The sequence below is a fragment of the Lepeophtheirus salmonis genome, chromosome 9 (genome assembly GCF_016086655.4).
Source record: "Lepeophtheirus salmonis chromosome 9, UVic_Lsal_1.4, whole genome shotgun sequence".
Taxonomy (NCBI): domain Eukaryota; kingdom Metazoa; phylum Arthropoda; class Copepoda; order Siphonostomatoida; family Caligidae; genus Lepeophtheirus; species Lepeophtheirus salmonis.
In genome coordinates, this window is record NC_052139.2 from 28,805,417 (window position 1) to 28,930,124 (window position 124,708).

The 124,708-nt window shown below is 34.5% G+C and overlaps 2 protein-coding genes and 9 long non-coding RNA genes across 16 annotated transcripts; 6 read left to right on the forward strand and 5 right to left on the reverse strand.

The window, feature by feature from the left end:
• The first annotated feature begins 2,689 nt into the window (after positions 1-2,689).
• LOC121124245 (uncharacterized) lies at positions 2,690-108,529 on the forward strand. 3 transcript variants are annotated; one of them, XR_011781855.1, is made up of 5 exons: positions 2,691-3,955; positions 6,894-8,100; positions 8,869-9,097; positions 9,175-9,654; positions 108,254-108,529. It is a non-coding gene; the product is annotated as an uncharacterized lncRNA (long non-coding RNA). The 3 variants fall into 3 exon arrangements; XR_005866258.2 differs by lacking the exon at positions 108,254-108,529 and having other exon boundaries at positions 2,690-3,955; positions 9,175-13,494; XR_011781854.1 differs by lacking the exons at positions 2,691-3,955; positions 108,254-108,529 and adding an exon at positions 6,574-6,766 and having other exon boundaries at positions 6,874-8,100; positions 9,175-13,494.
• On the reverse strand, positions 27,040-29,054 carry LOC139906372 (uncharacterized). Its single transcript, XR_011781860.1, has 2 exons — positions 27,631-29,054; positions 27,040-27,519 (listed from the first exon to the last, which is right to left on the reverse strand). It is a non-coding gene; the product is annotated as an uncharacterized lncRNA (long non-coding RNA).
• On the reverse strand, positions 36,400-41,922 carry LOC139906368 (uncharacterized). 3 transcript variants are annotated; one of them, XR_011781853.1, is made up of 4 exons: positions 41,806-41,922; positions 39,579-41,699; positions 38,885-39,012; positions 36,400-38,821 (listed from the first exon to the last, which is right to left on the reverse strand). It is a non-coding gene; the product is annotated as an uncharacterized lncRNA (long non-coding RNA). The 3 variants fall into 3 exon arrangements; XR_011781852.1 differs by having other exon boundaries at positions 38,885-39,108; positions 39,421-41,699; positions 41,806-41,914; XR_011781851.1 differs by lacking the exon at positions 41,806-41,922 and having other exon boundaries at positions 39,579-41,795.
• Positions 56,331-59,288, reverse strand: LOC139906370 (uncharacterized). The gene is made up of 2 exons (XR_011781858.1): positions 59,071-59,288; positions 56,331-59,007 (listed from the first exon to the last, which is right to left on the reverse strand). It is a non-coding gene; the product is annotated as an uncharacterized lncRNA (long non-coding RNA).
• Positions 72,353-73,040, forward strand: LOC121124219 (uncharacterized). Its single transcript, XM_040719361.2, has 3 exons — positions 72,353-72,457; positions 72,516-72,691; positions 72,747-73,040. Exons 1-3 carry the CDS (start codon positions 72,396-72,398, stop codon positions 73,022-73,024), a joined length of 516 nt encoding a protein of 171 aa, XP_040575295.1. The 5' UTR covers positions 72,353-72,395; the 3' UTR covers positions 73,025-73,040.
• LOC121124259 (uncharacterized) lies at positions 76,490-78,683 on the forward strand. Of its 2 annotated transcripts, XR_011781857.1 has the most exons (3): positions 76,490-78,036; positions 78,094-78,365; positions 78,450-78,683. It is a non-coding gene; the product is annotated as an uncharacterized lncRNA (long non-coding RNA). The 2 variants fall into 2 exon arrangements; XR_005866260.2 differs by lacking the exon at positions 78,450-78,683 and having other exon boundaries at positions 78,094-78,427.
• Positions 87,184-87,958, forward strand: LOC121124175 (uncharacterized). Its single transcript, XM_040719300.2, has 3 exons — positions 87,184-87,321; positions 87,380-87,555; positions 87,611-87,958. Exons 1-3 carry the CDS (start codon positions 87,260-87,262, stop codon positions 87,883-87,885), a joined length of 513 nt encoding a protein of 170 aa, XP_040575234.1. The 5' UTR covers positions 87,184-87,259; the 3' UTR covers positions 87,886-87,958.
• LOC139906375 (uncharacterized) lies at positions 93,642-94,944 on the forward strand. The gene is made up of 3 exons (XR_011781864.1): positions 93,642-94,519; positions 94,585-94,853; positions 94,916-94,944. It is a non-coding gene; the product is annotated as an uncharacterized lncRNA (long non-coding RNA).
• Positions 95,372-105,539, reverse strand: LOC139906376 (uncharacterized). Its single transcript, XR_011781865.1, has 2 exons — positions 105,504-105,539; positions 95,372-95,428 (listed from the first exon to the last, which is right to left on the reverse strand). It is a non-coding gene; the product is annotated as an uncharacterized lncRNA (long non-coding RNA).
• On the reverse strand, positions 100,009-105,346 carry LOC121124665 (uncharacterized). Its single transcript, XR_011781823.1, has 3 exons — positions 105,000-105,346; positions 104,452-104,923; positions 100,009-100,447 (listed from the first exon to the last, which is right to left on the reverse strand). It is a non-coding gene; the product is annotated as an uncharacterized lncRNA (long non-coding RNA).
• A 2,378-nt stretch (positions 108,530-110,907) lies between the features above and the next one.
• LOC139906371 (uncharacterized) lies at positions 110,908-111,984 on the forward strand. Its single transcript, XR_011781859.1, has 2 exons — positions 110,908-111,167; positions 111,223-111,984. It is a non-coding gene; the product is annotated as an uncharacterized lncRNA (long non-coding RNA).
• Positions 111,985-124,708: the final 12,724 nt, after the last annotated feature.

Here is a 124,708-nt window from a genome sequence, read left to right on the forward strand (position 1 = left end):
CATAATCATCAAATTTCTGAGCTAACCCTCATTTCCCAAAAAAGCATTCATTGCTGACCTAGTGCTATGTCGGGAGAAAGAGCTAGCGTCTTTACCTGCAGCTTTTAAGAAAAGGAGGTAAGGATTTTTGTTGAAGCTTGTGATACCCAACCTTTACATAAAGGTCGAACTTATTTTTTCAATGTTCAAAATATGATATTCTTAGTAGAGACGTGCACATGGGGTGGGCTAGGGGGGTAGCCTTCCCCCAATTAAGGATTTTTTGTTTTTCACTGAAAAATTTAATATTTTAAAATTATTTTCAACATTTTTTTTCTTTGTGAATAAAAGATTTAATATTTTAAAATTATTTTCAACATTTTTTTTCTTTGTGAATAAAAGATTTAATGTTTGAAATTTATTTTTTGTGAATACCAGTCAATTTTTCAATTTTTTTCCAAACAATTTAGTATCTAAAATTTAACTTTTGATTTCTTTTCCCAAAAATTTAATATCTAGAATTTAATTTTTGATTTTTCTTCCCAAAAATTAATATTTTAGGTAAAGCTGTGGATTTTTTTATTTTAAATTTAATTTTGGAAAATTTTTTCAAAAAATTTAAATCGTTTTGAATAGTTGTGATTTTGGTTTATTTTTTTATTTTTGCGAATAGCTGTGGATTTTGCAAATTTTTTTCCAAAAAATAGTTAATTTTTGTGAATAACGGGAATTTTTCAAAAAAAAAATTAGTTTTTTTTGTGAATAGCTGTAGATTTTTGAATTTTTTTTTCCAAAAAATATAAGTCAAGCCCTCAAAAAAATTCCATATCAACGTTTCCAAAAGAACGATTAGTGTAGGGATAAGAATTGTATTTTTCAGCCGATCTGTCCGTTCCACATACAAAAAAAATCAACAGACACAAACCAAAATATGCAAGAACACATATTGTTTAGTTAGACAAACAATAAAGTGCAAATTTGAATGGTCTTGAAGGTAGAAATATCTCCCTGTAAGTGTTCTGAACGACATTTTTGTTGCATATTTGTAGTCGAAAAAATAAAATGGGCACTTAGAAATTTACAAAACTCTGACCAAACTCATTTCACCTTAAAACTAAGAATCTTTTCTCCTGTATGCTGTTCGTCAAGCGTTTAAATTTCAAACATTTTTTGACACTTTGTGTGACTTTATTTTGTATAAGAAGTTATTGTACGTACAAAATGGCGCTGATTTGAGTGATATATCTCATTTTGTTCCAAAATTATGGTCGATGATTAGTGTTGGATCGGTCTAAACTGACTGCAATCCAAATTTGTCAGTTCTAGGACCGGTACTTATCGGTCTTTTGCAGAAATGCTTAAATGGCGTATTTAATACTAACTACATCATTTGAGTCTCTGAAGTAACATTATAGTTCATAACTCTTTCAATGAGATCTATAGATGCCTGACTAGAACGTATTTATTATACTTTCTAACCATCAGTCATTATTTTCTTATTTAATTGTTGTGTCTTGACGAGGGAGAGGAGACACAAACTTATTTATAGGTGGAGAGATCCAGGACGACCGAGAGAAGTGAGGAGAAGGAATGGCGTGGAGTAATAAGACAACGGTTATTAAAGGAACATCTGTATTCTTTATGATACAAAAACCCTACCCTAATAAATACAATAGATACATGACTATTTATACTAGGTAAAAGACAGTACTTTAATACATAATAAAAGAGATTACAAGACGATAAGAAGAACAAGGGGGAAGGAAATACGAAATACATTACATCACTTCCCAAGCACCAAATCCATGACGGTGCTTACACAGGTTCCGCTCCATGAATAGCAGTTTATTGATCCGCTCCATCCATTTTCAGGCACAGACAAACCATTTCCTCTTGTATATCTAGAATTTATCTCCATAAACGTGCCGTGCTCTCAGCACGCGCACTGGAGAAAGGAAACACTACTCCTCGTAAAGGTTTTAGGGACACGAGCACCCTGTTCGTCCATGGGAGACATACCGTTCACCCTTTTTTGGGTTTTAGGGACACGAGCACCCTGCTCGTCCCTGGGAGACATCTTGATCACCCTTATAGAGGTTTTAGGGACACGAGCAACCTGTTCGTCCCTGTATCCCGTATCGATCTCGCTTGATGTACCCTCATCCAACTCGGGATGGTCCAGAGGAGATACCATTGCACATCCATTATCCAATGATGTGAACGGGAGAGTAGGAAAAACAGGGAACCAAAACTTCATAGGATTAAATCCACTTTTAATGATGTGGTCCCTGACACGGACACACACTTCACTCCTTGTAAGGGACCACGGTTCTCTTCCTTCCTCCACAAACCCAAACTGAGGCACAGTCTATATTGCTCCGCCTTCCGTAGACAAACGAGCGTTCTCCCTGTCGACAAAAGAGGGCTACCCAACTCCAGCAGGGCTAGTTTCGCCGACAATCCCACAGCAAGGAGGTCACGTGATCCTGATCCCATCCTCGTCGCCAATGTTACGTCTTGACGAGCGTGATGAGAAGGAAACTGTTTATCCGAAGAAATCCAGGATAACCGAGAAATAATGAGAAGAAATCACGTGGAGGAATAAGGACAATACTTTTTACAGAAACGTCTGTATTCTTTTTGATACAAAAACCCTACTCTAATTAATATACAAAATACATGACTATTTATACTAGGTAAAAGACAGTACTTTAATACATAATAAAAGAAAATACAAGACGATAAGAAGAACAAGGGGGAAGGAAATACGAAATACATTACATTAATATATTATACAATTTTAGCAATGAGAGAAGAAATAAAGATAGCTAGGACTGTAGAACTGAAAGATAGATGTGTTAGTCCTTAGGACCGTTGAAAGGTAAAATAGATTGGACTAATGAAAGAAAGGACTGAATGGGGTGGGGAAGAAAGACTGATAAGGCAATCAGTCCTAGGTTGATCAAACACGATCAACGATACGTTTTTAACAGACACCTTGATAAATGGGTACGTATATATATTAATTGTATTTTGTGAGAGCAACTCTTCTCCCGATGTCATATATGTAACATATTTGTATATATACTTGACCAGTGGTTCTTAACCTTATTGAAGATACTCAACCCTGCAAGCTTCATCAGAGCATTAACCGAACCCCTTAGTGATTGGAAAAATAAAATATTACTTCTTCAGAACATAGGTATATATTTTATTAGTGCAGAAATTGAACCACTATTTTCATAGAACAATATCTACAGAACATGAATTTCACACACACACAAAAAATCAATAAATATTAGCCTCAAATTAATGTGTCTTTTGCTGTTCCGTTTCAGACACAAGTACAATGTTTAGCTTCACCTGTGCAATTTTAATTGAGATTATAGAGAGCATCGAAAATATCTGCCATGTACGCCAAAGGGAGAATGAACAATCTGCAGGACAATGTCTCGCAAAAACCGGGCTACTTCCATAAGCATGGCAAAAACTCGATTAAGCTTCTTTCCCTGGATAACCTCCGAACGTTAAAACGGTAGAGAAGTACCTCGAATTCTGAGCCCATTTCCTTACTCAGCACTTTGAAGCTGCAGTGCTTCATAGTACTATTTCACACGTAGTTCACATATTCAACCATTTACAAATACTTGTGCTACTTTTAGAGGCATGTTTTTTGTTGCCAACGAATGCTTGTGCAGAAAGCAGTGCGTAACAATGATGAGTGGCGCTGTGGATTTCAACAGCACTCCAAAACCAGCATTGCTGGAGCTCCGTCCCAACAAACTGAAGAAACCATATTCCTTAAAAGATGATTGTCTCTGAAGAATTCATCCACGAGTATCTTCACATCGACTGTTGGTGTTGAAATAGGCTAACGAACTATGAAATCATCCTTTATCACGTCTTCTTTTAAATAGCGCACAAATACGACAAACTTGCTTAGGTTAGAAATGTCAGTGATCTCATCGAGTTGGAGGCTGAATTTACAGGTTTACAGATAACGTAGGCAACTTTGTACGATCTTGTGAGGATTGGTTTATCGATGGGTACAACGCCAAGAAAGGTAGAGAAGCATTTTCATCAATCAATCATTTCCAGCTTCTCACATCTTAGATCTTATTAAAAGATTTTGGAAATATATCAAAATTCAAAAAGTATTAATGTTTCATTATTATAAAAGGTTTTGTGATTTTTTTGATATTCTGTTTCTTCCGTCCTTTTTAAATAAACAAGTTATACTAATCATTCAGTCATTTAATCATTATGAGCGAGCTACATGCAAAAAGTCAGCGGAGTTGATCTGATGAAGATTACGCACATTGTTAAGTGTTCCACACGCCTGGTTTTTATGTTGGCCAAGTGAAAAAAGAAGAAAAAAAAAATATATATAGAAGACCTCTCCAGGATGTCAGGAAGTATAAGGATATTTTAAAGAGGGATACGAAGTTCTTGTTATCTTGGAGAAGAAGATAAAGGATGATCCTACTTAGTCGATGATTTGCCTCACTAACGACTTTTCTGTGGCTCCTAGGACCATCAGGAAGGTTATTAAGCACAACTTGATATTAGTTTCTTTCACTGGGACCCAACACCATCTTTTTGACAAAGAGTATGAAAGCCAAGAGGCTCTAGAGGTGCAAGAAAATCAACAAATGGATCAAGGCAAATAGGTAAATTGGGAAAATTTTCTTGGACAAGAAGATTTTCACAGTTGATCAATTCCACAACTCCTGGAACGACTACTAACTTGCGAAACAGAAGAAGAGGTTCAAGGGGTTTATAACACCAAATATCCATCCCTAATAATGGTTCGCGTTGTTGCCTCTAATGGAAAGAAGATGCCTCCGTTCTTTTTCAAGGCTGGACAGAAAATCGAACAGGAGACCTTTTCTAGGACGTTTAGGTTCACCATCTTGCCATAGCTGGAGACCAACTCCCCGGAGTGTAACTACGTGTGAAATCAGGACGTCCCTTCTCACACGTCCACCATGTGCAAAAGTTCTGTACAGGTAACATGGCTCGATTCTGGTCCAAAAAGGTATGATCCCTTCCTCATCGGATTTGAACCCCCTAGAATTTTCTATATGGGTCACTGGAGATGGAAACTAACAGGACATCACACTCAAATATAGACTAACTGAAGTCCTCCATAGTAGCTGCATGGCCTTCAGGGAACGTATAAAGCCTGTGATTGATAATAAAGGGGTCTTATTATGTGTAAAAAGTTTTGCAAAGAAACTTGTCTACATGTTTCGGGTTAACATTATTTTTTGCTTATTATCGGAAATATAAAATTATTGATGTATTTCTATGTCTATCTCTCGAGTCCACGTGTTGCTGTCCTACCCTGTATTTTTGAATAAGTTTGGTCAATAATACCTTAACAACTAAGAATAGGGAAGCTCTCGCAACCTCCCATCCCTCAATGACTCAAAGATAATATGTGTGGCGATAACATAAAAATATATAGAATAGTAGAAATGAATATTATTCCGATTTTAAAATTGGTATTAATAAAATTATCCTGTTATTAAAAAAAATGAGGTGAATGTAGTATCTTTTGATAGGTAGAAATATACATTTTTAGTACTGCCAGCCGCACACTTACCCTTTCTTCTTTACCTTCATGTTTATTACTTTTCTACGAAATATAAGGAAAAATACTTGCCAATTTCTACAACATAAATTTACATAATTAGGTTCGATTCGATTCCACGATACTTTTAACGTTTTATTGCTCATGAGGAGTTGATGCAGTCTCAGCTGCACGGATCGTTCTAAGAGAATGAAAAAGTTAATGGCATTCTCATTCAATCCATGAGGTTAATCCTTAGTCTTGGAAGATTGAGTGAAAATTACCGTCCTGGAGGTGCAATTGAACGCTACTCAAATATCATTTTGACCCTAACAATCGGGGATATAATAAGTGCAACAGGGCGACGTGTTCGCGGTGTACGATTAATTATCAAAAGTCGACAAGAATAACAAAAGTCGAATAGCGAAAGCTCTAACAATTCGCCATAACTCGTTTTGAAGCTTACACGAAGCAACGGAAGAAAATCTGGGAGCCCGGGACGTCGGTAGACGTCTACCTAACCCAAATTAACCCATTCTCTCCTGGTGATCCCATTTGTGATCACAAAATATTTTAACCCTTAAGAGTCCAACGATCCCATTTTTGGAACATGATTTTGTCAGGCTATATATTTTTCAGATTTGGTTTAAAAAAAATTATTATTTTATCAAATTGGTTTATTAATACTTAGAAAATATTAATAAATAATTTAAAAATATATATTATAGTGTTTGCATGAAGATGACTGTAAATTCAAAATTTTATGTACTATTTTTGATTTATTTTTTTGAGTAGTAAAAAGTTATAAATATCAAATTTACTTATCCATTTTTTCAAATAAGTATATACAATAGCATACTTATAAATATATTTAATAATTTATAAATTTGGAACTTGTTAAAAATAACGTTTGAATCTGTTGTTCCCAAAATAGGAAGGTTGGACATTTATAGTACTGAAAAATAAATAATAAATTAGAACAAAGGAAATTTGCTGTTTCAACACGTCTCCATTTTCGTTACTTTCATTGGCTTGCAGTAATTAGAGTTGTTAGTGTAGTAAATGAGAGACAACATCTGTCAGTAATGGACACCAAATCTTTTTATGGAAAATCGAGATTACGATTTTTAGCAACAGCAAGAGATTTAATTGAAGAGAATGCTGGTGATGATTTGCATATAGTTGTGCTTCCTCCTGAGCTAGCAGGCCAAGGTAAAGATATTTTTTACATAATTACTTTGAAATTGTTATCTTACATTATAATTACATTTGAGACCAAAATTACCACAGTAAATAGTAATGTGTATACTAACATTCAGGTAACGACAGTGATGAAGAGGGTGATGATAATATTCTTGATAACGATTACATGCCTGATGAAATTGAGATACATTGAGAAGATTCAGAAAAGGAAAACAATGCAGAACATGGAAATGATGATGTTACGAATACAATTAGTAAAAGTTTGAGAAAAAATGAAAAAAACATTTTTTGGTAAACTTGACCCAATCCTAAAAAGTGATGTTATTAGTGAACATGCAGAAGAAAGTATGCCTGACATATTTTCATTATTTTTCACAGATTATATGATATCACTAATCGTGGACATACCAAATAATATAGTTATTGTAAATAGAAATATATTTTAAACTTTTTTTTTTGATATCATATATTATGTGTAAACAGTGATCTATATGTGTCAGTTGTATTGTTTGCTTATCAGGAGTTAAAATAAAGTGATGTTTGAATTTGACTATTCTTTGTACCTTGAACGTCCCAACGAAAGAAAGAAGAAAAGTCGAGTGCCGTCATCAAGGATGGAACTTAATCAGTTTTTAGGACTGATATGCAGGACTGAACTGGACCGAGACGAGACTAAACTGGAGAGACGGTAGTCTTCAGTCCTAAATAAGGATTTTTCTGACACTAATTCAAATATCAATATTTATAATAAATATCAAGTAGTATTCAATGCAATTGTTAAGCTTCTTTTTTTTTTCTTAAATCCATTAGATGGTAATTTTAAATGATAATTTATTGGAATTTGTTATTATATTAAAAATATAAACGAGGCCAGAAGATGGCGTTGCTTTTCATAGTGATGTAACGTGAGTATCCTATTTCCTGTTCTATAAAGCATGGAGGAGTGCGAGGAGTTATCCTTGTAAAAAATAGGCAACGTGTTTTTTCCTTTAACTTAATTGTAAAACTCGCGCTCCTACAGTATACGATGTCTTTGTGTTGCTATAAATGTTGTATACGAGTATATTTTATAATGCAGATATGAAACCAAACCAGTGTGTTTCTCCTTCTTGCTGTATGATGCCATATATTTTCGCCTGCATATACTTACCTTTTGTCTATATATTACTTGATTTTGTTTTAATTCATAAGTTTTGAATTTCGGTAGAGTATTACTTTATTTATAGTGTTGTCCACTCCGATGGAGGGTAACCTTGTTACCCAATTCCCGTCCAGGTTGCCTTATCAATCAACTTGGATATATTCGACCCACGTTCTGTTGACAACGAGATAGCCGTTGCTAGGTATGATACTCGATTTATTTTCCATTCTTTGTTACAATATGAAAATTAAAAGTAATAAGGAATCTACTTAACTTCTGGCCATCAATTTTCCGAGAATTGAGCAACTTAAAAACGATCCCATGAGATTGAAGTTTTTCTCGTTTGTTTATTTCCAAAACTCGTGATTGAAAATTCGTTAATCACTTAAGGCGGGTTATCACATCTATTGTAGATGTATATTAAATTATGGTTGGTGATTAAACGGAAGTCTCCGTGAGAGCCACTCTTCTCCCGATAACACATTTTGTGTACAAGTTGAAACTTGTATGATGATATTGTATAACTACAAATTGTTAATGAGAGGAATTTTGAATGAAGGATTTAGAGTACTTGGGCTGAGAATTAGGAAATAATTGATTATACCATTGATGATTCATTTATTAATTGTGCAGTTTTGACTATTATAGTACAAATGATTAAAAATTAGCGCATATTAAAGTTTAAATGGACCCAGTGATAATACTCATAAATAAACTCATTGAATAGATCAAAATGATATGATAGTACATAGTTATAATAAGTTATAGTAGTTGAACATAGTTGGAAATTTAGAATAACCACTGTTGTCGTTAAATAATGCATTTTAAAAGGAATAAATTGAAACTTGTACAATTTGCTTATACAAGTTGCAACTTATAAATATACTATTACATGCACGATAGATGTGGTAATCCGACTTTAGAAGAAGCTTTAAAATTAATTAATTAACATACAAAAGTTGTATTACAGGAATTGGAGTACAATAAACGGGAAACAAATCCGGGATAAACTCACAGAAATCATCAATTATGTCCCGTGGAAAATGAATATCCAGAAGCTAATACCTTACTTCCTCTTTCCGGAGACGATGTTGGCAACACCCTTCTATTCCCTTAAAATAATTATCTTATGGAATATAATCGGTTTCAATTCGATGTTTAAGTCAAGTTCTTCCTCTCTTTTTCCTTAACGTTGAGAGGTAAGTCAATCCAATTTGCCAGATATTATTTCTAAATTTTTAAGATCCAACATATTCATGGTTTATTTATATTTTAGATCCTTGATGCTAGTCGCTTGTTCTACAATTTACATCTTCTATGGAAATAGTCAGCAGAAATTTCATCTCCTATTGCAATGAAGAAAGACATACTCTTAAAATACCTTGCTGCTAGTCTGTTTTAGTTTTGTAATGATATGAAATATTATGGGGGACTTCCAACCGAATTTCATTATATATGATGTAGTCAAAGCATCAATATTGGAGAGTTCATCTTCAGTTGGGGATAGTTATTAAATTTCATTCAAAAGAATCATTTAATAATTTGGAAAATGACTTCAAGAATATGATGTTCAAACGCAATTGAATTTTGGAAATTTAGAGGCTGTATGAAGTGAAACTTTTTGTTCCTATTAATTGCTAAAGAAGTGCTACTCTAGGAATGGACGTGATTCGAAATATTGATAAATACATTACGCTTGACATATAAATCATTTTCAAGTTTTGCTTTATTAGATTGTATTCGCTTATTGAGTGAGGTAAGTGATGAATAATTTGCCAAATTTATCTTTTAAAAGTTATTATGTCAAAGGAATCCATTGGTCAACATATTATTTTTTAATTACCCCATGATAATTAAGATTAGTATTTGCTATCACTATTTCTTTAATTGCCTATGAATGAGTAGTTCGGCTTATCTAAGACTTTTTATTTAAATAAAATTTCAGGGTTATAAAATAAATAACACACCTAGTTATTTAAATAAGGAGTTTGAATTTACATTACTTAGTCTACATCACGAATGAATGCAGTCAAATTTTACTTCTTTTCGGCTGAAAAGTTGCCTATATTTTGATTTTTTCTTATATCCGAAGTATATAAAAAACCACATTTTTTCGATACTATTTTAAATCTTATATTCATTTATACGTCTGTTAATATCGTCATAGCTCATGGTAGTTCAAAATGGTCGAACCAATCAGTCTGAAATTTACCAAGTAAACGTATAAAATAATTAAGCATGTTTTAATTCCTTTGTAATAGCACACTGTCGTTAATAATTGAAAAATAATTATTTGCCATCAAATTAAAGGTAAACTGAGAAAAGAATGACCGTCCTCACATAATCCAGAAAAAAGTTTATACATTCTGCTATTTTTGCCACGAAACACCTCACAAAGACTTCTTGTTGGTTGAAGAATGACATAAATAATGAATGAAGTGCTTCATCGTTAAAGATTTGTTCTTTTAATTTAAAAAGACACATTGCAAACAAAAAACAAGGTCTGAAGGATATATTAACCCTCCTCTATATTAAATGTTAGTGAAAAGTGCATAGTTTTCATATTATTCAGCTATTATGAGATAATTGAAGATTTTTACATTGAAGGTATTTGGTTTTGAGTACGAGTCCTCTGGAAATATTTCCAGAACAAAAAAACCACTATGCTTTTTAAGTCTTCCAAATCTTCATCTTCCCAAGTAGAGAGATCCGATAGTAGGATATCTGTACCCTTGTTGAATGTAATGTGAATTATCTTGAATCTGTTTTATCTTCTTTATGCCCATGTTATTGAATTTCATTAAAGATTGGAGGCGAATCGTTTTTTCTGAATCAAAGAATTGCCTAATGGAGAATTAAAAATTAAGAGCTGTTGGTTGTCTATAAAGACCAAATTTTTTTCTTCAGGATCCGAATTAATATTTCCCAGTAATATACTATTTAAATAAGAACAGTTCACGCGGAAAACAAAAATGTATCAACACGATAATAAAAAATGGTACAACATGAAATTGTGAATTAATCATTATGTTTTTGAATATTGTTTTTATTTGCTATATTACTTATAATAGGTGCTATAACATGTTTTGAGTGTTTTTGGTGCTTTATTTTGACAATAAAATTAACACTGTTCGTATTATCCGATTAATTTGGTTTCAAACAGTTTTTGCCTGATTTTCAGTTAAGATGATTGCCATTATTTAATCAATTTCTGTAAACTGAGATATTTTACTATAATATTAATGAACATGAAGCCTTCTAGAGGGCACTCTAAAATTTGAAACTTTTTTAAGGACCTATAAGAAGGGCAGGGCCGATTTTAACTCCCAAATACAACTTTAATTAATGTTGACCCTCCATTGGCCAAATTGGGAAAGTCATTGTTGTCATACAGGATTCAAGATTTCAAATTTTTATCCGAGACAGTTAGTGTGTTTCCTTATAGTGGTGGATAATGATAGATATTCCCCTTCTTGACCAAGGACTTTCGTGAGAGGGTGATAAAAACAACAAACTGAACCCTCATCTATTGAAATGACCTTTCTGACTCCAAGATTACTAGGACACTATTTTTCCTAATTTCATAATAAGAGGGATTTACCAAAGAATATACTCGTCACTGATATATATATAGCTTTAGCTTTTCTGTTATACAAAAAGTCTTGTCTTCCTTTATTTCTTGTGCAAATCCATGTATAAAATACTTGATATTTCGTCTTAATTTATATTGTTTTCATATTTTGACTCCAAAAAGTAAAAAGACATGAACATGAACCAAAGTAATAAATTACAAATTCATGTTCGTCAAATTTTGAATTTAAATTAACTTATATGATTTAACTGAATTCAATTATTGAAATTATTATATAAACGGTTTTTAATAAGCTATATAAGATTTAAAAGGATAGCGTAATATTATTCAAATTTATTGACTTCAGCAATGAGTAATACAATATTTAAAGGCTATAATATATTTGAAAGTTCTTGTTGGTTGTGTTTGATAGTTATTGTATAGTAATGAACATTTTATTTATGAACATTATTATTATTTATAGCAAGACATAATTACTGCAAAATTAGTATTCATGAACAAAAATTGAAGTTCATTTTCAAACCAAATAACTTAAATTCCTTATTGAACTCAATTCAAATCCTATTTTTCGTTCTGTTAAAATAAAGACGAAAGACTATCATCGGCGTCTAGAAGAGTTTAAGACCCCATTAGCGAAAATAAGTCCGGAGAGTATAATTATGCATGTTTTAATGTCAAAATCATATTGCAATAACTGCAGAGACTACATTCATGACGTGAATTAAAGATTCGAGGCTATTCTGTACTTAATATAACATAGTTCGGCTGAGAGTATAGGGTCACAAATTATTATAACATAATCTTCCCATTTATCTATAGCCTTAATGAAAAAGTGGATTTTATTAGGATTTCGATGGTTCCTACGTAATTTCCTTTTGATACAATTTTTTGAAACATTCATAATCATGTTTATTGATAGGTTGTGTAAGACATTAAGGGACGGCTTCAGTATAGCTATTGCGGGTTAAGTAGTTTCAAAACATTACTTATATTATTAAATGCCCCAATTCCTTTGAATCTCTTCAGATAAGTGAATTATGATCACTGTGTTTCCTGGAAGTGGTCTACTCGCTCCCATTCTTTGCCAATATTATTAATCTTTGTTTCTGGTAGCAATTCTTCCCATGGAATTGGATTAATGGTGTACTCGAAGTAGTATACCCTACAGAATATATATTAAACATATTATACAAGTAGCTCGTGATACATTTGATCGTATAATGTTTTAATATGCATATATTCATAATAGATCCAGTAAATACTAAATAGTGATGTATATATATCCAAGTTAATAAAAACTAAAGGAAACGGGATTTGTAGTAAACTAAAACCACTTAAGAAATAAATTAAAATTCATAAATGTCGATATATTTATTTATTATCATTGGAGATTGATGAGTTGTAGATCTTGTACCTAGAATGCGGGTTCTTAATGAGATAATTCCCTCCGATGGCGATACATATATGATGTGAATATCTTCCCATAAAGTAATTTGATTAAACTGATGCAGCAATCATTTCTTTGAGTTCCAAGTTCTTCTTTAGCAAGGGAATCGACTAATAAGTACATTATGAATGAGAAAGTTAATCAATCTGTAAATATAACAAAAACTAAAGAGTATGCTGATACTTGATACTTCAATTTGAGCTCCTCAAAAAGGAAGCTTAGAGTTCTCATTAATATTCATTAAGGTTAAAGTCAACCCATGATATCTTTCCCATTACACTCAACAATTCAATTTGTGTCTTCCGAACCTTCAATGAGTATCTTCTAAAAAGTAAAATCCATTCCACATCATATTAGCTCCTCCTATTTATCTTTCCAAACATAACTGAACAGTCCCTCTAGTGCAGGGGTTCCCAAACTTTTCAGCCTGCGACCCCCAAAATAACGGTGCCAGAGACTGGCGACCCCCAACAACACTGGAGGTGGATTATAATGTTGCGCACAGCCACGCGCACATGCACTATGCGTGCGTGCTTGTGCGTGTCTGTTCTCCCAGACAGCGCGCGCACACACAGGCCACGGGGCCCCGCTCACTCGACCAGAGAGACGCACACAGTGAGATCAGAGCTCGTTCACGTGAAGCAGCCGATCAGTGACTGACTGCTTCTTAACAGTTGAAACAGTGAAAACATAGAGTCTCTCTGGTCACAGCTGCTCAGAGATCAGCGCCGCAGCTTCTTGAACAGAGCAGAAGCTACTGGTGGTTTGTACCGAGTTTCTGTGTCCGCCTCCAGTCCGACCTGCTCTCACGTTTAGTTTTAATATTTCGTCAACTAAAATATATCTTTTTAAGCTATTAGGCTGCAGCTATATAATATTATTTATTTCAAAATAGAGTGCTTCTTATTTTATACATTTCATACATATACACACATATATGGGTAGCAATTTATTTCAAAATAGGCCTATACTTACAGGTGTATTTTTTTCTCCTCTTCAGACGAGTTTGGTATTTTCCTTTGTTGTCACAGGTAAAAATAGCTAAAAAAATTCAACAGTTGTCGTTCTATACTTTAATAATTGCAACAAACTATAGTTTTAATATATATAGTATAACTATATATAAAACTTTATAAGCTGTGTTATCAAATATGATTTGCGGCTCCAGACAAATTTGATTTGGGGGAAGAGGGGGCAAAACGGCTCTTTCGATAGTAAAGGTTGCTTACCCCTGGCCTATGCAAAACGGGCATTAATACAGCACAAAATAACAACAGCCTTACAGAGATGAAATTATTTTATAGTAATTTGAGAAATAAAATACAACCAGAATACAGGAAACTTTAAACAGCAGGGCTGAGTGAACATACAATTATAAACAAGTGCGCAGGTAAGTCTTGTCTGAGAAAAACACAGGATCTGTGCGCTTATAACGTGCAACAGACACCTTATTGCTGCATGTGCAAAAACTTTACTTATTAGGGATACTTATTTTAGCCTATTATTTACATTTCTTAAACACACCTAATGAGATGGGTGGGCAATATTCTTGGAGAGCAAGTCCATTCTGGGCTTTATTTTAGAGACGGCCACTCGTAGATCCTCCTCCACGTTTAGCCGCGATCTGTATTTATTTTTATGTAGGTCAGTGCTGAGAACGTTTTTTCGCACAAGTAAGTAGAGCCAAATGGAATCAGGAGATGCATAGCGGCCTTGGATAGCTGTGGGTATTCCCTCTCGACCGAAATCCAAAACTCCGCCAGCGTCTTGGTGTTAAATGCTGCCTGTAAGGTTCTGTCACTTGACAGTTCAACCAATGCGTCCTCCAGGTCGGATGTGAGATGATAAGCCCTCGTAACGGTGAATGGTGATCTTATCCAGTCATATTTCTCTGGAGCAGTTTCCTCCGGAAAATACTTGTTGAAGTGTTCCAGGAGAGACTGAAGGTGCGCTGTGATGAACTTCTGCACAGTTTTGACACTCAGTGCATTTTCCTCGATGAATTCGTCCAGCTCAGAAAGACTCCCCATTCTCACTTGCCCTGACCAGCGCTCGAGTTTCCTCTTGAATGCGCAGATTTTGTCATTCATTGACAAGATGTTAGTGTTTTCACCTTGCAGTGCCAGATTAAGTCCATTTAATTTTTCAAATATGCAAGACAAATACGCCAGCCTTGTTATCCATGCAGGGTCATTGAGGTGGTCGGCGAGCTGGGATCCATGCTCCATCAGAAAAAGGCGCACCTCGTCCCGCAGTTTATACAGGCGGCTGAGCACATTTCCCCGCGAGAGCCATCGGACTTCGGTATGGAACAGCAGGACCTCATGCTCTGATCCCAGTTCGTTACACAGAGAGGCAAACAGTCTAACATTGAGTGGACGTGTTTTTATGTAGTTTACCATTTTAACCGCAGTGTCGAGAACATGTTTAAGGTCTGGTTCAAGCGTTTTGCTGGCAAGCGATTCCCTGTGAATCATGCAGTGTGTGAAATTTATGTGCGGCGCCACTTGTAATACTCTCGCTTTCAGTCCTTTCGTTTACGTGTTTTCACCACCATATTTCTCCCATATTCAGGGTATAGGTGGCATAACATATTAGTACAACTAACACTTATGTCAAGTCTGCTGGCTCCTTGTAATATGGCTTTCTCTAAGAGAGCCATTTCATTGCATATAGATTGTGGTACCATACCATCTTTGAGTCTTACATTTTCAGACTTAGATAGGTTAATTGCATAAGTACAGTATTCCTTACCATAGACAAATCTGAAATACTTTAAGAGGAGTGGTGGAACACCTGATCTCTCGCAGGCCTTCAACAGTGACTCATGAGAGACAGAGTCAAAGGCCTTAGAGAAATCGATGAAGGCTAAAGCCACCCTCCTTTTCTTATTGTTTTTGGTTGCTAACTTTAGCAGTGAATTTAGGACAAGGGAGTTTTCTGAACAACCATTCACCTCACGAAAACCCTTCTGACATTCGTCAATAGGGACCTGCTTTAGCCGATTGGCTATGACTTTGTGCAAGACCCGGGTAACGTGTGGCAGGACTGTTATAGGACGAAAATCTCCCATGTCCGTGGGCTCCTCCTTCTTTGGAACAAAAGAGGTGTTCCCACAAAGAAGCTCTGGGGGTAATTCGCCCAAAAGCAACACCTTGTTGTACAGTTTGGTGATTACAGGGATGTCAAGAGATCTGAACATGCCTCCATCCATACCAAGAGGGTCCCTCCCTGCACCTGCGGATGGTAGGCAATGTCTAACCTCATCCTCCGTAATCACCTTCTGCAACTTAAAGTATATTCCCAACCGGAGTAGGATTCCTGTCATCAGTCTTTGAGGCAGTGGAAAATTTTTCCGCCCATCCCTCCAAAAATGCCTCTGGCATTTTTATGTTTTTAAGGTGGGACGAGACCTTGCCATCAATGACCGCTGACATGGTTTTCCCGAAATCCTTCCGTAGGGCTTGCTGGAGCGCTTTCCCAGAGTAGAAAGAGCCCCTATTGCTCGCCCCTTTTCTTTTGTTGCCGTTGTTTTGCTGCTTAGCAGCGTCCATTTCGGACTTTCTCTCATTGAACCCCCCACCGAGTCCCTTATTAGTAGGTTAGTTAATTTGTTAAATGTGGGGCCTGATTCAAGGGCCGACATCAACTCGATAATCATGTTGTCCTTAAGCCTGTAAACATATCTGGCTGCCAGCAAACTCTTCACCTTCCTCGGAAGGTTTTTTGACGGTGGAGTTGCTTTGTTCTTGGCATAGACCAGATGGTTAAGGTATGAATAGACGATGTATGGTGTCAGCCCCTCCCTACTCGCAACAAATTCCTCAAAGAGATCAACAATCTTAATACAGGTTATCATTTGATAGAGGGGAGTCATTTAATTTGGTAAGCACCCTCTGGTGCTTAAGGGTAAACGAAGTGATCAATCTCTCCCTTTTAGAAGGGTCCACCGTAGCCGTCGTGACTTTAGGGCCAGGTTGGACTTCGGAGACTGTGCCTTTTTTGCTTTTTCCTGACGTCATAGAGGCCGCGACAACGGCCAGCAGTTCTGGGATCAATGAATCTAGATCCACCCCACTAGCCGCGTCTTCTAATAATTTCAGGTCCTCCGGGTCAGGTTGGTCCGGTGCTGAAGTGGACACCACAGCACTTTCTTCACTGGTAGGTTCACTCCCCTGTGGGAGGTCCCCATCATTTGTTTCATAACCCTTATTCTCTCCAACAAGTCTAAGCTCTCCGTTCTCACCTCCTGAGGAGTAGGAGACTGTGAAGGACGTGGAGGCGTTCTATCACCCTCAACGGGTGCAGTGTCTGCCTGAAGGGGCCCGCTGGGGTTGGGCTAGTGGCTATATCCATGGGCCCCTCCACCGCCCCAGCACCCTCCGAACCACCTAAGACAATGGTTTCAATGGGTAGCTGGTTATTGGCGTTGTTCTTGGATTTAGAGTTCCTCGATTTAGGAGGAATGGGTGGTGGAGTCTTATCCTTAAATAAGAAGACCTCCCCACTTCTTACATGCCTCTTCGAGGTAGAGGCTTGGCCACTATCTGTGGCAGACAGCCTCACTCTCTTTCTACTTAAAATTTTGGGAACCGCCCCTGTTGCTTGGCTCAACGAAACCGTATCTGCCTCACGCAAGAGGGGTTCAAAAACGTTGGGATTTGCAACCTCACTGTCGGGCACAAAAACCGACGAATTAGAGGTATTTATAACAACACGACTGGGCGACCCCGATGGGTTTACAACCATATCTTTGTAGGTCGGTGATGACCTAATTATCTGGATCTAGTCATGTCGTCATTTGAGCACAGAAGAAGATCTGTGATCTCACTCGACGTTAGGGCTGGTTCCTGGCTTAGGACCTCCACCTCCTGCTCGGCAAGGCTCATGGATATATCCCCAATGAGTCTTCCCCCCGAGTTAGAAGCCGTAGCATCAAGGTCAGCCATGAATCTTAGTGTTTATAGGGTCAGCAAAGTTAGTATCACAGATTGGACATATTTGTGCATGGAAGTCAAATGACGCCATAGTTTGAGATTAGGTAGATATTAAAGGTAAATGTGATATACTACAGTAATAGAGTTAAATTTGCAACCTTGTTACTTTTTAAAGTTTAAATATAAATGTATCAAAATACAAAAATATAATTTAATAAAAACCTTATACTAAGCAATATTTTAAATTTTATAACTAATATGTATATGTTATACAAAAAAAAAAATTGTATTTGTTTTTTGGAATGCATTTCGCGACCCCCACTTTGGGAACCCCTGCTCTAGTGGACAAAAAAACTGTGCTCCATGACATTTTTCAGCTGTTTATCAAGTGGGTTGTTGTTTTGCTTCTTCGTTTAAACATTTTCGTGCACCAAGGAATACTCAAACCAAGGGTAGCTATAGACTGGGATTACCACCGATTTTTTACTGTTCAAGTGTAGTACCAAAAACAAAAAAGATTAATAAAGTCAATAGTGCCGAAATAACATCAAAAATTTATGAATCACAAAATACGATATTTTTGAGCTCTATTTTTTTATATATATTCCCTGAAATTGAGACCTTTGATTGCAATTGTAACGTATAATTATGTATTATCAACGATAAAAAACAAAAAAAATGAATAAAAAATATGAATCTTAATGTGGGCTGTATTTGTAGGATTTAAAAGGGGTTATCAAGGATATTTTTTTTGGGAGACGCATAAGATAATTTAGCTGCTTTTCTTCGTTTATATGATGTTGATTCTTTTTTCCGCTTCAGACTTAAACATTTTTTATCATTTCTTACCTTACAAGGTTCCTGATTGAATAATACTTTACATGAAATCTTTCTATTGATTAATATTGAAAATGGGGCAAGTTTAAGGTCTTTAAATCTTCCTAAGAAATAAAACCATCCTTTTTTATAGAAAGGTAACATAGTTAATATTGATGACAACAGCATGATTATAACTCCTGATGAATACTTGGAGGTATTAGTGGAGGAGAAAAGACTGAAAGCATCAACGAGGGTATTTTAACTCCATCGAAACACAAAGATGGAAAATCAGAACTTTTGACCACAAAGGATCAATATGTTCAAACTACTTATAACAAAGAAGAAACCCTTCGATCTATGTTCTCGATCCAAAACTTTATTAATAAGTCATCAGGTAGATGAATAAAATTCTATATCCTGGGATATTCTATAGAAGGATACTTAAGTTCCATTTTAAATCAGCATCTCTGGTTTTGTATACAAGCAAAATTCTAAAACGCATTTTTTCTTATATAACTTTATTCATATATTTTAAGAGAATGTTTATCCATCTTTAAAATATTCATGACCTATATTATAAACTAATGTTAATTTGACTGGGAACCATTCAATTTACAGGAATACAGTCAATTCAAATGTGCTGTTGATCATCTGAACTATAAAAATGAGTCCTTAAATCGAGTAGACGACTTATTCTTCACATTGATGAAGTTACGCCAAAACAAGGATGATCCTGAGATTGGCATTATGTTTAAAATGCAACGTACATCTGTCGGAAAAGTCTTTAGAAGATGGTTGAACTTTATTTATTTGGAAATTGATCTGTTCTTAACCAATTAACTCATTGGCTACTTGTTAGAGTATGAAATGACACCTGAGTTCAATTGAATGCTAGTCAAAATGTTATCTAGTAATAGAAATTAATTGAAAATCAAGTATTCTTTAAATTTAATACTCATAGAGAAATTAATCTCAATTACATGTTGTTTTTTTTGTAGTTGAGGCTAGGTTTACAAAGAAAGAAATCTTGTTAGAGTTACAAAATAGATTTACAACTATTTAGACAACTGAGGCCAGTTTCGAATCATCCCACCTCATTTATTAACTTAACCATGCTTGACGTGCATGTAAGGATTAACATAATTTTGTATCGTATATGTAGAGTTAACATACATATTAGTAGTAGATTAGTACATATTGTTTGACAGCTATGCTTCTTGCTCCCAGACTCTGAGGGGAATATAGTTCCGCACTTTCCCTGACCTTTATCAGTACCTGTGTTCCATATTGTTTTTATTTTTATTTGCATTTATTTTTTCTTTTAATCCTTCCTTCGCTTTCTTCCCTTTCCATAATCCCGGTATATCACTGTCTATATAACATGATTGTGGTCCCACAAGTCTTCATGTAGCTGGAACTATAATAGTTATGCAGTAATCTTTTATTCAGTACATGTAATACATGGTAAATAGTTCAACAATCAAAGCTAATGAGCAGTAAAATAGGAAAGGGATACAACAATAAAATAAAATAGCAGCTGACATTATTAATTGGGGATTTTTTTTTTTTTTTTTTTTTTTTGACTCTGTAACATTTGGGTAGTCGACCGAGGCCATTGATCTAATAAAGAAGCCAATTAGCATACGTTGGGATAAATTAATGGCTAGTAATCAACTTACACACAAATTGAAGAATATATACTAATAAGTGTAGTTTGAACTTCCTATAGATAGTCCCCTAAAGTTTAATGAATATATGCAGTTAAGTTACCAGTTTTAGGGTCGGACAAAGTTCCATTTTTGCAGTCAATCACAAATTCGTAATGGTGAAGAAAATCAATTCCTATTATAGGATTAGTTACATCAGCTACAACAAAAGTCCATGGATAATTCCTGCGTAATGTTTTAATTCCAATTACACAAGTTAACTCTCCAAATACTTGAATTATTTTTCCATTAGCCGCGACAAGCTTTACAGGTGACGGATTGAGAGAAGTAATCAAAACTTTTGAAATTGGTAATAGTGATATTGTAGCCCCTGTATCGATTAAAATTTCCACCTTTACCAAATTATTGATTTGAGCTGCGACTTTGATAAAGGGCAAGGAGTTCGCCGCTAAACTCACTTGCCTTTCCTGTTTTCCGAACGAATAGGAGAAGAAGGGCGTGATGAAGGCTCTATATTTAAATTCGATCTTGATTTTGGAAATATGCACCATTTCTTACAAGAGCGTGCCGCATGTCCATAAAAGAGATGTGCTCTACATACTTTAGGACGTTGATCTGGATAATATGGAGTCAGAGTCAAAGATTTGAATTCTCGATTATGATCTCTATCTGAAGTAGGTGATGAGTGTGAAATCACCCGGTTAACTGATTTAATATTAATCATTTCATGCAATTGATCAGCCAATTTGCCTAACTGTTCCAAAGAATCTTCAGATCTTGAGACCAAAACAGGCAAAATTTCTGGATGAGCGGCGTTTAAAAATTTATGCTTTACCATATCTTCAGGAATAGAAATCTTCTGAGCTGTTTCGCTTAGAGATTTAAGATATTCTGACGGTTTTCCAATCATCATCGTGCTTCCAATTAATTCGTCGAAAAGTTGACTTTTAGACTTTTCAAAAATGTCAAGAATTTCGGTTTTCAACTTGTCATAGGAGTTGGATGTTCTTGTTTCTTTCCCGACTTTTCGTGCCACGCTGTGAGGGAGTCCTGTTATTGCGTATAAAAATTTTGTCGAGTCAACAGTGATATTATTTAATATAAATTGAGATTCCAAGATGTCGAAAAAAAAAGAAGGATCCTCGATACTAAAATCGGGAGTCCTGATAGCGACTTTAGAAATTGAATTATCTCCACGCTTTTCCTCTGTTACTTCCTTCATAATAATATAATTTTTACAACCTGTTTTCCGCTGCCACCAATATGGATTTTTGAGTATATAAGGTATAATAGTAATTCCACGTGTACGAGTCCGTAACTAATAATTAATTCGAAGGAATAGATTAGATCCAGGTTATAAAAATATTAATTGATTTATTATCACGAACGAAAAATGTGGTTCTTCTTTGAACGAAAGGAAAAAGGAAGTCCTGATAAAAATAACAAAAAGGAACAAATAGGGGTTGGTCACTGAACGCCACAAATATATTTTATTTTTATTCCCTTCTATATTGGAATGTTTAAAATAATACACAGTAGAACTTAAGCAACAGTTATATTATGTTGAATGGTTAGCTTATGACGGTTTACAGAATTATTATTTAATTACTAATCGATATAATTTAAGCTACATATATATTATTTTGCATCGTTTGCTTACGACAGTTGTTTAAGCATGTTATAATTACAAGAGTTACTAATATTATGCCATATATTATGAGTATTCCCCCAACATTTTCAGTGTTTTCCAAGGAAGGCTTGATTGGTCCAATGTGACGTACGATCCCGGTGCTTTTGCATATTCAAGCAGTAACCTGTTATCCCTTATCTTTGGAGTGTGAATAGCGTCTATTTATAAAGTCCTTCTCTTTATAAATAGACTTGTTATGTACTTCCAATGTAATGTTTTCATATATTAGGAAGTGATTGACTGGGCCATCCACCTCTTTCAGTGATAATGGATGCGCTAAGTGATACAGTTTACCATCCAAGGTAAAAGTTGGAACCAGTGGGTCATTGCAAGGGATTACTCGGGCGGCTTTGGTGATGGACATTGTTTCAACGTTAAGGAAGGCTTCAGTCCCATCCATTAACCTGATCGGTGGGTGGTCAAAGGATTGAGTAGATAAACGGGGTCTAGCTGCATGGGTGATACAATGCTTTATACTTATAGTACCCCCACTTAGATGAATTGATCTCCCTGGGACGTCGAATAACACTAAAGCCTTTTGTTCCGGGTTACGGTTGATCAGTGTCTTTAGGAAGCACAGTGTTTGATGCTCCATAAGGCAAAGATTCCGATGGCCAGTATTGATCATTTTATGGTTATCAATTTGAACTGCATGGCGAAGGTGGTTCAACCTGCTTTAAACCCAGACACTCATTATAGGTTCAACGTCGGTAGCTAATACCCAAGAAGGTGGCAGCCTCTGGTTGAAGGTGACAAAGATTTCGGGCAGTTCAGTTGCATAAGCTGCAATACCTTTGAAGCTTGAGGCATTAGCCAGGTAGAACGCTCCTATAATGGAATCAGTTGTCACTAATGTATTTTTCGGTGGGGCTCTTTGAGTGTGAATTCCTCTGTTCGTTTTGTCATTGACCTAATCTCTGATTTTTTTGTGGCTTGGTGTATTATATTTATTTTTTCATCAGTTCATCCTTTACTTGGTGTCACACTATCTTTTTTTACACGAAGAGTTTCATTTTTAAGACCTAATTGGTCTTGAGAATTTAGTTTTAAGTCCTTATTTTCAGAATCATTCAGTATTAGAGGAGTGGGTGGATTTAATTGATACCAGTCAAAAATTGTGTTAGCACGCCATTCATCCATTCCATTTGCTTGGAGTTCGATCATTAAGCTCACCCTCAGAGTATTCATGGGGGTTCTCCTGCATATTGGGTTCATTACTTTCTGTTGCATCAGTTATTATTTCTTCCTGACAATCTAGCGTGAGATCAATTATTGGCACTCTATTATTTACTAGATTGATGTTGTTATTAGGGTGTTGATAACCAAAGTTAGTTATTTCGTTATCACTGCCATAGACTTCGAACGTATCAACGTTAATATGTGTCTGGCTTACTTGTATCTTGTCTACGTCAGTGTTTATTTTAACTGATGGAACTGGCTAATTGGATCTAAGTGATTCAATCTTATAGCGCAGGTCATGGGTCTCAAACCTACTTTTATCCTCATTTGATGCGGGTTGACAGGAGGGGGTTGAATCTACCGCTGGCTCGGACAATTGGGTTTGTGTTTCCTGACTTACGAATGCCACTTGATGTGAACATGCCTTGTGTACCTGTGCTTCTACATGTGTGTTTACCGAATGGTCACTTGGGCTAATCATTGGTGAGTTGTATACTGTTATATCGTAACAAGGTCTAGAGCAGGGTTTCCCAAACTTTTTCATGCTGGCGCCCCTTGGCTTCCAAATAAACTTGTAGCGCCCCCTCCCATAGACATTTTTTTTTTTTGGGGGGGATTTGATTATTTCTCACACATCGTATGACCTTTTTTTATGAAAGAAATCCTATAATTTTTTTTACTATAAAAATTTCTCTTCATTACATATTATTCTTTTTTTTGTCCGCGGCTCCGTTTCAAACCCATTGAATTTTCATTCCTTATTACTGATTTTTTTTTTTTTAATTCCCCGATTTTTCGCTTCAGCCCCTGCACATATAACCTTTTCTTCAAAAATTAAAACAACAAATTTATGAATTAAATTGTAATTGTAACATTGGGAAAAATAAAATGGAAAGGACAATCTCTAGACGGAAAGTCAATGCCGCCGACCTATTCATAAAGGAAGGAGTATAATGGAGTATAAAATGCACGGTGCAAGAATATGTAATTTTATTATAATGACTCAGCACTATTATGAGTTGGTCTTAAGTTACATATATATAATAGATTTTAATAATTAATTATGACTTAATTCATCTATATTTACATACCTATATGATTGGTGGACGGTTGAGTAAGGTTGGGTTTTTTTTGGTCCGCTGAAGCGGGCAAAGCGCAATACTGACGTACGGCCCTGATTATATAACACAAGACTATACCAGATATACCCTTATATTTAATAGTGTTAACGCTATGGGTTTGATTAGAGGAAAAAGAATGAAACACAAGATCTTTACTAGAAGAATTTTTGCTGTTATATTTCTTATTCCATTATCTTTACATATAGTTAAATTATCCTTAACATCTTGGCATTTTGTATTTGTTTTTCTTCTGCTTTTAGGATTCATCGTAGATGTAATAGATTGGCTTATTTGTTCTCCCATTATCTTGGCTATTTTGGCAAAGTCATTTTCTTTACTTATATCTTGTCTTTTGACGGCCTTAAATGGGATGTTTTTGCTATTTATTGAGCTAAGCTGCAAAGGCTTAATGCGAAATTTATTCTTAGGGCATGTCAACGGAGAATGGTTGGACTGATAAAACGATCCTTGACACCACCATCTACATTGAATTAAGCATGAGTGATCTTTAAATGAGGTTTTCAGACATCGGACGCAAATGCCTTTAGAGACACACCATTCCTTCAGGGGCAGGAAAGATATCCCTAAGGCTAGTCATCGTCAGAGATGTTCTCTGACGTCAGAGCGTCGTATAATTAGGGATGAGGCGATAGCTCACGAGCCGAGCTCTTAACGTCTATCCTCACACCCCCTTTCGAGCCCTGAGTCAATCCTAAGGGGTAAATTTGATTGGAGTGAATCTTAATCTATTAGGTCGTTGTGGGTTCGAAGGCTCGTTAGTTTGGCTGTTATCCTTGAGCGTACTTTCGCATTGAGGCGTTGTAATTATGTCCTCGCGAGTTCGGATAATCCGGATGAAGCGTCGGTTTCTACATAGTGTTCTGCCTGATGGAAGCAGGAAAATATATTCTTTATCTTGTTTCTTGCCTTGAACAGTGGCTGTCCGATCCCATATTTTGGAAGTTGGATCCTGGATCCAGACTTTGGAGCCAATAGGGATGGGTTTAAGCTCATTTGATGTCTTGTTGTAGTGGTTCTTTGCATATTCATGTTGCTTGGCGATGTGGCGGTCGTGTTCGTTGAGGCGTTCCTGCCAATCCTCGGCAAGTGATAGATTGTGAACAGGGAGTCTTGATCTCATTGGTCTTCCAAAGACGATTTGGGATGGGGACAGTGAGCCATGTCGTAGAGGTGTGTTTCTTAATTCGAGCAGCCCCTCCTGAAAGGCTTCAGATTCAGTATTCCCAGTTTTAAGGAGCATAGCCTTAATTGATTTAACTGTGGATTCTGCTAGTCCGTTCGATTGAGGGAAGTTTGGTGATGATAATCTATGTGCAATACCTCAGCGATCGAAGAATTTTTGTGTTTCTGCTGCTGTAAATTGAAGTCCTCCGTCTGAAAAAATTCTTAACGGTCTACCGAAGGTGGCGATGTGGTGGAGGAGGCTGCTGATAAGAGACTTAGATGTTGGTGCTAACGAAAATTTGTGAACGAGAAGAAAGTTGGAGTATCGGTCGACAATTGCTAAATAGTGCTTTCCTCTGACTTCAAAAAAATCGGTTGCAATCTCCTGGAATACATCTCTAGGGGCAGGGTCCGATTTCAAAGGTTCCTTGGGTAGACTTGATCGACAAGTTTGGAATTCTTCAAAAGCATCAATAATGTTACGTATATCAGCTGTAATTCCAGGCCAAAAAATAGTTAGGCGAGCCTGTTTTAATGTCTTTTCTGTCCTTTGATGACTGGAGTGTAGTCGTTGGAGGATTTGATCCCGTTTCAATTGTGGGATGATGATTCTGTCGCCGAAGAGGATGAGATCGTCGTCAATGGTGAGACGGGGAAGAATCTTTGAGTATGGGTTTAGCACAGGATTGATATTATGTTTATCCTTTTTTCCCAAAATGTTATCTTTTAAGAGGTGGAAGATGGGATCGATCCGAATAGCCTCTCGAGGGTGATGGGGTCACACTCGATGTGAGATATATCTGAGTTGTTAATAGTATCTAGGAGATTTGCTATTATTGTGTGGATTGATCCATTCATATCCTGGGTGAAGTCATCGTCCCCTTGGGTGGGCTTATCCACAGGTAAGCGGGAGAGTGCGTCATCCCTACGATTGTCCTTGCCTCTCTTCCAAACTGTTTTGAAATCGTAAGGGGTCAAATAACTCTTGAGCCTCTGAATTCTTGTATTATCTACGGCGTCAAGGTTTTTTTTTGTTAATGATTGTAACGAGAGGCTGATGGTCTGTGATTAGCGTAAATTCTGGTAACCCAAAAACATAACTATGACATTTACGAAGTGCCCAGACAGCAGCGAGCAACTCTAGCTCAACCATGGCAATGTGTGCCTCTGTCTCTGTGACGAAGCGACTTCCACACTCAATAAGCTTCCAGACATCTTGTTCGTCCTTCTGAAGTAATATATACCCTAGGCCATTAAGCCTGCTTGCGTCCGTTTGAATCATTGTGTCCCTTTTGGGATCGAAAGTCGTTAGTATGGGTTAGTTCTGGAATTGTACGGCTTCCGTGAAACCCAGCATTTCTTTTTTATCTATAATAAGATTTTCCCAGGCAGTTTTTGTTGCGTCTTGACGAGGGAGAGACAAACTTATTTATAAGGTGGAGAGATCCAGGATGACCGAGAGACATGAGGAGAAGAATTCACGTGGAGGAATAATGTTACACAGTTTATATGATCATGTGTATTCTAACTATACTCTAATATATTTACAAAAGACGCGACTATTTATAATACGTAAAACACAGTACTTATAATACATAGACGAAAATACAAGAAGATAAAAACATGTAAGGAAATATTAAATACATAACATCACCCCCCAAGCACCAAATCCATGGCGGTGCTTATACAGGTTCCTCTCCATGAACAGCAGCCTATAGATCCGCTCCATCCATGTCCAGGCGCGGACAAAACATTCTTCCTTGTACTGCCAAACTTTATCTCCATAGACGTGCCGTCCTCTCAGCACGCGCACCGGAGAAAGGAGGACAATACTCCTCATAAAGGTTTTAAGGACCCGAGCACCTTGCTCGTCCCTGGGAGAAATAACATTCACCCTTGTTGAGGTTTTAAGGACCTGAGCACCCTGCTCGTCCCTGGGAGAAATAACATTCACCCTTGTTGAGGTTTTAAGGACCCGAGCACCCTGCCCTCGTCCCTGGGAGAAATAACATTCACCCTTGTTGAGGTTTTAAGGACCCGAGCTCCCTGGGAGAAATAACATTCACCCTTGTTGAGGTTTTAAGGACCCGAGCACCCTGCTCGTCCCTGGGAGAAATAACATTCACCCTTGTTGAGGTTTTAAGGACCCGAGCACCCTGCTTGCCCCTGGGAGACATCTTGCTCGAGGTACCCTCATCCAACTCGGGATGATCCAGAAGAGAGACCGTTCCACATCCATTAACCAATGATGTGAACGGGAGAGTAGGAACAGTAGAGTACCAAAATTGCGTAGGAATAAATCCATTGTTAATTATGTGGTCCCTGACCCGGACACACACTTCACTTCTTGAAAGTGACCAAGGTTCTCTTCCTTCCTCCACGAGGCCCAAACTGAGGCACAGTCCATATTGCTCCGCCTTCTGCAGACGAACGAGCGTTCTTCCGTCTATCGACGAAAAAGGGGTACCCAACTCCAACAGGGCTAGCTTCGCCGACAATCCCACAGCAGGGAGGTCACGTGATCCTGATTCCATCCTCGTCGCCAATGTTGCGTCTTGACGAACGAGAGTGTCAAACTTCTTTATAATAGGAGAGCTCCAGGATGACCGAGAGAAATGAGGAGAAGAAATGGCGTGGAGGAATGAAACTACACTGTTTATAAGATCATGTGTATTCTAACTATACTCTAATATATTTACAAAAGACGCGACTATTTATAATACGTAAAACACAGTAATTATAATACATAGACGAAAATACAAGAAGATAAAAACATGTAAGGAAATATTAAATACATAACAGTTTTCCAATTGGAGAATTGTAGAAGGACATTTTCGTCTTCAGGATCTCCTTTGAACTTATTGATTAAGCTTTGTACATTGAACTGCACAATGTTCTTTTTATGAGGGATAAATGTTACAGTAGAATTTGCGCTTTCTTCTATTGATTTTTGTTGGAATTTGTTTTCGATTCCCGGCCTTTTTGAAATTTCAAACTCAATTTTGGAAATTAATGAGTCAATTTCTAACTCAATTTTGGAAATTAATGAGTCAATTTCTTAATTGAATTCAAAATAATTTTTGAGATAGCGGATCTTTTAATGGTTTATACCACTGAATTGTCGCTTCCAGGAACGAAGTTTCTAATTTTCTTGAAAGAGAAGACTTCCATTCAGAGATTAGCTTCTTAGTCAATCTAGCTTCTACTTCAGGGCTGACGTCTTCATTATTCTTTAAGAGGAGTTTCTTCAGATTACGTTGTAACTGAAGAATAAATTTCTTCTATCAAATAATCTATCAAACTTTATTGAGGAATAGATATTCCATCGTAACATATCACAAACATACGCGCGATATTCGCGCCCACACAAAAAAACAAAATGAATGGTTTGTAAAACTCCATTATAAATTTGTATAAGGAATGTTGAAATTTATGTGATTCCATGTTGGATATTTACTCGACGTTTCTAGAGTTAATTATTCAAAACATGTGTAGAATAATATTCCGCCGAGGTTCCCATATGACTATCCCACCAACTTCACCAAGAGGAATGTTTTCCATGGAGTGTTTCTCCTGTATAGCTTTCAGCAATAGGGGGTCCACATATTTTAACCGTTTTTGCGAATGAGCAGATACAAGATCAGATGTTGCACCTACTATTGTTGGGTCAATTATATTAATTTTATTATCTTTTAAAATTACTAAATCAGGTTTAAGGGTTGTTTTACCAACTATATAAACCTGATTTTTAAAGACTTTGACATCAGGTTTATTCAACTTGATATCAATGTAGTTAACCATCTTCTCGTGTCTCTCAATCCGGGCTCCATGTGCTCGGGGACAAGTTTGTAAAATGTGATCCAGATTTTTAATTTTGTCAATACAATTCTCACACCGGTTTGTTGTTGCCATTGATTTGTACCGATTATACTTGGATTTAGTGGCAACATTCCCACCCATAATTTGTAATACACGTTTAAACTCAGTGTTACTCATGGCAAAATTATTGTCACGAAGGAAGTTATAATTACCAGCTCCTTGCATGGCATATTTCATTCCTTTAGTGTCCACTCGAGAGATCAAGTCATCTCGAACGAGTTCTTGAAATTTGGTTTTGGAATGGACTACTACACTGTTAAACTTAACAGGAATCAATTCAAAGAATGTAGATGGGAGTTCACCACGAAGTGATCGAATGTACTTGTTTCCTGATTTAAGGAGTGACTCCATCCGTGCATTATAAGCAAAGCTTGCAGTTGCCAGAATATTCATTATTCCCAGACCACCATTACTTATCTTTGCTTCAATGAAGCTTATGGGGGCATCATGGAAGAGACCTGTGATCTTCCTAATATATTTTCTGATTACGATTTGAAATTCTTTACAATCGCCAATTGCTATTTTTGTTTTGGTTAACGAGTAAAGGTATCTGGGGAGTACATTGGATTTTATGATGTGGTACCTTTGCTTATTAGATAAGTACGCTTCATCTAACCGTTTCAGACGGAGATTTAAGTCTGATATCAGATCGACTCGCTGTTGGCCATAACTTGCATATCTTACTCCCAGATATTTGTAGAAGTCTTTGAGCTTCATATTATTAATTACCCCACTCATTGTCATTAGGTTGTGTGTCACATTCACAGCTGTGCCCTTACCACCCGTCCATAAGGTGTTCGCTCTCACAGATGAAAGCAACCCCGATTTTTTACTGTTTAACCCAAGTCCTACTTTAAGGGCAGCCTCCTCAAACTGAGTTAGGTATGATTGTAACCCAGTAATGCTGTCACTTATTAAAATTGTATCATCAGCATACAACATTCTGTCAATTGTAACAGAATTCTCGATGATATATGGGCTTTCACATTTGATATCATGAAAGACTGATTCCATCACAAAGGTGAACAATGTCCCAGACATGGGATCACCTTGTAGTATACCCCGTTTGAATTTTGTTGACAATTTTCCCTCCAGACTTGTACTGGCATTCATGTATACCATGTAAATGTAGTTAATTATTGGGGAGGGGACTTTATGCATTTTAAGGGCCCTTATCATGGATTCGTGGCTAACTGAGTCAAATGCTTTACGCATATCTAGCCAGGCTAGTGATATAGGCTTACTACGAATGTTTGAATGTTTTATTAAGCCTTTTAATATAATGTTATTGATTGAACAACCATCCATTTTTCGGAACCCAACTTGCTCTTGGGAAATTTTAACCTTTTGGAGTCTAGCATCAATTATTCTATGCAGGACTCTGACTATATGTGGGAGGACAGATATTGGTCTGTAATCCGCTGCAACAGTTGGTGTCTCCTTCTTAGGAATAAATGTTGTTCTTGCAGTCAATAGTCGTTTGTCCATCTGGCCAGTAGATATGGCAGAATTTAGATGTTTTAAGATGATATTAGCATCTAGATTGAGGATGTCAGACCCAGTGTATCCGAATGTGTCCTTTCCGGCATTTCTTTTAGGGAGGGCCTTCTCCAGTTCACTTAATGTAATGGGTTCAATCAATTGTAAATGATCCAATTCGTTGAATTGCGTAAGATTGGGAGTAAACCTGTTGTCACTAACAGACTTGGTTTCGAATACATTTTTCCATTCTCTTAATATTTTGTCATCAATTTGGCATTTCTGACCAATGGGATCAAAGTTCCTTCTACAATACCCTTGGCGGTGCGTTTCCAATTATTTCGCAGGGATTCCTGTGTGTTACGGAATGCTAGTTTATATTCATGGGTCCTGCGTGCTTTCCCTTCTCTGGCCAGTGCTTGGGACCGTTGGAACTCGTTAGGGCTGTTTACTGGCCCTTTCGTCCGTTCTTTGTTATGAACAGAGGTTTTTATGTTCTTAGGAGCATTTGAGAGTCTACTCTTTACGTTCCCTTTCGGGTTGACATTGCTATTTGACGGGGGGGCCTTTAGTTTATGTGCATTTCGCACTTTGTTTAATAGTATACGGTTATGGTATGTGACAAACTTTTTCGTTTGTTCCATAACAGCACACACAAAAGCTGCCCGTCTAATTACTGTCTTTATAACCACTGCCCAATCAGGGTATCTTGTTCTACTCATATAGTTACGTATAAATGTATAAGCTTGTTGACCAATAACCTCATCTTTTACCATGCCAATCCAAGATCCAGCACATAAATACATTGTATTTATTTTCCTTTGACTCATTCTTTTCATTACTATTAAGTAATGATTGATAAAGCCTGAGATGCTACTTTGGCTCCTAAGGAATCTGGTTACATAATTAATATTGTACCTGTCCATGAAAACCTTCTGGTTGGGCACAATGGCAAGTTGAAGGTCTAGTTCAATACGTTTTGCATCTAATGTGACAAGTGATTTGAAATCGTCACGCTTAGCCAATGTGTTTTCGAGTACCTTAGTGTGAACAAGGGGTATCCCTTGTGACAGAGTTGTTGGGATATACTTTCTAACTTGCTGAGCAAGGTAGTTAGGGTCTAGATTAGCCCTGGTCACATTTGCATAAGTTAATTTCCTTTATTTGCACTTCTATTTTCTATTGAGCTAGGGATGTGTTCTCGTTGTTTATTTTGTACTTTTTTGTGGTTGTTTTTATTAACATTGTTATTAACTTGATTATTTTTATTCTCAACATTATTGGCAATCTTATTTTTATTACGGGGGGCCTTGTAGGTTCTCACTTCAGGCGCTGCATCAGCGGTAGGTGGTGGGGAGGGTGCAAGTGAGGAATACCACTCAAACAAATGTTCAGGTCTCCATTCTTCAAAACCACACCTCTGGATGTCATGTATTTTTAACAGTTCATTTGTAGTATATTTGACTTTTAGAACTGGGTTTATAGGATTTAATGGAGCATGAGCTTGGAGTGTTGATTTTAGTATAGCAGGATTGCTGTCTTTTATTTGTTGACCATCAAAGTCAACTAGTTCATCACTGGCTATATCTACAATTGGTTCACCAATATCTAAATCTTTGGGCTCGTCACGAGATTCGTGCACAGGCTCATCAATAGTCATGCTAGTTGGAGGTGAGGGAGGGGCGGGTATATGCTTCCGCGTCCTAAGATCCATTGTGATACATGGGGGGGGTTGGTTCCCTACTACGTTCATTTATAATAACCTCTGGGAATATATGTCTTTGTATCTGTATCTCATCGCTCACAGCACAATCTTGGAATCTTCGAATTGATGAAGGGGAATCAATTATAAGAGAGTTGTGTGATGAAACAGTGTTACCTACAGCAAAGATAGGCGTTGGTTGTTGGATAATATGGGGAGAAATATCACATGGTGGGGTTACGTTTATTCGTTTAGACTCTGGTGAAGAGTCATAAATGATTCGGGTTCTTTTTAATCCCGGTAGAGCTAACTCTGATTCCATATCAGTATTTGATGTAGGCTCTGTTGATTATACCCCCTATTGCATGAACTATCAGTAATCTCATGTTAATATTACTTAATGTGTCCTCTGTTAAAGAAGGCTTTATGGTTTCCAAATCTTCACCAACTTGAGGTACATCTGACTTATCAGCTAAAATAATGTCCTCAGTTAGAGAAGGTTTATTGGTTTCTAAAACTTCTTGAGCCTGAGTTACATCTGATACATCAGCTAGAGGATCAGTGATATGATCATCTGGGAAATCAGGTTCAATAAGAAGTTGGGCTTTTAATAGTTATGGGATTGGATTTCAGCATCAGCAACACTTTCGTTGCTTGACGATGTGTCAAATGCTGCAATTTCCGGAATTGTTGATTTTTCCTTGATAGCCTTTCTTTTCTTATGCTTTCTGGGAGATAATAGAGATCTGAGGTTAAACGGATTTTCCTCATCACTAGATGAGTCTGAAGCTGCTTTATTAAAAAAGTTAGCTTTCTTAGTTTTTTTAAGATGGGTTCCTAAGGATTCTAAATATATTTTGCCAGATTCTAGATCAGAAATAATATTATTATAATGATCCGAGTTAAGCATGGTAGTTATCAGGTATGCATCTTTACCTAAAGCATTATCAAATTTGACAGATAACTGGGTAACATCCCACTTATGTAATAATGCATCTTTTGCAATTTTTAATACTAAAGCTTGGGCTTCATTAGACCATCTGTGGATGGGGTGATAGAGCCTGACTATGTGGGATGTTAAAAAATTCATGCTAGCCTTGTCTAGTACGTCAACCTTTGACTTGTGCTTAGGTCAGAGATTGTACGAATAAAGCCTTTTCGTTTACGTGTTTTCACCACCATATTTCTCCCATATTCAGGGTATAGGTGGCATAACATATTAGTACAACTAACACTTATGTCAAGTCTGCTGGCTCCTTGTAATATGGCTTTCTCTAAGAGAGCCATTTCATTGCATATAGATTGTGGTACCATACCATCTTTGAGTCTTACATTCGTCAATAGGGACCTGCTTTAGCCGATTGGCTATGACTTTATGCAGGACCCGGGTAACGTGTGGCAGGACTGTAATAGGCCGAAAATCTCCCATGTCCGTGGGCTCGTCCTTCTTTGGAACAAACGAGGTGTTCCCACAAAGAAGCTCTGGGGGTAATTCACCCAAAAGCAATACCTTGTTGTACAGTTTTGTGATTACAGGGATGTCGAGAGATCTGAACATGCCTCCATCCATACCAAGAGGGTCCCTCCCTGCACCTGCAGATGGTAGGCAATGCCTAACCTCATCCTCCGTAATCACCTTCTGCAACTTGTAAAGTATATTCCCAACCGGAGTAGGATTCCTGTCATCAGTCTTTGAGGCAGTGGAAAATTTTTCCGCCCATCCCTCCAAAAATGCCTCTGGCATTTTTATGTTTTTAAGGTGGGACGAGACCTTGCCATCAATGACCGCTGACATTGTTTTCCCGAAATCTTTCCGTAGGGCTTGCTGGAGCGCTTTCCCAGAGTAGAAAGAACCCCTATTGCTCGCCCCTTTTCGTTTGTTGCCGTTGTGTTGCTGCTTAGCAGCGTCCATTTCGGACTTTCTCTCGTTGAACCCCCCCACCGAGTCCCTTATTAGTAGGTTTGTTAGTTTGTTAAATGTGGGGCCTGATTCAAGGGCCGACATCAACTCGATTATCATGTTATCCTTAAGCCTATAAACATATCTGGCTGCCAGCAAACTCTTCACCTTCCTCGGAAGGTTTTTTGATGGTGGAGTTGCTTTGTTCTTGGCATAGACCAGATGGTTAAGGTATGAATAGACGATGTATGGTGTCAGCCCCTCCCTACTCGCAACAAATTCCTCAAACAGATCAACAATCTTAATACAGGTTATCATTGATAGAGGGGAGTCATTTAATTTGGTAAGCACCCTCTGGTGCTTAAGGGTGAAACGAAGTGATCAATCTCTCCCTTTTGAAGGGTCCACCGTAGCCGTCGTGACTTTTGGGCCAGGTTGGACTTCGGAGACTGTGCCTTTTTACTTTTTCCTGACGTCATAGAGGCTGCGACAACGGCCAGTAGTTCTGGGATCAATGAATCTAGATCCACCCCACTAGCCGCGTCTTCTAATAGTTTCAGGTCCTCCGGGTCAGGTTGGTCCGGTGCTGAAGTGGACACCACAGAACTTTCTTCACTGGTAGGTTCACTCCCCTGTGGGAGGTCCCCATCATTCGTTTCATAACCCTTATTCTTCCAACAAGTCAAGCTCTCCGTTCTCACCTCCTGAGGAGTAGGAGACTGTGAAGGACGTGGAGGCGTTCTATCACCCTCAACGGGTGCAGTGTCAGCCTGAAGGGGCCCGCTGGGGTTGGGCTAGTGGCTATATCCATGGGCCCCCCACCGCCCCAGCACCCTCCGAACCACCTAAGACAATGGTTTCAATGGGTAGCTGGTTATTGGCATTGTGTTTGGATTTAGAGTTCCTCGATTTAGGAGGAATGGGTGGTGGAGTCTTATCCTTAAATAAGAAGACCTCCCCACTTCTTACATGCCTCTTCGAGGTAGAGTTTTGGCCACTATCTGTGGCAGACAGCCTCACTCTCTTTTTACTCAAAATTTTTGGAACCGCCCCTGTTGCTTGGCTCAACGAAACCGTATCTGCCTCACGCAAGGGGGGGTTCAAAAACGTTTGGGATTTGCAACCTCACTGTCGGGCACAAAAACCGACGAATTAGAGGTATTTATAACAACACGACTGGGCGACTCCGATGGGTTTACAGCCATATCTTTGTAGGTCGGTGATGACCTAATTATCTGGATCTGTTCCCTAGTCATGTCGTCATTTGAGCACAGAAGAAGATCTGTGATCTCATTCGAAGTTAAGGCTGGTTCCTGGCTTAGGACCTCCGCCTCCTGCTCGGCAAGGCTCATGGATATATCCCCGATGAGTCTTCCCCCGAGTTAGAAGCCGTAGCATCAAGGTCAGCCATGAATCTTAGTGTTTATAGGGTCGCAAAGTTAGTAAACTTCTTCACTTCTTATATTAATAAAATATAATTAATATCACTAAGATAATATGATAATATTTTGATTAGCAGAGAAATTACTAAGTATCAAACAGTAGTAATATAATGCTTTATGAAGTAAAATATTAAAGTATAAAAATCAATGAAAGAGAAGGAGGGAGCTTAAGAAAACACGTCCGCACGCTTTGCAGTTTAAGTTTTAGAGAAGGGGGGGGGGGAAATTCATATGGTATCATTGTTTAAAATACTTATGTGACTATCATCTGCCTGCTTTATTATGATTTTTGAGGGTATAACGAAAGTATTTATTAGCAAAAAGTTTAATGAAGATATAACTACGTATAATAGACTTCTACGTTTTTTATCCTTTACAGTAGATTTGAAAACGTCGCACTCCATGAAATTGTAATTCATTATGAACCTTATTATCAGAATAATAGCTAATGAAACGAAAAAGTAGAGTATTTCGAAATATATTTGAAGTTCAAAGTTTAAAATAGAAGGCTTAAATTAAATATAATCTACATACTAAAAAATAAACCATCATACATTTATGTTCAATATACAAAATTAAACAATTGGAATCATATAACTAATAACAAAAATTATATATACAGAATATTGAAATAATAGATTGATCTAAATAATATTTTCTTGTTCTGACATCGTAATCCAGTTAAATATGGCATAACTTTAGGTTGCAAGACACAAGCGAGACGTGGAGTTTAATCAAAACGATAAACATACCTTTTTCTTCATGTGGAAGTTGCTATATACAATTGTGCACAGGATAGTTAGAATTCCTCGGTAGAGATATATCTAACTATTAATAATAAAGTAAATGTCAAAATCATAAAATTAGAAAATTAAAAAAACCAATGTGCTTATACAATTCAACAGCACTCTTCCAATCTTTTCTAAAATATCCGCGCTTAAGCACGACCTTCATAACGTGATCCGGAGGATCAACTAAACAAGTTAACATCTCACACCGTATTTCAAGGCAAAGCCAGAATCTATCTAAATCTTTCTTCGTACTCCAACGAGTTAACATCCTCACATGAATGAAGATTTTCTCTGTACGCCATCGCTGAGCTATCTTAGTCTTGGCCATGGCAAATTCGGATTTTGGCCTCTCTTATCTCTTCTTCTTGTGGATCATTTTCCAAGAAATGCTCTTTCCATAACGAGTGAAGGGATTCGAGTTCTTTAAGGATCACGATCTCCTCTTCCGGTAGTTACGGATTATTGTTAATTTTATTCATGATTGAATGGATATTCTCTTCCTCCATACTTTTATTAAAGAAATTAAATATTTTATTAGTTAATGATCAAGATCAGTAACTGTTCATAATTATCAATTTTATTTTATTCATATATCCGCCAAACTCGAGGTTTCAGTGCTTTTTATTTGCACCTAAAGTATGGAGATTTTATCAGGAATAGTCAATAAAGGTGACTTGCTATTTTATTGTAAGAATTCTTTAAGGAGAAGGATCTCACAGCCAGGATATAGCTATGAGGTGAGCCGAACTGCGTGTCTTTCGTAATACAGCACGAAGCCTCCACAAGACCTTCCAATGAGTATTCTCCAAAGACCATAGGTGTGTTTCACTATTTTTTAGTGAGAAATCATTAGGAGAAGGATTTCATAGCCAGGATTTACCTATGAGGTGAGCCGAAACTGCGTGTGTTTCGTAAAACAGCACGAAGACTCCAAAAGATTTTCCAATGAGTTTCCTCAAAGGACCACACAATTATAAAAATAATATAAGAAAAAATTCTTTGAGTTACCTGAGAAGCTTTATAAATATGGTTCAAAGTTGTTCGAAGTACCATTTGAGGATTTTAGGCCTCTCTCAAATACCTCAAGGATTGGTAATAAGTAAAGTTGATAATATTGTAGAGAAAAACGCGTGCAAGGAGAAGGGGGGAAATTCATATGGTATCATTGTTTAAAATACTTATGTGACTATCATCTGCCTGCTTTATTATATGATTTTTGAGGGTATAACGAAAGTATTTATTAGCAAAAAGTTTAATGAAGATATACTACGTATAATAGACTTCTACGTTTTTTATCCTTTACAGTAGATTTGAAAACGTCGCACTCCATGAAATTGTAATTCATTATGAACCTTATTCTCAGAATAATAGCTAATGAAACGAAAAAGTAGAGTATTTCGAAATATATTTGAAGTTCAAAGTTTAAAATAGAAGGCTTAAATTAAATATAATCTACATACTAAAAATAAACCATCATACATTTATGTTCAATATACAAAATTAAACAATTGGAATCATATAACTAATAACAAAAATTATATATACAGAATATTGAAATAATAGATTTATCTAAATAATATTTTCTTGGTCTTTTCTGACATTGTAATCCAGTTAAATATGGCATAACTTTAGGTTGCAAGACACAAGCGAGACGTGGAGTTTAATCAAAAGATAAACATACCTTTTTCTTCATGTGGAAGTTGCTATATACAATTGTGCACAGGATAGATATATCTCTACTGAGGAAATCTAACTAACTATTAATAATAAAGTAAATGTCAAAATCATAAAATTAAAAATAAATATACTAATAAAAAAATGTTACAAATAAATCCATCTTAAAGATTTTGAGCAAAAGCTAATTATGTAGTAATGTCCGGCGATATTACTCTTTATTAAGAGCATCAAAAGATTTCCCCCCTTTTTATGCTTTTATAATAACATACTATTATCATGAAGGATATACACAATTGCTAATTATAATGCTACACCAATGTAACTACCCCCGTTGTTGTGACCATTTAAACAGTTGTTTTTGCCTTTTATGAGTTTTCTGAACACTATTTCTTGGAGCCTATCAACCATAGCTAAGCCTTAAGAGATAAAAAAAGTAATATTTATTGACTATATAATATTGGAAAACCTTATGATCATACCCAAGTCTTTAAGTGAGGAAACTAGTCTTAGACAAACTAGTTGCGAACCACCCAAAGCTACTACCCCCGTTGTTGTAACCATTTAAGGAGTTGTTTTTGCTATTTAATGAGTTGTGTATCATGTTTAGCTAAAATAGAATCATATTTTAGGGTTAGATTAAAAAAAAATTGAATACTTAATGTAAGATAGTAGTCTCGAGTAGAGGCTTTCAGGGTCTTTGTAGCTGGAAAAAAAAGTTTGCCACTCTCTCCATCCCAAAGACTAGCAGTTGCCTCACCTCGAGATCCATAGACTCCTGCTAAGATTAGCAGTCCTAGATAAGCACGCAGGTCTGGCGAGCCCATTTTTTTTCAGCCGTCTCCATACTTTAGAAAACCTTCTCTATTAGTCATCTCCAGGGTGATTTTTTCAATTTTGGGTGTCAGAAAGAGGTTGAAGGTCGAAACAATATCATTCGCATGAGAAACGGCATATCTCGTTGGTCCTGGATCCATTTTTATCAAATTCTGTTCGGCATGCCTTCCATGGTGGTCACAGGATGTTGAGGACCAAGGCTACTACAAAGTTTACTTATATTTTTTAGTTTGGATTAATATAAGATCAATATTTGATAAGCATTCCTTCTCAGGATACAATTTAGTGGGAGTCAAATGAGAACACCGCTGTGTTCAATGGGATAACTATTAGGCCTACCTTAAGTTGTTGTTTTGGAGTTTAGGGTTGATAATAAGAATCACGTAGTACGTTTGCACACTGCACTTATTTATTACTTAGTTCTTCGGAGATAATCTGGCGATTAATTCCCCTACATACACAATAACATATATTTATAGACGCTTGGGGTCTAATGCTAGTTGTTCTAGAACTCTCCAATTCACCTCATCACATGCTCCCAGCATGTGATGATTGGCCTTGGTGATTACTCATCATACGCGTATCATATCCAGACACACAACTCAGCAATAAACCTCTCAACACATCATTTATCATCAAACATAATATTAAAATAACAATAACTCATGATAGCTTAAATCTGATAAATATATATATACAATAATAACTATCATTCAAATCATCATACATAATACATCCAGTTGGTGATACTACAGATGCTCCCTCCTTGAGGAAAAGACGACCTCGTCTTTCTTTCCCGATATACAGCCCTTCAGGATTTAACTCACTCCTGTACAGCTCTTCTAGCTCGTACCTTACAGAGCAACGTCACAAAGAATCCTGAAAATATAATGATTAATAAAGTTTCAATAACCACTATACCGTATATCCAAAAACGATTCTCTTCAACCCTGGCAGTTCTTGCCATTATCCTCAACTTGTCTATAGATATTGCTTTCTGAGGTTCCGTCAATAATTCTAGCTTGTCCTTGAGGCTTGATTGTCCATTACCATAAACCCAGCTTTCATGGAGGTTTAAATCCGCAATAACATCTTCCACCTCATCCAGAATCATCATTTCCACGACCCTCACCTTGATCTTACTTGTCACTGGTCTTTCTCCAATCAAGTAATCACCAATCCTCACATTGCAATCATTCCGCAATGTGATCATCCATTGTCCGGACCCAAGTGCTTCTCGACGTTTTGTTGTCCTACCAGAACCACTTGTACATGACGCTTTGATCCTTTGTGTCTTCTGCACATCCACGAATATTTTTCCATCGTTGATTTGCGACACAAACACGTCATCCGATTTATGTAACATTATGTCACATAATCCCTTAGCCAATTTAAAGTTACCATGAATCAATGCAGGCAAACAACCATTTTGTCCAATTCTGAACAACCTTAAATGTGGACACAGACGAATATCTTCAATATGAATACAATCCACTAATTCATCTGTTTCAATTTCCTTATAAATACCCTTTATGTCATCAATCACTAAATATTTTCCTATTGGTGATCGATATGACATCCGAACTCCTTCTTCTATTGTCATCGGGAGTTCCCTATACTTATATAACTCGTATAGATTATCTTTGTAATATAAGGGTAATCGAACCGCCACATCTAATCCGTTTGCCGTTCTTTCCAGTTGCACAGGCAGAGAGTAAAAATTCCCAATACTCTCACTTTCAACTGGACTGATTGATCCATCATGATTCCTTTCTTTACCATATCCAAGATCTTCCCCACATCATTGATTGATAACAAGTCTGGTGTTAATCTCCCGGTCATACCAGCCTGTATTCCCCTGATCCATTTGTTGATCTGTTCTGAGATTGTTGTCAACACCATTATCATTGTTTCAACCCTTTCTACTTCTTGTAGCTGATTGTGAAGCATCATTGTGACATTCTTAAGGATATCATACTTTGTGGCTAAGTTTCTTATTGCTCCACGGATTGCCCTTAGTTCTTCTTCTTGCTGTGCCAAGGTATCCAATATCTCTGATTCATACCTTGAGTGATCATCACTTGAGAAGAACTTTGTGAACAACCCCTTAAGCATCCAGCCTCCCAATACTCCGAGGCCCACTATCACTTGCCTTTTCGTTTTTCCGTCATTCTTATACCCACATAACATCATTACTTCATTCATGTGTGTGCGGATATATTCTATTCTTTGTTGTAGAGCATTCGTCAATGACTTGGGAATACGCACAATGTTCATATACTTAATTGTAGCATGCATACTCCCCAGGACGTTTTCAATTCTTCTGTTGATTTTAACCATTGGTAATTCCGTCCTGACCTCTATCAATTGTACTGAAGTTCCCACTCTACCCATTTCCTCGAATAGAATTGACGAGTTCTTCCTTTCCATTAATTTCACTTTCTGAATTAACTTGAAGAACTTCAAACACAAAAGTAAGTGATAATAATAAAATAAGTAACTTCATATTTAATTATATTTAATTCTTTTCTTTTTTAAGTTCAAATCACAATTAAATATTTATTACTTATTCCTTTTTAAGGAAAACTATTTTCCTCGCCCTCTTTCTCCTGTGGAACATCTGTAGAAGATATATTACTTGTATCTTCTAGTTCTCTTTCAGTCTGTTCCCCTTCTTCACTATAGTACAGCTCGCTTCGCTTCGCTTGACTCTATACGCGATTCCTTTTTACCTTGTGCGTGGGGGCTCACTGGTTTCCTTTTATATGACTTAGGGCGTGTTTCCCATCTAGCAACGCAGCTAGTTCATCAAAGGCGGCACTTAATAATTTCTTTGACTTCTGTTTATATTCAGGCGTTGCTTTTCGTTTTTTATTCTTCTTCTCAACAGATCCTTGCATCTTATTGGGCGATTCTTCCATATTCTTTACTTCTTTTCTTATTTCTTCCGCTCCTGCTTCACTCATATATGCTTCCTCGAGTTCATCCATATTACCATTTTCATTTTTATCCTCTTGTTTTCCATTCTCCTCCTCATCATCCCTTTTTTTGGAAGATCTTCTATATCTTTATTACTTACGGATGTAGAAATCTTAGGAATTGTTTGAATTTCAGGAGAATCAGGGTATGAAAATTGAATTACTCGATCTAAATGATTACTTTCGTTCTCTTCCGTTAGTCTAGAGTCTGAAGGTCTATTTCTTTCTGTTCTATAGAGAGGTGTATTAAAGGGAATCAATTCTTTAGAAATATCTTTTCCCGATATTACCCGTAGTCTGTCTAGCTACTTTTTTAGGACCCTTGTTTGTTCTAATCTCAACCATTCTGTCGTTTATTACCTTTAGAACCTTAAATGGTCCGTTTTGATAAGTAGCCAATTTACGATTCTTGTCAGTTTGTGGTGCCCACAAAAACACCTCATCGTCAACATTAATTACCTGTTGGACTACTTTTTTATTATAAGCCTCTCTATTCTTTAAATGACTTTCAAATTGTTGGACTCTAACTTTTTCTAACGCATCAGTAACTGTATTTACCAGTTCATTAACTGATGTAGGAGCATTTTGCATATTTGAATCTAATTGAACTGCAGGAACCACTGGATGTGCTCCAGTTACTAAGAAAAATGGAGAATATCCTAACCTCGGTACAATTAGGAACCTTATTTGAGCCAAGGCTCCCCTAGGCATTTATGCCATTTATTATCAGGGATATTTTCTTGGACCATTAATGTTCTAATAGCTTGTCCAATATCCCTATTTAATCTTTCAACCGGGTTAGTATGAGGTTGATAAGCTTGAGTTTCTGCTTTAATGACTCCTAACTCATCGCACACCTGTCGCATTAATTTAGAAATAAATTGTGAACCCCTGTCTGTTACTAATTTCATACCCGTTCCATACCTTGGGAAGAATTCAGTTAATAATATCTTACAAATATTTTCAACTGTAGGTTCCTTCTAAGGGAACGCTTCTGGAAATTTAGTACATGCATCAGTGATTGTCATTAAATACTTAGGATCACTGGCATAACCGTTGTACATCGGACCCATCAAATCCATGTAAAATACAAGGAATCTTTCATTGATGGCTGTAGAAGTTTGTCCCATTTTTTCCAATGGTCTTTGTCTCCTTTCCTTTGCACAAACACAGACTTCGCAACCTTTTATTTCATCCTCAATATTTCTATCCATATTTGTCCAATAGAAATATTGTTTAGCTAATAATTTTGACTTTGTCATTCCAGGATGCGCTGATAAAGGATGTACATGTACAGTCGCAATAACTGTACGTATATCTTTTTCCGGTACACAAATTCTCATATTTCCATTTTCCTTATCCTTCATATACAATTTACCATCAATTAAATGTAATTGATTATATATTCTAAGATAAGCTTTAATTTCCCGCGACAATAATTTATTACCTTGTGCTTTAATTTCCTCAACCGTTTTGTTTTTCATTAACAAACCCTTAATATATTTCATGCAAGTATCATCACTTTGTGACTTATAAAAATCTAGTTTTATAAATTTATCTGTTGAGATATCATCAATTTCGTTTTCATTGATTTCTTTTCCTTATCTTGTACCTCAATCATCTCTTGCTCTATTACCTTGATCCTTTCTTGTTCTTGATCAAGTTCTTTTTCCTGCGTCGAGTTGTTACCGCAGCAACATTTGCAATGGGTTTGCCTATAGCTTTCATTAGTTTGAAATCATATTCATTGGGCTTTTTACTTTCTTCCGTTACACCTTCTTCATGGTCGGGTCTTCTACTCAAAGAATCAGCATTCTGATTTCTTTTTCCAGGCTTATACTTAATTTCGAATTCATATTCCATAAGCCTCTCCTTCCATCTGTGTAACATTCCAGTAAGCGCAACTGATTTCATGAACCATTGTAAAGGTTGATGATCAGTCCTGATTTCAAACTTTCTTCCCATTATAAAATACTTAAAATGTTCTACAAACTCGACTACAGCTAGCAATTCCTTCTGCGTTGCAGAATAATTTCTTTGTGATTGATTAAGGGACTTGCTACCGTACGCAATCGGATGTTCTTTACCATCATCCCCTATTTGCGTTAACACGGCGCCAATGGCAAAATTTGAAGCATCTGTTTCAACAATAAATTCTTTTGAAAAGTCTGGGGTATTTAATAATGGTTTTACCTGCAACCTTTTCTTTAATTCATTAAATGCTTCATCTTGGCTCTTAGCCCACTGCCATTCTACATCTTTGCGGAGAAGTTTTGCAATTGGTTCAGCTATTTTAGCATATGATGCTATAAATTTACGATAATAAGAGGTCTTGCCCAAGAAGGTTTGGAGATCCCTCTTGTTAGCAGGAATAGGCCAATGCTGAACAGCTTCTACTAGTCTATCAGCCGGAGCAACATGTCCTCCCCCTATCTCGTGCCCTAACCAATTCGTCATAGGCGTAAACAAATCTGTTTTCGTAGCCTTTACCCTGAGATTAGCCTTCTCAGTCCTGAGCATAAATTCAGCAAATCTACATAGTGTTTGCATGAACGTACATCCTAAGATGAGATTGTCATCAAAGAATCCGAGGAGTCCTCGCCGGTCTAGTTGTGGACCATAAACTTGACGCATTAATCGTGCATTCTTGGGTCCAAAAGGCATCCGAAGGAATTTATAAGTCCCAAATGGGGAAACAATTGTTAACTTGTTCTGATCCTCTTCTTTCACAGGTACTGCAAAGTATGCCCCAGCCATATCCACTGAAACGAAGTACTTTGCCTTTCCAATTTGTGGATCTGTTAACAATTCCATGGAATGAGCTATAGGATATGCATCCGATTTAGTTATACTATTCAAATCCCTATAATCCGTAGCAAATCTCCATGTTCCATCTTTCTTTTTTACTGGAACTAACGCTGATCCCCATTCACTTATGGTCGGTTCAATTATTCCTTCCTCAATCCATTGTTGAAGTTGTCCTTTAAAACTTTCTTTCACAGCTGGATTCATAGGTCTAACCTTTGCCTTCACCGGTTCATTTTCACTAGTATCCACCGCAAACTCTAATATTTCCGTGCGGCCTACATTGGAGGAGTCTTTTGATAATATACCATAAAATCTATATAATAACTCTTCTACTAGTGCCCGTTCATTACCGCTCAGATAATCATTCTTTCGAACTCTCCCCCCAAACATAATATTAATTTCATTTTTAATTTTCTCCGCCTCACTAGCTACTCTTTTAATAGGTTTTCCAATATATTGAAACAATTTATCTAGTACTAGTGAATAATTAATATTAGGGTCTAATTTTTCAAGTTCTTCAGATGGAGGGCAGATTTTCTCCATCTCCATTGAAGCTAACAAATTTTCATGAGTTGGCGTGTAACGCTTCAATCTTCGAATAGTTCCTATTTTTCTTCCTGGAGCTATCCGCCGGGGTTCTTCTTCAACAGTCGAAATGACTAATTTTACTCGACTATCGCCCCGCCTCGTCATCCTCACTTCTGTTAATTGTGACTCAAGATTTATTTTCCAATCTTCTTCAGTTGCTGTAAACCATACAATATTTGATGTGCCGTCATCAGTTACCTTGTACCCTTTGGCTATAGCCTCAATTATTACCGTCTTCTCTACGGGAATTACCGTCTTCTCAGTAATAATTACCTCAGCAACTTCTTCACAGTCAATTAACATTAAAGTGGAGACAAGTTCCATTGCCTCGTCAGAACCCAGATATTCTGTTAACCGAATTTCTGTCCCGCCAGTCCCAACCCTAGCAATGATATCCTCACCTAATTCTAATGATATGGACAGCTGTCTCATAGTTTTCAGTGATAGTATAAATGGCACCCCTAGCCCACGAACTACTAGGGGGTTTATCTTCCATGGTTCTTCTAAATTTTCCACCATGATTTCAACCGGTTCAGTAGGAATACCAATAATATCTAACCTATTATCCCCTACTGAACCCACTACAATGTCCGCCTTTTTCAGGTCCTTGCAAGTATTTGACCTCCTCCATAATGCCTCGTCAATAAGATCGAGTGCCCGGTTTCCAGTGTCTGCTAATCCCTGAAACCGCATACCACCCAACTTGGCCCAGAACCAAATTGGCTGACTACCTGGCAGATTTAAGCTTGCTAAACTCGATTCAGCAAATTTGCTCATTGTAGTTTCTTCCCCAAAGTCTTTTGGATGCGTCAGATCCCCTTTGGTATTTGTGCTGTCCGCGATGGCGTCGCTTTGGGAAATAATACCTAAGGGGGGTTCTTCCCCCTTAGGAGTTTCCCGGCTTATTTTTAGCCAAGGGGCAATTTCTTTTAATATGCCCCTCCTTTTGACAGATAAAACACTTTGGTTTCTGTTTAAACCTCGGTGCCGCAGTAGCGCCCTGTCTTTCTTCTTCCTCCCTTTTATACTTCTTTACTATGAAGCAATCCTTCATTTTGTGACGACCCTGAGGGTGGATCAAGCAATGGTCTCCTTGCGTGGGAAGACTTATTGCATCTACCTCCATGGGTTCAACCATGGCGTAATGGGGCTTTGGGGCATTTACATTGGGTGCTTTACTTGGCACAGCTCGTCCCCAATCCCTCTTATATACCTTTTGGTCGACATAATCGACCTGATCCGCCCTCTCATAGTGCTCTACATGTCGAAGCACTTCTTCTGCCGTCATCTCAGGATGGTCATAATTTATTTTCCTAGTAGCTTTTGCAATTACCCTATTTAACAGGCCCTGCAAAAACTGCTTCTTCATAGGCCGTAAGCCAAAATATGAAAAAGTACTTTTTAGCCTTCCCCGTCCTCTGCAATCTCATTTGGAAGGCCGCCATCGCCTCTTCTTTCCCCCCAACACTATTAATGGCGGTGTCTAACCGCTCCATTAAATGTGTTCCGCCCTTGACTATCTCCAGGGGGACCCCTAAACTCTCGTCAAAGGTAAAATATGTGTCCATGACTATGTGCCGGACTGTCTGTTCCACGGGACCACACATGGCCTCCGCCACCCATTTACACATGAGAATCTTATCCACCCCTATATCTTTCAGCTGGGACAAAGCACCGATTTTCCAGTAATGGAAGTCAGTACTACCATCATACGCCTTCAGGGGGTTCTTTTGGTTCCCCTGAAATTGTTTTGATGCTTTATTGACCTGTTGGCCAATATACAATTTTAGCTGCTCCCTGGTTAAGGTCTGTGACCTCGATGGATTGAGATTGTCGCCTGATGTCTGCATTTTCTGTCCTTTAAATTGTTAAAACTAATAGGTCGGTAATTTTATAAAACTTAATTTGGCAAAACAGCGATTTACTATTTATCCTGACCTCAAAGCGTAATCAAAACTTATTTCAGAATCAAAACGCGAATCAAATGGGCGTATCACTATTCGTCTCACCCCAGCTTAGTCTAAAGAAATATATATAGATACATGAGTTTACTAATTATCTTTACTCCCTTGTGTTCTTCTACTTTTACTTTCCTTATATTATATTTAAATCTTTGCATTTATGCATTTAGGCAGTTTTACTCCCTCCCGTCTTAATAATATAACCTTCAATTTGATTACTCATCTCCAAATATATATCTGCTATAGATGCCACACACGGAGTGAACATGTATGCCAGATTATATTCTTCGATCCCACATACATAAATATATACATGTAAAATTGAATACATAAACACAAAATAATTATACAAAAGAGATAACATATATAAATTTGTCTATATACTCCCACTCATCCCATTCCCCTTAAGTCACATGATAATTCAATAATTTTTAACCGACATTAAATTCTATCATTGACTTAAATTTATTTTTTGGGTTACTAATTACATATTTCTTTAAGAAATCTACAGTCAGATCTAATAACTACCCTCCGTAAATTTACTGCACTAAACTGTAGGGTGGACAGTGATTTTGCGCATTGATTCTACTTTAAAGGAATACTGAGAAACTTTTCCTGCCCTGTCCTCTACCGCATTAAGATTACGTCACTACCGTTCTCCTCGGGAGGCTTTTCAAATATTAGGTCCTATACCGTACTTACATCTTGAGAGATGTTTACAAAATCTACTTTTACATTACTTTACATTTGCGATTTTCGGCCGATAACAAAAATAAACTAAAGCAAGAGCAAAAGTTGCTCAAGACTGACAGCATCCTACCGACTGCGCCAATTTGTAGTGTCCTTTTCTAGCAATCGTGGAAAAGGCTACTACAAAGTTTACTTATATTTTTTTAGTTTGGATTAATATAAGATCAATATTTGATAAGCATTCCTTCTCAGGATACAATTTAGTGGGAGTCAAATGAGAACACCGCTGTGTTCAATGGGATAACTATTAGGCCTACCTTAAGTTGTTGTTTTGGAGTTTAGGGTTGATAATAAGAATCACGTAGTACGTTTGCACACTGCACTTATTTATTACTTAGTTCTTCGGAGATAATCTGGCGATTAATTCCCCTACATACATAATAACATATATTTATAGACGTTTGGGGTCTAATGCTAGTTGTTCTAGAACTCTCCAATTCACCTCATCACATGCTCCCAGCATGTGATGATTGGCCTTGGTGATTACTCATCATACGCGTATCATATCCAGACACACAACTCAGCAATAAACCTCTCAACACATCATTTATCATCAAACATAATATTAAAATAACAATAACTCATGATAGCTTAAATCTGATAAATATATATATACAATAATAACTATCATTCAAATCATCATACATAATACATCCAGTTGGTGATACTTCCCAGAGTAGAAAGAGCTCCTATTGCTCGCCCCTTTTCTTTTGTTGCCGTTGTTTTGCTGCTTAGCAGCGTCCATTTCGGACTTTCTCTCATTGAACCCCCCACCGAGTCCCTTATTAGTAGGTTAGTTAATTTGTTAAATGTGGGGCCTGATTCGAGGGCCGACATCAACTCGATAATCATGTTGTCCTTAAGCCTGTAAACATATCTGGCTGCCAGCAAACTCTTCACCTTCCTCGGAAGGTTTTTTGACGGTGGAGTTGCTTTGTTCTTGGCATAGACCAGATGGTTAAGGTATGAATAGACGATGTATGGTGTCAGCCCCTCCCTACTCGCAACAAATTCCTCAAAGAGATCAACAATCTTAATACAGGTTATCTTTGATAGAGGGGAGTCATTTAATTTGGTAAGCACCCTCTGGTGCTTAAGGGTAAACGAAGTGATCAATCTCTCCCTTTTAGAAGGGTCCACCGTAGCCGTCGTGACTTTAGGGCCAGGTTGGACTTCGGAGACTGTGCCTTTTTTGCTTTTTCCTGACGTCATAGAGGCCGCGACAACGGCCAGCAGTTCTGGGATCAATGAATCTAGATCCACCCCACTAGCCGCGTCTTCTAATAATTTCAGGTCCTCCGGGTCAGGTTGGTCCGGTGCTGAAGTGGACACCACAGCACTTTCTTCACTGGTAGGTTCACTCCCCTGTGGGAGGTCCCCATCATTCGTTTCATAACCCTTATTCTCTCCAACAAGGCTCTCCGTTCTCACCTCCTGAGGAGTAGGAGACTGTGAAGGACGTGGAGGCGTTCTATCACCCTCAACGGGTGCAGTGTCAGCTTGAAGGGGGCCCGCTGGGGTTGGGCTAGTGGCTATATCCATGGGCCCCTCCACCGCCCCAGCACCCTCCGAACCACCTAAGACAATGGTTTCAATGGGTAGCTGGTTATTGGCGTTGTTCTTGGATTTAGAGTTCCTTGATTTAGGAGGAATGGGTGGTGGAGTCTTATCCTTAAATAAGAAGACCTCCCCACTTCTTACATGCCTCTTCGAGGTAGAGGCTTGGCCACTATCTGTGGCAGACAGCCTCACTCTCTTTTTACTTAAAATTTTGGGAACCGCCCCTGTTGCTTGGCTCAACGAAACCGTATCTGCCTCACGCAAGGGGGTTCAAAAACGTTGGGATTTGCAACCTCACTGTCGGGCACAAAAACCGACGAATTAGAGGTATTTATAACAACACGACTGGGCGACTCCGATGGGTTTACAACCATATCTTTTAGGTCGGTGATGACCTAATTATCTGGATCTGTTCCCTAGTCATGTCGTCATTTGAGCACAGAAGAAGATCTGTGATCTCACTCGACGTTAGGGCTGGTTCCTGGCTTAGGACCTCCGCCTCCTGCTCGGCAAGGCTCATGGATATATCCCCAATGAGTCTTCCCCCCGAGTTAGAAGCCGTAGCATCAAGGTCAGCCATGAATCTTAGTGTTTATAGGGTCAGCAAAGTTAGTAAACTTCTTCACTTCTTATATTAATAAAATATAATTAATATCACTAAGATAATACGATAATATTTTGATTAGCAGAGAAATTACTAAGTATCAAACAGTAGTAATATAATGCTTTATGAAGTAAAATATTAAAGTATAAAAATCAATGAAAGAGAAGGAGGGAGCTTAAGAAAACACGTCCGCACGCTTTGCAGTTTAAGTTTTAGAGAAGGGGGGGGGGGAAATTCATATGGTATCATTGTTTAAAATACTTATGTGACTATCATCTGCCTGCTTTATTATGATTTTTGAGGGTATAACGAAAGTATTTATTAGCAAAAAGTTTAATGAAGATATAACTACGTATAATAGACTTCTACGTTTTTTATCCTTTACAGTAGATTTGAAAACGTCGCACTCCATGAAATTGTAATTCATTATGAACCTTATTATCAGAATAATAGCTAATGAAACGAAAAAGTAGAGTATTTCGAAATATATTTGAAGTTCAAAGTTTAAAATAGAAGGCTTAAATTAAATATAATCTACATACTAAAAAATAAACCATCATACATTTATGTTCAATATACAAAATTAAACAATTGGATTTTAAACTAGTTTAGTACGTCTGACAGACGTATTACCCTGACTATGCTGTGGATGCTTCTTCCAGAGTCTCTCGAGTCCCTAGAACAAGAGCTATTAGATCGGGAACGTTGTGGACTGGATAAGTTTGAGTCCAATTCGTGTTCCCGTTTGCTAGAATCGTCAGTTGATCGAATGTCACATTCGTTAAGCACTCTGCGAAGTGAGTTCGTGCTGGACGGCTTGTCACTCCGTTGAGGACTGCATAGACGTTGTTTCTCGTTTGGATTTGTCCTATCTCTTGAGGATAATGGCCGTTCAGGGGTTCTCTGTAGAAGTTGTGACCCTTCTCCGCAATAATCTTGAAAGATAACTTCAAAGTCGGACTCGTTATCACTGTGTTTGTTAGACGAACTATGTAAAGTTTCGGTGTGAGGCGTATGTTTGGCTTGTTTGGTAGAAGTGGAATTGTTTGGCATGGCGTTGTCAAAATCGTTAGAGCAGGAAGGGCAGAGCTCATTTTCGTATTGTTCACAAGTGCAATTACAGGTTGGACACAGAATGTCTTTGTTGTTGCAAGGGCAATGTTCCATTGATGATATAGAGTTTATGAATGCCAAACCGACCTTTTTATAGTGGATTTTAAGGCGTGCCTATGTTTAGGAACAAAGGTCGATTGTCTATTGTTGTTATTGTATTTCATATTACATTGTTGTTTGACTGCTTTTAAATACATATGATCTATTCACATGCCAATGATAATAATAATATATAGTAGTCCATCCCGTAGACCAAGCTAGCCCGTTTATCAGACGGATTACCCTTAAAGGGTAATACGTCTGTCAGACGTACTAAACTAGTTTAAAAAAGGGAAATCTACTTATTGATATACGCCTTCGGCGTATGAATAGAGAAGAATAAATATATACGGATGGATTGGACTTTATAAATTGTTTATTTCTTTTAGTTGGCATACCCTAGGCATGGCCATTCTGTTATATTATGTACTTCAGTATTTAATCTACTATTGTTATTTTGTTTTAAATATATACTAGCGAAAGAGTTTGTTTCATTATATTGTGGATTGGGGTGTTCCATAAATACACGAAATGTAAATGTAGTTGTCATTATTCCAGATACACGTAATTTTAAGGGTGTGTTATCAGCTTTTAATGTATTTGGAAATGAAATTAAATTAATGCCATGGCCTTCTAGTTTTGATGTATTGGGATATTCCATGGCTGTGTTATTATAATAACTATTAAATGGAGAGTCTTTATTGTTGGGTAAATCTGGTGAGAAATGATAGCTACGCATTGGTACCCACGTGAAACATGCTTTTTTTTCTTTTATATTTCCTCGTATAGGTCGTCTAAATTTGGTATGGGAAGGTAGGTTGTTGTGGAATGAGAATTCTTTGTAGTATTCTCCTCCTTGTTTGATGGTGTGTAGGTTTTGCCCGTAATTGCAGTCTCTATGATGGAACGGTACTTTTGGTAAGCTTCGTTTATTGAAGATGTCATATCCCGTTGAGGTGCTTGGCGTCAGATCAATCGTATTGTCTCCTCCGAGGTAGTTATCGTAGGCAATAAGATAGCCGGCGTCATTCCCATACGTAGTAGGAACTGGAGTATTAGTGCCTTGAGTAATATCATCACTGAAGAACATAAGATTGCCAATACGAACATTCCCATGTATTGGACGAAACCAACCCCAAAACTCACTTCTATTTTTTCTTTTGAGGTGGGAAGCATAGAACATGGCTTTGCTGTAGACATCATTGTATTGGGGGGACATATCGGTTGTTGTGGAAGGCTCAGTGAACCACCAATCAAGAGCATGAATAGGTAGAAAAAATGCATGGTCAGCTATTGTAATTTAATTTTTATTATTATCAATCTAAGTAATATAATGAAGTTTTACCTAAGTTAGATAGTGTTATTGGTGTAGTAATAGTAATTGTTAAATCTAAATGTACTTTATGATTCAATGTTTTATAAAAGACTAATCCTGCTTGTGTTGACGAGGCTACTGAAGAAGCTTCATCATTTTCATCCACATCCATTCGTTGACGTTTATTAGGTGATAGAGGAGTTTCCATTATTTAGTAAATAGTAGCAGAGATCTTGTTGTGTGATGTGGCGTGGTGCAGGAGGTATACTGGATTGGCCTCTGTGACTGGATATTTTATTTGATAGGTTATATACAAATGTTCTCTCATCTATTGCTGCTGCGTCTTCAGCACTTATCCATTTACATAGGCTGTGATTTGTTGTTATGAAGAATGGCGTGCGTTTGAGTATGGAGTCAGGTCCATTTTTTACCGATGCTTTGACATCGGCGCCTTCAAGTAATAGTTTCCATTCATTGATGTCGGCCATTGTTAGCATTGGTTCTTCCCATATTATATAATCTTTGTTTAAGCATGATTGTAGGTAGAAATTGTTATTTGTTGAAGTTCTTGTCATTGGTGTTATATTAAGTCCTTCAAATATGAGTCGAAATAATGTTGATTTAAAACAATTGGTTGGTCCTTGTAAAATAAATGCATTGACTTTTGGTTCTTCTTTATTGGCTACTATACATAATTTTGTATAGAATTCTGCTACATTTATGTTATTTTCTTGGAAGAATATATCGAGCCATTCCATTATTACTGTTGAAGGTTGAAAATCTATACAAATTTCTTTATGATGTTCTGCTAGTGATAATCGTTGTTCCTTCCTTATTCTATGATTAAGATTTTGGATGAAGTCAGTTATGTGCGATTTCCAGCTTAGTCCAAATGTGTCATATATCCATTCATGCTCATCATTTTGTAAGTTGCTTACTACATCATCGGAGTTATATGGATATGTACTGTGTTTTTTAATTAGGTCTATTGCTGCGCTTCGCATGTTTGGTCGGTCTGTATTAGTAGGTTTTCGTTGTTGTCGCTTGGCTTGTAGTATGTTTAAGCAATCATCTATTGTGTTTGCATCTTGATTTGTAAAGTATGTGTGGTAGTCGTGCCAAAAAGTTCCTATCACATATACATTATCCCATCCATATTTACTTAAGTATAAATAATATGTAGAGATGTCATTTACTTGTATCAAAGTGCGTTTTAAGTGCATAGCTTCTACATCAGAGAGTCCAAGGTATCGGCAAATTCGTTGCACAGACCTGCTACTGCCCGTAGAAAGGCTGCAGCTGAAGAGTATATGGTGATGTTTGAATTTATCTCTGCTGTGGTACAGTTTGGTGATTACAGGGATGTCAAGAGATCTGAACATGCCTCCATCCATACCAAGAGGGTCCCTCCCTGCACCTGCGGATGGTAGGCAATATCTAACCTCATCCTCCGTAATCACCTTCTGCAACTTATAGAGTATATTCCCAACCGGAGTAGGATTCCTGTCATCAGTCTTTGAGGCAGTGGAAAATTTTTCCGCCCATCCCTCCAAAAATGCCTCTGGCATTTTTATGTTTTTAAGGTGGGACGAGACCTTACCATCAATGACCGCTGACATGGTTTTCCCTAAATCCTTCCGTAGGGCTTGCTGGAGCGCTTTCCCAGAGTAGAAAGAGCTCCTATTGCTCGCCCCTTTTCTTTTGTTGCCGTTGTTTTGCTGCTTAGCAGCGTCCATTTCGGACTTTCTCTCATTGAACCCCCCCACCGAGTCCCTTATTAGTAGGTTAGTTAATTTGTTAAATGTGGGGCCTGATTCAAGGGCCGACATCAACTCGATAATCATGTTGTCCTTAAGCCTGTAAACATATCTGGCTGCCAGCAAACTCTTCACCTTCCTCGGAAGGTTTTTTGACGGTGGAGTTGCTTTGTTCTTGGCATAGACCAGATGGTTAAGGTATGAATAGACGATGTATGGTGTCAGCCCCTCCCTACTCGCAACAAATTCCTCAAAGAGATCAACAATCTTAATACAGGTTATCTTTGATAGAGGGAGTCATTTAATTTGGTAAGCACCCTCTGGTGCTTAAGGGTAAACGAAGTGATCAATCTCTCCCTTTTAGAAGGGTCCACCGTAGCCGTCGTGACTTTAGGGCCAGGTTGGACTTCGGAGACTGTGCCTTTTTTGCTTTTTCCTGACGTCATAGAGGCCGCGACAACGGCCAGCAGTTCTGGGATCAATGAATCTAGATCCACCCCACTAGCCGCGTCTTCTAATAATTTCAGGTCCTCCGGGTCAGGTTGGTCCGGTGCTGAAGTGGACACCACAGCACTTTCTTCACTGGTAGGTTCACTCCCCTGTGGGAGGTCCCCATCATTCGTTTCATAACCCTAATTCTCTCCAACAAGGCTCTCCGTTCTCACCTCCTGAGGAGTAGGAGACTGTGAAGGACGTGGAGGCGTTCTATCACCCTCAACGGGTGCAGTGTCAGCTTGAAGGGGCCCGCTGGGGTTGGGCTAGTGGCTATATCCATGGGCCCCTCCACCGCCCCAGCACCCTCCGAACCACCTAAGACAATGGTTTCAATGGGTAGCTGGTTATTGGCGTTGTTTTTGGATTTAGAGTTCCTCGATTTAGGAGGAATGGGTGGTGGAGTCTTATCCTTAAATAAGAAGACCTCCCCACTTCTTACATGCCTCTTCGAGGTAGAGGCTTGGCCACTATCTGTGGCAGACAGCCTCACTCTCTTTTTACTTAAAATTTTGGGAACCGCCCCTGTTGCTTGGCTCAACGAAACCGTATCTGCCTCACGCAAGGGGGGTTCAAAAACGTTGGGATTTGCAACCTCACTGTCGGGCACAAAAACCGACGAATTAGAGGTATTTATAACAACACGACTGGGCGACTCCGATGGGTTTACAACCATATCTTTTTAGGTCGGTGATGACCTAATTATCTGGATCTGTTCCCTAGTCATGTCGTCATTTGAGCACAGAAGAAGATCTGTGATCTCGCTCGACGTTAGGGCTGGTTCCTGGCTTAGGACCTCCGCCTCCTGCTCGGCAAGGCTCATGGATATATCCCCAATGAGTCTTCCCCCCGAGTTAGAAGCCGTAGCATCAAGGTCAGCCATGAATCTTAGTGTTTATAGGGTCGGCAAAGTTAGTAAACTTCTTCACTTCTTATATTAATAAAATATAATTAATATCACTAAGATAATATGATAATATTTTGATTAGCAGAGAAATTACTAAGTATCAAACAGTAGTAATATAATGCTTTATGAAGTAAAATATTAAAGTATAAAAATCAATGAAAGAGAAGGAGGGAGCTTAAGAAAACACGTCCGCACGCTTTGCAGTTTAAGTTTTAGAGAAGGGGGGAAATTCATATGGTATCATTGTTTAAAATACTTATGTGACTATCATCTGCCTGCTTTATTATGATTTTTGAGGGTATAACGAAAGTATTTATTAGCAAAAAGTTTAATGAAGATATAACTACGTATAATAGACTTCTACGTTTTTTATCCTTTACAGTAGATTTGAATACGTCGCACTCCATGAAATTGTAATTCATTATGAACCTTATTATCAGAATAATAGCTAATGAAACGAAAAAGTAGAGTATTTCGAAATATATTTGAAGTTCAAAGTTTAAAATAGAAGGCTTAAATTAAATATAATCTACATACTAAAAAATAAACCATCATACATTTATGTTCAATATACAAAATTAAACAATTGGAATCATATAACTAATAACAAAAATTATATATACAGAATATTGAAATAATAGATTGATCTAAATAATATTTTCTTGTTCTGACATCGTAATCCAGTTAAATATGGCATAACTTTAGGTTGCAAGACACAAGCGAGACGTGGAGTTTAATCGAAAAGATAAACATACCTTTTTCTTCATGTGGAAGTTGCTATATACAATTGTGCACAGGATAGTTAGATTTCCTCGGTAGAGATATATCTAACTATTAATAATAAAGTAAATGTCAAAATCATAAAATTAGAAAATTAAAAAAACCAATGTGCTTATACAATTCAACAGCACTCTTCCAATCTTTTCTAAAATATCCGCGCTTAAGCACGACCTTCATAACGTGATCCGGAGGATCAACTAAACAAGTTAACATCTCACACCGTATTTCAAGGCAAAGCCAGAATCTATCTAAATCTTTCTTCGTACTCCAACGAGTTAACATCCTCACATGAATGAAGATTTTCTCTGTACGCCATCGCTGAGCTATCTTAGTCTTGGCCATGGCAAATTCGGATTTTGGCCTCTCTTATCTCTTCTTCTTGTGGATCATTTTCCAAGAAATGCTCTTTCCATAACGAGTGAAGGGATTCGAGTTCTTTAAGGATCACGATCTCCTCTTCCGGTAGTTACGGATTATTGTTAATTTTATTCATGATTGAATGGATATTCTCTTCCTCCATACTTTTATTAAAGAAATTAAATATTTTATTAGTTAATGATCAAGATCAGTAACTGTTCATAATTATCAATTTTATTTTATTCATATATCCGCCAAACTCGAGGTTTCAGTGCTTTTTATTTGCACCTAGAGTATGGAGATTTTATCAGGAATAGTCAATAAATGTGACTTGGTATTTTATTGAAAGAATTCTTTAAGGAGAAGGATCTCACAGCCAGGATATAGCTATGAGGTGAGCCGAACTGCGTGTCTTTTCACAAAACAACACGAAGCCTCCACAAGACCTTCCAATGAGTATTCTCGAAAGACCATAGGTGTGTTTCACTATTTTTTAGTGAGAAATCATTAGGAGAAGGATTTCATAGCCAGGATTTACCTATGAGGTGAGCCGAAACTGCGTGTGTTTCGTAAAACAGCACGAAGACTCCAAAAGATTTTCCAATGAGTTTCCTCAAAGGACCACACAATTATAAAAATAATATAAGAAAAAATTCTTTGAGTTACCTGAGAAGCTTTATAAATATGGTTCAAAGTTGTTCGAAGTACCATTTGAGGATTTTAGGCCTCTCTCAAATACCTCAAGGATTGGTAATAAGTAAAGTTGATAATATTGTAGAGAAAAACGCGTGCAAGGAGAAGGGGGGGGGGGAATTCATATGGTATCATTGTTTAAAATACTTAAGTGACTATCATCTGCCTGCTTTATTATGCTTTTTGAGGGTATAACGAAAGTATTTATTAGCAAAAAGTTTAATGAAGATATACTACGTATAATAGACTTCTACGTTTTTTATCCTTTACAGTAGATTTGAAAACGTCGCACTCCATGAAATTGTAATTCATTATGAACCTTATTATCAGAATAATAGCTAATGAAACGAAAAAGTAGAGTATTTCGAAATATATTTGAAGTTCAAAGTTTAAAATAGAAGGCTTAAATTAAATATAATCTACATACTAAAAAATAAACCATCATACATTTATGTTCAATATACAAAATTAAACAATTGGAATCATATAACTAATAACAAAAATTATATATACAGAATATTGAAATAATAGATTTATCTAAATAATATTTTCTTGGTCTTTTTTGACATTGTAATCCAGTTAAATATGGCATAACTTTAGGTTGCAAGACACAAGCGAGACGTGGAGTTTAATCAAAAAGATAAACATACCTTTTTCTTCATGTGGAAGTTGCTATATACAATTGTGCACAGGATAGATATATCTCTACCGAGGAAATCTAACTAACTATTAATAATAAAGTAAATGTCAAAATCATAAAATTAGAAATAAATATACTAATAAAAAAAATGTTACAAATAAATCCATCTTAAAGATTTTGAGCAAAATCTAATTATGTAGTAATGTCCGGCGATATTACTCTTTATTAAGAGCATCAAAAGATTTCCCCCCCTTTTTTTATGCTTTTATAATAACATACTATTATCATGAAGGATATACACAATTGCTAATTATAATGCTACACCAATGTAACTACCCCCGTTGTTGTGACCATTTAAACAGTTGTTTTTGCCTTTTATGAGTTTTCTGAACACTATTTCTTGGAGCCTATCAACCATAGCTAAGCCTTAAGTGATAAAAAGAGTAATATTTATTGGCTATGTAATATTGGCAAACCTTATGATCATACCCAAGTCTTTAAGTGAGGAAACTAGTCTTAGACAAACTAGTTGCGAACCACCCAAAGCTACTACCCCCGTTGTTGTAACCATTTAAGGAGTTGTTTTTGCTATTTAATGAGTTGTGTATCATGTTTAGCTAAAATAGAATCATATTTTAGGGTTAGATTAAAAAAAAATTGAATACTTAATGTAAGATAGTAGTCTCGAGTAGAGGCTTTCAGGGTCTTTGTAGCTGGAAAAAAAAGTTTGCCACTCTCTCCATCCCAAAGACTAGCAGTTGCCTCACCTCGAGATCCATAGACTCCTGCTAAGATTAGCAGTCCTAGATAAGCACGCAGGTCTGGCGAGCCCTTTTTTTTTCAGCCGTCTCCATACTTTAGAAAACCTTCTCTATTAGTCATCTCCAGGGTGATTTTTTCAATTTTGGGTGTCAGAAAGAGGTTGAAGGTCGAAACAATATCATTTGCATGAGAAACGGCATATCTCGTTGGTCCTGGATCCATTTTTATCAAATTCTGTTCGGCATGCCTTCCATGGTGGTCACAGGATGTTGAGGACCAAGTTACAGAACTATTTTTTGAGATAAAGGTCTCTCTTTCCATATTTGAGGTTTCTTCTTCTTATGATGATTCGTTGGAGTTCGGGTTGTACTTTTCCTCATCTTCTTCTGACGCGTCCTCTCCTTCCAGTTTGGAATCAGAGTTTTCCTAAAGAATGAGATCGAAAGCTTCTTCAGAAATTTCGTGCACACTCATATTGAAAAAATGTAAATGTAGTGAATTCTAAAAAACCAATCACCTTTATACCCCTTGAAATGCACAGACAAAAAACAAATATTGCATTGTCATTATAGGAATTGAGGTTTTTTTTTTACTGTGTGACTGTCTACCGAAATTACCACAATTGTGAAACTTATTTCCTTAAGAGTCATCATGATGGTATTGTACTGATTAAACAGTAAACTCCTCTTAATGTATTTCCATGATAAGGACACTGACGTCATTTTTAGAAGTTTGATTATTTATAGTTCCCACAAATTTTCCTCTGACAAACTCTACTCTTTGGGCCATATAAATCTCGTCGAACATTATTGTTACATTTTTTCTTTGTTCTTCAATCCTCTTATTCGGGATGTTAGGTAACTGTTGCTACTTGAACCCATTTACTGCAATACTTTTATTTCTTGCAATAGATTTATCATAATGTTATTACTTAATGTCTGTTATTAGAAGAGATTAATTTTGATTTTTTTTTTAATGAGCCATCAATATTGTTGAAGAAATGGCCTGTGTATAAAAGTAGACCTTAGTAGTTAATGTTAACATTTCACTTTATTTATTATGATATTTCTTTATCTTACCTGACATGTAAATGGAACAGGTAACATAATATCTATAAACATTATTCTATATAACTATACAATACGGAATTTTTCAAAGCATGGAATCCAAAGGCCTACGTTGCACTTTGAGTATTCATTTCTTATGGTCGATGTAAATTCCTTCCCGTGGCGTTGCCTTCTTTTCCGTCCGAAACTTTCCTAGAATAATGACCCATGCCGTCATATTGGTATTCCGTCTGCACATGCTATGCTTTTATTTTCCGGGTGCTTTTTGGGTTTGTCCATACTTTTTGATGTATGACATTGCAATCTCTTGCTTGAAATTTAATTGTGACATCGTATTGCCACACTTCGCAAAGTATTATTTATAGACCAGGGGTAGGTAAAGTTTTTGTACTGAGGGCCACATTTGAAAAAAAATGGTGCAGCCGAGAGCTGCACACTCATTACAAAGTACTCAAATTTACTTGCTGTGTAAATAAACAAATATTCATATTAAATACAATTTTTGTATTTCACCACACTCAGGTACGTTTAATGCTATGCGTTATAAAAAAATACATCAATCAAGTTAATGGGACTTGTGCAACTTTTCCCAGTTTTTTACTATCTTCTACAAATTTGGAGCAAGTTTGCTGGTATATATCCTCTTAACATGATGCAAGTTTGGTGTCTTGTCAGCAAAGACCTGTTCTTCGACTTGCTTATCTTTAAACAAGTTTTTAAAGTTTCGAAACAAATCGTGCTGCGACAATGACTTGGAAAGTCAGGCAGTGAATCTGACCTTAACTTCCATCAATATATCAATGGCAACCTCACCTCTTCATCAACTACGTTGGTACTATAATCAGACTCATTCCACGAACATCACGATTTCTTCTCTTAGCTCCCACACTCTCCTCAATACTTTGCCCAGGTTCAGCTGGAGTAAATGTTCAATTTCTAAATCTGCCAGCCATTCCCGGAACTTCCTGTAGTTAAGCACCCTGACACCCATCTTTAGCAAGATATACAGTTTTATTTTTCAGGTAATTTGCACATTTTTCATATTCTTTATCATAAATCATACGCAAATATTCATCAGCAATTTGTTATCTCGATGGTGGAGTGTAACCTGGCTTAAGTGTTTCGAACGTCTTGCCAAATATAATTTATAATAAATCTGTCCAGGGATGGTGTTGCCTATTGTTTGAAATGTCTGAGATTGGGCTGCAGAATCGATGGCTGACTATGATTTTCTCAATGGTGAAGAGGGCTATGGAGATGTAGACGCTGATGCTGTGGCTATAGTTTCTGAAAAAATTAAAAATAAATTAAGTGCTTAACAGAAATAACAAAAAAAACAAAAACAGGATTGTTAAGCATTGGTATTGCCACCCAGAATTTTGGCGTGAGAACCGAAATAAACAAGTAAAACTTGTAGTTTTGCTAACGTGGGTGTATAATGTAAAATTAAACAAAAATATGGGATTTACTGCAACAACCATGCTTGTTTTGCAGTTTTCTTCGAGGTTGTGAACCACACAGGTTTAAATTTAATCCAACCATAGTTAGGATAATTATTAGTTTTAGTGATAACAGCTCCATCCATAGGATTACCTTGAATAAATGTTTCAACATTGGTTCAGGAAGTACTTTACGGAACACTTATTGATAAAATATTGAACCTATTTTGATTCCGTGCATTTGCAGAATTTGGTTAATATCTTTTAATACAAAAGATTCTGAAATATCAGAGTTATAATTAGTATATATTTTAGGTGGACCAGTTTGACCAAAGAAATATTGACCTAAGAAAGTTGGGGTTTGATTACAAATAAACTCTATCTTCACCCACTTAATCTTAAAATAACGATGACTTTGGATTTGCCAATTCCATCTCTGATTCTGCATGGGGTGTAATTCGATATTCCCTTTTTGATGATCTAATTCCAGGCCCGAAACGTTGTCGAGGAGCATTCTATTAATAGACGTAAAAAATTCCGAATGCTTTCTATACAAAGACTTCCTCTTTCTATAAAATCGGCCACGGGGTACCTTCCTCTTTCTGGTTGAACGTCTAAACCGTCCATAACGACGTTTATATCTCCTCTTCCAAACCAATTTTATTTTAAAATTTTTCGCTAAACAAAGGATCCAAAAATGTAAAAACAACACATAATGAATAATTACCAAGTTGTGTTGCAATATTTTTTTTTTCTAGAGTTAATATTTAGTAAATTTCTAAAATTTGGCGTAATAAAAAATTTATTTTTATAAAAAGAAGTTGGACCCAAAAACGGTTAGAACTTTTCATATGCTTTTTCTAAGTAAATAAGCAGTGAGAAAATACTACATTCATTTTAAAGAGTGTGTGAGTTTCAGGGTAACCAAATTCTTATTGTTAAGTGGCGTTTGTTTCAAAAATAGGTAGTGTAACTTTTTAATTTTTTTCCCAAAATATTTAATTTTTCAAATTTTTTTTCTACAAAATTAAATTTTCTAAAATAAGATATGGATTTTTGAAATTTTTTCCAAAAAATTTGATATTTGAAATTTTTTTCAAAAAATTTTAAAAATAAAATTTAATTTTTGAATTTTTTTTCGAAAAATGCAATGTAAAAAATTTAATTTTTATTGTATATCTATGTATTTCTTTAACTTTCAAAATAGAATCATTTGGACGCTTCTGCTGTGGATTATTAAGTAAATGGCTATTAGTGTTGTAAACATTATGTTATGTACATTTTAAGTTTAGATTGGCCTCAGATTTTGAATGTAATTTGGATTTTTACTTTTCTTCTTAAAGAGAACAATTATTATTTTATAAGAATTCCTATATTACCATTTTCGTCTTATCTTAATGAATTTTGAACGGAAAAAACAAGTTCTGAATATCAATTTTAGTACTTAAACCAATAAGCGAAATAATTTAAGTTTCTGTTCGATAGACTTTTAAGGATTTTGTGAGTTGGTGCTTCCTCTTTCACTGAGTCTCGCTTGTGATTAATATATAAAGTTTTAAAAAAATTTAAATGAAATGCTTTGAACACTTATCTTTTACAAAAAAATATGTATTTTTATTTTTAGAGTTTAATCTTAATAACCTCTGCATTTCATTAATATTAATCTAATATACTAGTGTTAGAAGAAACCAAAGAAGCTAATTCTGGAGTTATTACCCATGTATGGTTTTTGACAAAGTATGGATTTGTATTGCTCAACTAATTATTATTCCGTTATTCCAATTTAAAGATTGCAAAATTTACGGTCACAATAAAAGGAAATAAACATATGGTGTTCCTACAGTTAAAGAGGATATCGAAGGAATCGATAAATCGGGCGCGGCAATGAAAGTCCTCTCGTGCCTTGATCCTCAGAATCTACTAAAGCTGGGGACTTATTTTCGAGACATGATGATTCTTCTCTTGATTCTAATCCAACTGTTGCTTCAGAAATAATCTCCTCTTGAGGAACTTCTTCATCGAGAATAGGTGGTGAATAATTTTGCGTTGCTTAATGAAGATAAAATATTTTCTATCATTAATACAACAACAAAAACATTGCCAAACTGCATTCGAACTAACAGATGATTGAACATATTTTGTACCTTCAATATAACCCATTGGCGATCTCCCACTGAAAAGTAAAATATTGAAAAATCATAGAAACTTAGAGTTGTGTCGTCAGATGAATTATGTTAAATAATTCCATTCTACTTCTAAATACGTATTGTTAAAACTTCATAATGATAGGAACAAGTGCTGGATATTTCTCATTGGAATATTGCATTGCCATATTCATCTTTTCTTCATTAAATTTCTTCCAGTCCAGGACCGAATTATTTTTCTGATTGTTGAGGGAATACAACATATGTGACGTCACTCAGTCCAGCCAATCAAAATGCAGACGCTAACCGACACACTTATATTATCCACTACCTTGTATCATCTAAGTCTACTACCTAATTTAATTAAGATAATTTAATACACACACATAATATGTACATATAAATTATGTATAATAAAAACACAAAATGATGGTTCAAAATAATAAGGCCATTGCAGTGAGTATCCAGAATAATGCATGATCTACTTGTGTGAGCTGAAGTGTCAGTCGATGATGTTTTAATAGTATCAAGGGATTTTAGACTACACTAATTCCGTCTAGAAATATTGCTCTAAATGGGTCATTGAAAGACTAATTAAGATCCAATCAGAAAAATAATTCTTTTTCGGAAGAAAGGTTGATGAAGTTTGCAGATTCGCATAGCTCCATATTTTCTGTTATTTAAATAATGCGCAATAAATATACATTGTATAATATATTCTGTTGTGCGTGTGAATTTTTATCTAGTCCTATATCAAATTCTTTTAATAATTATGCTAAACAATGCATGTAAAAGAATAAAATGGATACAAAATAAATGTTTTTAATTAAAAACTCGTGCATTGGGAGCGAGTAAGACCACTTAAAGAAAACACGGTTATTATAATTCACTTATATAATGAGATACGAAGGAATTTGGGCATTTAATAATATGAATTATTTGTTGTTAAAATTCAACACATTGGATACTACCCTTCAAATGGTATATGTCATTGACAGGAGTGTCATGACATGGTGGAACCGGATTCTTTACTAAGGAATTATTGCTGTAATTTCCTTGGTGCATGTAGGGGGTAAACGGCGGGAGTAACTATGACTCTCTTAAGGATACTTAATAAATATTAAACATCTGTTAGACCTCATTTTGGAAAAACATTAATTGGCAACGATATCCCAATACCCCATAATGAATTATAACACTATATTAAACTTTGTGAATTGCTTCATCATACCCTTATACTTCGTAGTTGTAAACATTGCATTTTTGAAATTCTCCATAAAATTCCATGGCCAATAACAATTTTCGTGTCTTCTACCCATATCAAAGATAGCCATTTCTGCGTCCGTATCATATGCAGTCATTAAATCGGTTACTTTTCCCCCAGTACATGCCCATGCATCTTGCGTAGATACTAAATGTTTAGTTAAGGTTGATTTACCCTTATTGCCTTCTTCGTCAATGACAAAAAAGTATTTGTCTATCATTTTGATTATTAATTTTATTAGTAACATTTTTTTGCCATTCTCTTAAATCAGTAATAGGACTTAAGAATTTCTTATAATTTGTGTCAATTATTTTTTGTATTTGAAAATTATATTTTAAAGCTATTTCTGGATAATTTTCTAAACAATGTTGCATTTTCCAATTTTCATGCAGTATTCCATTGACAAGTTCTGCAAACTTGTCAGTTATAACCATTGGGAGTTCTTCAATCTATATATATTCCGTCTTTTTCACAATATTCTTTATTGGCATAATCCGAGCCCCTAGAATCTTCAATATGAGCTCTTCCCAATCCAGGCAAACTTATCCAGATTCTCAACATTCCGCTGCTCGCTCTTAAATATGAAGTTTTAAAATTAATATAACCTTGCAGGTGATAAGTGATGGAACACAATGAAAGGTCCTACTCCAAGGAAAGCTCCCTGACTGTGTCAGGTTCTTCTATTTCCATAACTAGACACACTGACTCAATCATTCTCGCTATCCTTTTTTTTTTTTTTTTTTTTTGATCCACTACGGGTATCTGATGGATAATTTTGTGCTCAAATTTTGGAAATAATCCGATAAATTGGGGAATCTGATATGACAGACTTTGTATCTCGGAAAACATTTTATTTCTGCGAGCGAGGTCGGAAATAAATCTTGGACTCTCGTCGTTGTTATTATTTGGGATGTGGAGAACCAACAAGACATTTTCATTGTCAGTTTTTGCAAGTAATGCTGCCTTTGGTCCAGTTTATCCATATCAAAAGGATGAAACGGTATGAGTGATTTTTTTTTGTGGTAAAAATCCTAGCAACCATGTCAATGAGACGCAGGATGTAATAAGTTGGATTCTGGAATGGGGAGGGGGGAACAAATGGTCTCACCTTTCATCCATCAAAGTATAGTGCTATATCCTTCTCAGAAGCATACAAATTAAGATCTAAATACTATACTATTTTATATAACTCGGATGGGTTCGACAAGTCCTCTAAAATTGCTTTGCACATTCCACCGTTCTAATTTTGAGCTCCGGTGTGAGAATTCGATGTACCTATCTTCCACAATGTTTTGAGACACTAAGATCTTTGGTGAGGATTTCCATAACTAGACACACTGACTCAATCATTCCCGGTGTGCTTCCAGTACGGGTATCTGATGGATAATTTTGTGCTCAAATTTTGGAAATAATCCGATAAATTGGGGAATCTGATATGACAGACTTTGTATCTCGGAAAACATTTTATTTCTGCGAGCGAGGTCGGAAATAAATCTTGGACTCTCGTCGTTGTTATTATTTAGGAGGTGGTGAACCAACAAGACATTTTCATTGTCAGTTTTTGCAAGTAATGCTGCCTCTGATCCAGTTTATCCATATCAAAAGGATGAAACGGTATGAGTGAATTTGCCATCTTTTTTTTTTTTTTTTTTTTTTTTTTTTTTTTTTTACAATAACTGTAACAATGAAGCAGCTGTTAAAAAATTCATATATTCAACCATGCAACCCTCGTATCTTAGTCTTCCTCTATTGTTGGTTATACCGAGGAGTAAAATATTTGCAAAGTTTATTTATTGGAGCAATTGATTAGAGGAAAGTAATTTCTGATTTTTCGTAATTATTTCTTTTGTTTCCTTGACAGGGCACAATTGTAGTCATGAAAAAAACTTTACCCATGGTTTGGTAACTTGCCAATATTTCTGCCCAAAAATTAGTATGTGATGTGTATTTACCTATTTAAGAATGATGATTAACCTCTAATTAGTTATCTTCCTCGTCGCCGAAAGGGTAGGCCTAAAAAGGCACCAGGCACGCTAGTGACACGAGAAGGAGGATGAGGGATTCCTAAAGGGGAACATCGGGAATACCGAATCAAGGATTTATGATCAATAAATGAACGTCTGAATACTTCAGATTCCCATCTAGAACTGATTAGAGATACTTTATTCCTACTTAATATTCACAATGTACATACAGGGAACAGGTAAAGAAGTAAAGATTAGAACGACTACTTAAGTAATAAAATATATAGCAGTATGCATAATCTGATAAAAGACGTAGACAATATAGTCTTCTCCTCAAGGATGATGATTACTTTTAAATGGATATTTTAAATTTCTGGAAATTGTCAATCAGCCTATTATCAAGGTTATTGTGGGTTTCTAGCAACTTCCTTAATAACGGTGGATGATAACTCCCTCTACTCCTCACTGTATCGCTCAGTCGATTATCCTGATATTAAATAGAACTCTGTAGTTCATATATGTAGAAGTATACGATGATTCTGTAGATTATTTGGAGGAATTGATGTATTCTTGAGCATAGAGGCAATGATTCACTTTGTCCCAATCCTACTTTACATTACCAGAAATTTTGAACCTTTTGATACCTGATATTATTTTATAAGTTCTAAATTATTTGAGATTTCCTGAAATCAGACGAATGGGTAATATATTAATAGCAATTCAAAGCTATAAAATAAAAATAGTTTTGTCTACTTAGATTAATATATATTCTTTTTAAATGTTGAAATACAGATTTATGAATGAAAAAAAACCGATTAATTGCCCTTGGTCTCATTTATGGCTCATACGAGGATTAAAAGAACTTTACATCAAAATGATCTTAAGACCTGCATTATTAATTTATTGAAATTAAAAAAATATATATCTTGTAAACATTACTTAATATCTCATTCAATAAATGAATAAAGGAAGATAATTCTTAAAGTATTCATCACTTGACTTTTTTCTAATTTTCATGGACTGAATAAGAGCTTTTTGGAAATTTTATTTTTTATAAAATTATAAAATATTAGACTTAGATCTGTTTAACATTTTCTAAACGGGCTAGATACTGGCTACCCTCTACTAGCCCAAACGGTATTTTACTAACTGTGGGCTGGTATAGTTGGTATAGCAAACACTATCATTAAATATCTTTTTACTATATTACTGTAGGTTATTCCCAATCGTTAATCTCCTTCATGCACTTGAAATTGTAGTATTTTGTAAACTGAAATGTTCATTCATTGTTTAATTTGAGAGTACATACACATAGTTGATTCAAAGAATACATCTAAATATAGTATATGTCTTGGGCTGATAGACAAATTGTCGTTCCTCAATCTCTAATTTATCATAATTAAGCTTAGAAAATTCAATTCTTTCATTATGAAAGATGATGTTTTTCAATTTTTAACATAAGACAGATCAGAGAAATTTATTTACAGAGTCTGAATTTCTTTGTTTTTAAGCCTAAGTATTGAATTTTAGACTTCAGGAATGACAATTCTGCAATTACACGAATATTTGTATATTTTGAGTTACGGCAATTGGTCCCTTAACCCTGGATAGGTTAAAATCGGCAAACTTAACGAAATAAAAATATTATCCGTCAGATGGAGCCAAGACCATTTGTAGAGCGACATCTATATGCGTTAAATAGATATCTATTATGTGTTCAATTAAAGTACTATCATTTAGGGAACTGTATTATTTTGTCGCCAGACGGCGCTATTCTGTGCCGCTTTGGCTACTGATTAATATAAGTAAACAACATTGTTTGACAAAGTAACTATGAGTCCAATGGGTTCCTCCCTCCCCCTTTTGATCCATTTTTTTTGTGATATTCTGGCAACTTATTCCTCACTTTCTCATTTATTTTCATTGTAATAATACTTGTCTTATTCACTTGTAAATGTTTGTTATATATTAATATCCTAATTGAATGTACTCTTTCGTTTATTAAGCTATACCTACTTGTTGTTGGATCTGTCTAAAACAACTAAAAAGACTGCATGCCTATCAGCCCGGTCCTGATTAATTTCGTCAGTCCTAGAACGGGTCCTTATTGGTGTTTTATTCGAAATACAACAATATTCAAATATGTAACGTTCCAACAATTATGTATTCTTTTCGTATTTTTAATTGCCTTCAGACCCAGCTATAAGTGAAGAAAAACAAAGTTAGCTATGACTGTTCAACCGACTAATCGGTCTTTAGGACTGATGAATGGTGAAAAAGACGGGACCAAGTTGAAAAAAAAAAAAAAAAACTGAAAGGGGAAGAAAAAAAAAAAAAAAAGAATGATTATAAATGCAGTCCTTGGACCGATTACATATAATTTATCACTTAAATGTATTTCAAATTAATTTCTTGTTGATAATTTACAATTTAGTTTCCTTTATTGTCAATGCCTCTTTTTGAAATGATACATATTAAAGAAAATGTTTACCATTCAAAAATTTAAAAAAAAAAAAAAAGCAACTGGATTTTTATTATTAAAAATATATTTATGTAGGAAGAAATGTTGGCTGAAGACACGTCGTGTTTTTTAATCCACTCTTAACCTCGACTGTCACAAGGGTAAGGAAAATAAATACAAATAAAAACATATGGTATCTAGCCATTTGTATTTTTTTTTTCTTTGTTGCCAACTTTTATTTATTAATAACGACACGACTTCTAAGCCCGAGGTCGGTGAGCAGGGTTAAATTATTGAAAATGGGGTAGTTTAGAATTCTTTTTTTTTTTGGTGGGGGCAATGGGAGTTGATGTTTTAGATGTGGGGAACGAATCTGAAAGTGGAAGAAAAAAATTGCATCGCGGAGTCCAGGATCTTTTTAGTCTAGAGAATGGTAAATTGTGCAAGGGAATTAATGTAATTAACCAAATAATGTTAATTGTGTTTTATTTCACTGCTATTAAGAAGGACTTTTACTTCCTGGTCTTAAATGAAATAAACATCATGCCATTAGAAATGTGTTCACAGTAGTTATTCTCCGTTAATTCTGCAAGAAGATTGATTTGTCCTGCAAGAATCCTTGGAAGTTGGGGTGAATAAATTTAAATACAAATTTCTTTGGGGTGACGTGCAAAAAAGTTACCCTTACCCTGTTCTAAACAAATATGTCAGGGCTTTATATTAACATTTGCCCTAGAAGGGCAAGTGATAAAGATTTTGGTTATACCTGATGTAAAATTGTATTTTTCAGAATTGGAATAAATTATTTGACTTGTATACAGATCAACAATTCCTTTTGTCATTTTGGGTTGTACGGTGTTGCTCTATTTTGAACATCTTCAGTAATATATTTCCACAATTAAAAAGACGGCATGCCAAAAATCATTTTTAATCTCAAAAGGAACATCCTCGTCATGCACGGTAAATCCATAATTTTTGATGTAATGTCCAAAAGTATAAAGAGAGCAGAAATATCATTATCAGCAATCATTGATTTTAAATTATTTCTTTAAGACATTTGATCTTTTAATGATTTTACACAATTTTATTTATCGGAGACAAGAAATGTAATGAATTATTCTACTTACATAACCAAATCTAAAGTCAATACTTCATTTCAAACTTCATAACGAAGCAACTTTATACCTTTTCAAAACTTATTAAAAATTGTGCCTCACACAAGAATTTTTTGGGTGATGTTTTTTTTTCAAAATATAAAAATCTTACATGATATTTTATTGATTCTGTAAATTCTTAAAGGAAAAGGGTATCAGGTAGTGCCTGGTTCAGATTCAGTGGTTCTATCTGCCCTGGTCTTGGTACTTTCATTTCAACGGGCTCAGTTAAGTTTTATCGGTCTGGGCTCTTTGACTTTTCCAGTTCCGGCTGTACAGGCTCAGTTTGGTAACAGGGAGTTAAACAATAGAGAAGTTGCTAGAAAATTTGGGCTCAGGAAATGATATTAGATACAAACAGGGATGCAGCTACGTTATACGTAGTATTGCGACTTGGATTCAAAGTTTGGGAGCGTTGACGAGTAATTAAAGGGATCAGTTATTGTTGACTTAGAAGCTGTTTTTCATATGCATCTCGTCTCGAGACTGACGAAAATCGAAACTGAGACCAAGACCAGTATTTTTTGTTCGAGACCAAGGGCTAGTGTATTTGACTCAATACCAAGAACAATAATTTGATGTGTCGACAACGAGACAACACCAAATCCATTCAAAAGCTGTCTCAAGAGCAGTCTCAACACAAAGACATCAACATAACACTATTACATGATATATAAATTTCTACAAATTGATCGAATCGTAATTTTTTTTAAATGTTACGATATAGTGATTTAAAGATCAAGACGGATTGCAATCACCGATATAATATCACCATATCGCGATTGATTGCCAATCAGAAAAATATTAGACCATACAAAAAAATTCTAGTAATAGTGATGCCATAGATAATTTGTTTCATTTTTGTACATGTAATGAATTCAAGAATACAAATATCTTCATGCTCTTTTTGCATGGCTTGGTAAGAAGACGGATCTCGTTCATATGAGAGGGATGGAGATCTGTTAATGACAAAGACAAATTAAAGTTGGAGATAATTTAGAAGATAAAAAACAAAATGGCAAATAAAAGTTATTATCTAAAAAATAATTATGTATCTCTGTGAGGATAGACTTCTTAATTAAGGGTTATTTAATGTTTCATATACAATGTTAAACAAAGTAAGACATTGTTTTTGACTAATTAACAGCGAATACTAAATCCTAAGATTTTTATGAGGAGTATCAAAAAAAAGATAAAACCTAAGCTATTATAATTTTATACGGATGAAATATATTTTAATGATATAAGGGTACATAATGGTCTAAAAAATAATATGATTATTTTTTATGAAGTAAATTACCTAGAAATCAAATTATTCTAATAAAATCAATAAGGGGAAACGACTTTAAACACACAATAAAGTCTAAGGTTTGCATTCAGGACTAGAATTGACGATCTATTGAATCGATACGTCCTATTTTCTTTTTGTAATTTTTGAATATTAAATTTCATACTTTAAACTATCCACGTCATTAATATATAGAAAATTACTTTGCACTTGTAAAAAAAATATATATAGGAATGAAAAATGCTAAGTTAAGTCAGTGTTGGAGTTAATCATGAAGTGTTTTATCATTGTAGCTCTTGTCTTGGTTGGAGTAACCACTTCTGAGGTTTCCAAGTAAGTTGAATTACTAGTGAAATAAATTTTTATTAAATTTTATCTCCGGGCAAAACAGGCCATCCTTTTTGTTTCAAGGATCATGGCTTGAAATGGTTGAAAAACGAAATGGTGCAGTCGAGTACTTAAAACAGCTCGGCGTTAGCGAGGCATATGCCACTGCATATAGCCAATGTCCAATTACGATGCAATGCATTCAATTAACTGAAGAGGGTTACAAAATTACAGGAATACGTAATGTTCCAAAATTCCTTGTCTATATTTTATTTTAATATCGCTAATTTTTTAGAGAATAATACTACTTATAATACATCCATAACATGGAGAAAGGAAGCGAAATTGCCATACGTGAGTGCATTAGGACTTAGTTTAATATTTGATGCAGAGGTTTTGAAAGACAATGCTACAAATCATAATGTAATGCGTTTCAATGCTTACAACAAAACAACTTGCTCTCTGGTTTTCTTCAGCCAACGCGTTTTTACGAGTGAAGGGTACATGAATTATAGTCATACACATGCTGTAACGAAGACAACCTTTTACACTCTCTACAAAAAACAGGAATAAATCTAAATTATTCCCTTATTATGAAATTCAATGGATATATTTCGTTTGAATAAATACATTTATGCATTATAAATTACTTCGTGTATTAATTACTAGCTGAAGCACCCCGGCAGTTCATCAGCCTCTTGAACTTATGCTCTTATGCAACGTTGTCTCTCAATTTTAAAGCAGTTTTTTACTTTATTTTGATTTTGGTGATTGTTCCCACCTGGTAACCCTGGTAAATAATGAATTTTTTTATCAAAAGGATCGTTTTGTTAGGAATGAAAAAATGTGTTGGTATTTTTTTTTTTTTTTCAATGTAGTTGAAAATGACAAAAATTACTTCAATGTTTGCATTTACATTTAGTAAATACTCCTTAATTTTAAACCCAGATGGAAAGGTAATTATTTGATGATGATTTATGCACTACAAGCAGTACATAGTATCAGTCAACTCCTGGAGTAATTTGGTGTCAATAAGTTAACACACTTTGCTTTAACAGTAAAGAAGAAAACTCTACAACATATCCACTTTGATATTAAGATTTGAGATAGTGAAGTAATTGATTTGTTACTCAATTGGTTTCTCAGTTAACTTTAACAGTTACCAAAACTTTGATATTAAGATTTGTGATAACATTTGTGTGAAATCTAATTGATTTGTTACTCCATTGGTTTCTCAGTTAACGTAGGCTCAATTATAGCCTTAATTTTAATTTTTATATTTAGATAGATATACAGTGCTCAAAGATGAAATCTGTATCCTCTGTGGGTCGTCTTGGAACCAAATGTCGTCGTCATATCTTTTTTTTTTTAAATACCGCATTATATACATAATACACATTCCTTCATTCTATTTTCGTCACTATAGAAGAACTATACTCGAAGATGCTGGAGATTCAGTTCACAGTGGAGGAACGTAGATGCACCGTAAATATGTGTACACCATCATATACGGGAAAGTGATGGAACATACTTTGTTACCCTAGATGACATAGTTGGAAAGTGTCCTCCCCTGGGTGTGGTAGAAGAACTCCACAACCTCCCATGTGGTTTCAAGTATCTTGCCTGGCTGGAGGAGAACTGCTAAGAACTTGTGTCCAATTACCAGGGGTCTGCCAAAAGTTCTGATCTTAACCTAATCGATTTTTTTTTGTCTGGGGCTAGCCTGAGGCATACACTTATAAACGTCTCACACAACAAACGAAAGTCTTGTACCTGTCATTGATTGAGCAATTATCACCCATGCCCACGGACCTCTTTATTAAATTTTTTTCCCTGCTTGAGAGGCCGTATCGAGGCTCTGATTATGTCGAGCAAGGCTCAACACACAAGACCTAGATTGACTTATTTATTTATTTGCAATAAATAGAATATTAAAAATTATGGATATTATGGTTTCTTTTAGTAAATACGAAAGAGGGTGTTTCTTTTATCTTCGAGTCCTATATAGTATTCTGACAGTAGCTCCACTTTTTAAGACTACGTGTATATTAAAATTGTTAGGTTGTGTGAATATGAGTCACCCTTATATTATTTGTCTGCATCAACTAGATCCTTATCAAAATTACATGTCATTGAAGTCTAAGGAGTAAATATGAAAATGAAGCATAATTATCCCAGACAGATATTATTTTTGTCTCCTTCATACCCAAAAAGTAGCAATAGGATTCAAACTGAACGTTTTTGTGTTGTGTCTTATTTTTGTAGTGTTATTTTTTTTTTACAATTTCATGGAATAATAGTTCTACGTCATCATAATATAATAACACATCGGTTTGAAATATTTTATATTTTGTAAGATACAATAAATATACAAAATAAACGTCAATTTGACTCAAGAATATTTGTATGTTGTATGTATTGAAATTCAGGAATATCTTAACCAGGTTTATCACATATCTATCCAACGTGTAAATGAATTCGGGGATTGACAATTTATTACTCATTTATTTACTTATGGTAATTATTAAAAACCTCAATAACTCTCTCAGTCAAAATTAAGAGTTTTTGTGATTTAAAGTTTGTATGTTTGGGAAGAGAAAATGATATTCATTGTTTTTTCACTCCTACACATATTGTATATTTTCAATCACAGAACTTTCTTATTTACAGGTGTTGTTGAGGTTCAAAGCATATAATATCCAAAGTTTTAAGGATTATATTGACTCATGACTCACGCAATGCTCATCAATAGACTAAGGATTTGTTTGCAATCTCTCAATTGCTCAAAAAATTGCTCATTTTAAAGCAATTTGGAGAAATTGCTCATTTTGCGTTTTTTTATTTGAAAATTGCACATCTTTCTAGAATATTATCAAACAAATAGAGAAAATAAGAATTATAGTTAGATTACACAACAGCTTTACTGATATTCTTGCAGGGAAAATGGGCATCCAATCCCCTTCCTTCATTAGATTGAAAATAGAAATGTATTTCTATTAACCTTGAAAACACTCTATCTTTTTGGAGGGAAACCTTTGTATATGATGCAATCATGTTTTTGAAGACTTGAATTTATTATGTGAGGGAGCAAGCTTCCACTTACAGCCAATGAGAAGAAGGGGAAATTCGGCACAAAACTGACTGTTGAATACTTCTTCTTGAATCTTGTAATAAAGGAAAAATATTTTTCTGCCAAATTTTCCCTAACTTGAATCCTGAAAAAATGATATAAATACCTCTTGTAATAAATTTTCTTATTACTTAAACTTCTAACTTGAAAATGTCCAAATTTCTACGAATTAAATGGATCAGTGAATTTATGAAAATATTGACATTCCTTTTGTTCTCACTGCAGACTCGAAAGCTATTTAGTTTAATTCTTGCAAAAAAAGAATCAAAGTTGACAAAAAATACACCTATTAAGATATCTGTTCACCTTCAAGCACAAAAACAATCTTCAACTTTAGAGTAAAATAACTTCCATCATTCACAGAAATCTGGATCTTCCATTTAAAAAAAAAATATGACTCCTGAAGATATTGCCAACTTCAAATTTGCTCCAATTACTAATGTGGGCGTTGAACGGCCTTTTATTATGTTTATAACTACAAATATGGATTGAACACAAAAATTTACGGAAGAAAATCTTTCTAAAATATTAATTTGTCGTTATAATATTGCAAAAATTATGAAATAAATTATCAAAAATATAAAAAAAATACCCATACCTTAAAATTGTAAAACTGTATTTTTCTTTAATTTCAAAAGCTCAAGTTGGTATTTTGGGTGCTCCTTTTTCAAAATTTTATCGCTCAAGTTTTGCTCCAAAATCATAAGTCTAGTCATGTATATTTAAGTAATGAAATGTATATCAATACATTTTATATATTGTATTTACAAAAAGTGTTCCAGGTAATTTTGTTGTATGACATATTAGCTGCCTTTTTCTGCTTTTTATATAATCTTTGTATCAAACTTCGATTCATATTTTCAGGGGGGACAAGTATTAATATATTTCTCTTTGATTTTTTTTCTGTTTTTGTGAATATAAACTTCCATATTTTTTTTTTACTATCGACCCCATATACCGGGGCGTGCAAAATTATTTACCGATGATGTAAATATACTTTTTAAGAGGTTTTGTGGCAACCAATCTGATTGTTTCGTATTTTTACTGTTAAAATAAACAAAAGTCCTTCCTGTGAGAGCGTAACAACTTCCACACGTGAGACCATGTCCAATCAATAAACAAAGAAGATCGAAATTGCAGACCTCTTCCGAGCGGGAGTGCCTCATAACAACATTAAGGGAAAGGTTGGGGCCTCGTTGAAGACAATGGCTGGGGGTGATCTCAAGCATTCCCCTGGGGCCTGCAGGAAGCCAACTGTCTCAACAAGGCAAGTAAAGGCAGTGTTCAAGAGGACTCCCAACAGGTCCATTGCCGACATGGCCAGAAAGATGGGAACGTCGACATCAACTGTTTCAAGGGCATTGAAAAGGGCTTGGAGGAAAGTCCTTGAGGCGTACTGAACGTCCTCTGCTAACTGAACGTCAGCGAGAAGTCAGACTTGAGCGTCCCAAGAAAATCTTGAATGATATCAAGAGCTCATCTGGACGCATCATCATTTTTTCAGATGAGAAAAGTTTTACGGTCGATCCTGTTTTCAAAAGGTAAAATGACTGTGTTGTGAGCTTTGGAGATGTTTGGAGATCCAACGGAAAGGCCATGAAGCCGGTATGGTTCCCCACTGGCTCAGATTACAGTGGAGGATTATGTGAAGATTCTGGCGTCCGAGGTCCTTCCGTGGATCAAATCGGCAACTCTCCTTGGGGTTTTCAACAAGATGGAGCACCCGCCCACGCTTCCAAGATAGCTCAGGAGCGGCTCAAGGACAACATGAACTTTTCGCCAAGGACTACTGGCCCCCTCAGAGCCCAGATCTGAACCCACTAGACTTCCCTATCTAGGCGCACGTGGAGACCAAGGCCTGCAAAAAACGACACAAGAACATAAATGCCTTAAAGTCTGCTGTCAACAAGGCCTGGGCCTCCATGGACGCTGATTATATCCAGCAAGTCTGTGGCAGCTTCAGACGTCGCCTGACCAGTGTCATTGAGTGAAATGGGGCTACATTGATTAAATTTGATCACAAACTATTTTATTATTCTAAAAATGTATGAATAAATTGTTTCTCTAGTCATTCAAATGTCATTATTGTCCGCAATATGTTCTGAAGGAAAATCAGTAAATAATTCTGCACGGCCCAGTAAATGTCAAATGATAATTTCCGCGTGTGTAACAAAAAAACACAATATATATAGAAATTGATATTGTAATGTAAAGTAAGTATTGGAATTGATCATGAAGTGGTTTGTCATTGTAGCCCTAGTCCTGATTGGAATATCGACTTCTTAGTTAACCAAGTAAGTTCACTTATGGATCTTGGCTGGAAATTAAATATACCCGAAAGGTTTTTTACAATACTATCAAAATTATGGAATAAATGTCAGTTATTTTGACGTTGATCCATCTACGATGGAATGTATTCGAGTAACGGAAGAAGGATATAAAATTACAGGCATAGGTAATGTTGTAATAGCATGTTTTTTAATATATTTTTAATATTGTTTAATTTTTAGAGGCCAATGGTGCTCCCTATAATGGATCTGTAACATGGAGAAAGGAAGCGAAAAGGCCAATGAATATCTCAATATTTGTGTTAGAATTTGATTCAGAGGTTTACAAAGACCATTGTTCACGTAATGTAATACGCTTTAATGGTTACCTAAAAGGAAGTGACACTCTACTTTTCTACACCCTACGCTCATTTACGATGGACGGGTACATGAAATATACTCACACACATGTTGCAACAAATTCTACTGCTTTCACCATTTTTAAAAAAAGAAACAAGTATGAATATTGAAAAATGAATTTGTAAACTTTACATTTTTTTCTAATAAATGTTAAAATTACTTGTTTACTATTTATTCCAAGGTCTTGCTCGAAGTTTTGTTCGGCTATTAAAGGCTTGATGTGATCCAATGCTGTCTTTAAATTTGTAAATAGCTTTTAGTTGTATTATGTGTTACACCTATTTCTAATAGTTACAATCTCTGATCAAGTGTATAAATGCATATGTACATGATATTTTTTATTGCCACAACTCTTGAAATAAATGAAACGTTATAGCCTAAAAATATAATATATTTTTGTGGTTTTTTTCGTCCCAGGAGGAATTAAACAATTTATCCACCTTCATTGTTCATGTTTTTTGTTCAACATTCGGAATGATGGCTTCAATAATGAGATGAATACAAGAACAGCAGGTCTTGATGAAGTCTGAGGACAAGTTGCTACATATGTTTGCAATTTTTATGGGTACGCCATTTTACTCTTCCAGACTATTACGAAATAAAAAGAGAAAATTTGTATTTTAGTTAGGTTACACAAGAGTTTTAATTATATTTTTGAAAGGAAAATGGGCATGCAAACACCTTCCTTTAATAGCCGGGAAAACAATAGAAAAAAGACTAATTGAAATATATTTTTATCTTGTAAATAAGGAGAAATACTTTTACGCCAAATTTGATATATGTTATACTTTAATGACGTGGACAGTTAAAAGTATGATACTTAATATTACAAAACTACAAGGAGAAAATAGGACATATCAATTCCATAGATTGTCATTTCTAGTCCTGCAGAATTATCAGTATGAATGATATCACCTCTCATTGATTTTGTAAGAATAAGTAAAATTTAATTTTTTGGTTATTTCATGTCAAATCAACGAGGGCATGTCATCCGCGCCTCTCAAATTTGAATGATTTTTGGCACACAGGCTCATATTCATGAATTAATTAAGTGTGCAAAATTTCAGCACATAATTCTGAATCGTTTCTGAGTTATAGATACTCGTATAAATCAATCCAAACAAAAACCTTCATTAATGTGAAAAAAAACCCATTGTGAAAATTTTGTATAAGAATCCGATCATTATGGGCTTGGTGTTGCGATCCAAAAGAAGTTGACCGTGGCAAGTCAATAGAAATCCCATTTTAAAGATTTTTTATTAGAATTGTATTTATTAAATTTGACTGGTAATGCACTTTCCATTTGACCTTTAAAGATTTATGATTTATACAATTTCCACCTACATACTTCAATAATTGAAGAGGAAATTATATTTTTATATGATTAAAGTATTGGATATAAGCCTTTGTTTCAATATCAGCTCCTCAAAAAATATATGACAACGGAAAAATTGATAATATATGTATATGGACAATCATTGCTCGTAACAAATCATTTGTAAGATAAATGTCAAATATAAAATTAATTATGTGAAACAATAAACTATTAATTATTGTAGTGTTATCCTATACTAATAGTTAATAATAAAAAGAACTGAAAAAGAATCAGTTGGCGCTCTTACTAATTTTGTCGTTGGCTTGTTTGATTAAATTCAATCATGTTTGGTCGATGGATTTAGATCTAAAGATGCCATTAGGGTATCAAACTTCAATTTAGATTGATTAAAATGTTTGAATCTTGTTGGCACAGGTCATGTGGCGTCATTTCAAAATAAGTAGAAGGGACACTTTAGATATTTTTTTGGAATTTTAATTAAGTATATATTTTTTTTCTTTTAAAATATTATTATAATTTTTAAATATATGCTCAAGTAAATGTAAAATATTTTCATTTGATCAAAATAAGAAAGGAGTTGAAAACCTTTGTGCCATGGTTTAACAAATAAGTCCAAGCAATCCCTTGGTACTCCCACCTGTACTCAAATACAGCTACTATGAAATGATATCAAGTGTAGTATTAATACTACTCTATTCTTTTTGTCAAACTATACATTTTATTCATGGAAGGTCTCTTATTTCATTCATACTATTTTGTATAATATTACGTTCAATATTAACATTTATTCTCCTTTTCTGATATACCTACAAGGCAAAAAAAAAAAAAAAAAAAATAGACTAAAACATATGTTATACAATGAGTACGGAAAAAGTAATGGCTGAACACTTTGCAGTAAAATCCGCCTTCATAATATCATACTTCATATACACTAAAAAGACTTAAAATTATCTTAAATAAATTGTAAATCTACATGTTCGAATCCATGTAGGTTACTTAAGTGTTTAGCCGAAGAAACTATAAATTATACATCACAAACTCCACCTTATAAAAGAAAATGGTAATTGAGATCAGTTATTTCCGCGTTATATATTTACTTAGAGTAAGAGGCAAGCTGAGTTGACTTAAGAACAAAAGAACTTCAGAATTTCAATGAAGGATCAGTGGATGGACGATGATAACTCTTTTTGTTCCTCCCTTGGCCCTTGAGTGGATTATTTTGTCCTTTTATGGAACTCACTAGTTTTTATAGCAGTATATGATTATTCTGTAACAGATTTGGAGGAATTTATGTATTTTTGAACATAGAGGCAATGATTCACAAGGTCAGAAGTCCCCATCACATACTTTGAAAGGGAAAGAGCATCTGCACAATGAACAACCCTTCCATTCAAGAAGATGAGATCCACCAAGTGAGGCACACAGAGACGAGATATGTTGGGCAAAAAATGAAGAGAGTATCCGAAGGCGTGTTCCTAGGATATCCAAATGGAAAAATATGAATATGAATTTTTTCAACACATCTATAAATTCATTCCTCATTAACAAATTTTTAATTTCAAGCTATAACTATTAATGATTAAGCTATCCCAACATGGTTACTCCCCCCCCAAACAGTTTTCTATGAAGAAATGTTCGGTGTAGTTAATATGACCAATTATTCGATGCCGTAAACATGATCTAGGCTCACCCAAGCTATGCCCAAGTTCAACTACCTTATTGACAATAATGTTTCCCTACTAAAAATTTAAATTCTATTTGAAATATATTTATGGTTTATTTTAGAGGAAAGTTGAATCAATTAGGGTGCACATTTATTTTTTTAATGTTGTTAATGGTAATGTTGTGCAAATTCAAACAGAGATTGAAAATCAGTTGTGTATTCTTTCATTGAAAAAAAAATATATATATGTATATGTATAAGTGGGGGTTTTCCGGACCAATAGCGCATATTTTGCTTGTTAACATAGCCACTGAGCCGAAAATGTGGCTCATTGCTGAAGATTTATTTATTCATTTTCGATTTTTCCTTCAGCCCATTTTACGCATTCCCGATGTTTGAAGTGGTTAACCGGCTTCCGTTCTTGTGTCAACTTGATCTAATACGGGTGTAGGCGAAGATCTTTTCGCAAAATTCGCCACAACGATGTCACAGAGATGCCCAACGATTGAGAACAGCACGTAAGAGACAAATTTGGGTCATCTTGAATTGATGCGCTTGCGGTAGCAATATTTTTACACTTCGTGCATTTCTTTGTCTCACTGGCACAGGCACATTATGTAGCGTGTATGTGGACTCAAATTTTTCACCAAATGTTGAATTGTTGATTTTCCAGGTCGATTACGGTGACCATAAATTGGCGTTAGCGCTCTTAAAATATGGATCAAAAACTATGGATACAAATTTGGAGCAAGTTCGCTAGTATATATCCTCTTAACATCATGCAAGTTTGGTGTCTGTCAGCTAAGACCTGTTCTTCTACTTGTTAATTTTTAAACAAGAAAATTATTGTTCGCAAATTTATGTGGATCTAATATATTTATTGAAATGAAGATCATACACGCTTTTGGGTACCACCGTTACATCGGCCCCCGTATCTATATTGAAATAAAGGTGTTTGTCTCCCACGTACACTTCAGTCCTTCTAGGGCTATTACTATTCTTGTTTCCTTTTGCTATTTCTTCAACCCTTCCTATGGAATAGTCCGGTGAACCAGGTAATTCCTCCACAACCTCTTGAACCATCTTTAGCTGATTTCTGCACTCTTTACACCAGTGTCCAGTTCCTTTGCATTTGTTGCATTTACTGCCATTTGCTGGAAATTTATCTCCTGGGTGTACCTCTTTTCCACGCCACTGACATGACTTTCTCATTGATCCTTGAGGCTTGAAGTTCTGGTGCTTCACTTTATCCCAATTTCTTTGGTCTTTCTTAAATCTTCGGGTTCCAATCGCCTGAACCTGAACCTTGACTCATTTTTAATCTCAAAAGCCCATCTCCCTGAACATTCTTCCACTCTGCATTCATGCACGGTCTTTTCCAGTGTAAGAGCACAATCCCTTAAGAACCTTGACTTCACCTTGTCACTATTTATTCCAAGTACAATTTTATCTTTAATAAACTCCACCCTCATTTCTCCATAAGAACATGTATTCACAAGGGTCACCAGGGGTGGGTAAAGTTTTGTACTGAGGGCCACATTTGAAGAAAGTGTGCAGCCGAGAGCTGCACACTCATTACAGAGTAGGAAAATTTACTCGGTGTGTAAATAAGAACATATCATATTAAACACAATTTTTGTCTTTCACACTCAGGTACGTTTAATGCTATGCGTTATAAAAAAATATTTGAATCACTAAAGTTAATGGGACTTGTGCAACTATTCACAGTTTTTCACAATCTTCTACAAATTTGGAGCAAGTTCGCTGGTATATATCCTCTTAACATCATGCAAGTTTGGTGTCTGTTCTTTTACTTGTTTATTTTTAAACAAGAAAATTATTGTTTCAAATTTATGTGGATCTAAATAGTGTCAAAAAACTAAGAATAAACGTTTCTGACTTTTCCAGTTCCAATGAAATCCTCAGAGCCGAATAAACGTCCGTAGTAAATGAAGAGCTGAGCATATTAAACTGCGGTTCCAGGTTTTTAAAGTCTTAGAACCTTCGGCCGAATTCGATAGCCAACGTATCCAACTATACTCGATACTTTGCTGCAAGTTCACCAGAAATTTGGTTCTTTCAGTGAAGGAAAGTGACAAAATCTGTTGTTACCAGCTTGCCTGAGGAACAATAACATCATCTTTTGATTGATTTAACGTGAACGTACATCTTGTGTGCAAACAAACCATTGCCTTGCAGTTTTACATTTAATTCGTTCAACTTTTCCATGATATCAATGGTAAACTTAAATTCCAACCTCACCTCCTCATCAACTACGTTGGTACCATAATCCTACTGAATACTTTGAAGTGTTCAGTTTCCAGCCTTTAGTTCCGGTCTTTCTTCTGGAAATGATGTAAAAACGTCTTCATAACATTGATAAAGTAATCTGTGTCAACATTTTGGCGTTTTGGCACATAATGAGTGGTTATCAAGCCATATTAAGGAAAGAATAGAATAATCAATACTTATTTAGGTGAATTAATTGGAAAATGATATACATTAGGTTCCCTTTTGTTTTTATTGTTCTTTGTTTTGGGGGATGGTGAAGTATACCCAAGACTCGTCAGTTGTCACAATTGATTTTATATAACTCGGATGGGTTCGACAAGTCCTCTAAAATTACTTTGCAGATTCCACCCTTCTTATTTTGAGCTCCGGTGTGAGAATTCGATGTACCTATCTTTCACAATGTTTTGAGAGACTAAGATCTTTGGTGAGGATTTCCATAACTAGACACACTGACTCAATCATTCCCGGTGTGCTTCCAGTACGGGGATCTGATGGATAATTTTGTGCTCAAATTTTGGAAATAATCCGATAAATTGGGGAATCTGAGATGGCAGAGACTTTGAATCTCGGAAAACATTTTATTTATACGACGGAGGTCGGAAAGAAATCAGGGACACTCGTCATTGTTATTATTTGGGAGGTGGTGAACCAACAAGACATTTTCATTGTCAGTTTTTGCAAAGTAATGCTGCCTCTGATCCAGTTTATCCATATCAAAAGGATGAAACGTTATGAGTGAATTTTTTTTGTGGTAAAAATCCTAGCAACCATGTCAATGGGATGGGATGCAGGATGTTATAAGTTGGATTTTGGAATGGGGAGGGGGAACAAATGGTTTCACCTTTCATCCCTCAAAGTATAGTGCATAAGCCTTCTCAGACGCATACAAATTAAGATCTAAATACTATCCACAATTATATATGGATGGAAAAGTTATGAAATATGCAACACAAATGAAGTACTTACGTGAAATAATTGCTCAGGGACTCATTTGTATTGAACACCTGAAAGAAAATCTGCAAAGTGATTCCTTATATGTAACATGGCGCAGTTAACGGCTGTTTCCTTGCTCTTTTGCATACATTTGAATCTGATGACATGCATTCACGTAGAAGGATGCAAAGAGTTTCTTATAAGTCGCTCTTATAAACTGTAATAGATATGTCAGTGATGTACAAAAAAGACTCTATGGTACAGGTCAACTCCAATGATAATTTCTTATTGCACTATCAGAGGAGACATCCGTATTTTTCTAGAGTTGAAGGTCACTTTCAAGGGCGGTTGTAAACACGTCTAGTATATTGACAGGAGGGCAGAAGAACCACAGAGAAGGCAGCTGAGTACTGAGTAGGCTTTTAAGAAGTCCTTCAATCAGAGGGATGTCCAGGCGTTATACTACAAAATATTTGTCAATAACATGCTGCCTACTGTCCTGACAGACTCACAGGGTTTGGAATATACAGAACATGAAAAAAGTTACAACAGCAGACATCATGACTGCCTTAAATAAGGAACTAGTGATCCCAGGCCCCAAGTGACTCCAGCTACGAGTCTTACAAGTGTCTGGTGACCTGGATAAAGGACCTTATAAGTTGTTCAAACATAATCAAATTAGCCGCCACCACCACCAGCCCCACCGCCTACCGCTTATTACAGAGGAGGACAAAGCCATCTGGTTAGAGTATATTAACATGATGACTCCTTTTGCTCACTGACTTGACCGAAAAAAAACGTAGCTCATGGTTATTACAATTTTTTATACTAGAGTTTAAACATAATATCTCGCAACCTTATATATTTATATTATATTAAGTTAATTTAACAGGACTTTCTGTGAACTCAATACGAACTTAAAAGAAGAAGACAATATTAAATATATTATTGTATATTGTAATAAGTATGACTGACGTTCTATAATCAAAAATATATATTTTAGTTGACAACAAGAATACTACACTTCCATTCATCTTAAAATTGGGTTTTTTCCCTATTAATAAGTTTTTTTTGCATTCATGAAAACTCTTGGGGTCAATCAAGGTTTTGTAATGTGAACCAACGCACAGAAGACAGCCTATCAGTTTTGTCTTGCATTAAAGAATATAAATCCATTTAACGTATTATTATACGGTAAATGTCATGGAAGCATTTTAATTAATTTAAATTGGAGTTAAATTTCCTATTCACATCATTGGAATCAAATCATTCCACCAAACATGATTTCATTAAATAAGGCAAGTCAACAATAAAAATTAGTAAGAGTTGTTTGTTTTTATTTTTTAAATATGTGCCTTTTTACTTAATTTTTATTATAAATGATATGCAACGAGCATACAACAGAGATAGAGATACAATCCTTTGAGAATATTTTTTCTTTATTTCTTCCACCCTACACCCTCCTCTTTATTTCTTCCTAAACACTCCCCGCCCCCAAATAAAACAGATGTATGTATTTGCAGGGTTGTACGGTGGGGTTAAGCAAAATTCAGTGAAATCGGCTAGTTTGTACCAAGATTAATAGAAATACAAGGTTATACCATAACGTGTATACGACTGATGATTGCACCACGCTTTTGATATTGACGTCATAGTAGATGAGTGGTTGCGTGTTTTGTCAAAATCTGTTTTTCTTTCTCGGTACGATACATTAAGTTGAAAATTCTAGTAATAGTGATGCCATAGACTATAAGTGGCTGCGTGTTTTGTCAAAATCCGCCTGTCGGTACAATACATCCGATTGAAAATTCTAGCAAGCCTGATTACATTAATCATGAATCAGTAAACGTCGAATAGAAAGTTTTAAGTCAAGTGAAAATTGACCTGCAAAAACATTTTTGATTTCTATATCCCTTAGCATTTAAATGCCCAACCAAGAATGAAAGAAGATACTGATAGCCGTAAGAAGATCATTCTAAACTCTCAATCCAACGAGACATCCTAGCAAAGAAACATAAGAAGACGGATCATTACGTTCAAAGAATCATACTTTTAAAAGTGTTTAAAAAGATCAAGTCTGATGGAACTACATTCTCATTCTTTAGATGTGGTTATTTTACTCTTTGTTATTTATTCTACAGAATCCAATTTAAGCACTTTTGTACATTATGACAAAGACGAATTAAAGTTGGAGATAATTTAGATGATAATAAACAAAATGGCCAAATCAAAAGTTATTATCTAAAAAATAATTATGTATCTCTGTGAGGATAGACTTCTTAAGTAAGTGTTATTCAATATTTCATATACAATGTTAAACATAGTCAGAGATTGTTTTTGACTAATTAACAGCGAATACTTAATCCTAAAATTTTTAGTAGGAGTATCATCAAAAAGATAAATCCCTTAGCTATCATAATCTTATACGGATGAAACATATTTTTATGATATAAGGATGCATAAGGCTCTAAAAAATAATATCATTATATTGTATTAAGTAAAATAACTAGAAATCAAATTATTCTCATAAAATCAGTAAGGGGGAAGGACTTGAAACACACCATAAAGTCTAAGGTTGGCATTCAGGACTAGAATTGACGATCTATTGAATGGATACGTCCTATTTTTTTTGTAGTTTTTTAATATTACATTTCATACTTTAAACTATCCACGTCATTAGAATATAGAATATTGTTTTGCACTTGTAAAAAAACTATATATATGTAGTAATGAAGAATGCTAAGTTAAGTCAGTGTTTGAGTTCATCATGAAGTGTTTTATCATTGTAGCTCTTGTCTTGGTTGGAGTAACCACTTCTGAGGTTTCCAAGTAAGTAGAATTACTAGCTAAATAAATCATTATTAAATTTTATCTCCGAACAAAATAGGCCATCCTTTTTGTTTCAAGGATCTTGGCTTGAAATGATAGAAAAACGAAGTGGTACAGTAGAGTATTTAAAGCAGCACGGTGTTAGCGAGGCCATTGCCACTGAATATAGCAAAGGTCCAATAACGATGCAATGTATTCAATTAACTGAAGAGGGTTACAAAATTACAGGAATACGTAATGTTCCAAAACTCCTTGTTTATATTTTATGTTAATATTGCTTATTTTTTAGAGAATAATCTTCCTTATAATACATCCATAACATGGAGGAAACAAGCCAAATTGCCATACGTGAGCTTATTAGGAGTTAGTTTCGAATCTGATGGAGAGGTTTTGAAAGATGCTACAAATTATAATGTAATGCGTTTCAATACTTATAACAAAACAACAGGCGCTCTGGCTTTCTTCACTCAACGCGTTTTTACGAGTGAAGGGTACATGAATTATAGTCATACACATGCTGCATCGATGACAACCTTTTACACTCTGTACCAAAAACAGGAATAAATATAAATTATTACCTTATTATGAATTTCAATTGATATATTTAGTTTCAATAAATACTTGTATGCATCATAAATTACTTGTACATTAATTACTAGCTGAAGCACCCGGCAGTTCATCAGGCTTTTGAACTCATGGTCTTATGAAACGTTGTCTCTTAATTTTAAAAGCAGTTTTCACTATATTTTGGTGAGCCCCACCTGGTAACCCTGGAAATACATAGACTTTTTTTATCAAAAGGATCGTTTTGTTAGGAATGAAAAAGAGAGTAAATGTTTTTTCCTTAGGTACTTTTTTTTTTTCAATGTAGTTGAAAATGACAAAATTTAAAGTTTCTTCATAATATCCAAAGTCAAATGACTTTCTCCATTTTCTAGATTTGGATACAGGTATTTTAATTTTTTAACCGAAAAATCCTGCAATATAAGCCAGACACTGATCTTAACAAATGGAACCCCAATAGTCAAAGGCTCGAGAAATAATGCTTCATAAGATGAAAGCAGTGGTTACATCCTCTTTTGAGTATCCTCAATTGAAATTCTTTAAGGGATCTATAATTCTTCTTACTTGGATTTCGGAGTGGCTCTTTTCTAGGGTGGTCCTTATTAAATTTTGTTTAAACTTCTTTGAGTTTTGAGATTTTCGTCTAAGAAAGTTCTTCTTGCATATATTTGCATTTGCATTCCTAAAACATAGGCCATTTTGCTTCCGCACAATGGAATCCTTTTTTGAATTTGTAAACGTGAATCTGAGTACTTTGCAACTTGATCAAAGGCTCTTCTTGGTACTCAATGATATTGCTACAAATTTCCATGAGCCTTTCATTATCAGTCTCTGTTTCCGAGTCCATACTGGTTTCCTAGACCTTACTTGTTTCCAATAGTTGTTTAACAAGCTCCTTCCTTTAGAAATTTACCTTACAAATATTTCTGGAGGATTTTGGTTCATCTGAACTGGGAGAAGTAAACGCAATATGGGGCGAGGGGACTGCATCACTTTTTAATTTCTTCTTGGCCTTTAAGTCAAGAAGCTCAGTCTGGAGATTCCGCTCAAAATCATTGTATGTAAAATGCTATCACAAATCTTAGCATTCTTAATATTAATTGGATCTTTTCTTCCCCAAATGAGATCCAAAGACGCTAGAGCATCAAATTTTTCTGAGGAAATACAAAATACTGGGCATCCCGTGGACTGGGGCAGCAGGCCATGGTACAGACACGCTTTGAACCTTGAGGTGATGCCATTAGTGCACTTCGGTTCATTGAAATTATCTGAACTGCCGCAACAGTTATGTCACTACGTCAGCTGAGTCAGCTAACGCCAATCAGACTGCCTTAGAAGATCCTTGTTACCCCACATTTATCTATAGTCACCTTTGTATTTTCACTCTCAAAAATTAGATACATTTTAAGCTACAGAAGTTATTTATTTTGACAAGAGGAGTTTTTGAGGTTTGAAGGTTATAATATGCAAAGTTTTCAGGTTTAAAATGTCCACAAAAGTATATGTATTTATGCATGGCTCATGCAACTCACTTAATGTCATCAATATTGAACTGTTTAAATGTCCAGGTACTTTTGTATGGAGGAGATATTACTAGATGAGATAATCGTCATATTTTTCTGTTTTTTATTATCTGTTCGAATTTTTCTGTTGTATCTCGATTAGATGAATTATATAGCTAAAATGTAGAAGAAACAAGAAAAATAGTGATCAAATAATTAATAAAGAAGGCAAATGTATTTTTTATAGTATATAAGGACAATGGAATCCTGGATTTGGGGCGATGAGTCTATTTCGAAAGGACTTTTTACTTAAACGTTAATGAATCATAGTCGTGGTTCAAAGAAATGGAAGTGATGCATATTATGGTAGTTGAAACTTGTAAGTCTATCAGCGACAAGAAGGAAAAAAGACGCTCTTCTTCCACTGAGTGTCCACTCTTTCCCTTCAGTTCTTTAGTCCCCTCCAGATATTAGTACAACTCAATGGTATAAATTATTACTTCGTTTATTTATTGAAAAGAATAATTTATGACATAGCCATGACGTATCAAGAGAGAGAAGAGAGAATCAACAGCCGACAACAAAATACATGGAGTATTTTTGTGTTAGCCGGGCAACGCCATTTGTAGTCAGACCAGAGAGAAAGAAAAAATAGAGGTGCACTAAAGTTTGAGTTAAACAAGCGCTCCCAAATATTGATATCAGCGACACTTTTAAAGATGTCAAGATGTTATAGAGTCGTCTTTTTCAAATCAAGATATATACCTAGGTAAATTGTCTTCTGGTTTCGCTACTTGATTTAATACTCTTCACATTCTAAAATATACCTTTTAAAGGGCCATTAATATTTGTTTTTAAACAAATAATCACTTAAAAGTTCCCAATAACAATACAGATGTAATCATATAACAGAATAGAATCAGAGTTGCATTCATTATGGATGGACATGATCATTTCATTAAGAGAGTTATGGATGGAAGATGATAAATCTGTGTTTATTCCTTACTAGGTATTTCAATGGATTAACCTTAGTCCTTCTGACGTTTGAAGTTTTTCCAATTCTTTCAGGTACTCCCATTCAACTCTTTTACCGTCTTTATCCACAATAACTTTGAGAAATACAAATGTATTCCTTACTAACTTTATACAATGGCATGTGTCTAGTAGCATAAATAATTTTTGGTGGCGATCACTAAGGGTGAAAGAAATAGGTCTGAAATCTCTCTCCTGGTTCGAGATTACCTTCCAATTCTTTCAACATCGCTTGGTGGCTACTAGGCTCGTCCAAACTTCAGGAAGTAAATTTTATATTAATAGAACTGAGTCTTCTAAGTCTTTTTGCTTTAAAATGAGCAATTTTTTGAGCCATTGAGAGATTGCAAACAAATCTTCAGTCTATTGATGAGCGTTGCGTGAGTCATGAGTGAATATAATTCTAAAAACTTTGGATATTATATGCTTTGAACCTCAACAACACCTAGAAATAAATAGGTTCTGTGAATGAAAAAATATAATATTCGTAGCAGTGAAAAAACAATGAATATCATTTTCTCTTTACAGACATACACACTTTATATCACAAAAACTCTTCATTTTGACTGAGAGAGTTATTAAGGTTTTTAATAATTACAATAAGTAAATAAATGAGTAATAAATTGTCAATCTACGAATTCATTTACACGTTGGATAGATATGTGACAAACCTGGTTAAGGTATTCATGAATTTCAATACATACAACATACAAATATTCTTAAGTCAAATTGACGTTTATATTGTATATTTATTGTTATTGTATTTATTGTATATGTGTTATTATATTTTGATGACGTAGAACTATTATTCCTTGAAATTGAATTTTTAAAAAATGATAAAAATAACAGTATAAAAATAAGACACATCACAGAAACGTTCAGTTTGAATCCTATTGCTACTTTTTGGGTACGAAGGAGAAAAAAATATTATCTGTCTGGAATAATTATGCTTCATTTTCATATTTACTCCTTCGACTTCAATGACATGTAATTTTGATAAGGATCCAGTGATGAAGACAAATAATATAAGGGTGACTCATAGTCACACAACCTAACAATTTTAATATACACGTAGTCTTAAAAAGTGGAGCTACTGTCAAAATACTATACAGGACTCGAAGATAAAATATACACCCTCTTTTGTATTTACAAAAAGAAAACATAATATTCATAATTTTTAATATTATATTTATTGCAAATATATAACAAAGTCATTGTAGGTCTTGTGTGTTAAGCCTTACTCGACATAATCAGAGCCTCGATTCGGCATCTCAAGCATGAAAAAAATTAATAAAGAGGTCCCTGGGCATGGGGGATAATTACTCAATCAATGGCAGGTACCAAACTTTCGTTTGTTGTGTGGGACATTTATAAGAGTATGCCTCAGGCTAGCCCCAGACAAAAAAAATCGATTAGATTAAGATCAGGACTTTTGGCAGACCCCTGGTAATTGGACACAAGTTCTTAGCAGTTCTCCTCCAACCAGGCAAGATAAAAAAATGTGGAGTACATCCGGACTTGAATCTTGGAACCCCACCCTTCTTTTGATGGAGCGATATTCACAAGTTTCTCGAAGTAAATGAATATATATTAAATATTATTTTACTTTTTTCTTATTAATTATATATACATATATATATTTTTTTTTCAATGAAAAATACACAACTGATTTTCAATCTTTGTTGGGATTTGTACAACATAACCATTAACAACATTAAAAAATAAATGTGCACCCTAATTGATTCAACTTTCCTCTAAAATAAACCATAAATATATTTCAAATAGAATTTAAATTTTTAGTAGGGAAACATTATTGTCAATAAGGTAGTTGAACTTGGGCATAGCTTGGGTGAGCCTAGATCATGTTTACGGCATCGAATAATTGGTCATATTAACTAAACCGAACATTTCTTCATAGAAAACTGTTTGGGGGAAATTAACCATGTTGGGATATCTTAATCATTAATAGTTATAGCTTGAAATTAAAAATTTGTTAATGAGGAATGAATTTATATTTTACTTTTTTCTTATTAATTATATATACATATATATTTTTTTTTCAATGAAAAAATACACAACTGATTTTCAATCTTTGTTGGGATTTGTACAACATAACCATTAACAACATTAAAAAATAAATGTGCACCCTAATTGATTCAACTTTCCTCTAAAATAAACCATAAATATATTTCAAATAGAATTTAAATTTTTAGTAGGGAAACATTATTGTCAATAAGGTAGTTGAACTTGGGCATAGCTTGGGTGAGCCTAGATCATGTTTACGGCATCGAATAATTGGTCATATTAACTACACCGAACATTTCTTCATAGAAAACTGTTTGGGGGAGTAACCATGTTGGGATAGCTTAATCATTAATAGTTATAGCTTGAAATTAAAAATTTGTTAATGAGGAATGAATTTATAGATGTGTTGAAAAAATTCATATTCATATTTTTCCATTTGGATATCCTAGGAACACGCCTTCGGATACTCTCTTCATTTTTTGCCCAACATATCTCGTCTCTGCTCGAAATTACCTTCTTATTCGAAAGCCTCACTTGGTGGATCTCATCTTCTTTAATGGAAGGGTTGTTCATTGTGCAGATGCTCTTTCCCTTTCAAAGTATGTGATGGGGACTTCTGACATTGTGAATCATTGCCTCTATGTTCCAAAAATACATAAATTCCTCCAAATCTGTTACAGAATAATCGTATACTGCTATAAAAACTAGTGAGTTCCATAAAAGGACAAAATAATCCACTCAAGGGCCAAGGGAGGAACAGAAAGAGTTATCATCGTCCATCCACTGCTCCTTCATTGAAATTCTGAAGTTCTTTTGTTCTTAAGTCAACTCAGCTTGCCTCTTACTCTCAGTAAATATATAACGCGGAAATAACTGATCTCAATCACCATTTTCTTTTATAAGGTGGAGTTTGTGATGTATAATTTATAGTTTCTTCGGCTAAACCCTTAAGTAACCTCCATGGATTCGAACATGTAGATGTACGATTTATTTAAGATAATTTTAAGTCTATTTAGTGTATTTGAAGTATGATATTATGAAGACGGATTTTACTGCAAAGTGTTTAGCCATTACTTTTTCCGTACTCATTGTATAACATATGTTTTAGTCTATTTTTGTTTTTTGTTGCTTTGTAGGTATATCAAAAAAGGAGATTAAATGTTAATAAAATACGAGACTTTCCATGAATAGAATGTATAGTTGACAAAAAGAATAAAGTAGTCCTAATACTACACTTGATATCATTTCTTAGTAGCTGTATTTCAGTACAGGTGGGACTTCAGCCCGACTATATTAACACTACACTGGTTTAGAACAAAATTGAGAATTATGTTATAGTTTCGAAGATTTCATTTAATTTTTAGGACCCATTGCCTTCAAGGAATTTGTCTCTCGGGAAATTGAAAAAAAGGTGCATCCCCTCATCTCAAAAACGATTCTTGTAATCCACAGCGTACAATTTGAACAATGGTTTGGAGGAGAACAACACTGTTAAGGTCAGCTATTTTGGAGGCCTAAATTTAAAAAAACAACTATTTTTCTAATAATGAAAAGCTCTTTTTCATGAATATTAAGGAAAGGAGTGATCTATTGCAATGTATTTGGACGTCAAAATGGGACCCTGAAATAAAAGGACTTAAAGCCTTACTGTCTACCACCTATGTATCCCTTTAATGCCTAGTTTTATTATTTTCAGACACTAATATTGATTAAAATCATGTTATTTTATCGATATACAATCTATGGAAATTCAAGGGAATACTTGAAGCAAATCCTCGGAAAACCCACATCCTAGAAGCCAGTTGCAAGTTGAGCGGTGATTCCTTCCCTGTTCCAACACTTATATATAGGACGTCAGATGTATAGTCTATAGGTGGCGTTGTATCTCATTATTAATTTTAAAAGTACATCAACAAACGATAGGAAATTGTAATGAGTTGAACTCATAAGTCATATGCAATGAATAGGAGTATGAATATTTAATTATCTCCCATTTCACTGTTCTTCACAAAGTAGGAACATCTAAGAATCTATTGCGTCTTGACGAGACACAAACATATTTATAATAGGACCATGTAAATCTCGCATTAGTCTAGGAAGTGTCTTTTTAATGCTATTGACCTTTTTTCCTTTCTTGTAGGCTGACAAGGCATTAATGTAAACCAATGTATCTTGGAGAACGTCTGCAGACTCCCATGTAGTGGCTACATTTACAAGTCATAGCTAATGGGTTCTCATACTATTGGGAGGAGTTCAAGCTCCAATCACGCAACATGTTGTGATAAAAAACATCATTTTTCATGATAAATTCAACTTGGTGAACTCATATGAACTTTGTACAATTGTTAGTGGTTGTAATTTTATATCAACATCACGTGCTTTGCTTTTTTAAGCAACTCTTCCATTTCGGTATCATATTTCAAATCCGAAAAATGAATACAATTCAAATCAAAGTAAATTATTTATTAAAGGTTTTTCTAACTTAAATGTTCAGAATATTATTAAAAAATTAAGTATCAACTTCAGTTCCTGTTTGTACCAAATCATTATACAGTAAGTTTCATACAAATAATTAATTCATATCAAATATTATTCTTCGATTAATCTTTGGATACTAATGCCATTAATTCATAAAGTCAGAAGAGTCGAGTGTATTTGTGCAATGAGTCAAATGGATTGGAGTCGTATAATATAAATGTTTGGATTCAGAGCCAAGATCACAATATATTATTCCAAACTGAAACTATTAATTAAGAATAATTTATTTTTAGATGTGCATAGTTATAATGAAATTGTTTATATTTATTTATTATAACAAAGACTGAGAATTCAAATTTAATTTCGAAATTATTATTTCAATAGTTTTTTCAGGTTGGATCCTGCCTTCCTAATCTGCAGCTATTTTAAAATTTGTATCTCCCAATCATAGACAAATATACATATCATCTGTGCTTCAAACCTACTCCTTGAGTAAATACATATGACTCTGCAGACTCCCGCCTCACTCATCAGCCATAATTATAACTTCATGGGAATTAAACGTACCTAGTTCATAAAAATAAACATTATTTTCATCCTTTTTTTTCCTATGGGAATATAGAAAATCGATACAGTCTCAATGAGGTTTACAATTCGTCTTATTTCGGAACCAAATATAGTTATCCCAATGAATGAATTACATTATTAATGCAACATTAATGGAAGAATATTTCATATTATTTGACTAATAGTAAATTTGTAGGCTGACAAGGCATTAATATAAATGGATAACTGTCATCCAATCTATCTTGGAAAACGCCTGCAGACTCTCATGCAGTGGCTACATTTACAAGCCTTCTTTCAAATTGTGTACGATAAAGAGCATTTTTATGTTAAAAAGGTATGACTTTCAATTATTAAATGAGATATTTTTAAACTTTATGAATATCTTCTTCTTGAGGCCATGAGTAAAAAGCACCTATTTTCAATTTTAATTATATACCACTATTTTTGGTTTTGGTTTCTTTCTTAGAAATATGTTTGAAATACAAATATTTATATTATAATTTGTCCATTTAAAAAAAAGTTTGTTATGTGGCAAAAGTACATGGATTCAGGGTGGGCTCTATTTAATAGGAATTTCATTTTCTATCAAATCATTCTTTGGATTTAAAAATGGTAATAAATCGGTGGATACATGCACTGTTGACCTATTACTAGGAGATTATCATTGATTTCACTCCAACGCAAATTGGAACATTAAATAACAAACTCATTTCATGGCTATCCTGCTCTCAATTGATCCCTTTTTGCTAAAACTCATTCAAACTTTTTGTTTCACCAAAAAGTTGTTTGAATAAATAGATAGGTTGAGATGAACCTATACCCCACCTACCCCCATTATTCTACATTACTGATGTAGACGAAATTACATTTTCTTTGAACTCTCAAGATTGAATAGATCTATCCTACTTAAAATTATATTTCATTATTTCTACTGATTTAAAATTATCTTGATTTCAAGATTTCTTACTGATTTAACCAATGGATGCAAAACTTTTTATCTTGAATTTTTGTACACGAATGGATGCAAGCTAGTTAAGTTTAATAAATGCATCTCATTATTTTGTTAATGTAATGGTGTCGTGTAAAAAAAATTCTGGAGTAATCACTTATGTATGTATTTTGGAGTAGTTCATAATATTTCAATGCAATTTTTGCTTTTAAATAGTTATCATTGATCAAGTATTTTACTTAACAATACATTCAAATACCGAACAATTAGAGATTGGATAATATATTTTTAGAGTAAATAGATATTTCTGCTCTCTTTATACTTTTGTAACAAAACCAAACTTCCTTCTCATATATTCTACATTACATCATATATTGATAAATTAATAGGTCTATATATATATTATAATATAATTAAAGTCAAGGCAGAGGAGTTAAAAAAAATTAGTATCTATATCATTTTTTCTCGAACAGGTCAGTCGAAGTTATAAAAAACCTTCTAAGAAATTCAAGGACATATTTTCATGAGAGGATAAGGGATAAATACTTAAGCATATTAATCATAAAATGTGAAAATTACTCATTTTAAAGTTTAGAGTTTGGATCTTGTATTCATGTCAATAAAATTATTAATAAAGACTTCTTTAGAAACGCAAATGACTTCAGATCCTATCATCACTTGAAGTCATTAATTAAATTTGCTGACATAATTGAAAAGTTTTACTTGAAACTATACAGATTTCTCCTTCTCTTATTAGGTTTATTATGAAAAAAAAGGAAAACTTCTTGAGCTGAATCATATTCTAGAGAGTTAAAGCCTTCGAATGAGAACACGCAAAATAACAGTTTTCTTATACAACGGGGGACGTATTGAGTTGTGAACCCCAAACACAACGCCGTAGCTTTTATAACTTTGTTGTTGAGTCACTATTAAGAAGGTGTCTCACTCTCCAGATCCAAATCCCCAAATAGAAGGGCCAAGGAAAATAAAACTGTAGAAAATAAACTAAATTCACCAAAAATTTAATATGGAGCTCACTTCCTTCACTCACAAAGTGGAGTTGAGGAAGGCCCAATAAAAAATTACTTATATTGAACTTGAGTCTATTAAGAGACCTCTCTAAAGAGAGAATCCTGAAGAAAAAGTCTTCAGAAGCACACCCTCCATTCAGAGGAAAATGATCCAAAGAGCTTGACTTCCTCTTAACAACTGAAGATTTAATTTAATTTTTATTGATTTTTTTCATTTAATTTCCTTTTCTACAAAATATAATTTTAATTTTTTTTTCACTAGTTATTCTATAATATTTATACTCATTATATCAAAATGGATATTATATTAGATATTTTTAAAGGATATCAGATTTATATAAATATATGATTTAGTATATACCAATGAGCCATGGCATATATAGCTATGTACAATGTACTAAAATATATATATATATATAGATCCAACCAAGTACTTGTACTAACCAAAACAAGTAATCATAAAGTTGATTGTAAAGCAAGTTTGATAATTTGTATGTAAGTCCATTACATTTTCAGAACTAAACTTATATCTCATGTAAAAAAAAAAAAATCTTATAAATGATTGAGTAGAATAGAAATACACGTTATACAATTGATTTAATCAAGCAATACATAGGTATGCATAATGTAAATAGGTAGATTATGCCATTTTCAATAAAACCCTACAAAAATAAACTATTTCAAAATTTAAATCCAATCTTATATTGTTTGTTTAAAGTGAGAAACAACACTTTAGCTTTGCTGAGTAAAACCTTTTTCCTGAGACTTTAGATAATATTTATCCAAGAAGGAAGTATGATGTCTCAATATATTTTCCTTCAATTCTTGAGAATGGTTTACTCCATGAGGAAAAGTTATGGATATCATAGAACATATACGTAGAGATGAAAATTGTGTATAATTTGAACATGGTATTAAAAAAGAAACGGAAAATCAACATGGCAATCCTGACAATTGGAAGAATGATTTGGAGGAGAACAACATTGTTAAGGTCAGCTATTTTGGAGGCCTAAATTTAAAAAAAAAAACCATTTTTCTAATAATGAAAAGCTCTTTTTCATGAATATTAAGGAAAGTAGTGATCTATTGCAATGTATTTGGACGTCAAAATGGGACCCTGAAATAAAAGGACTTAAAGCCTTACTGTCTACCACCAATGTATCCCTTTAATGCCTAGTTTGATTATTTTCAGACACTAATATTGATTAAAATCATGTTATTACCGTATACAATCTATGGAAATTCAAGGGAATACTAAGCAAATTTCAGAAAACCCACATCCTAGAAGCCAGTTGCATTAATTCCTTCCCTGTTCCCACACTTATATATAGGACATGTTAGTTTATCGATCTCATATTAATTTTAAAACAAAAGTACATCAACAAACGATAGGAAATTGTAATTAACTCATAAGTCATATGCAATGAATAGGAGTATGAATATTTAATTCTCATTCTGTTCTTCACAAAGTAGGAACATCTAAGAATCTTCCCCAGGATAGCTTCTTCTTGGGATTCTGAAAGAGGTAAGTATCGATAAATCTCTACAAATTTTTTTTGCTAATTCTTTATTTCTTTCTGTATTATTAAAAACAAATTATCTGTATAATTATAAAACAGTCGGAACGATTCATTAAATTGAAAATTCTACCAAAAGTGACGTCATAGACTTATGAGAGGTTGGGTGTTTTGTCAAAATTATCCTATATTGTAGAGCCTCTCGGTACAATACACCAGAGTGAAAATTCTAACAAGCCCAATTACACGATTGTTTAACCTTGTATTCCTATTAACCTTGGTATTAACTAATATTATGCTGAGAATAATAGCTTCTTCTAGAGGTACTAGGCGTATTTGTGCTTTGGCAACCTATAAAAGTCCATCAGGTGTCCACTATTTATATTTATTGATTTATCAAATTTCCTCTTAAATTGTCTCCTCTGTGACGTATCAAAATAGTTCCCGTAAGGTCTATTTCAAAGGTTTGGAAAACAATTTATGTAATACCTTGTGAGGTTGATTTAAATATTAATCATGGTTAGTCAATACTTATTAATTGCAATATATTTTTCATAAGGGTAACATATAGATCAGGGTATGATAATGATTGATCAACTTCGACCAAAAGGTTTTTTTTCTTCTAAAATTGGTATCAATCTTTCACATAAACAGCAGGAATAAAGGTTATATTTTATTTCCAGATATGTAATTGGGCTCTGTTGTAAATAAATAAAAATGTTGAATGTACCTACATTTAAATCCCATTCAAGATGCTCTTATGTATTAGTATTTCATGTAACCTTTCTTATGTACAATAAAGGATGTACAGTTGAATAAAGACCATGATAAGAAGATGTCGTTGTACATTCATATACAATATATTAAACATGATTATAGCTTTTTATATACAGTAAGTATTCTCTCTAACAGAATCATATTTGCGAGAATTCAAGGTTGCGAAACCAAATTTATTTTGGCAAATAAATGTACCGATTTGTTTTACATTTCATTTTATTTAATAAAGAAATACATAAGTGCTTATAAATTATAGGTGCCATAAATTAGCCATGTTAAACTATTAATCATTTTCTAAGTCAAGTAGAAATATAAGAGCCTATACTGGTTTGCTTAGATTGAAACTTTTGGTTTATAATGAGGGGATGCCTGGGTATCATACCTTGATGAAGTCACCCCTTTGATCCTCAGGGATATTACATGAGTCATTGGCAGCAGCAATATCCTTGATGCCATCTCTATCACTTCCTTGCTGAATGGGGGCTTCACTGGCTCCTCTTTAATGAGCTCTTCATCGGATTCATCTTCTGATGCTGCGCTTGAACCTAATTCTATTGTTGCATTAATATATTCTATTGGATATTACTTTGTCACCGCCAAGTATGAATCCACATTTATGATGCTTTGATATGAAAGGTGCACAATGGAAGGATATCGATACACCCAATTACCATAACATCCAATCTAAAATAATAAAGAAACTCTGCCAAGTTAGGATTAAAATACAAGTGTCTGAGATAAAATTGTATAATAAATAATATTAGATCAAGCAAGAATTGCATGAAATTGTTAAAAATATCATAACTATATAATGAATTATTATATAAATTAATTAATTATGTATTCAAATAAATTATTTATTATTGAACAATGACACAGAGACTAAATATCTTTAAATATTGCTTATAAAAGGTTGGACACAAAAATGTTTCCCACATTTTATCTTCTGTATTACTACAAGTGATTTTATGACATCTAAAAGGCCTCTTTGTCTAACTTTAAGATGCTAGGGTGAGACTTCATAACATCAATACAACAACTCAGTTTCAAATACGAATATATAAAAATATTTAGAATTTTACTAGAAAATAAATTTATTTTTTATTGCATGAAGCTTAAAAAAAATATTCCATGTAAGGTAAATTCAAAAATAGCCTATAAAAATATAATTTTTTATGTAAATAAATCAATTCAACATTCATAAGAAAGTAGTCTCCATATTTCGTGGGCCTGAAATATAAGCCACATTGTCCTTTGATAGCCTGATAATATCAATGGATTAATATGAAGAAAACCATTTCTTCGATTTTGTTTGATTTCGGGCAACGGCAAAAAATAAAGATTGACATGGGAAAGGTTCCGTAATAATTTCTTGAATATTAGGGCATATCCCGCATGCTCTTTAGTTGTACAGTGAAAAAAATCATTTACATTAATCACTATTTGGACATTCTTTCAATCTCAAAACCACATGTAATAGAGTTTTTACATTAGATGTGTTGTTTTCCATTCGCGATAAACGTTCCATTTACACCAAACCTCTCAAACACTTCGTGAGATCTTAAAAGGTGTCTGTCCAGAGCAATAGGTTATATAATTTCAATTATTGTAGTAAAAAATTGATATTTTTCCAGAATTATAGTTATTAAAATGTATATTTATGGTGGTGGGGAATAAGGGATTTGAAGGAATCGTCAGTGAATTGAGAAGTTCAGTTTCTAATTATTAGAGCATTGTTCCTCAAACTTTTTTTTTTGTTATGACACATTTCAAGAGTGTATCAAATCTTTAGGCAATCAAGTGTTATATATAACTAATTTTAATTTTATGTTATCTTTTTAGCCTTAATAATAGTCACCCAAGCAATCTTTGGTGATGACTCAGAGCAGGTGGCTGAAGGATCGCATGAAGTATTCTGAGACTCCATTTCACAGTCAATCATATCTAGTTCTTGTGAGATTTTTCTTTTTAGAAAACGATCCATGAACTTAAAACTCTATCCTTGCTCTTTGAGAAACGCTGGATTAGACAGGGAAGTAATTACAGGGTCAAAATTTTCACCAATTAAATTGGTTAAATGAATTCAAAGATAGATTATTAAGATATAGAAATACACCGCAAGAGTGTGGATACTCATCTATTGAAATAGTTCAATATTCTTCCTAAATGATTAGGGTTATATATTTATATTTTAAAATAACTTTTATAATTTTTTAGAGCATAATTATGGGTCGAGAAGTGTATTAATTTTGAAACCATTTGTCCAATTGGACTCCTAAATAACTAATAGATTTGTATTTCTGTATTCATAAAGCTTCTAATTATGAAAAAATGTTTAGGTCCTTTACTATTTAGTGACTAAGAATTGATTAATTTGTCATTATTAAATTCAGTTTATGTTAAATTAAAAATTATAGTTTGATTTTAATATAGTTATTAATATCTTTTTATTATTATTTAGATAAGATGATTAATAATTTCTTTATTATTTGATAAATATATCCTGTTTATTCATGTTCCTGTACTTTATTTTGGTTTTATTTTTAAAGGAAAAGCTATATTTATCTTAAACAATATGTTATTATTTAAAATTTAATATTTTTCGTTACACTATGATATATTTATTCACTTTGAAGCAATTTCTTGTAGGAGTTCATTAAGTTATTTTAGTTTAGGTCTAAGGTAAGGAAGGCGAATGAGTGTTAATTTTTGAGGAAGTGTCATTCTTATTGTGATACTGACGTGTATACACAATCCATAAATATTCAAAGGATCATCACAATTTCGGATGTAGATAAGAAAAGAGTTTATACAAATTATTGAATCTATAGAATGGGCTAGTAGTGTCATTAGTAATACATCCATTTCGGCAGCAGTATCTATTTTTAAAAAACAGTTGGATATGAATCAAATGAAATTGAATTACAACTACATGAAACTCCAGCGAGAAACAGACCTGGCCACGGTCCAAATATTGTATCGGAAATGGTGAATAAGACTGGAATAAGTTAAGGGCATCATGTCATCGTCACAATTACTTTGGAACTGTTCTTTTGCTGAAAGATCTCGGACAAATGAAAATTGCTTGCACTAAAACTCTTCGTGAAGGCCGTTTGGGTGGAGCAGACGAAAGAACAATTATCTGAGCCTTCAAATTTTATTTTAAATTTAGTTATTGCAATGCTGAAAGCACTGGACTGCAAGATGAAGTATACTAGACGTAGATGGAAAGAATGTAAAGGTTGCATACATCATATATAAGAGGCACAAAGTTCCTTTACACCCAGAATGAACGGAACGTTATCATACAAAAGAGTAAATGTTAATTTATAACATAATATAGAAGATGTATTTTTTTTTTTTTAAATTCATTATTATGTAGTCAATTCAATTTTTGTTATCTTATTATGGAGTGGGAAAATAGGTACGTGCTTGGGCAGTATTTCTTTAGTAACTTTTGAAATTTTATTTTTTTAAATGTATTTTATTACAACTACGAGACAAACAAAATAACAACTAACTCAAATTTTGAAGTACATAGTTATCAACATTTATGGGTTAAAGGTAAGAGTAATTAATGATGGAAGAAGGTATAGAAGTTGGATTATAATGGAAGTCAGGGATGATGACCAATACACAGTGGAGGTAGATGGATCTAATAGATTGACTAAAAGGAATAGACGTTCCACTGTCCATTTGATGATCCATTAAGGATTCTGAATAACGAAAATGAAGATATTGTTGTAGATGAACAAGGAATCAAAGAAAATTGAAAAAAATCAACATTTACTGAACCAAGACAATCGTCCAGAACAAGCAAAAAGGGATAATCTATGAACCCAGTTCGTGAAAATAGATATTATATTGTATAATTATAATACAATATCAGGGAGGGAATGATGAAATATCAAAGGCTGCGTGATAATAAACTTGAAACATTGCGTGTAAAAAACCTTGTTATAATTTGAATAATGAGTAAAAAATAGTTTTATCTTTTATAGACATTAGGGACTTTTTCATATTTGTAAGTGTATCTGTTTCATTATGGGTATATCATTTTATATTTATTTTTTAGTAAAAAACATCTTGATCATATATATCAGGAAGATTTTTATTCAAAGAGGATAGAGACGGTAAATCCAGATACTTACATCAAACTTCTGGATAAGAAAGTGCTACCTTAACAAGAGAAAATTTTGAGGGCATATTTTCACTCAAGACAGAGCTCCGTGTCATCGGGTCGCTAAAACCCAAGTGTTCCTGTGAGATAATTTTACTGACTTTTGGGACCTCAAGAGTAGCTACCTTCTCCTCAGACGTGAGCATCTTGGACTACTCTATCTAGGCGTCTCCATGGGAGAGGGTATGTGAAGCTTCCATCAAAAAAGAGTGGGCCTGAACTCGAGTTCGACTACATAGTCAAGGTCTACAAAGGATTAAGGCCTCTTATTGAGGCAATCACTAGAGCTGAGGGCTCCATTCTGGAATAAAATTTGTGCCAAACACTATTTCCAAATGATTTTGTTAAATTAATGTCCTCACGAAAAAAATAAAATGTGTACCATTAGATAAGATCAACCCTGCACATAGCATATATAAAGAAACATATTAGTTTATATTGAGTTTTCTTGAAAAAGTAATTATGATATTTTGAGAAATATAATCATTAATAAGATTACTAGACTAACATAGATTTATCTATGGCATCAAAGTTTTATAAATCAATCAAATTTAGACTCCCAATGTACGGATTTTATATTGAATTGGAAATTATATTGTTGAGATCCCTAAACTTATGCTTATTTGATTTTTTTTTAAATGATTTCAATCCATGCGTTGAACATATGAATTGTGCAGGATTCCGAGGGATTTTGATCATTTCCTGGTATTGTAACGTCAACGATTTTTTGAACCATCAATTCATCAAACTGCTCATATGGTTGATCTATAAAAACGTTTGTTTCACGTGAATATAACAATTCTTGGTCTAAGAATGTTATAAAGTGATGTTAGATCTATTTTTATCAAGGTTTTCCCTTACTCTATTTCTATTTGTTGGGGTTTCCAATTTTGTTCTTGTAGTCAAAAGAGTTAGAACTGCATTGTTAGTCAATAGCCATCGTCCTTCTACAGATCGACGACGAAATCGACAGATCGGGCCTAAATTGTAAAATTATACATAATAAAATACAAATGTTTGTTATCAAAATATTTATTATTTAACATGAATTCTTACGTCGCAAATTCTTGAATTATCCGTTGAAGTCCACTTGGGACGTCTAACAGCGCTAATTTACAACTTTCCCCGATCCTTGTCCTTTCGAAAGGAAAACATTCTTCGAGAAATAGAACCTCAAGCAATTTTGTGGGTTTTAGACATATTGTTGTAATTAAAGCCACAACACATCACTATTATGATAATTGATAATATAAATACCAATGGAATATAATATCAACTGTATGAATTTAAATAAGTAAACGAATCAAATGAACAATTTTGTTTTATATTTATTTAAACTTATTGGCTATTTTAATGAACTGTGCACGTATTGAATATAATGCAAATATTCTATTATAAACCAATGAAAAATTATTGATCAATATACATGACTGCTCATTCCTTTTTATTCTCTTTAAATGTACGTATTAATATTGTAATTAGTAATAGGAAGTTGAATCCCGTTACAAACCTCAATTACAAAGTTTTTGTACAAATTTGGAAAAATAATTTCCTAAAAACCTCACTCATCAGCCATAATTATAACTTCATGGGAATTAAACGTACCTAGTTCATAAAAATAAACATTATTTTCATCCCCAATGAATGAATTACATTATTAATGCAACATTAATGGAAGAATATTTCATATTATTTGACTAATAGTAAATTTGTAGGCTGACAAGGCATTAATATTAATGGATAACTGTCATCCAATCTATCTTGGAAAACGCCTGCAGACTCTCATGCAGTGGCTACATTTACAAGCCTTCTTTCAAATTGTGTAAGATAAAGAGCATTTTTATGTTACAAGTTATGACTTTCAATTATTAAATGAGATATTTTTAAACTTTATGAATATCTTCTTCTTGAGGCCATGAATAAAAAGCACCTATTTTCAATTTTAATTATATATCACTATTTTTGGTTTTTGTTTGTTTCTTAGAAATATGTTTGAAATACAAATATTTATATTATAATTTGTCCATTTAAAAAAAAGTTTTTATGTGCAAAAGTACATGGATTCAGGGTGGGCTCTATTTTATAGGAATTTCATTTTCTATCAAATCATTCTTTGGATTTAAAAACGGTAATAAAACGGTGGATACATGCACCCTTGACCTATTACTAGGAGATTATCATTGATTTCACTCCAACGCAAATTGGAACATTAAATAACAAACTCATTTCATGGCTATCCTGCTCTCAATTGATCCCTTTTTGCTAAAGTTCATTAAAACTTGAAAAAATAATTTTTGCTTTTAAATAGTTATCATTGATCAAGTCTTTTTTTACTTAACATTACATTCAAATACCGAACAATTAGAGATTGGATAATATATTTTTTGAATAGATAGATATTTCTGCTCTCTTTATACTTTTGTAACAAAACCAAACTTCCTTCTCATATATTCGACATTACATCATATATTGATAAATTAATAGGTCTATAAATATTTTATAATATAATTGGAGTCAAGGCAGAGGAGTTAAAAAAAATTAGTATCTATATCATTTTTTCTCGAACATGTCTGTCGAAGTTATAAAAACCTTCTAAGAAATTCAAGGACATATTTTCATGAGAGGATAAGGGATAAATACTTAAGCATATTAATCATAAAATGTGAAAATTACTCATTTTAAAGTTTAGAGTTTGGATCTTGTATTCATGTCAATAAAATTATTAATAAAGACTTCTTTAGAAACACAAATGACTTCAGATCCTATCATCACTTGAAGTCATTAATTAAATTTGCTAACATCATTGAAAAGTTTTACTTGAAACTATACAGATTTCTCCTTCTCTTATTAGGTTTATTATGAAAAAAAAAGGAAAACTTCTTGAGCCGAATCATATTCTAGAGAGTTAAAGCCTTCGAATGAGAACACGCAAAATAACAGTTTTCTTATACAACGGGGACGTATTGAGTTGTGAACCCCAAACACAACGCCGTAGCTTTTATAACTTTGTTGTTGAGTTACTATTAAGAAGGTGTCTCACTCTCCAGATCCAAATCCCCAAATAGAAGGGCCAAGGAGAAATAAAACTTCAGAAAATAAACTAAATTAACCAAAAGTTTAATATGGAGCTCACTTCCTTCACTCACAAAGTGGAGTTGAGGAAGGCCCAATAAAAAATTACTTATATTGAACTTGAGTCTATTAAGAGACCTCTCTAAAGAGAGAATCCTGAAGAAAAAGTCTTCAGAAGCACACCCTCCATTCAGAGGAAAATGATCCAAAGAGCTTGACTTCCTCTTAACAACTGAAGATTTAATTTAATTTTTATTGATTTTTTTCATTTAATTTCCTTTTCTACAAAATATAATTTCAATTTTTTTTCACTAGTTATTCTGTAATATTTATATTCATTATATCAAAATGGATATTATATTAGATATTTTTAAAGGATATCAGATTTATATAAATATATGATTTAGTATATACCAATGGGCCATGGCATATATAGCTATGTACAATATACTAATATATATATATATATATAGATCCAACCAAGTACTTGTACTAACCAAAACAAGTAATCATAAAGTTGATTGTAAAGCAAGTTTGATAATTTGTATGTAAGTCCATTACATTTTACAGAATTAAACTTATATCTCATGTAAAAAAATCTTATAAATGATTGAGTAGAATAGAAATACACGTTATACAATTGATTTAATCAAGCAATACATAGGTATGCATAATGTAAATAGGTAGATTATGCCATTTTCAATAAAACCCTACAAAAATAAACTATTTCAAAATTTAAACTCAAGCTTATATTGTTTGTTTAAAGTGAGAAACAACACTTTAGCTTTGCCGAGTAAAACCTTTTTCCTGAGACTTTAGATAATATTTATCCAAGAAGGAAGTATGATGTCTCAATATATTTTCCTTCAATTCTCGAGAATGGTTTACTCCATGAAAATATAATAACACATATACAATAAATACAATAACAATAAATATACAATATAAACGTCAATTTGACTTAAGAATATTTGTATGTTGTATGTATTGAAATTCATGAATACCTTAACCAGGTTTGTCACATATCTATCCAACGTGTAAATGAATTCGTAGATTGACAATTTATTACTCATTTATTTACTTATGGTAATTATTAAAAACCTTAATAACTCTCTCAGTCAAAATGAAGAGTTTTTGTGATATAAAGTGTGTATGTTTGTAAAGAGAAAATATATTCATTGTTTTTTCACTGCTACGAATATTATATTTTTTCAATCACAGAACCTATTTATTTCTAGGTGTTGTTGAGGTTCAAAGCATATAATATCCAAAGTTTTTAGAATTATATTCACTCATGACTCACGCAACGCTCATCAATAGACTGAGGATTTGTTTGCAATCTCTCAATTGCTCAAAAAATTGCTCATTTTAAAGCAATTTGGAGAAATTGCTCATATTGCGTTTTTTATTTGAAAATTGCACATCTTTCTAGAATATTATCAAATAAATAGAGAAAATGTGAATTATAGTTAGATTACACAACTGCTTTAATGATATTCTTGAAGGGAAAATGGGCATCCAAAACCCTTCCTTCATTAGGTTGGAAAACAATACAAAAATACTCCAAGGTTCATAGAAATGTATTTCTATTATTACAGCCAATGAGAAGAAGGGGAAATTGGCCACAAATTCGACTTTTGAATAGTTCTTCTTGAAACTTGTAATAAAGGATAAATATTTTTGTGCCAAATTTTCCCTAACTTGAATCCTGAATACCTCTTGTAATAAATTTTGTTATTACTTAAACTTCTAACTTCAAAATGTCCAAATTTCTACGAATTAAATGGATCAGTGAATTTATGAAAATATTGACATTCCTTTTGTTCTCACTGCGGCTCGAAAGCTATTTAGTTTAATTCTTGGGGGAAAAAGAATTGAAGTTGACAAAAAATACAAACTATTAAGATATCTGTTCACCTTCAAGCACAAAAACAATCTTCAACTTAAGAGTAAAATAACTTCCCCCATTCACAGAAATTCTGATCTTTCATTTATAAATAATATGACTCCTGAAGATATTGCCAACTTCAAATTTGCTCCAATTATTTATGTGGGCGTTGAACGGCCTTTTATTATGTTTATAACTACAAATATGGATCGAAAACAAACATTTACGGAAGAAAATCTTTAAAAATATTAATTTGTTGTTATAATATTGCAAAAATCATGAATAAATTATCAAAAATATAAAACAATACCGATGCATTGAAATTGTAAAACTGTAATTTTCTTTAATTTAAAAAGCTGAAGTTGGTATTTTGGGTGCTCATTTTTCAAAATTTTAGTGCCCATTTTTTGCTCCAAAATCATAAGTCTAGTCATGTATATTTAACTAATGAAATGTCTACCAATACATTTTATATATTGTATTTACAAAAAGGGTTCCAGGTAATTTTGTTGTATAAATATTAGATGCCTTTTTCTGCTTTTTATATTATCGGTTCGAACTTTACTGTGATCTTGCTCAGATGACTAGTGACTTTCATTTGCATTTATTTGTGCATTTATTGGAAGACGCTATTAGTATATAAATAGGCTTATATTTATAATCTTTGTATCAAACTTCGATTCATATTTTCAGGGGGGACAAGTATTAATATATTTCTCTTTGATTTTTTTTTCTGTTTTTGTGAATATAAACTTCCATATTTTTTTTTTACTATCGACCCCATATACCGGGGCGTGCAAAATTATTTACCCATGATGTAAATATACTTTTTAAGAGGTTTTGTGGCAACCAATCTGATTGTTTCGTATTTTTACTGTTAAAATAAACAAAAATCCTTCCTGTGAGAGCGTAACAACTTCCACACGTGAGACCATGTCCAATCAGGAAACAAAGAAGATCGAAATTGCAGACCTCTTCCGAGCGGGAGTGCCTCATAACAACATTAAGGAAAGGTTGGGGCCTCGTTGAAGACAATGGCTGGGGTGATCTCAAGCATTCCCCTGGGGCCTGCAGGAAGCCAACTGTCTCAACAAGGCAAGTAAAGGCAGTGTTCAAGAGGACTCCCAACAGGTCCATTGCCGACATGGCCAGAAAGATGGGAACGTCGACATCAACTGTTTCAAGGGCATTGAAAAGGGCTTGGAGGAAAGTCCTTGAGGCGTACTGAACGTCCTCTGCTAACTGAACGTCAGCGAGAAGTCAGACTTGAGCGTCCCAAGAAAATCTTGAATGATATCAAGAGCTCATCTGGACGCATCATCATTTTTTCAGATGAGAAAAGTTTTACGGTCGATCCTGTTTTCAAAAGGTAAAATGACTGTGTTGTGAGCTTTGGAGATGTTTGGAGATCCAACGGAAAGGCCATGAAGCCGGTATGGTTCCCCACTGGCTCAGATTACAGTGGAGGATTATGTGAAGATTCTGGCGTCCAAGGTCCTTCTGTGGATCAAATCGGCAACTCTCCTTGGGGTTTTCAACAAGATGGAGCACCCGCCCACGCTTCCAAGATAGCTCAGGAGGGGCTCTAGGACAACATGAACTTTTGGCCAAGGACTACTGGCCCCCTCAGAGCCCAGATCTGAACCCACTAGACTTCCCTATCTAGACGCACGTGGAGACCAAGGCCTGCAAAAAACGACACAAGAACATAAATGCCTTAAAGTCTGCTGTCAACAAGGCCTGGGCCTCCATGGACGCCGATTATATCCAGCAAGTCTGTGGCAGCTTCAGACGTCGCCTGACCAGTGTCATTGAGTGAAATGGGGCTACATTGATTAAATTTGACCACAAACTATTTTATTATTCTAAAAATGTATGAATAAATTGTTTCCCAAGTCATTCAAATGTCATTATTGTCCGCAATATGTTCTGAAGGAAAATCAATGAATAATTCTGCACGGCCCGGTAAATGTCAAATGATAATTTCCGATATATATAGAAATTGATATTGTAATGTAAAGTAAGTGTTGGAATTGATCATGAAGTGTTTTGTCATTGTAGCCCTAGTCCTGATTGGAATATCGACTTCTTAGTTAACCAAGTAAGTTCACTTATGGATCTTGGTTGGAAATAAAAGAAACCCGAAAGTGGTTTTTTACAATACTATTAAAATTACGGTATAAATGCCAGCTATTTTGACCTTGCTCCATCTACGATGGAATGTATTCGAGTAGCAGAAGAAGGGTATAAAATTACAGGCATAGGTAATGTTGTAATATCGTGGTTTTCAATATATTTTTAATATTGTTTAATTTTTAGAGGCCAATGGTGCTCCCTATAATGGATCTGTAACATGGAGAAAGGAAGCGAAAAGGCCAATGAATATCTCAATATTTGTGTTAGAATTTGATTCAAAGGTTTACAAAGACCATTGTTCACGTAATGTAATACGCTTCAATGGTTACCTAAAAGGAAGTGACACTCCACTTTTCTACACCCTACGCTCATTTACGATGGAAGGGTACATGAAATATACTCACACACATGTTGCAACAAATTCTACTGCTCACCATTTTCAAAAAAAGAAGCAAGTATGAATATTTTGAAATGAATATTGAAAAATGAATTTGTAAACTTTAAAATTACTCGTTTACTATTTATTCCAAGGTTTTGCTCGAAGTTTCGTTCGGTTATTAAAGGCTTGATGTGATCCAATGCTGTCTTTAAATTTGTACATAGCTTTTAGTTATATTATGTGTTACACCTATTTCTAATAGTTACAATCTCTGATCAAGTGTATAAATGCATATGTACATGATATTTTTTATTCCCACAACTCTTGAAATAAATGAAACGTTATAGCCTAAAAATATAATATATTTTTGTGGTTTTTTTCGTTCCAGGAGGAATTAAACAATTTCTCCACCTTCATTGTTCCGGAATATAGCAGATTATTCAAAGTTATTATCGAGGTTTAGTTTGTTGTTAAGTTCTTGATTTAGAAATAAAACCTATTCATTTTGATTAGACTGACCCTACTGTTTAGAAAGTCCATTTCGAAAAATAAACTATTGTCAATTTTATAATGTGAATAACTTCCCAAAATTATTTTATAGTGAGGAAAAATCTCCCTTCATGGCAATTTGCTGCGCCTCATAAAGGTCAATAGGAACATTTTGTTAATAAAATATGATAGTAATTTGTCAAAGACTACAAATTTGAAATCTTTTTGAAAAATATGATGACTTCCCAACTATTGGACTAATCTCTTTTTAATAATATATATTTTTTTTTTTTTTTTCAGTCCTAGGTAGAATTAAAGATAATAAAAAAAAAAAAAATAGATACGACCGTAGGACCTGCTAATTGATCATTAGAACTGTTCACAATTGGTAACATAATAAAGTGTAAATTATTTAGTAGTGAGTTAAAACCGTGTAATATACGAAAAACGGAACAAAATATCTGTTGTTCGATATACTTTATTGTCCATTGGTGTTTTTATTTTATTTTGTCGAACTACCTAAAATTAACATTTCCTAATGGAAGGGATAATAGACCAATCATAAGCCACCAAATATTATTTGATATTAACTGTGCTTCAAGTATATAATATTTTTGAAGAAAAACAGGTGACTTATTGTCAACAAAATTAAAATAATAATATTCAAATTACGTATATACATCATAAAAGGATTAGTATTTAATGGCTTAGGTATACAACGTGAGGACTAAAAGTTTTAAAAGCTGCTTTCACTCCCATATATTATTTAATTTTTGTACATTTTTATGGCAAACTTTTTGAAGGAAAAGGTGATAATTCAACAGTTTTCAACACTTTTTGTTCAACATTCGGAATGATGGCTTCAATAATGAGACGAATACAAGCACAGCAGGTCTTGATGAAGTCTGAGGACAAGTAGAACTCTCCTTATCAAAATAAAGAAGGTTTAAGGTATAAATATTTCTTGTTTGGGTAGAGAAAATGCTACATATGTTTGCAATTTTTATGGGTACGCCATTTTACTCTTCCAGACTATTACGAAATAAAAAAAGAAAATTTGTATTTTAGTTAGCTTACACAAGAGTTTTAATTATATTTTTGAAAGGAAAATGGGCATGCAAACACCTTCCTTTAATAGCCGGGAAAACAATAGAAAAAAGACTAATTGAAATATATTTTTATCTTGTAAATAAGGAGAAATACTTTTACGCCAAATTTGATATATGTTATACTTTAATGACGTGGACAGTTAAAAGTATGATACTTAATATTACAAAACTACAAGGAGAAAATAGGACATATCAATTCCATAGATTGTCATTTCTAGTCCTGCAAAATTATTAGTATGAATGATATCACCTCTCATTGATTTTGTAAGAATAAGTAAAATTTAATTTTTGGGTTATTTCATGTCAAATCAACGAGGGCATGTCATCCGCGCCTCTCAAATTTGAATGATTTTTGGCACACAGGCTCATATTCATGAATTAATTAAGTGTGCAAAATTTCAGCACATAATTCTGAATCGTTTCTGAGTTATAGATACTCGTATAAATCAATCCAAACAAAAACCTTCATTAATGTGAAAAAAAACCCATTGTGAAAATTTTGTATAAGAATCCGATCATTATGGGCTTGGTGTTGCGATCCAAAAGAAGTTGACCGTGGCAAGTCAATAGAAATCCCATTTTAAAGATTTTGTATTAGAATTGTATTTATTAAATTTGACTGGTAATGCACTTTCCATTTGACCTTTAAAGATTTATGATTTATACAATTTCCACCTACATACTTCAATAATTGAAGAGGAAATTATATTTTTATATGATTAAAGTATTGGATATAAGCCTTTGTTTCAATATCAGCTCCTCAAAAATATATGACAACGGAAAAATTGATAATATATGTATATGGACAATCATTGCTCGTAACAAATCATTTGTAAGATAAATGTCAAATATAAAATTAATTATGTGAAACAATAAACTATTAATTATTGTAGTGTTATCCTATACTAATAGTTAATAATAAAAAAGAACTGAAAAAGAATCAGTTGGCGCTCTTACTAATTTTTGTCGTTGGCTTGTTTTATTAAATTCAATCATGTTTGGTCGATGGATTTAGATCTAAAGATGCCATTAGGGTATCAAACTTCAATTTAGATTGATTAAAATGTTTGAATCTTGTTGGCACAGGTCTTGTGGCGTCATTTCAAAATAAGTAGAAGGGACACTTTAGATATTTTTTTTGGAATTTTAATTAAGTATATTTTTTTTTCTTTTAAAATATTATTATAATTTTTAAATATATGCTCAAGTAAATGTAAAATATTTTCATTTGATCAAAATAAGAAAGGAGTTGAAAACCTTTGTGCCATGGTTTAACAAATAAGTCCAAGCAATGCCTTGGTACTCCCACCTGTACTCAAATACAGCTACTATGAAATGATATCAAGTGTAGTATTAATACTACTCTATTCTTTTTGTCAAACTATACATTTTATTCATGGAAGGTCTCTTATTTCATTCATACTATTTTGTATAATATTACGTTCAATATTAACATTTATTCTCCTTTTTTGATATACCTACAAGGCAAAAAAAAAAAAAAAAAATAGACTAAAACATATGTTATACAATGAGTACGGAAAAAGTATTGGCTGAACACTTTGCAGTAAAATCCGCCTTCATAATATCATACTTCAAATACACTAAATAGACTTAAAATTATCTTAAATAAATTGTACATCTACATGTTCGAATCCATGTAGGTTACTTAAGTGTTTAGCCGAAGAAACTATAAATTATACATCACAAACTCCACCTTATAAAAGAAAATAGTAATTGAGATCAGTTATTTCCGCGTTATATATTTACTTAGAGTAAGAGGCGAAGCTGAGTTGACTTAAGAACAAAAGAACTTCAGAATTTCAATGAAGGATCAGTGGATGGACGATGATAACTCTTTTTGTTCCTCCCTTGGCCCTTGAGTGGATTATTCTGTCTTTTTATGGAACTCACTCGTTCTTATAGCAATATACGATTATTCCGTAACAGATTTGGAGGAATTTATGTATTTTTGGAACATGGAGGCAATGATTCACAAGGTCAGAAGTCCCCATCACATACTTTGAAAGGGAAAGAGCATCTGCACAATGAACAATCCTTCCATTAAAGAAGATGAGATCCACCAAGTGAGGCACACAGAGACGAGATATGTTGGACAAAAAATGATGAGAGGATCCGAAGGCGTGTTCCTAGGATATCCAAATGGAAAAATATGAATATGAATTTTTTCGACACATCTATAAATTCATTTCTCATTAACAAATTTTTAATTTCAGCTATAACTATTAATGATTAAGCTATCCCAACATGGTTACTCCCCCAAACAGTTTTCTACGAAGAAATGTTCGGTGTAGTTAATATGACCAATTATTCGATGCCGTAAACATGATCTAGGCTCACCCAAGCTATGCCCAAGTTCAACTACCTTATTGACAATAAGGTTTCCCTACTAAAAATTTAAATTCTATTTGAAATATATTTATGGTTTATTTTAGAGGAAAGTTGAATCAATTAGGGTGCACATTTATTTTTTAATGTTGTTAATGGTAATGTTGTGCAAATTCAAACAGAGATTGAAAATCAGTTGTGTATTTTTCACTGAAAAAAAAAATATATATATGTATATATAATTAATAAGAAAAAGTAAAAAAATAATTAATATATATTCATTTACTTCGAGAAACTTGTGAAAATCGCTCCATCAAAGAAGGGTGGGTTTCCAAGATTCAAGTCCGGATGCACTCCACATTTTTTTTGGGCTGCTATAGGAAAAGAGAAGACAAAATAATTTGTACAGAATAGCATCGATTTTACTCTTTCAATAGTAATTTCGCTCAATTTAACTGTTTAATTACAAGTGACCAACATTTCATATACTATGTTAAACATAGTAAACATCTTCCTTCGATTCCCTCAATTCCTCTAAAATATAATACTTAAATAAATTTATGCAGCAAAACTTGGACGAGTCTGACTCGCTTCACTTCAACCTTGGGGAAATTATCAACTTTTCAAAGGTGTGCTATAGTTAGCAGCTCAGATTGGCTTCTATCATCATCTACAGAAAATTAAATCCTCATTTTCAATACCATCCTATGTTTCATTCAGACTCTTCCATGTCAAAATTTATGTTATTCTGATAATATTTTGGATGAATATTGAAGAGGAATTGTGTCAACTCTAAATCCTTTATTTACTTCGACCATAAAAAGTTATACTGTTTACTCCAATAGTAAATGTTGATGTTCTCTTCTTTTACATTCTTTGGTTTAATTTAACATAAAACAAAAAATAAAGACCGTAACAATTTAAAAATTATTCTTATTTTGGTTTCATAAGTATTACCTAGCCAACACATATTAGAATATGGTTTACAGTTATTGGTTAGAATTTTACAACAAACTAACGTTGTATTTACGTTGACTCATTACCATTCGATAACTTAATAATAACTTAGACTAATCATGCTTAAGTTATTATGACGTTGTTTCACGTTTATAAAAATAACGAAAAAGCTAAGTTATTATGCTGTATTATCATGATTATTAAAGTGTCGGACCCAAATGTATGATTATCTGCTTGGGTGACAGATAGAGGAAAAATTAAAAAAAAACACATTTTTCTACACTAATTCAGGGAAAAAACTATGAGTTTTTAATCCTACCCTTGATTGATATCAAGAATATTCCCAAAAAAGAACGAAAAATGCCCAAAATGAAACTCCTCAAAATATAGGATTCATTCGTCTTTGATAATTATCAAAGTTAATTCTTTAGCAGATTTAAATAATAATCAAAATAAACTTCCATCATTGTAATCGGTTTAATAAACTTCTGCACCCACCCGGGTTGTTAGTTTATGAATATATATATACGTAACAGGCAAGGTGGAAAATTAATCATTTTGTAAATATATATATATTGTGCGTGTGCAGGATAGCTTAAACGGGTTACACCTCTTTCCAGGCAAACATGCAGTTGCCTATATTTATATTTTATACTATTAAAACACAGAGATAAATAGACGAACAAATGTATTTGGTACACAAAAACCCTAGGTGTGATCGTACCACCTAACGCCCTTACAGGAGCGATTAGCCAGACATCAAGAAGTGGAAGGTGGTTCATCAAGAGATGGAATCTGTGCAAAAGGGATTGAGAGAAGAAATGCTAGAGTTAAACAATGCACCCAACGTGCAACAGCTTGAACCGACTCAAAAAAGAACCTATCTGAATTCGGGCTCTAACCAGAAGGTTTCCTTATTGTTATTGTCAGATACTGAGCTTGAGAATAGGAGGATAATTGGAATACCATTAAGTAAAAGTGTTTGTCCGGAGATTATTGAAGATATAAAGACTGTTGAGTTTATATGATGTGAATATTTTTTATTTTATTAAATATAATATTGTTGTACATAATACTCTGTTCATTAAAAAGCGTTTTCATTACAATAAGATTATTCAAGAAATTTCGGTAGTAAACAAAATAAAGGCATTTTATAGGCACAATTCTCTCAGTCGATGAGGAAGTAGTTGTTTTATTCTGGGTACAACGCCGAACTTGCAGTCTCGCAGCCGATTCCCTGAGCATCGAGGAAACCTCATTATATCTAAAAATATACTTCCGCCCACGGGTTGTGCAGGTCAACTGCTGGGCTTGAGTTAAGTTTAATTTCTCTGCTGTCCCTTCCATGAGCACCAAGAACCACCAAATATCCCAAAATATAATTTGTCTAAAAAATGTCATTTTTCTTTGAATATTAAAAAATAATTCGCATTGCAAAACCCTTTATATGGTAATCAGCTCATTACCTTCGATTGGGGCACCTAGGCATATATGAAGCCAGTAAGCTATTCGTAGTTTAATCAGAAGGCTATTAATTTTTCTCATCGGGGACCAATGTAAACGGTCTGGGTTATTTTTACATTCACCTTCTAGTATCACCCTCTTCCACTGGAGCCCTACATTTGGGGCTCTGCGCGTCCAATATAATGAAAGGAGTTGTCAGTATAACTTTAATTCAAGCATTCCCAAGCCTCTTCAGATTTTGGCTCCTCCCAACCGTTTTTGAGAGCCGAACGAAATCAATTCTTTTCTTCCTCCAAGATTGGTATAATGTCTCATCATATTGCGTACATCTTAGGATGTGGTTTATATTTTTTCAACATATTCTTATTTATGCTATGATTTGTTTCGTATTGTTAAATGTTTTATCCATGTCAATCTGTTATTGAAGTGTTCAAAAATCTAAATTAATTTTAGATTTATACCATTTAGGCGTTAAATCGCACGAGCGAGGCAGTCAATTTACTGGTCCATTTCTGGAGATAAGACTTACTCTTCAATCAATTGGTTGTAACATTTGCTGTGTGTGAAGTGGCACCGTCTTGTTGAAACCACATATCGTCCAAGTCCATATCTTCCAATTCAGGCCAAAAAAAAAAATCGGTGGTCATGGCGCTGTAACGATTTCCATTCCCATTACGTGGCAATTGTCATTGTCGACGAAAAAGTGCCGCCCAATGACACCGCCAGCATGCAATCCACATCAAACAATAATTTTTGGGGCTGTAATGGCGCCTCATGAATCATGTGTGGGGGTTTTCCGGCCCAATAGTGCATATTTTGCTTGTTAGCAAAGCCACTGAGCCGAAAATGTGGCTCATCGCTGAAAATTTATTTATTCATTTTACATTTTTCCTTCAGCCCATTTTACGAATTCCCGACGTTTGAAGTGGTCAACCGGCTTCCGTTCTTGTGTCAACTTGATCTAATACGGGGGTAGGCCAAGAATTTTTGCAAAATTCGCCACAACGATGTCACAGAGATGCCCAACGATTGAGAACGGCGCGTAAGAGACAAATTTATTTCTTACACTTTGTGCATTACTTTGTCTCACTGGCACAGGAACATTATGTATTGTGTATGTGGACTCAAATTTTTTTCACCAAACGTAGTATTGTTGATTTTGCAGGTCGATTACGTTGACCATAAATTGGGGTTAACGCTCTTAAAGTATGGATCAAAGACTCACCACTTTTGTAATAAATTTTAATAGTTTGCAAGCGTTGCTCAAGTGTGTAAGGCTCCTTTATAAAACTACAATTATTTCTGATTTTTTCATATTTTCTATATGAAGTATAGTTAGATTACACAACAGCTTTAATGATATTCTTGCAGGGAAAATGGGCATCCAAAACTCTTCCTTCATTAGGTTGGAAAACAATAAAAAAAGACTCCAAGGTTAATAGAAATGTATGTCTATTAACCTTGGAACCACTCTATCTTTTACCTATGTATATGATGCAATCAGGTTTATGAAGACTTGAGTTTAATATGTGAGGAAGCAAGATTCAACTTATAGGCAATGAAAAGAAGGGGAAAATTCGGCACAAATTTGACTGTTGAATGTTTCTTCTTGAATCTTGTAATAAAGGAGAAATATTTTTGTGCCAAATTTTCCCTTACTTGAATCACTAACATTTTCTGGAGCTCTCATCGTCATGATCGCCTCAATTTTATCTTTTGAGATTTCCACACCATTTGCTCATACAATTTGTCTCAAGAATCAAGATTTGGGTTTTGAGCCAATTGACACTTTTCCTTATTTAAAGTGACTCCAGCATATTTCAACTTCCTTAAGGGTTGTACCAGTCGATCATCGTGCTGCTCTTTTGTCTTCCCGAACACAACAATGAAATTGGAAAGTGGAATTGATATCCTACTTGGAGTCATGACACTGTAAGGCTCCACATTCGATTCAATTTTGATTTTGTATTCACCTTCCAACCTCCCAAGTCCATGAAACATATATTTGAATTCCGGAGAACTAATCGGATCCGTTATTACTTGCTGGATAAACTTGACCACTCCTAAGGCACTTCTGACCTCTCTTCCAAGTAATAGAGAACCAGAAGAAATAACAAATATTTCTTCCTGAATCTTCCTGTCTCTGTTCTTAATCTCTCCAATGAACACACCAATCACAGGTAATTTCTAATGATCTGGTCCATTCAGTAATTTTGTAGGCTTTCTTAATATATATTTATTGAAATGAAGATCATACACGCTTTTGGGTACCACCGTTACATCGGCCCCCGTATCTATATTGAAATAAAGGTGTTTGTCTCCCACGTACACTTCAGTCCTTCTAGGGCTATTACTATTCTTGTTTCCTTTTGCTATTTCTTCAACCCTTCCTATGGAATAGTCCGGTGAACCAGGTAATTCCTCCACAACCTCTTGAACCATCTTTAGCTGATTTCTGCACTCTTTACACCAGTGTCCAGTTCCTTTGCATTTGTTGCATTTACTGCCATTTGCTGGAAATTTATCTCTTGGGTGTACCTCTTTTCCACGCCACTGACATGACTTTCTCATTGATCCTTGAGGCTTGAAGTTCTGGTGCTTCACTTTATCCCAATTTCTTTGGTCTTTCTTAAATCTTCGGGTTCCAATCGCCTTTTTTTTAATCTCAAAAGCCAGATACTAATTTTTTTTAACTCCTCTGCCTTGACTTTAATTATATTATAAAATATATATAGACCTATTAATTTATCAATATATGATGTAATGTCGAATATATGAGAAGGAAGTTTGGTTTTGTTACAAAAGTATAAAGAGAGCAGAAATATCTATCTATTCTAAAAATATATTATCCAATCTCTAATTGTTCGGTATTTGAATGTAATGTTAAGTAAAAGACTTGATCAATGATAACTATTTAAAAGCAAAAATTGCATTGAAATATTATGAACTACTCCAAAATACATACATAAGTAATTACTCCAGAATTTTTTTTACACGACACCATTACATTAACAAAATAATGAGATGCATTTATTAAATCCTTAACTAGCAAGAATATTTTTTCATTGAGGCATCCATTCGTGTACAAAAATAGAAATCAAATGTGTAGAATCATTTTCTTTCCTTCTTGAAGATTCAAGATAAAGGTTTTGCTTGGTTAAATCAGTAAGAAAAAATGAAATATAATTTTAAGTATGATAGATCCATTCAATCTTGAGAGTTCAAAGAAAATGCAATTTCGTCTACATCAGTAATGTAGAATAATGGGTCTTTTCCAGTGTAAGAGCACAATCCCTTGAGAACCTTGACTTCACTTTGTCACTATTTATTCCAAGTACAATTTTATCTTTAATAAACTCCACCCTCATTTCTCCATAAGAACATGTATTCACAAGGGTCACCAGGGGTGGGTAAAGTTTTTGTACTGAGGGCCACATTTGAAGAAAGTGTGCAGCCTAGAGCTGCACACTCATTACAGAGTAGGAAAAATTTACTCGGTGTGTAAATAAGAACATATCATATTAAACACAATTTTTGTCTTTCACACTCAGGTACGTTTAATGCTATGCGTTATAAAAAAAATATTTGAATCACTAAAGTTAATGGGACTTGTGCAACTATTCACAGTTTTTCACAATCTTCTACAAATTTGGAGCAAGTTCGCTAGTATATATCCTCTTAACATCATGCAAGTTTGGTGTCTGTTCTTTTACTTGTTTATTTTTAAACAAGAAAATTATTGTTTGCAAATTTATGTGGATCTAAATAGTGTCAAAAAACTAAGCAACAAAGTTTTTTAATTTTGGAAGTTTCAGACAATGACTTTTCCAGTTCCAGTTCCAGCTGTAAATCCTCAGGAGCCGAATAAACGTCCGTAGTAAATGAAGAGCTGAGCATATTAAACTGCGGTTCCAGGTTTTTTAAAGTCTTAGAACCTTCGGCCGAATTCGATAGCCAACGTATCCAACTATACTCGATACTTTGCTGCAAGTTCACCAGAAATTTGGTTCTTTCAGTGAAGGAAAGTGACAAAACTTGTTGTTACCAGCTTGCCTGAGGAACAATAACATCATCTTTTTTGATTGATTTAACGTGAACGTACATCTCGTGTGCATACAAACCATTGCCTTGCAGTTTTACATTTAATTCGTTCAACTTTTCCATGATATCAATGGTAAACTTAAATTCCAACCTCACCTCCTCATCAACTACGTTGGTACCATAATCCTACTGAATACTTTGAAGTGTTCAATTTCCGACCTTTAGTTCCGGTCTTTCTTCTGGAAATGATGTAAAAACGTCTTCATTACATTGATAAAGTAATCTGTGTCAACATTTTGGCGTTTTGGCACATAATGCGTGGTTATCAAGCCATATTAAGGAAAGAATACAATAACCAATACTTATTTAGGTGAATTAATTGGAAAATGATATACATTAGGTTCCCTTTTGTTTTGATTGTTCTTTGGTTTCGGGGATGGTGAAGTATACCCAAGACTCGTCAGTTGTCACAATTGTTTTTATATAACTCGGATGGGTTCGACAAGTCCTCTAAAATTGCTTTGCACATTCCACCCTTCTTATTTTGAGCTCGGGTGTGAGAATTCGATGTACCTATCTTCCACAATGTTTTGAGCCACTAAGATCTTTGGTGAGGATTTCCATAACTAGACACACTGACTCAATCATTCCCGGTGTGCTTCCAGTACGGGTATCTGATGGATAATTTTGCGCTCAAATTTTGGAAATAATCCGATAAATTGGGGAATCTTAGATGGCAGAGACTTTGAATCTCGGAAAACATTTCATTTCTACGACCGAGGTCGGAAAGAAATCAGGGACACTCGTCATTGTTATAAGTTGGGAGGTGTCGAACCAACAAGACATTTTCATTGCCAGTTTTTGCAAAGTAATGCTGCCTCTGATCCAGTTTATCCATATCAAAAGGATGAAACGGTATAAGTGAATTTTTTTTGTGGTAAAAATCCTAGCATCCATGTCAATGGGATGCAGGATGTTATAAGTTGGATTCTGGAATGGGGAGGGGGGAACAAATGGTCTCACCTTTCATCCCTCAAAGTATAGTGCATAAACCTTCTCAGACGCATACAAATTAAGATCTAAATACTATCCACAATTATATATGCTTGGAAAAGTTATGAAATATGCAACACAAATGAAGTACTTACGTGAAATAATTGCTCAGGGACTCATTTGTATTGAACACCTGAAAGAAAATCTGCAAAGTGATTCCTTATATGTAACATGGTGCAGTTGTCGGCTGTTTCCTTGCTATCTTTTGCATACATTTGAATCTGATTACATGCATTCACGTAGAAGGACGCAAAGAGTTTCTTATAAGTCGCACTTATAAACTGTAAAAGATATGTCAGTGATGTGCAAAAAAGACTCTATGGTACAGGTCAAGTCCAATGATAATCTCTTATTGCACTATCAGAGGAGACATCCGTATTTTTCTAGAGTTGAAGGTCACTTTCAAGGGCGGTTGTAAACACGTCTGGTATATTGACAGGAGGCAGAAGAACCACAGAGAAGGCAGCTGAATACTGAGTAGGCTTTTAAGAAATCCTTCAATCAGAGGGATGTCCAGGCGTTATACTACAAAATATTTGTCAATAACATGCTGCCTACTGTCCTGACAGACTCACAGGGTTTGGAATATACAGAACATGAAAAAAGTTACAACAGCAGACATCATGACTGCCTTAAATAAGGAACTAGTGATCCCAGGCCCCAAGTGACTCCAGCTACGATTCTTACAAGTGTCTGGTGACCTGGATAAAGAACCTTATAAGTTGTTCAAACATAATCAAATTAGCCGCCACCACCACCAGCCCCACCGCCTACTGCTTATTACAGAGGAGAACAAAGCCATCTGGTTAGAGTATATTAACATGATGACTCCTCTTTCACACTGACTTGACCGAAAAAAAAACGTAGCTCATGGTTATTACAATTTTTGATACTAGAGATTAAACATAATATCTCGTAACCTTATATATTTATATTATATTAAGTTAATTTAACAGGACTTTCTGTGAACTCAATTCGAACTTAAAAGAAGAAGACAATATTAAATATATTATTGTATATTGTAATAAGTATGACTGACGTTCTATAATCAAAAATATATATTTTAGTTGACAACAAGAATACTACACTTTCATTCATCTTAAAATTGGGTTTTTTCCCTATTAATAAGTTTTTTTTTTTTGCATTCATGAAAACTCTTGGGGTCAATCAAGGTTTTGTAATGTGAACCAACGCACAGAAGACAGCCTATCAGTTTTGTCTTGCATTAAAGAATATAAATCCATTTAACGTATTATTATACGGTAAATGTCATGGAAGCATTTTAATTAATTTAAATTGGAGTTAAATTTCCTATTCACATCATTGGAATCAAATCATTCCACCAAACATGATTTCATTAAATAAGCCAAGTCAACAATGAAAATTAGAAAGAGTTGTTTGTTTTTATTTTTTAAATATGTGCCTTTTTACTTAATTTTTATTATAAATGATATGCAACGAGCATACAACAGAGATAGAGATACAATCCTTTGAGAATATTTTTTCTTTATTTCTTCCACCCTACACCCTCCTCTTTATTTCTTCCTAAACACTCCCCGCCCCCAAATAAAACAGATGTATGTATTGGCAGGGTTGTCAGGTGGGGTTAATCCAAATTAGGTGAAATCGGCTAGTTAGTAACAATATTAATAGAAATACAAGGTTATACCATAACCTTGTATACGACAGATGATTGACTTCCACCGCGCTTTTGATATTGACGTCATAGTAAATGAGTGGTTGCGTGTTTTTTCAAAATCTGTTTTTCTTTCCCAGCAGTCGGTACGATACATTAAGTTGAAAATTCTAGTAATAGTGATGCCATAGACTA

Excerpts from the sequence above, each read along its gene's own strand:
- LOC121124219 (XM_040719361.2), top strand. The coding sequence starts at position 72,396 with ATGAAGTGTTTTATCATTGTAGCTCTTGTCTTGGTTGGAGTAACCACT. Across the intron at positions 72,458-72,515 it reads ACCACTTCTGAGGTTTCCAA|GCCATCCTTTTTGTTTCAAG; the intron begins GTAAGTTGAATT and ends CGGGCAAAACAG. Across the intron at positions 72,692-72,746 it reads TTACAAAATTACAGGAATAC|AGAATAATACTACTTATAAT; the intron begins GTAATGTTCCAA and ends CTAATTTTTTAG.
- LOC121124175 (XM_040719300.2), top strand. The coding sequence starts at position 87,260 with ATGAAGTGTTTTATCATTGTAGCTCTTGTCTTGGTTGGAGTAACCACT. Across the intron at positions 87,322-87,379 it reads ACCACTTCTGAGGTTTCCAA|GCCATCCTTTTTGTTTCAAG; the intron begins GTAAGTAGAATT and ends CGAACAAAATAG. Across the intron at positions 87,556-87,610 it reads TTACAAAATTACAGGAATAC|AGAATAATCTTCCTTATAAT; the intron begins GTAATGTTCCAA and ends CTTATTTTTTAG.